Source organism: Podarcis melisellensis, assembly GCF_964234715.1.
Source record: "Podarcis melisellensis genome assembly, chromosome: 3".
Taxonomy (NCBI): domain Eukaryota; kingdom Metazoa; phylum Chordata; class Lepidosauria; order Squamata; family Lacertidae; genus Podarcis; species Podarcis melisellensis.
The window spans coordinates 100061603-100198039 of NC_138530.1; the positions used below are offsets into that span (position 1 = coordinate 100061603).

Genomic DNA, 136437 nt, shown 5'->3' on the forward strand with positions numbered 1-136437 from the left:
TACCTCTATTCTTAACTATAACTTTTGTGGCTGAAATTATGGCTAGAACATATTATGTTTCATCATGGGATAGTTCTGTCCTTAGCATACACATGTAGCTCCCAGATAAAGATTGTTTTGCTTTCTTTCCCAGCAAGACTTCCATGCATGGCACTGATTTTATACTGGCCCCAGTTGGGTTTACTGCCAATTGTAGACTTTGCTGAATGCATCTACACACATTTTTTAAAATCTTGAAATAAGGAGTCTGAATTCATCCATAATCAGTTCTTCTAATACTAGATAAGGTGAAATGGGTTCAGCAAGACATTTAAACAAGAAAATGTTCAACCAGACAAGAGGAGCACTCTACAGTATTGACCTAGAAGGTAAAATGGCAATGCAGAAGTACTGAATGGATGAGTTAGTTAATCCAGTGTTTCCCAACCTTTTTTGGGCAAAGGCACACTTGTTTCATGAAAAAAATCTCGAGGCACACCACCATGCCAGATGGGGAAAGGTCACTTTTTACTTATGTAAAAAAAAATAAAAAAATAGTAACAGCATAGAAGGTAATGGTAGATGACTGTTAGGGTCTCCCCCCAAATGCAGAATTCTATTAATATCTTCCTTAGCGAGCCGCGTTAACCCCTGTAATGCTTTCTATAGAGTAAGCATAGGGGACACTGGGGGATGTGGAACCAAGGGGGCAGTGGGCCAAAAGAGTTCGGGATCTACTGCTTTAAACAGAAATAAGAGCCAGTGGGTTCTTCCTTTTTTAAAGTATCGTTTCAGTGGGGACAGCAGTCCGGATTTCCAAAAAGCGGCGCTTTTTTGCGTCTGAGCAAAGAAGAGAGAGAGGGGAAAAAAGAGAGAGAGATTGATTTGTGGCTGCGCAAAGGAGGGAGGAGCCCAGGAGTAAAAGTAGGAAGGACGAAGGGAGGGGAAAGGAAAGTTAATAGAAGGAAAGGTGGGTGGGAGAGAAAGAGAAAGAAAGAGGGAAGGAAGGGGGGAAGAAAAGTGGAAAGGAGGGAGACCGAGGCGGGGGAGAAGCGTCTGGAGAGTTGCTCCGAAGTTTGGGGGGCCGCGGGGGTGGGCGCGCGTCCCAGGAGGCGGAGGCCAGCCCGGGCTGGGAGCCGCGCCGCGGCCCGGGGGCGGTAGGCGGACCGCGGCTCCTAGGATGTGGAAAGGGGACGGTGGCGCAGGGGGAGGAGACCCGCATGGCTAGGGCAGCGCGCAGGGGGAGGGGAGCGGGCCGGAGGCGGGCGAGGGGGGCCGCGATCCCGCACGCCGCGAACATGGCCTCCTGCCCCGCGGGCCCCGCCGAGCCCCCCGGCCGGAGGAGAGCAGAGGCAGGAGGAGGAGGACGAAGGCGCTGCCGAGGAGGCGCGCCAACTTCTGCCAACTTCGGCGCCTGCCCCGTCGCCGCAGGCTCCTCCCGGCCGAGAGCCAGAGGACGGCAGCGGAGCAGGAGGAGGAGGATCGGGTTTGGCGACGGCTGCTGCGCCCTCTCCAAGCGCGGGGCTGGCCTCCGCCGCGCCCGATCCTCCGCGCTCGCCGCGCTTCTCGGCGGAGCAGGTCTCGTGCGGGTGCGAGGCGCTGCTGCAGGCGGGCGACCCCGGCCGGCTGGGCCGCTTCCTGGGCTCGCTGCCGCCCGACGCCGAGGCGCCGTGCCTGGAGGCGCAGGCGGGCGAGAGCCTGGCCAAGGCGCGCGCGCTGCTGGCCTTCCAGCGCGGCGACTTCGCCGAGCTCTACCGCCTGGTGCAGAGCCGGCGGTGGGATGTGGGAGGGAGCTCGCTCGCCGCCCCGCGTGTGCCTATGTGAGGCACGTTACAGCCCCGTGACGTCAGCGCCACGCAGGCAGCCAGGCAGGCAGACGGCGAGAGCCCCGCGCTGGGCGGCCTCTCCTCGCCGCCGCCCCGCCTCTCGCCGCCCGACTCACCCGCCTCCCTCCCACGGCACACCAGGCAACGTCTCGCGGCACACTAGTGTGCCGCGGAACACCGGTTGGGAAACACTGAGTTAATCATTTCCTTATTTCTTATTCTTTAAATTACTTTCAGTATTATAATGATCACTGACATATTACTGTGTTGGCTCATTTGGTTGTGCCTAGTTTGTTCTCTTTTTCAATTCTAATTTTGCATTTTACTGTAACAATAAATTATGAACTGCTTGGGCGTCTTATGAATTGTGCCCAACTCATTTCATCTCATAGTAGGACATTAAAATAATGCACCTAAGTTAGACATGTCTGCTAATTTGAATAAGTCTGCTCTGAGTATGGCAAACACTGTATGCAATTCTATATCTTTTTGCAGTGTTTATAACTAAAACACATCTGGGTACTTTTTCCTTCCTTCCTTTCTTTGTTTGTTTGTTAAAGACAACCAATTTGAATACTTTTAGAAATTGATCCCCAAGTCTGGGGGGGGGGGGAATATTTTAGGAGTACATTGTATTTACACACTTTTAGAAGAAATGCTAACTTTGTTCCATCGGGGGGGGGGGGGGGAATACTTTCAGGCATAATTACGTAAAAATACCAGGTAGGATTTAAATAACGCTTAAAATTCTCAGCCTCTGCTGAAACATTTCAGAACAAAGGAATTGTCATACGCACACAAAACAAATAACAGGGAACGATCTTGACAAATATTTTCTCAGCTGAGTACAAATGGCTTCAGATGGCTCATTAAAAAAATAAATAAGAGGTTTTTAAGGGTTGGCTCTACTCTTTGTACTTTTGCCTGGCTTCTGCTTCTGGTTCTCCCAATTGCAGGAGGTTCACTAGTGAAATATTTACCACTATGTCAACATTTGCTACCAGAATTACTGTTGTTGGCAAGATAGCTCCTAATAACTGATGTGATGCTTGGCCCACTCAGCAGGAGTTCTGTGTTTCTTAGGGGCTTCTGGCTAACCACTGAATTCAGGATACAGGAGAAAAGGAACCTCTGGTTTGCTCCGACAACACAGTTTGAATGCTCTTGATGCCACCAAAATGGGTAGCATTACATGAGCAATAGTTGTGGATTGTTGTGGGGAAATAGCCCATAGGATTGTGTTTGTCTCAGAACTACCTGAGCCTCCTTCATTACAAGCATACAGAGAGAAACTACTGTTCTAAAAAGGGATGCAGGTGGCGCTGTGGACTATACCACCGAGCCTCTTGGGCTTGCTGATCAGAAGGTCAGCGGTTCGAATCCCCACCACAGGGTGAGCTCCCGTTGCTCTGTCCCAGCTCCTGCCAACCTAGCAGTTTGAAAGCACACCAGTGCAAGTAGATAAATAGGTATGGCTGTGGTGGGAAGGTAAACAGCGTTTCTGTGCACTGTGGCTTCCCTCAAGCTGTCTGTGGACAAACGCCAGCTCCCTCAGCCTGGAATTTGACTGGACTTAACTGTCCAGGGGTCCTTTACCTTTACCCTATTGTTCTCTCAAACAAGCAAAGGCTTATAGGGAAAGAAAGAACACACTTCCTTATCTAATAGTACAATGCGTTTTCAATATAAGAAATATCCTTGTGGTTACAGAACAGCCTGACTGTTCTCAAAACATTATTTTCCTCATCAAACCTCCCACCCCCTTGCCACATACACAGTTGTCCTGGACTTCCCCACTGCAGAAGGATGTGCAGATCAGGAATTGACCTCTACGGTATGGTTACCAGATTTTTTTCAGTGAATCTGGGGACCCTTTTTTTTTTTTGAAGCTGAGTAGCAACAGGGAGTCAGTAGTGGGGATGGTGAGGCAAAAGACCCTGGGCCCAAGCACACATGCATATGTATAAAGGTGCAAAGTCCTCCTTTCGCACCATGTGAAACATAAGTGCGCAGAGTTTTTTAAAAACTGGGAAACGGTGCGTCGCCCGCCCATGACTCTCGAGCCTTCCCCCATCTCCTTCCCTCTTCCCCCTTTATTTTGACAGATCAGGGGAGGCTCTGGAGTCACGGGAAGGCTGCTGTAGCCCAGGAGGGGCCAGCCTGGTAGTGCAGTTGGCTCTGGCTGGCTTCAGGAGCTGCTCACTGCCTGCTACCGTGCCGCAGGAAAAATGGTGGGTGCCACGGCAGCGAGCAGCTCCTGAAGCCAGCCAGAGCCAACTGCCCTACCAGGCTGGCTCCAGGCTCCCAAGGCTGCTGCTGCCACATTTCCCAGGGACAGATTTGCAAATCTGGGGACATTCTGGACACGGAATTTGTCCGGGGACAGATTTGCAAATCCAGAGACTGTTCCTGGGAACCAGGGACGTCTGGTAACCCTACTCTACTGTCACTTGCGGACAGACTGTTAAGACCATATCCATGGAAGCCAATCTCACTTGGCTATGAGTGATCGCCAAAGAAGATGGCCGAGAAGCAGCATATAGCCCTCATAACAAGTAGTCTCCACGAATGTGTCTAGCCACATCTAAGCTTGGGGCCATTGTGATAAGTGTATTCCTTGGCTTAATGATGTATTGTGTGAAGAATCATTTCCGTTTGCCAGTACCGAATATCCCATCAGTCAGCTTTATTTGATGATACCAGCTTCTGTTATTGTGCGAGAGGGAGGAAAACTTCTCTGCATCCACTTTCTCCCTCCACCAACTTGTATAATTTTATTATACAATTATTATACAATTATTCTGTAATCCTTTTAGAGTTATTGGCGGTGGTGGGAATACAAAGAAATTGGGAAAATAATTTAAAAATAGACTGCCGAGCAGAAACAAAGAGAAGAAAAAACAACAACGTTTTTCTTTGGAGAAAGATTAATTGACTGTTCTAGTTATTTTAAAGCATTTGCATCCAAGCCTGCAAATATACCCTATGCTATGTGGTTCATACTCTAGGGGGAAATAATAATAATAGGGGTGCAAGCTTTAATTGGTATGCAGCTTGATGATGCATGTGTCTATTCATCGGCATTAATCAGCTGATTTATCGGAGAAGGCTGAGATGGAACTTATACAGTATTTGGGAATCTATTTTGGCAGTTTCGTGAGCATATCCATAACACACACACACACACACACACACACACACACACACACACTTATTATTATTTTTTAGAGTGTTAGACTGCATAGAATCTACAGGTCCTTTTTCATTTTTATATCCCACCACTTTTTCTCCAATCAAGGCAGCATATCTGGCTCTCCCTCTCCTCATGCTGTCCTCACAACAACCCTGTGAGGTAGGTAAAGCTGGGGGACAGTATTTGGCCCAAGGTCCCCCAGTGTGCTTCGTGGCCGAGTGGGGATTTGAACCCTGGTCTCCCAGGTCCTCGGCCAGCACTCTAACCATTATACCACACTGGCTTAGCCTAGGCTTGGCAACAGTCCTTCTCACCACTGACCAGATATGGAGACGCGCTGTGGAATTGATATACAGTGGTACCTCGGGTTAAGAACTTAATTCGCTCTGGAGGTCCGTTCTTAAACTGAAACTGTTCTTAACCTGAGGTACCACTTTAGCTAATGGGGCCTCCTGATGCCACCACGCCGCCGCCGCACAATTTCTGTTCTCATCCTGAAGCAAAGTTCTTAACCCAAGGTACTATTTCTGGGTTAGCAGTCTGCTAACCTGAAGCGTCTGTAACCTGAGGTACCACTGTACTGAACTTGTTCAGCAAGGCACAGGTGGTATTTGCCCCTATTTTGCAGGGAGCGTCCCGGATTTACAGAAGCTGCCCCGGTTTCTGATTTGAACCCAGAATGTCCCACTTTTCCTAAGGTAAAGGTAAAGGGACCCCTGACTATTAGGTCCAGTAGTGGCCGACTCTGGGGTTGCGGCGTTCATCTCGCTTTCTTGTCCGAGGGAGCCGGCATACAGCTTCCGGGTCATGTGGCCAGCATGACTAAGCTGCTTCTGGCGAACCAGAGCAGCACACGAAAACGCTGTTTACCTTCCTGCAGGAGCAGTACCTATTTATCTACTTGCACTTTGACATGCTTTCGAACTGCTAGGTTGGCAGGAGCAGGGACCGAGCAACGGGAGCTCACCCTGTCAAGGGGATTCGAACCGCCGACCTTCTGATCAGCAAGTCCTAGGCTCTGTGGTTTAACCCACAGTGCCATCCGCGTCCCTCACTTTTCCTTAGGACATCCCTATTTTCATTGGAGAAATGTTGGCAGATATGCATTGGGTCTCACCTGATCTCAACCTCTGGGTCCCTAGATGTTGTTGGACTCTCATCATCCCTGAGCTCTGGCCTTGCTAGCTAGGGGTGATGGGAGTTGTAGTTCAACAACATCTGGGGACCCAAGGTTGAGAAGGCCGCAAGTTTACACTGACTTCTCTAAACTGACTTCTTTAGAACCACCTCCTTTTAGACTTGGCACTTTCGCTTTTTACTTTCACCCACGTGGTGGCACTGTTGCCTTGTCTTGAAACGCTCCGGCCTCGGTCAAAGGAGCAAAAAAGCCGGGCAAGAAAATAAAGAGGACGTACTAAGAAAGGTCGTCGGAATTACGCCCACCCTACCTCACACCCCCTCGCAAACCCGCCCCTCCGAGGGCCGTCGCTGCCTTGCAAAGAGGCCCGCGAAGGCACACCCACCCACGAAGCCTCCCTCGCACTCTGGGCCAGTAGGAGGCGCGCAAGAGAGCGCAAAGATGCGGATGGAGGCGGAGGCGGATCCCGAAGGCGAGGAAGGCGCTGGCCGCACTGCGAAGCCAGGTAGGTGGGCAGCGGGAGAAAGGAGGCCGCGCGGGACAGAGGCTTGCTAGGCGCCCGCCAGGGAGATGGGGGCCTGGGAGGGAGAGGCCAGGTGGCAGCAGCAGCAACAGCCGCCGGCTTGCATGCCCCGCACCGTGCACCAGACTGACATCAGGGCGCGCCAGCCCGGGCTGGAGCTCCTTCCTTCCCCTTCTCCGGTGTAATAGCCTCGCCTGGCCTATGGCAGCTCTCCGGGCCGCGATTGACAAGCCCGGCCAAAGCCGAGGGCCTTGCAAAGCCGTCACTTCCTCCTGCTCCGGCGAGGGCTCCTCGGGTGCCTCCCTGTTGCTGCTCCGGGTGTCACTCTTGCAGCGCAAAAGGGAGATGCCTCCCCCACGCTACCGGGGATATGCGGAAAGAGCAAAGGGAAACTTGCAGGATTTGGGGGTGAAAACCTGGGCTGGGGGGGCGGGGGGGAGAGAGAGGCCCGGTGTGCACAGATAATGCCTCTGAGCAGGTGGTCAAACATGGCAGGCGCGCCGCCTGTGTTTTCCAAACTGAAACTTTTGCACGCGCTCAGAAGATCGGCGGAGGTCGCGTTTTGCAAGAGGTGTCACATGTGCGGGTTATCTTCCTGTGTCATCCTGAGTCCAGAGCAGCCTTTCTCAGCCTTGGGTCCGCAGATGGAACAGGCTCCCTCCAAACGTGGTGGGTTCTCCACCCAGAGGAGATTTTTGAGCAGAGGTTGGACGGCATGGGGGGGGGGGGAACTGCTCCGCCCCCTAAATAAATAAAAAAATTTAGTAAAGGGATCCCTGACCATTAGGTCCAGTCGTGACCAGCTCTGGGGTTGCAGTGCTCATCTCACTTTATTGGCCGAGGGAGCCGGCATACAGCTTCCAGGTCACGTGGCCAGTATGACTAAGCCGCTTCTGGCGAACCAGAACAGTGCACGGAAATGCCGTTTACCTTCCCGCTGGAGCGGTACCTATTTATCTACTTGCACTTTAACGTGCTTTCGAACTGCTAGGTTGGCAGGAGCAGGGACCGAGCAACGGGAGCTCACCCTGTCGCGGGGATTCAAACTGCCAACCTTCTGATCGGCAAGTCCTAGGCTCTGTGGTTTAACCCACAGCGCCACCCGCTAACTGACAAAGCGCATTGCAGATAGCTCAGTTCTGCCACACATGCCAACATAGATCCTGGCTACGCCCATGCTGGATGGCCATGAGTAATGGATGTTTTAGTTGAAGTTCCTTCACTGCAGAGGCTTGGATCAAATTCCATGATTCTTTGACTACAACTCTCATGTCCCTGGCCCCTGGTCCCGCTAGCTCTAGGGCTGATGGGAGTTGTAGTCTTACAATTGGATTCTGCAACAGGGCTCCCCGTTCTGGTCATTTTGGGAGGGAAGGGCAAACTGAAAAAGTAAATAACAAAAAAAATTGGCCCTGGAAAACAGTAAAAAAAGTTTCAGAAGTTAAATTGCTAGGTAGGAGGTTGACCTCCAGGACCACCAGGTTAGACTTTTGAAGAATGTTGGGTGGCCATTGCGCAGCCTGGAAAAACTGCAAATTCTCCATGATTTGTAGGGCAAATAGTTAGGTTTATTATGCTCTGGAGAGCAGTTTGGGATAAAGGGCCAAGGTACTTTAGAATTAGCTAAGAGCAGTGGCGGAATTTGGGCTTTTATATTTCAGCGGTGCTGAAATTCGGTGCCCTCTCCTGGCTCTTGCCTTCCGTTGTTTGCCATTGTTGCAGTGTCCCCAGTGGCGCCCTCTCAGCTCAGCACCCCCCAGTGCTGGCAAACCAGTCCTGCCCCCCCCCAATCCGTCTCCACTAAGAGCTAGTTTGCTATTAAAAACATGATAAAACATCAAACATTAAAAACTTCCCTAAACAGGGCTGCCTTCAGCTGTCTTCTAAAACTCAGATAATTGTTTATTTCCTTGACATCTGCTGGGAGGTCGTTCCACAGGGCGGGCGCCACTACTGAGAAGGCCTTTGCCTGGTTCCCTGTAACCTCACTTCTCGCAGGGAGGGAACCGCCAGAAGGCCCTTGGAGCCGGACCTCAGCTGAATGATGGGGGTGGAGACGCTCCTTCAGGTATACTGGGCCGAGGCCATTTAGGGTTTTAAAGGTCAGCACCAACACTTTGAATTGTGCTCGGAAATGTATTGGGAGCCAATGTAGGTCGTTCAGGACTAGTGTTATATGGTCTCGGCCACTCCCAGTCGCCAGTCTAGCTGTAGAGCTCAAAAACTCACTTTGTCTCTGGTATTTGTAATATGGAGACTGGTTTCTTAAGACAGCTTGAATGAGAGACAGGATTTATTCTAATCCTCCAGTTTGCAGACCTGACCATGGGTGCATGTTGGTTTGCTGGGGTTCTTACCTAAGTCACAAAGCTGATTGCCATGTCCAGGAATGTGTTTTCCTTTAACTGTTGGGTGTTCACAAGAACATTGGATCATAACTCTCTTTCCCCCCCTCTTCCCCCTTTTCCCCTGAGTTTTTCTATATTCTCACTGGTAACTTGGTTTTCTGCCCTATAGATTTTTCATCATGAGTGTGGACTGGATTGGCTTTGGTTATGCTGCGGTTGTGGCTCTTGGAGGTGCTGCAGGATATATTCGCAAAGGTAAGCACTGGAATTGTAGAATACACACACACAAAATGGAGTCTTCTTTCCCACTCTGTCTTGGATCACATTCCAGTGGTGTAGTAAGAATCATGTGAAACACTTCAGTTTCCCGTTTAGGGAAGGTTTTAATGTTTGATCTTTTATCATGTTTTTAATATTCTGTTGGGAGCTGCCCAGAATGGCTGGGAAAACCCAGCCAGATGGGCAGGGTATAAATATATTATTATTATCATTATCATTATCATTATTATTATCATTATTATTAAATGAATAAATAAATATGTAGGGCTGGAGGAGACGGGGTTACTCCCCTCAGTGCCATCATAATACAAAAGTTCATTTTCTGTCTATACTTTACCAGAGTGATTGATGTGAGACGAGCCTAGTCATTTAATAATTCTGATTTAGTCTTCAGGTAAGGCCAAATCCAACTTTGGCGGGCACCCCACCAGATTTTGAGTTTTTGCTGAACCAGATAAGTTTAAAGGAGCAGAACTCAAAATGTATTGAATATGTTGTGATTTAAGAGGTATGATTCTGGAATTTTATAAACCAGACAGCTTGCTTTTCACTTGACTATAAAAAGAAACTAAATTAATACGTGAGCGTTTTCTCCTACCAAAAGTGCTCCTTCTTTTAAAGTGTTTTTTTAAAGATGTGTTTGAATTTATCTTGTATATTTATTTTCCCTCTCACATACATACATAGCACTTTTGCACAAAACTGGTTTCAAGACTGAAATCCAGAAACCCTGTGACCATCATATTTCAAAAAGACATTGTAGAAGCATTTCTGTTTAGTTTTATTGTTTTCTGCATATTTCCTTTTTTCCCCTCTGAGCTTGATCTATTGTGATATCATTGTTACAGGCAGTAAAATCTCCTTGGTGGCTGGCCTGTTCTTCGGCTTGATGGCTGCTTATGGAGCATATTGGGTAACTCACGACCCCAGAGATATAAAGATATCGTTGTGTAAGTATCCTGCTTTCTGGAAAAGGCAGTGCACGGCAAGTTTTAAGAGGAAATTGAAATCTTGCTTTGAACATAGTCATCCTAAAACAAATGATCATAAACTGAAAACAGATAGCCGTAAAATGGGAAGTACCTTTGTAACAGCTGCAGGTATTGACTCAAAATAGTCAGTCACCTCCAGTTTTAACTGCTTCATTTGGCTCCAGGGGGCATTTGGACTTCCAGTGAGTAAATGTAATAGGCTGAGATGAAAGCAGCTCCCATGTTTTCTTTAATGTTAGGAAATGTTTCACATTTGGCAACACTAATCGATGGTTCAGTTCTTCCATGTGCAGAGCTATAATCTATTTACATAGCACCAGGGTGGATTTGATTTAAATCAAATCAGTTTAAATCACGATTTAAATCATGATTTAAATCACGAGTCAATAAGATTTAAATCATTTTTTTACAGAAAGGCTCATTCTTGCCGGTATAATCTTAATATTTACAACCAGATGAAGGTTTCATTTTTGGAATAATTAATTTTCAGAGTAGTTTTTACAGTTATATCAAAAATTACTGATTTGGTTATACATAGACAGATAATTATGAAATTATTGTGAGCTTTGATAAGTTAACTGTTTGTATTTGGACAACTTTTCTGCTGTACTTTATTGGAAGGAGAAAAACAATCATTTCCTTAATAACAATTTAAACAATTTATTTAACTAAAACACTCATATTATAGCATATTTATCCATGTTTGTTAACTGATGTGGTTAAACATTTTTTGAAAAAACAAACAAACCTCAGACTGAGTTTTAGCACACAAGAAAAACTTAAAACAAATCCTTATTTCCTGATGGATAGCCTTTGGACTATAATGTAACTTAAATAGAAAACTATCTTTAGAAAGATTTTTCCTCTGAAAGCATTTTATTTTAAAAATGCAATTAAAATTTTAAATTTCCAATTAAAATTTTAAAAAATCCAATTTAAATTAAAAAATCTGATTTTTTTTAATTAAGAAAAACTTTGATTTTTATCCACCCTGCATAGCACTCACCTGAGCCTTGCAGAGCTGTGCATCATGAGGATAGAGCAGGCTGGTACCCTCAAGATCTTTGGGACCACAACTTCCATCATCCTTGGTCACTGAGCACGCTCTGTTGTTGTTACGTTTTGTTGTTGTGAACTACCCTGGGAACATGGTTGAAAGGCAGCATTTAAAAACCCATAGAATTAATAATAAACTAATGCTTGTATGTATATTTGCAGTCACAGCTTTCCTCCTGACAGTTGTAATGGGAGTGAGGTTTAAGAGGACCAAGAAGCTAATGCCAGCTGGAATCATAGCAGGCCTCAGGTAGGTAAATAAAGAGAGAGAGAGTCCCTTTTTTTACTCAGCTGCAGTCCAGTCAGCACATACCAGTCAGAGAGCAAGCATCCCTGAACACTGGGGGACTTACTCCAGAGTAAGTAAGCATAGGATTGTATTGCACGCAACTTTAAACCACGGTCAGAGAGCTGCTGGTTGCGAATCTGTCTCTTGATTATAGAACTAGTTTTTAGGTGACAAAAGTTGTGGCGGTTGCATCCAGACTGTCCCTTACACAAGCAGAAAGGGTCCATCTGTGAGGTCATGGCAGAAACTCTTGCTAGAAGAACAGGAGGCGATTTGGGTTGATCCCAACTTTTCCTCCGCAAGCACTTTTCCTTCCACACTGTTCCCTTCGGAGCTGGCTTCAGGGAGCAGCAGGATACTGGGGAAAGTTTGCCTCTTGCTGGTTGCAAACCACAGCATTTCATAGTTTTCTGAGACCAAATTCTGTGATTTTGCAGCTATACTGAGGTACATGATTTTATATTGGAGATACAGTTTCCAATATAGATTTTATATTGGAGATATAGTTTCCTGACCTTTAAAACAAACAAGCAAGTTTCTTGTGTTTTAAAAGTAGGAAGCTAGGATTGAGAGTACATCATCAGTAGACTGAGGGAATGTTCTTTCATATGTGGTCAAAGAGTATTGGGAAATAATCCATCATGAATTGGGGGGAAAGGTTAAAAGTACTTTTCCCAAAAAAAAATCCCACACACACCAGAATCCTTTTTGTTGGGGATAATCCAGACGGAAATTCCCAGCTGTCAAAAAAGGTTATTTATGTATGCCACTGCTGCTGCCCGTGTTTTGTTAGCCCCAAAATGGAAAACGAGTGAGTTCCCAAATAAATAGGAATGGCAACTTAAACTGGTGGAATGTGCGCAGCTTGCAGACCTAACATATAGAATAAGAGAACAAGAAGAACATACCTTTCAAGAAGATTGGAAAATGTTTATTGAATATTTGGGGGGAAATTGTGTGCGCTCGAAAACGTGGGCAACATTAAGATAAATTCAACAGTGTAAATCAGTTTTGAAGGATGTAATACTTTAATGGAATACTGAATGGTTTAGTTTATGTAAAATATGCAGGGATTTATGATAGGCAAAATGAACCATGGAAAGAGAGAAACGGAAGTCTTTGATATTTTAAGGTATGTTTAAATGAGTATTCTAAATTGTAAAACAGAAAATTTAAGAGAGAGAGAGAGAGAGAGAGAGAGAGAGAGAGAGAGAGAGAGAGAGAGAGAGAACATCTTCAGTGCCTTGTAAAACTGGGGAGAGGGGTAGGGGGCAGTTTTGTCCAGCCCTTTTTCTTTTCTTTTCTTATTTCTATGATTTGAAGAATAACTAAATGCACTAACTAAATAACCAAATGAATAACATTTGCATAGTTTGTGCAGTTCACAGAATTCAGCTTTTCTGAGCAGGGACTTTGGGTTACCTTGGTGTAGGGTTTTGTTTTTTTAAAAAAAAAATTAGAGTACACATAGTCCTAGATATGGAAATGTATCTTTCACGTCTCAACTGGCAGCATGCTTGCTAATTTCACTCTCTTTCTCTCTCTTTTAAACATAGCCTTCTGATGATCTTGAAGCTTGTTCTTCACCTGGTATGAGAGACCAAAGCAGCAAGAAACAGCATTTGTATAATTTTACATGAACAAGCAACAATTCCTTTGTATTTTTCAATGTATATGTAGGAAGATCAAGCACTTTTGGGGTTAATGACTACTGCACAAAAGGCAGTGTTACTTTTTTGTGGATTTGGGGCTACATTCTTTAAGTTGCATTAGTGTTTTCTCTAAGTAGCATTTTCTTGGGCTGTGGTCCTATACCCCTGGGAGCTATTGACCTCAATGGCATTTATTTCTGTTTAGAAATGCATACGATTGTTCATAATTTTTGTTGACATCTATGTTCTTGTTTAGACAAGTGATTGACTTGTCCTTTAATGATGATCCTAGTTATTTTTTTATTTCTTGTGGAGCAATGAGATTTCAGTGATGCCTTACTCTTAACAGTAAGAGGTACACCATCAGAAATAATGGGAATCACAAGACCATTGAAACTCAGACTCCTGCTCTGTGGCATATGCTTTGAAATTCATCTGCAGCCCTGAATGACAATTTTGCAGACATGGAGATTTACAAAACATGAAACAGAGCATTGCAAACATGCATACATAACAATTTTCATTATATGGATCTTCTTATGTTGTACTGAAGCTCCCTGATTAATAGACATATCTGATGCATATAGAACTAAAAACATTTTTTATTGCCGAAACACAGGAAAGCTTTGTTTCCGTCCAGAAATCCAGAATATAGAAACTGCCAAAACTGAAATAAAGAAGTTTAATATATTGAAGGCATGTTCTCTTGTCTTAACTGCTGACATTGAAAAACTTCTTGAATTCTTAGGATGATGAGGTATAAGTAACCAGAAGCTTTTGTGATGTTACTACTAGGTAAAGGTAAAAAGGTTAAGTCCAGTCAAAGGCGATGATGGGGTTGCGACGCTCATCTCACTTTCAGAACAAGGGAGCCGACGTTTGTCCACAGACAGCTTTCCGAGTCATGTGACCAGCATGACTAAACCACTTCTGATGCAATGGGGCACTGACGGAAACCAGAGCACACAGAAAAACTGTTTTCCTTCATGCCACAGCGGTACCTATTTATCTACTTGCACTAGTGTGCTTTCGAACTGCTAGGTTGGCAGGAGCTGGGACAGAGCAACGGGAGCTCACCCCGTCGTGTGGATTTGAACCACTGACCTTCCGATCAGCAAGCCCAAGAGGCTCAGTGGTTTGGACCACAGCGCCACCCGCGTTACTACTTGGTGTGACTTATGTTCTGTGTCCTTCAAATGTTGTATTGTCACCACTCGGGATTTTTAAGGTGAACTTTGGAAGAGTTCAGAATCAGGCCAAAGTCCTCACCAGTTCATCATCCCGTTGTGACAGATGCCTATTTGAACCCCCAAAACAGGAACTGAGTGCAAGCACTCTACTCACTTATGATTCCCAAGTCTGGCATACAGTTTGCCCTAAGTACCATGTATGCATTTCACATATTTCGTTTATTTTTTTTGAAAAAATAATACCATGTGGAGGGATCAGGTCCATGGCACACTGGAAGAGAAGGCTAACCCATTCCCTCTGCTGAGTCTTGATGGAAACCCACTGCCACCTGCCAAAAGATGCTTCCTTCTTTCAACACGGGATGAAGCCTTAACTCCCTTCTCCCTGTTTGTCATGAGCCCAATCCTGATTTTGCTCTGCTGCAACTGCTGACCTCAGAGCAATAGGGAGACATATTATTCTCTCCAACACTGTCCAGTGCCGCAGCTAAATTTCTGCTCTAGGGCGAAACTTAATTCTGCACTCCAAACACCTATACAGTACTCAGATTATGATCTGAAAGGAATTGTGCAATTCCTTTCCCTCTTGTGTTTCTTTAACAATTAACCACCCTGTTTTCGTGCTTGACTTAGACACACTATGTTCATTCTCTCCCTCCTCCCCCCACCCGCACAATCATCCCAACCTTTCACCCAGTCAGACACTTGGTTACATAAGTGCCAAGTTGCTAGGCTGATCATTTGGTGCCCCCCCCCCTGCAAAATGTCCCCCTGTGTCCCTTTAACATTCTGTGAACCTTTGCCCAGACTGGGCAGCGCAGGCCTCTGAAACCAAGTGCAACCGTTTTGTAGCATCTAAACACAAAATGGCGGAGCATGTTAATTTCTTCACTCTACTTGGTCAGAAGCCCATTGGGTTCAATGGGACTTGCTCCTGATAAGTATAGGAAGGCTGCCTGAGGAGGCTCAGTCATCTAAATGCTATTTACCCCCCATGTTCACTACGTCGGCATGACAATTTACAGTGGCACAATGACACACAGAGCTATTTATAGTGGTCACCAGACATGAGCTTTGCCTGTTTCTTTCTCTCTCTCTCTCTCTCTCTCTCTCTCTCTCTCTCTCTCTCTCTCTCTCTCTCGTGTGTGTGTAAGTGCCCTCAGATTAATCTCCAGAATTGATAAACAACAGTAAGACAGTCCTTTCTGCATTTGTTCAACAGCTTAATTTTAAACCAGCTATTAAACTGCTGAGTTGTACTCATTGTATCTCCAAGGCCAGAAAAGTTGATAATTAATTCATGCAGTGAGTTTTGCAACATTTTTTTTAAAAAAGACAACGAACTAACTGGATAGGGTCAAAAAAAAATAAAAAAAAATCCTTCCAGTAGCACCTTAGAGACCAACTAAGTTTGTTATTGGTATGAGCTTTTGTGTGCACGCACACTTCTTCAGATACACAAATGCACACAAATGCACACAAATACTCATACCAATAACAAACTTAGTTGGTCTCTAAGGTGCTACTGGAAGGAATTTTTTTATTTTGTTTTGACTACAGCAGACCAACACGGCTACCTACCTGTATCTAGAACTATAGATAGGGTCAGCCACTAAAGTCTGGCAGAGCACCCAGTCCTTTTCCCACTTTGCATAACAGACAGAACTTCAGCAGCTACAGTTTTCCATTACTTCATAGCGAATTTTGCAGCTGTTGAAGGCCACATATTTAATAATGTAAGCAGGCATATTCCATGCATTATACTGAATGCACACAAGGCAGGGAGCGTGCCCACGGAACATGTCAGTGCTGCAGGTGGAGTTAGCTCACGTGGTCCTATTAAGCCATGTGCCAAACTCCCAATAGGAAGATTTATGGCTCTAAATCGGGGTGGGAAGCCTGTGGCCTTCCACATGTTGTTAGACTCCAAATACTATCAACCCCCATCCAGCATGGCCAATGAACAGAGATGAGGGGCGTTGGAGTCTGACAACTTCTGGAGGGCCATAGGCACAGAAATCACACATCAATACTTTTAATTCTTGTATTTATAAAGTGTGTAGCCTACTCAAACATTCCAAGCCCACTGTGTTATGTGTAAGGTTGCCAACTCTGGCTAAGGTAATTCCAGGATAGAGCTTACAAACTGAGATTGGATTTCGGCATCCTTCTAAATGCTGGTTAGAATTCACAGAATTCTTTCACCCCTTTAAACAGTAAACCCTGGGGACTACCAAGATAAAGAAGCAGCATAAATTGGAACCTCCTAATGCTCTGGGTAACTGAGGGAAAGGATAAACACAGGTTAAATGCAGGCCCAGTCTTGTTTGATGACACAAGGCTGACAAATTAAGAAGGCTGAGAAGTGGGATTCTCTAGTTTAGTAGTCTAAAGCAAGTATATTCCATTACGGGGATTAATATAGTACTTCTCTGAAATGATCATTTGCTTTGTGAATATTCCAGTTCTCATACTGTAACATCTATTTGGCTGGAGGGTGAAAAACAAACCCAAGGAGTGGCTCAGTGACTGCTTACCCTGGTATAATACTGTTGTCTTAAACAGATGAGTTCCTTGTTAAGTGCCCATGGCAACTTTGGAAAACAAATAAATGTGGGACAAAAAGAAAGCACTTTTCTTTACAATATTCTACTTCTAAGCAAATCTACCAATTAAAACTTTTAAAGGCATGGGAGACGTGAAAGTTTTGCATCACAAGTGTAACACTCGTCCTCAGGCCCTTTTTGCAGAGAGGTGAGTGGTGGTCATGTACCCATAGCTGAGAATAGTCCTCTGTTTTGGGGGGCTGGGGAACCTGTGGCTCTCTGTATATCAGCTCTCAACATCTCTGACCATCAGCCACATGGGCTAGGCCTCCCCATTCTATTCAAGGGACTGACCAGTTCAAGCCCTTCAAATATAAAGAACCCTAAGAAAGGAGAGCAGGGATCTTGGAGGCGCCCATCAGAAGCTGGCACATGGGCAATGTTTCTCATTTGGCAGCACTCATTGATGGGGCTGTGGGATGTAATAATCAGGTGCAGTCAAACACAAGATGGGTAGAGTAGACATGAAGGTTCCCTCAGTCCTCCAGCCGGAACTTCCTGCTTTCCAGGACTGAGACGAAACTTCCTATGTGCAACTTGAGATGGGCGTGGCCTCTCCTGAAGTAGAAAGAACCAGAACCACAGGCTGGCGACCATCTTGTCTCTCTTGTCTTTATCGATGCCATCTTAACAACAGCACTACTAAGATGCACCCTTGGCTTGAGGCCAAGAGAAGAAATAGGGGGCTTTCTCCCATAAGGAGATAGGTAAAGGTAAAGGGACCCCTGACCATTAGGTCCAGTCGTGACCGACTCTAGGGCTGTGGCGTTCATCTCGCTTTTTTGGCCGAGGGAGCCAGCGTACAGCTTCCGGGTCATGTGGCCAGCATGACTAAGCCGCTTCTGGAGAACCAGAGCAGTGCACGGAAACGCCGTTTACCTTCCCACCGGAGCGGTACCTATTTATCTACTTGCACTTTTGATGTGCTTTCGAACTGCTAGGTTGGCAGGAGCAGGGACCGAGAAACGGGAGCTCACCCCGTCATGGGGATTCGAACCGCCGACCTTCTGATCGACAAGTCCTAGGCTCTGTGGTTTAACCCACAGCGCCACCCACATCACCACATTTAAACTATGTTGTAACCTTTTAAGTCTGCCTTCTGGGAACCTTTGTGTGAACAGATGATCACTTGTGAGTAAACGTTTTATGCTTTACAGAAGACTGGGTAGCGCCTTATTTTAGGGGGGATTAAATGGGGAAAATACCAGGAAATATTTACAGAGACTCTAAGGCGTCTGAGCAAGCTATCTGCTGTGCGTGTGTTTAAGAAAGGGGAATGTTAACTCTGCTGATTTTGTTGAACTTGTAAAGACAAGTTGGGATAGGATATCTTAGACAATACATCCTCCCCCTCATCCCTAAACATTCCCACAGGGGCTGCCCCTTCTTGTATGGAGCTCAACTCCCCTCCACTCACCAAAGCCTTGCACAGCTTTGTATTCTCATCATTTCTGACCACTGGCCAAATTGACTCTGCTGGCTGTGACTTGCAGGTTTCCTTTGAACTGTGGGTGGAAGGGAGATGAACACAGCTTCTCTATTCCAGTGTGGACTTTGACTCCCCAGCTGAATTGGGCAGCTTCCAAAGCACTTTGCACTTGAGATAGGCCATTTTCTAAAATGCCAAATTGGAGTCGGAACCAAAATCTGTGATCAGCACATACTGAAGCGTGTAAGATCGTGAAAAGTAGGGAGGAAAACCATCTGGGTTGAGATCTAAGCATGCTTACGTGAAATGAGTAGGATTTCCTCCTAAAATCCATGTTTCACAGAGAGGTGCATGCTAGCAAACAGTCGTAATAAATACAGCTCAACAGAAAAGAAATAAATGCATTTTAATTGTTAAGGCAGTTATCCTTGTTAATGATTGAGTTACTACATAGTAACAAATTCAGTGCCTGAATAGATTTGTGTGGTAGGTCAAGGAAGACAGGATAATTTAGTAACATAGTAATAATCACTAACAGTACATATGACTGCCTTTGACATGATTCCTACATTTCTCCTGCTGCTGCTCATCTGAAGACATTCTAAGTGGCACATAACCAATTGTTTGTTGACCCTGGCAATGTTTTCCAACGATGGACAAAAATTTAATTTAAACATTTTATTCAATTTTTTTGGTATATGAATGCATAAAAATCGAAAGGCCTCTGAGTAATCTGCATAAATCTAACTGGATGTTGGGGTTGATATTATAGTACACAACAACAGATTCCTAAAAATTAGTACATAGCCCTGAAATTCATGCAAAATGTTGTAATTCAATTTTAAGGCCTTGTTTGGATCTACCTGGGTTCTCAAGCATCAAAATCATAGACTCCCCACATGTTTAGCATAAATCCCGATTAATGTAACTGAACTACTTTTGCCACAGCAAGTTCTATTTCTGAGCTAATACTGAAAGAACGTACTTTTAGTCTGGATTGAGCAGCATGAAGGGTCTATATAACCCCATTATTTTCTTATCCCAAACTGGTTTGTACATTATTATTACCCATGATTGTGCCAGGTTTCTGAAAGCATGCCCCCTTACCAGAATGGATTTAAAAGTTGAGTTAGATGTGGGAGTAACTTTTCACAGAATTTGTAATAAAATATCAAGGTGGCTGACCAAAAGTTAGCGAAGGTGTATGTGGAGAAGCAGTATAAATCAAGAAATATAAGGCCACTGTTTGCAGTGATTGTTGTAGCTGAAGTGCTCAGAAGTTGAAAATCTTCCTGATCTGTACAATATAATTTTCATCAAATGGGGGCTTCCTCTGGCTGCCAGGCTGCAAGAATTTCTTAATTGTGGGGATGTTGCTTACTCTTGTCTTGAAGGCCTAGATGAAAAAAGAAGAATCTCCTCTAAGAATAAGGAAAAACTTCCCAACATAGATGGACTTACATTTGAGAAAAAGACCCCATCCACCAGCTTCTAATGTTTGCTTTCCTCTTCCCTCCCCATTCCATTTTCCTTTTGAATCATTGTGAACTTTGGGCAGGGGTTTTGAAAATGTTATATGTTTTCACATGCATTATTATTGTTGTTGTTTCTAGACATGTACAGTGGTACCTCAGGATGCGAACGGGATCTGTTCCAGAGCCCCGTTCGCATCCTGAACAGAAAGTAAGACGCAACAGCGCGTCTGCGCATGCGCGTGTCGTGTTTCTCAGCTTCCGTGCATGCGCGTGATGTCATTTTGACCGTCTGCGCATATGCAAGCGGCAAAACCCGGAAGTAACGTGCTCTGTTCATTTCGAGTCACCGTGGAGCGCAACCCGAAAATACTTATCCTGAAGCGTATATAACTGTACCGAAAATGGTATTCTTTGATTGTCAAATTCTGAGTGGTTGAAATAAAGTTTTAAGTGCTATTATGACATGGGAGTTTTGAAAAGCAACCAATCTGCTTAATTATAAGCAGGGGCATATTTTTACAAGCATTGTAAAAGTATTCAGAGATAATTATAAACATGAGTCTAAATCAGTGGAAGAATGCATCTAGGGAAAAAGATCAGTGGTCCCATAGTGCTGAATCCACATGTGAAATCTGAACTTTATAGTCTTTCTACAAGCCCCCCCCCCCAATTTATAATCCGGTGAGCCTTTTTTGGTCAGGTTGTCTTGTAATGCATCAAACTAAGGCAATTCTAGCCAGGAAATGAAGTACTTTTATCATCAAGCAAAGTAGATGCAGAAGTCTAGATGCCTGACATAAGGACATAAGACATATCCCCCAGATGGCCACTTGGACTTGCTCTCATACACTACCATAATCACCATCATAGAGATGATGACATGCTAAGTGCAACACACTCCTATGACTGAAGTTTATCCAGTTGCTGTATTTGCACTCTGTGAATACACACAGTCTTACAGTTTCCGTTCCATCTCATTTCTCAGAACATGTCCTAGTTAACTCACTTGCAGCAGAGGAAAGGCAGAAAGAACATCAGGCTTCATCTCTTCGACCATCAGAATAGCTTCAAGCAGATGGACATCTGCCCAGCTGAACTTCCCACCAACAAGGAAATCTTGTCCATGATCTTTTAGAACCTGTGGCATACAAAGAAATAGAAGTCAGTGTTGAGGGTTTGTAGACCCCTGGCTCAGACTGGGCAACAGAGGCTCCTTGTGGATTATTTCTGCTTCTTTTGTGTTTCAGACATGTAAAGCTGAGAGGCAGGCATGGACTGTCCCATGAGAGTAGCCACTTGGATTTTTCATTCAAATATACATTTTACACACCTGCATGTATCTCACTGCGTAACACCGAAAGGCCCACATTGCTGTGATCCTCTGCTCAGTAGCATTGGAACTTGACTTCAGGGGTGGGAAACCACATATTTGCTGGACTCCAGCTCCCATCAGCCCAAGCCAGCATGGCCAATGGTCAGGAATTAGGGGAGTTGTAGTCCAAAAAGAAATATTGGTAGACTTGTAGGTTTATTATTCCACATTTAAGTGCTGCTGCAGAATTTTGCTGCTGCTATGGATGGTTCTCCCCACACACCTTCAGCAGTTAAGGTCTAGCTGCATATTCTACGTTGCTACCTGACAATCCCTTACCTTTTCATAAACTGGGAAGTATCTGGTTGTGGCCCTCTCAAAAATTAGGCTGGTCTGCTTTTCTTTGTTCTCAGGGGGCTGGAAAGGGAGTGTCATTATCATCCCCATCAGATCAGTTGTTCCTTCCACGTACATGTCAATCCTGAAAGAAGCCATTAGAACAGTTACTTTCATTTTTTGTGTTTCTTCTTGTTGTTGTTGTTGTTGCTGTCAATCAAAGTACAAGAAAATCAAAATATAATTACAGCATATTATACATTCCAAAATTAGCAGTACATTAACGATATAATGTATATAGTAAATAAAAAATAGAAACAGATTCAATAATGCTGTTTATCCAAACAGAAAAATATATAAAATTACTTATGTGACTTTCACCATTCCTAAATTTATATGCAGGTGAAAAATCATGACCAGCTCTAATACATTTCAGCAGCCATGTGGAAGGACATATATTTGTGCAACCAGTCAGTTGCAACCCAGCATGCATGGTGGGATCTTCCACATATGTATGGAAGGTTAGCATATGGAAGGTTAACAGGCATGATGCATGATGTGTTTGGCATTCTCATGTTATTGGACAGTTTCCCTCCCCAAGGAGCTTTAGCCTAAGTGTTCTTGTAAGAATCACATTGTGACATACTGTATAGCTCTGGGAATATAGAGATGCATAAACAGAAAGATGGTTAAATGTTTGCAGTTCAGGGCAGACATTCCGTGTTTTCAGCTTCTGTCAAGAGCTGGTTTTCTATTCAAAAATAAACCTAGAGTGAATTCTACATGTTAATAAGTACAGTGCTCTCTCCTTCAGGTCCTTCCCGTAGAGGTTGTGCTTTGCTGCGATGTAGCAGAGAATAGCTCGCGTCTGCACCATCTTCATCCCATCTATTTCCACCATGGGCACTTGCTGAAACAGGAGCTGTCCAGCTTTAAAGGAGAAAAAGATGGGGGTGAATGATTCAGTTCTCAAAAACTTAGTATTTCAGATTGATTCAGCCTGCCTTCTTTGAAAGTTAAAACTGAAGTATTGGGGTCTCTAATAAGGATCACATCTCGGTAGAGCAGCTTTCTTTAGGAAAATGTTGCTCCCCATTGGTTTGTATGATTCAAATAGAGATGCAAAAAGACATCATTTTCCATTCCAGCCTGTATTCATTCCATACACTGTTCCTATTCATCATTCATTTCTCTCTCCATTGTAATGGGTTTTAAAAAGATTTTTTATTGAAAATTTTCGAGATACAATACAATAAAAGACAAAGTAATAAAAAAGAGGAAGCTAAAGGAAAACAAAATGACAAAGACAAGAAAGAAAGAAAGAAAGAAAGAAAGAAAGAAAGAAAGAAAGAAAGAAAGAAAGAAAGAAAGAAAGAAAGAAAGAATACAAAGCCCTCTTTAGGTGTATCTTAATCTTTATCTCACACAAAAGTGGATGGACCATCCCATCTCTCACCTGGGGACCCTCCTTTCCCTGCCTCTCACGCAGGATCATTCATCAGCAATCCATTACTTTCCCACAGTGATAAAATTATGTAACTTACAGAATTAGTTACATAGCTTACATTGGTGTTACGTCATCCCATTCATTTTGGTGCAACGTAAACTCAACACAAATGGGGTGTTTGTAAGTACTTTCAAACTGCTTTCAATGTTGTGTTTTAATATTGCAACCCCCTCTTTGGGGCCATAGGGTGAAGAACGGGTGGGAAATAAATAAATATCAATTATGTGTCATTTGCAGACAGAAAGAAACAACAGTGAATCCCAGTCATATAAAGCGGATTGATTTCCATTCAGGACATGGGCAAATACACCAAGCTGGCAATTTCTGCTCCCACTTCCATTTCTGTTGAAATTCTATGACATCCCCAAATTTAAATTCCTTTGTGTTTTTCCTGTGCGAAAACCAAACCAATTTTTTTTTACCCATGAAAATAACAGTATTTGTAGACTCTGATGTGGACCCCAACACTAAGTGGTTTCTGAGGTTTTCATTTAAAGAATCAATGGTGGCTCCCCCTTAATTCTTTAAATATATCAGTCCCATGTAGAGAATACCTTCACCCATAGACTTACTCTTCCGTAATTTTTCCAAGTCTTCATTTGTTTCAATGAATTGTTCTTCAAACTGAAACAGAATAGAACAAACAGAATCATGTTTGTTTTTCATGTCCTAATTATCTTGAGAGAAATAGATGCGTGTCATTTTCCTTGACTTTAAAAGCACCTGGAGCTTGGGGGACTGTTTTGAAAACCTGCAAAATGCAATGCAGCCATTAAATTCCTTTTTCCCTGCCTCACTGCTGTATACCCTCGTATTGATTCATATTACAAAAAGGATGGTTGGGATGAAAAGGGCCCCTTTGTCTTGGCAGAAATCATGTGCTTGGTCAGTATACAATGCAGAGTTTCTTTCCTATGTTTATTTTCAGCGTGCCACACCATTCATACGATTCTATTGCTTGAAAGGACTTCAAAAGACAAACCATCCCACCCACTGAAATGAGATCATGTTGAAGATTCTGAATCATTCCCAGAGACACATTTGTCTTGGCCTTCCCTCTGTAGCTGGGAAGTGTCATCCCACTCTCTTATATATAGCATTTTCTATTATGTCAAAAATATTTTTTTATATATTCTAAAATACACCCACAGGTTCTCTGTTTTTGAAATATACTCGGAGTCAAGAGTGTATTTCATGCTCTTTATTCAGCTCATAGTGGTGAGGAGGAATGCAAGTTCCCCCAGAATGTCTGCTTTATATACATTATTTATACAATGGGCCCCATGTGATTGGCTAATTCCGAGATTCTACTGTAGGCCAATCAGATTGCAGATTCACTTCCACCTGGAGCTGGATTGGGTGGCTCCTGTGGACCAATCAGACTGCTGCATTCCGAATCCTATTGTTCTAGGACCAATCAGACTGCTGCATTTTGGATCCTATTCAGCTCAGTACATAACAGGTTTGCATGCATTTCTCTGAACTATATGGCTGATTAGATGACCTATATTCACTTGCCTGGGCGTACAGCCCACCAAACTCATTGGGATTCCCATTTAAGTCAACATGTATAGGATTGTGCTGTATGATTGAAAACAAACAACTGTTCCTTGAATTGGCAGCCAAATAGTTTTATTACTTGGGACAGACATTTTCCATGCAGCTAGGGTTGCCATATGTCTGGGGAAAGCTGGACATGTCATCTTTTGGAGGGCCGACATGCTGCTGCCAGCCTGAGCTGAGGACTAAAAGGCGCATGGGTGTGGCAGCAGCCCCAGCTCAGACTGGCAGTGGCTCGGGCTGTCCTCCTTTTTGCTCTTCAAGATATGGCAACCCTAGATTAACATCAGAGTCTTGTGGCATCTTAAAGCTGCCTAGAGTGGCTGGGGCAACCCAGTCAGATGATCAACATATAAACAACAACAACAACAACTAATAATAATAATTTTAGTATGGCATAATATTTCATGGACTACAGTCCACTTCATAAGATGCTTAAAACATTCTCCTGAGTTGCAGTAGAAGTGTATGTGTTTGTGTATACAGAAACACAAACATACAGAGAGAATTGTGTTAATAGCACAACATACTGCACATATATTCAGCTGTGTGTGCAAAAGAGGCCATTAATCTTAACTATTGCTAGTTCATTCATCCAGCATTGCCTCCCCGCTTTTATGGTCACACAAACCTCCACTCCAGCTGCTGCAAGGAGCCAGCGTATAGATTCCATCTTCCCTCTCCCTCGGACATAGTGCAACTTGGGTTTCCCAGCCATCTTTTCAGCCTTCTACTTTGTCAAGTACTGCACAACTGAGTTTCACAGTAGAACAATGTTATGGACTGTCCTAAAATGGAAGATACAGAAAACTGGGGATTAAACAGACAGAACATTGGAAGTGTTGGGATACAACTCCGCTTGTATTGGAGGCTGGTGGGTCTGCACGGGGAGAAAGAAGATAGAGAAGAAACTTTAACATGTGCTGAGCTTTCCTCAGGTGCTAGACTGATGCACTCACTCTAGCTGACCTCATTTCCTATGGCTCCCACTCTTATCTTGAGAGAGGAGACATTGTTATGTTTCTCTTGCAGGGAACAAAGAGCAGGCATGGCACTCTTTTTCTCCCTCCACTTTAATTAGCTAAAACTAGGATCTTTTCTATCAAGCATGTACTGTATTTTTTCGCTCTATAAGACGCACCAGTCCACAAGACGCACCTAGTTTTGGGAGGAGGAAAACAAGAAAAAAAATATTCTGAATCCCAGAAGCCAGAACTGCAAGAGGGATTGCTGTGCAGCGAAAGCAGCGATCCTTCTTGCTGTTCTGGCTTCTGGTATAGCTGCGCAGCCTGCATTTGCTCCATAAGACGCACACACATTTCCCCTTACTTTTTAGGAGGGAATAAGTGAGTCTTATAGAGCAAAAATTACGGTATTTCCTTTAATAAACCTGTCTTTCCTCAACTCAGAGCCTCAGTGTGATTGCATCAAGGGTAAGACATGCTCCTCATTGTTAAGCTCAGCTTTTAATGCTCATGCACTTAAACTCCGTCTCCCATCATTCAGCAGGTAGACTGCTCTGACTTTGTGCTGGGCGACAGTTTTATCTGTTGAATTTCCACCTCTCATACAGTTGTTAAAGGCACAAAGCGTACAGTTATCTACCTTTCAGGCCCTGGAAATAGAATGACTAAGCAGATCTGAGCAGCTTGAAACTGAGCTGTTGAACAAGCACACATAGAATCTTAGAATTGGAAGGGACCACTAGGATCATCTAGTCCAGCCCCCTAAAATGCAGGAATCTTTTGCCCAACATTAGTCTCGAACCCACAACCCTGTGATTTAGAGCCTTATGCTCTACCCACTGAGCTATCCCAGACCCTCTCTGCTTCTCAGCAGTTTCTTTGTTGAGTTTGGATCTTTCTCTCAGATCAGATACACAGAGTGAACTATGCCACCAACCCAAGTTCTTATAGCTGCTCCCTCTCTGAGAGGGCCAGAATTGATCTCAGAAGCTTGCAGGTGATGATGAACTGCCCCGAGACCTCCAGGTATAGGGCGGTAAATAAATGCAATAAAGAAATAATAATGGTGATGATGATCTGTTAAATACAATCTGGATTTTAGTATGCTGCAGCATGACCTTGCAATTAAGTTAAACATTTACCTTAAGTACGGGTTTATGTACCCTGAACCATTTGATAGTGATAGCTGTTGCAACCAGAGCGGCCAACTTTTGAACTGAACACAAAAAGAGTTCTGCTGGATTAGGTCAATGGCCAGTATCTTGTTCTACAGTAGCTAGCCAGATGTCTATGAGAAGCTTGCAAGCAGAACCTGAAAAAAAGTACTCTCCCCTCGTATTGTTTCCAGTAACTGGTATTCAGAAACAGGCTCCCTATGACAGTGGAGGTAGAATTACCTCTGTGTGATCAGACTGTGGAATTCCTCTTGAGCTCACCTTTGCTTATTACATTGCCTGAACTATTGCCTCTGTGTGACCTGACCTTGGACTGTCTCTTGACCTTGCCTGAATTACTAGCTGGGTGTCCAGTACCTGGACTGCTTTGTGGCCTAATTATGGACCCTTTCCAGCTGGGAGACATGGCCTGGAACTCTCCCAGTCTTCAGCTTCATTGAATGTCCTCAGGTTCCAGCATTATGAGTGTGTGTGTGTGTGTGTGTGTGTGTGTGTGTGTGACTCCTCTATCCACTTTCTCTACACCATGCATAATTTTATATATGTCTATCATAATTTTATACACCTCCATTTGCTCCTGTAGCTGTGCCTTTAATGGTCATGTGATGTCCTATAATAGTACTAGTCTCCTCTGCCTTGTATCCTGGAGTACTGTATCCAGTTATGGACACCACAGTTTAAGAAGGTTATTGACAAGCTGAAACGTGTGCAGAGGAGGGTGGACAAGTTGATACAGGATCTAGAAAGGAAGCCTTATGAGCAGGCATAGGCAAACTTGGCCCTCCAGATGTTTTGGGACTACAACTCCCATCATCCCTAGCTAACAGGACCAGTGGTCAGGGATGATGGGCGTTGTAGTCCCAAAACATCTGGAGGGCCAAGTTTGCCTATGAGGAACTGTTGAGAGAGCTAGGTATGTTTAGCCTGGAAAAGAGAAGACTGAGGGCCCTTCAAATACCTGAAGGGCTGCCACATGGAAGATGGAGCAAAATGTGCCCAAGGCCCTATAAACTAGGGATTGTCATTTGATATAGCATGCCTGTTTATTCAGCTTTCATTCAATCTTGAACCCCTCCCGGTTCACTACAGTTTCAGCATTTTGTTGTTCTTGCCGTTTGCTGTGCAGCAGGGCTTGTAATCCATTTAGAAATGTTTGAGCCAACTTATGTAACAAGGAGGTGTCCGCTTACGAAATCAGCTGGGTTCTGTAACCTGACTTCTCTGACTCATATCAGATGTGCATATATACTGCATGGGTTGCAATGTGAATATGCAGAACACTGTCTCGATACATTCCCCTTTCATTTCCCCGCAACCCTGCTGGCTGAGTGTGTTCAATGTGTTTGGTCCTTCGTGTTTTCTGCTTTGGGTTCAAAAGAGCACTTGCCATTCTTCTTGGAAGTGGTCTAGACACCTCAGTTTATTACAGCTAGCCGGGGGGGGGGCAGTTGTCCCACTTTTGTGGTGACTATAGCCCCTCTGGACAGCAATAATATGGGAGCACTGGGGAAACCTTGCAGAACAAACTCAAACTGAATAAACCCAACTCGAATGCACTATTATTGTGTCAGAACATGCTGCAGAATACAGCCACAAAAAACCACCAGCAGTCTGGAGGGGGTCTCTTGTCTCCCAGGTCCTAGTCCAACACTTCAATCGCTACACCACACTGAAAGGTGTTTGTAAGAGAGGATTTTTAAAAATAAAAAATAAAGGGAGGGAACACATTCTTCCCCCACAGATTTGTAGTTTGGACGGAACTATCCATTTGGTAATTTGTATGTGTGAATTGAAAACTGCGCGCTTCCTAATTTGAGAAGAAATTAAAATGTTAAACAGCAAATAAAACTTCTGAAACAATTGCTTTCCTTAAGGGTCATGGAAGGAAAGTTTCCCCTCCTCCTCCTAGCAGCCATCTGAGACTCTCCAAAAGGTTTCCAGGAAAAAGTCGTCCCTAACCGCTTCCTCTCTCTCTTGCCATATTACTATTGTCAGCTTGTTCTTGTAGCAGTTGGTAAATTGTTCCAATCAAATCTCTGCGAAGCCCGCCTCACTTTCTTCCCTGCAACATACCACAAAACCCCAGAATAGTGGACCTTATCCAGCTTCTTCTCTGTTCCTCTTTTCCCCCCTCTCTACCCCTCCCAACACCCTTCACAGCTCAGGAAAAGAAACTCCGGTGATCCAACGTCTAAGTTTGTCAGTTATTTCCCAGCCACGATATATCCCCTATCAAAGCTGCCTATCCAATTTGCTTATCCAGCTAGTTTTAATTCTTGCTAACATTTGCTTTCACCTTTTTAGATTTTTTAAAATCCCTCTTTCCCCTTTCCCCAGCACAGCAAGCTAGCAACATGCAAACTTTGGCAGATGTCAAGTTTATTTTAAACAGCTCAACTACTGGCCCCATTTCCCCTCCCCTCCAGCCCTCGTTTACATGGCAGGAGAGCAGCGTCTGATCCTGAACTGTTACTTCCAAGCTTCTTGTTTTGACTTCCCTTCCACCCACTGTACCGTAGTTTCTGCACTCTGCTTTCCTTTTCTTTCCCTCCACGCTTTAAAATCCCACCGTCCTGCTTTCGAAAAAAGAAGAAAAAAAGCCCTTGTTCTCCTTTGCTCATCTCTACTGTCACCCTTGCTGCACTTCTCCCTGGTTTAAATTACTTCCCACATAGCTGAGTGCAGAAAGCAAAGCACTTCGCATTTTCCAGTACTAACCTCCAAACCTGAATCCCCTTCCAGGGTCTAGGCAAAGAAACTGAGCTTTGTTTGGTTTGGTTTTGGTTTTTATTCCACCTTCTCTGAAGATTTGCACGGGGGTGGGGGGTTATCCTGTGACAAAAGCACAACGCCTGCTGCACAGATCCAATCAGCTTTGCCTGAGTTGCCCACAACTTTCTGACACTTGAGTCTCTCTCGCCCACCCTTGCAGACGGGGAGGAGGAAATCTCTGCAGCGTCAGGACTCAGCTGTACAGTAGTCCTATAAAATTCCTGAGGCGTGGCTCCACTCTGAACAGAGAATATTCTGGAGACTAGTTTATTGTGGACAGAGTTCACTTCATCAGACACATTCTATGTTATCCTCGTGTGTGTGTGTGTGTGTGTATTATAGTTTGTTTGTGTGTGTAAAAAAGATAAAAATTGAAATGCTCATACGCAGTACTATTTTTGTAGAAAAACAGGTGCCAGAGCTCACCCTAAACTTCCCCCCATGTTCTCTTAGAAGGAGGTTGGCACCCACCTGAGAGATGCTGGAACTGAGTTCTAGCAAGTTCTGGCTGGGGGAAAAAGCCCTGCTCATATGCTGATAAATTGTAAAATGCCTCACCGCTTCCCTCTTCCAGCACCCATTCCCCTATTATTATTGAATTTGTAATAAACAGTTACGTGGGTGAGAAAACCTGACTGACAAGACTTGTTTTGCAAGGTAGTCATTTGATAATTGATTGGATAATAAAAATAGGGGAGAGAAAAAACCTTATACTTATAACCAATGCTTTTTTTGTGTGTTGAAGGTGCTTACTGGTATGGAGTAGTGGCCATCTTTTGTTGCCCGTGGCAGCCATTTTGTGCTGGCACCCACGGCACTTTTGTCAATATATGAGTACTGGCACCTCTCTTTCTTTTTCAACCAAAAGGTTATGATACTACGATCCTACTATGTATAGCCCCGCTGAATCCAGTAAAGCAATCTTTATTTTTTAAAAAAGACTCCTTTCATTCCTCACTTGAAACAGACAGTATTGATCCCACCAGCAGGAAGAGAGGAGCAGAAGCCGGGACAACTGTAAAGCAGGTAAATGTTTTGCCACCATTTCTCTGCTTTGCTCCCTTCTGAAGGGAGAGGGGAGATGTTGGAGCATCCATGAAGGACCCTGGACCCAGATGTTAAGTTGTGGGTGAACATATCAGAGGACACAGCGATTCTTCAGACAGCTCTTGTTTATTCACAGGCCAAAACAGAACTGAACTGAAGGGTTCAGCCAACCTGCTTATATAGAGCTCAACTACAAGGCAACAGTAACAACTTTCTGTAACTATCCAATCACTGAACGTCACTTTCAATTCCTTATTTGCATATGTGGACCTGAGTGAAAACTATCTACAGTATCCCCCTGCTGGCCCAGGGTGAGAACTTCAGTACATAACACCAGACACTGCCGATTTGCAGCAGCTGGCCTGATGACAGACTTCAGGGCCAGGTTAAAGCGAGGGAATTGCTGGGTTGAAGGGGATTGCTTTTGGATGGTGGGATCTGACTTTCCATTTGCCTGGGGATTAAATAAGCAATTGCATGTGGACCAGATAATGCACTACCACCACTGAACAAGAGCTGTTCCTAGGCCTACCTCTTTGCCACTCCTAAATGGGTATTTTCAGATGTCAATGTAAGTACTTTTCCCGTAATTTCATTGGTGTCGTTTTCTACCCCATACGAAAATAGTAACAGGGCGTAATCCTGTGGTATAATATTGTGGTCAGTGCAGCAATGGAACAAATCATGTGCTTTTCATGTGAAAATAAATGATCTGAGCATTATTTTTTAAAAAAAACAACAACCCATGCCTGTCATCAGGGATTTGGGTGAAGAGAACATGAAGGGTGTTTCACGCATGACGCAGCAGGAAGCGTCTGGCACCATATTTATACCTGGCAGGAAGCCACAGGTCCTTTCAGTCTGATAATAGTATAGCAGGTGTAGCTTTGGCATTTTAAAACTGAATGGTAAGAGTGGAAAGAGACTTCACCAGAGTAGCTGGAATTTCCTAGGCTGTAGGACTTTTTAAGGCACAATTTCTTTCTGTGTGGAGAAAGAGATCGGATAAAGCAAGTCTTTGCAAAAGGTTAGTACTGGATGTTTGAAGTAAGTGACTTTTTCAACCTTAGCATGTGCAATTCTATACAGGTCTACCGCAAAGTAAGCTCCATTGCAGCCAATGGAACCCAGTGTGGATATAGGATTGCAGTTTAAGATACTTTAAATTATCTGCTGTGGGGGTTACGAGTTAAATATTAACATCAAAAAGCTACTTGGAGCAATGCAATGGTTTTTTTTGCAGTTTGCTGACTTTGCAGTGCATTTGCAGAACTTTGACACAAGGAAAGAGGGGAGAATTAATTGCATTTTAATCTATGAAAGCAGGGCAAGTGGAAATAAAGCATGGGGCGGATTAGCCAGGGCAAAGAGTGAAAGCACAGGATGAGGGAGAGGAAGGGAAGATAAAGAGCGGCTGAAATTCAGCAAAGAGAAGGGGCTTGGGCATGAAATGTGGTTCAGAATGGCATGTTTTGCTTTGAAGCAAAGCCACAAGTCAGAGAGGAATGTTCTCTCTTGGTGTGTGAAGGGGGATTTCATATGGTTTTCTGTTGCTGGAGGGAGTGGAAACATTGTTGGAGCTCTTATAGAAGAAAGACATTGCTGAAAAAAGCCAGTTTGGAACAGACTACAATCATTTTAAGGGATGCGGGTGGCGCTGTGGGTTAAACCACAGAGCCTAGGACATGCTGATCAGAAGGTCAGCAGTTCGAATCCCTGTGACGGGGTGAGCTCCCGTTGCTCGGTCCCTGCTCCTGCCAACCTAGCAGTTCGAAAGCACCTCAAAGTGCAAGTAGATAAATAGGTACCGCTCCAGCGGGAAGGTAAACGGCATTTCTGTGCACTGCTCTGGTTCACCAAAAGCGGCTTAGTCATGCTGGCCGCATGACCCAGAAGCTGTATGCCGGCTCCCTCGGCCAATAAAGCGAGATGAGCGTCGCAACCCCAGAGTCGGTCATGACTGGACCTAAGGGGTCAGGGGTCCCTTTACCTTTACCATCATTTTATGGGGGCCCACAACATACTTTTCTGGGAATAAGCACCATTGAATTCTGTGGCACTTGTTTCTGAATAGGACTTGGCTGCATAAGACAGGAATCCCTAAGCACACTTTCCTCAGTGAGTGCCACTGAGTTTCATGGGACTTGCTTCCAGTGAAACATGCATAGAATTGAGTTTCCAGGTCACCATTTTAATATTATTATGCACCATTATTTTAAAACTATTGCAAAATGTCCTTAAATTTAGGATTGCTTTATGCATACAACAACACCTGTTGATTTGATGTCTGTACAGCTTGCAATAAATAAATAAGAAAGAATATGTTGATTTTCTGCATACAGTGGTACTTCGGGTTAAGTACTTAATTCGTTCCAGAGGTCTGTACTTAACCTGAAACTATTCTTAACCTGAAGCAGCACTTTAGCTAATGGGGCCTCCTGCTGCTGCCGTTCCGCCGGAGCACGATTTCTGTTCTTATCCTGAAGCAAAGTTCTGAACCTGAAACAAAATTTCTGGGTTAATGGAGTCTGTAACCTGAAGCGTATGTAACCTGAAGCGTATGTAACCCAAGGTACCACTGTACTGTTAAATGCAGGTAATACAAGAATGGAACATGTGCAGTTTTGGAATTTTTAATGCAAGCCAAAACAGCTCATGACCCCCCAACTTGGCTCACCCCTCAAGGCAATACCCTTTGCTCCTTTCAGTTGGTTCCAGCTGCAAATTTTCATGGTCCACCCAACCACCCATCTGGGTGCAAACCTCTGAATCTCATGATCTGCCAAGAAAGCATCAGCATGTGAAAACAGCTAAAGGCGAGGGAGTATTTCTTTAAGGTGAAATAACTAGATGACCTCAATGAAACAAACTTTACATGTAAAAGAATGGCAATGCTCACAATTTTGCAGCTGCTGTACTGGATTTGGACCTTAACAAGTCCTAAACTGCCTGCAGGGGGACTGTTTGCATTGCTGTTTCACTTACAATTACATTTAACCTTTCCGTTGTGCTGTGGATTTCATTCCAGTCTTAAACGATGCGCTGCCTGGACATGTAGAGCTGGTAGAGAGCTTTTGAGCTGTGACATGTTTGCAGAACAGAGATCTCGTTCATCCATTTCTGAGGGCAATGGAAATCTTGGTGTTTGCTTTAGATTAAGTTTTCATCAGCCTTTGAGCATTAATACCTGTGACTCAGCCTCGGTTGACTTGCTTCATAGTAACTCCAAAGCCGCTGTTCTTTTCTCCCTTCTTTGTGTCAGGTATAAAAAGCAAGATGATGTGGCTCAGACATAATGATATTGAGCTGAGAAACCACCCTAGTCATATTGTGTTTGTAAGCAGCGTTTAAAGCAGAGTTTCCCAGCTCAGACACCATGGGAACATTTTTTAACCTGTCAATATATAAGCACTGAAGGCAAACATGTGAAGAGAGGAAGGGAGGAGGAAATGCACATTGCACATGCACACTGCTCATTCTCGAGCCAGTAAACAATGGTTTGTTGTTTCTTTGTCATTTGAACTTGGTTTAGTGGGGTGGGGGCTCAACTGAGGGTGCAGTCAGATGTGGGGAATGCTGCATTTGTTTTCCTGATTATAAGGCTAGCACTCCTCTCCCAAATTCTAAGGTTCCATTTATACTGCATTACCTATTGTGTTGGACGCGGGTGGCGCTGTGGGTTAAACCACAGAGCCTAGGGCTTGCCGATCAGAAGGTCGGCGGTTCAAATCCCCGCGATGAGGTGAGCTCCTGTTGCTCGGTCCCTGCTCATGCCAACCTAGCAGTTCGAAAGAACAACAAAGTGCAAGTAGATAAATAGGTACCGCTCCGGCGGGAAGGTAAATGGCGTTTCCGTGTACTGCTCTGGTTCACCAGAAGCGGCTTAGTCATGCTGGCCACATGACCTGGAAGCTGTACACCGGCTCCCTCGGCCAATAAAGCAAGATGAGCGTTGCACCCCCAGAGTCGGTCACGACTGGACCTAATGGTCTGGGGTCCCTTTACGTTACCTATTGTGTTGTGCAACTGGCTTTTTGATTAAGATACCATCATTAAATTTTAAATGGGGGGGTTGTATACCAGAATACTGACTCAAATTTCATCCCGTGAAATTACAACCCAAAGCTCCAGCAATTTTCTGAGTCAACAGGGTTGTAAATGGTTTCTTTCTGGAAGAAAATAGCACAGAAATGAGCACTAAACTTCTGCTAGTTTTCCAGAAGTGGCCTTTACATCCTGTGAATGATAACGTAAAATGTGGAAGTTATCAGGTAAGGAAATGTTGGGGAAACATAATAAATTGCTGTCTGAATGGAGATCAAGTTCTGTCCTGACCTACTTATTATAATTTAAAGCCTCTAATCCATGGGTAGGCAAACTAAGGCCTGGGGCCCGGATCTGGCCCAATCGCCTTCTAAATCTGGCCCTCAGACGGTCTGGGAATCAGTGTGTTTTTACATGAGTAGAATGTGTCCTTTTATTTAAAATGCATCTCTGGGTTATTTGTGGGGCATAGGAATTCATTCTTCTTCTTTTTACAAAATATGGTCCGGCCCCCCACAAGGTCTGAGGGACAGTGGATCGGCCCCCTGCTGAAAAAGTTTGCTGACCCCTGCTCTAATCTGAACCAGCCTTCACCAATCCGACACCCTCCAGATATTGTTTGACTCCAATCCCATCATCCCTGGCCTTTGGTCATGCTGACTGGATCTGACAGTAGTTATTGTCCGAAACATGTGGGAAGAACAGATCTAATCCATACAATTCAAGTTGTTTCCATAAATTTGTGAGCATCGTTAACATAAAAAATATAAACAAGGGATTGAATTATAATAAATGTGACAGAAAACCATGCCACAATTTCAGACCCAACAATATCCACCTATGGAGCCCATTTCAACACTGATGAGTTTGTAGGTTATTATGGCTAATGACTTTTGAAATTTTGTGCTTGGGCACCAATATAAGATATTATTTATTTCATAAAATTTATATACCATTTGATTGTAAAAATATTGTTTACAGTGTTCTCCCCTTAAATGTCCTTGGGAAATCAGACAGTTCTTCCATGTCCTTTTCCTGTTGTAACCACAAGAATACACAGCTTTCCATCTGTGCATAATACATATTCTCTTTGTTTTGCTCCACCTAATCAAACTTTTCAGCAAAATCATACCTGCATGGCTGTGTACACAATTTATCTAATTAAACTTTTTCTTCTCCCCATTAAATGGCACTCACCAGGAAACCAGCAGCTTGGAAATATGTCTGGGAAACCAAAACTGACGTATTTTGAAGGCAGAGGAAGAATGGAGTCCATCAGATGGCTCTTAGCAGCAGCTGGAGTGGAGGTTGGTTGCTTATGTTTGGAAAACTCCCCTTACACCTGATTGCTTGTGAAATTTGCACTATTGTGTGCTCTGAGCTTTGAACAGGAGATTTCACAATTCACAGCTTACACTCTTAGCTATTTCTGTATCTACAGAAGAGCCAATGCAATGAAAAGAACTGGCATGACATAGGAATGAAAATAACTTGATTTGTTTTCCTGTCTTTTTCCAGTTTGAAGAAACGTTTTTGAAAACAAGAGAACAGTATTTGAAGTTAATCAAAGGTAAAACTCACCCATATATGAGTTAATCAAAGGTAAAACTCACATATATAGGTGCAAACCTATATATGCCTATTCAGAGGGGAACCCCACTAAATTCAGTGGGGCTTATGCCCAGATAAGTGAACAGCTTTTTGCTACCCATGTATCTTTTTCTCCAAAATCTGGAAATACCATTTGACATGTTTGACAAATATGTCATCTGAAACGGAGGTCAAACTCCATTCATTTGTTTAAGGATAACCTTGCAGGTGGCTGAGCAAATGCCTGAAGCTTTACTTATAACATGGATTTAAGGCTGTTGACAAGGGGGTTAAATGGATTGTAACTGCACCATCAATGCTAAGTCTTTATCGGCATATATGGTGCAGCTATGATCAGTTAAACCACTAAGAATAGGCTTAAATCTTCCAGGTTATAAATGGCTTAAATCTAGGTTGTTAAGTGGATTGTTTGCTCAGATTTAGCTAGATGGGCAAACTATCTACAAGATTGTCCTTGGAGAGATTAGTGGAGTTCAACTGACTTTCCAGATGACATATTGACAAAGGGTACATGAGCAGCAAAAGCTACCATGGATGGTTGTTTCCTGGCACCTTGCATTGTTTATTTTCCTTACTGTGGGCAACTCATGCGTGCATCTGAATTTTTATATTAAATGTTGATGCTGTAGGTGCAGGTCATGTTTCATGAGAACATGCATCTATAGATAACATGCAGTGAGGAATGCACAGAGATTGCTGCCATTTCTCACAAAGGTTTGACTCTTAAGTCACTGTTTTAATTTCAGCTAGAAGTAGGTATGTGACTGAACTCTTGGGCTAGCTAGACAGTTGTTGAGTTTTTTTGAGAGCTGAAGGTAGTTTGAGAGAGAGCTCAGCATCCATGGGTTTGCACACACACACTTCTTTTGTCCCACTATTGTTAGCTCTGGTCAAACAGGTTTTGCATGTTTTTCTGAAGCCACAAAATGTTTACCAAATCCAAAAGGGGAATGCCCACATGAAAGAAGCAGCAAAAGAAGCAGAATCTTTCTTTTGTCCAGCCAAGGATGTTTTCACACATAAAGCACAACTCATGCTGTTGCCTCTTCTGCTCCTGAATGTCCCACATATAAAATATAAAATGTAAACTCTATATTGTTAGGAATATATTGGTAGGCATCAGGCTTGTTTACACATTTTTGTCTACTTGAAGAAGCCATGGTCCGATCTGAAAAATACAAATATTTATGTTACAAAACTATATTTAAAAAAAAAAAGCTTGCAAATAATAATTACCATTTGGCTATGGTAGATCAACGTGTCAGTGTCCACTTATCCCCAGTGTAAATATGACATATCGGCAAAAGTCGGAACCTGAAGGATAATAGCATGTACACGAAAATCGATTTCAGATTATCAGCATTGAAAGAACGTATAAGAACAATTGAAAAATCTCATGCAACAGAAAATGAAAAAAAAATGTTGGAGATCTGGACAGGGGAAACATAATTAATATTCTCCCCAAAGTGTGTAATATTCCTTGGTGCAAAAGATCTTTCGAATTTTATTGCATGTTACATAATCCAGGCTGCAATCCACAAGCTCTTCCTTGCAGGCAGTTTTAAATGGGCTTGAGTACCTGGGCTGTGAGATAGAATATTGTAACATGCCTCCTTGGAACAATTAGCTTTATTTTCCTTGGTGTATACTTTGGGGGTGGTAGATTATAAAATGGCCCCAGGATCTGACATTCAAATGGCCTGAGCATGTAGAAATCTGTCCAGATTTAAAGGTGTGGTTGATTCTTGGAATGCTGCAGAACCCATGGGAAACTGGAGGTTTGAATCATATGCAAAACAGGGCCTTGGTTAGAAAATTTACTGCTTAGCAATGTTTTCGAATCCTTTTAATTATTTTAAGCACTGTTTAGCTAAAAAGGTTCCCAGAGTGGCTTACAGATATTGAAAATAAACAAGACAGTTCCTGCTCTCAGGCTAGCAGTCCAAAAGATGTGACACAAAAGGGAAAAGGTGTTGGGCAGAGAAGAAAATAAGCAAAAAGCTGATACCAGTTCTTAGTGCTACTAGGTAAAGGTAAAGGGACTCCTGACCATTAGGTCCAGTCGTGACTGACTCTGGAGTTGTAGCGCTCATCTCGCTTTATTGGCCGAGGGAGCCAGCGTACAGCTTCCGGGTCATGTGGCCGGCATGACTAAGCCGCTTCTGGCAAACCAGAGCGGCACATGGAAACACTGTTTACCTTGCTGGAGCAGTACCTATTTATCTACTTGCACTTTGACGTGCTTTCGAACTGCTAGGTTGGCAGGAGCAGAGACCGAGCAACAAGAGCTCACCCCATTGCGGGGATTCGAACCGCCGACCTTCTGATCGGCAAGCCCTAGGTTCTGTGGTTTAACCCACTAGTTTCTTCAAAAAAGCCAAAAGGGGCTGGTCTCTCTGCAGAACTAACATAGGAGCCCTAGCAAAGCACTTCTTGCTATGCTGAGCTGATTCCCCCCAGCTCTGCAAACTGTGTAAAGTACAGTATTGGTTGTTTTTTCTATCTCAGGTTGTGAGCTTGATGCAATCTTGTGTTAGACACTCACACAGGTGCCACCTGGGAAAGGTGGGAGAGCTTATTCAGTGAGTCGAATGTTGGACTCATTAGACACCATAGCAGGGAGAAGTCAGCTTTTCTTCTCTGACAACGGAAGAGCCTCCAGTCTATTTGGAAGGTTGCACACACATTCCAGGCATGAGATACGTTACTAAATGATAGTACTGTAGATTGAAATTTCTCTTGGCTGTTTGCCTTCTGGCAGAAAGGGAGGCCTCACGCTAGCTTTGAAAGTGTTTCACTGTGGAGGAATCTTGCCACATTTCCTTAATCTCACAGAATAACTGTTTCGGAAACATGAATAACTTTGCTTTTGCTTTTTTCCTTTGCTTTCCTAAAGATGGATACTTGCTGTTTGATCAAGTCCCTCTGGTCGAGATGGATGGACTGAAGCTGGTCCAGACCAAGGCCATCCTCAACTACATCGCGGGGAAATATAACCTCCATGGGAAGAACCTGAAGGAAAGAGCACAGTACTGTATCATGGTTCACCAAACTGTACTTGATAGCTGCATTAAAAGACTCCAGTGGCGTTAACAGTGTTTGCACATGCTCACAAATTTGCATTGCGTAGGAAAGAGGGAAAAGGCTGTGAGAGGCCAAGGAAAAGATATTCTGGAAGATTTTGGCTTCTTGTTCTAACACCCATCCCATATGTGTGTTCATCCGGTGTGTTACATTTTATGGGTGATGTCCAATGTTGATCACACTCGGAATAGACCCACTGAAATCCATGAGCAAAAGGCCACTGATTCCAATGGTCTCCTTGTTCTTCTATGTATGACTAACCTTGGCTTTTACCCTAACATCCTACTGTTATGTGCTCTCACTTTAGAGTGTCAAGGAGCAATATTTAGAGGTTCATCTTCTTTTAGGATGATGGAGAGGGAACCCTGGTAAAGGTAAAGGTAAAGGTACCCCTGCCCGTACGGGCCAGTCTTGACAGACTCTGGGGTTGTGCGCCCATCTCACTTAAGAGGCCAGGGGCCAGCGCTGTCCGGAGACACTTCCGGGTCACGTGGCCAGCGTGACATCGCTGCTCTGGCGAGCCAGAGCCGCACACGGAAACGCCGTTTACCTTCCCGCTGGTAAGCGGTCCCTATTTATCTACTTGCATCCGGAGGTGCTTTCGAACTGCTAGGTTGGCAGGCGCTGGGACCTTTCGATCGGCAAGTCCTAGGCGCTGAGGCTTTAACCCACAGCGCCACCTGCGTCCCTACGGGAACCCTGGAGGCTTATGTAAATAATGGCATTATTTACATATCTAGGGAAGCAAACAGCCTTTCCACCAGAAAGTAGCAGCTTCCTAGGCAGCTATTTCTGCAGCTTCCTTGAAATAGCTCATAGGTTCCCCTTATTCCACTTAGAAACTTCCAGTTCTTTCTCTCTAAGGGGGTTCAGATAACCACTAAGCATTGAAATAATGCATGAGGATAGGTCAACAGACCACATAAGCTAGACCCACCTCCCATTTTTATGTTCCTATTTTCCCAAGAAGTTCAATCTAGCAGATTAATTTTCCTTATCCATGCTTGCCTTGTCCTCACAGCATTGACATGTATGTGGAAGGAACCATGGACCTGATGGGCATGATTCTGGTATATTCTTTCTCTCCACCTGAGCAAAAGGAGAAGCAGCTTGCTTCTGTTCTTGAGAAGGCGACTACCAGGTACTTCCCAGTCTACGAAAAGGTATGACAACAACGATTCCCATTCGTAGCTACATCAGGGATGGGGAACCCAAAGCTAAGTTACACATTACCTAGGACCAGCCTGTGCCTTCTAGATCTTTTGGACAACAATTCCCAACTGGCAGGGTATTTCAATGACCAGTCCTTACCCTCTCCTTCCTGGTCTTCAAGAGTTTGTTTGCAGTGCCTTGTCCAACTTTATATTACCAAATCAATGGTTGGACTAAATCGATGCCTAGGGTTGTCCCTTTTTTGTTTTCAACTTCATCACTTGATAAAGATTTGCATAGCTGGGAATAAATATTGCAGGGAGAGGGCTAGATTTCTCCCTCCAGGCGTTCAAGTCTCAGCAGGCAGGTCTTCTCAGCCTTGACTGCCAAGTGATGGCCGTTCCACCAGGCATCACTTCTGTCCAGTAAGTCTCTCTGTAAACTAATAGTGATCTCAATTCTTTGAGTGCTGGTTTTTACGCAGCCAAAATGGCATCACGCAGACATATGAGGGAGGCATCACCATGCTTTGGGGAACCCCTGAGGTTTTCACAGAAACAAAAGCTCTTAGGTGGGGGGGCACTAAGGCAGTTTTTTTTAAAAAACAAAGCACCTTGAAACACGAGAAGGGGCAAAGCATGGTGTGCTGAGTGATTGGGGTTTCTTTGGGGGGGGGAGCCAAAAATGAAGATGGGTAGCTAGAATCTTCTACCCTTCAAATTTTGATGATTCCCTCACAGCTGGTTGGGGGTTCACCTGCATTATATCTTATTTGAGACTGTTTCACCTGGTCCAAATATGCCTGTAAGGGAGAGGGGTGGGGAGGGAGCTATCAAGTTGTGCGTAGCATATATAATGTTTGAATAGAAGTCGGCCACACCACCCCAAAATTCCCCAGCAAAATTAAAAGTACGTTCTTTATTTTCATTTTCTAGGCCCTGAAACAGCCTGGACAAGAGTTTCTCGTTGGTAATTGCCTCAGCTTTGCAGACGTACAGCTGCTTGAAGCAATCTTAATGGTAGAGGAGCTAAAATCTGATGTTCTTGCACCCTTCCCTCAACTGCAGGTAAACTGTTGGTCGAGTGCGTTGTGCATAATTCTGCTCTTGTCATGTCTCAGAATGTGTTGGTTCTGACCTCTGGATTGACGTGTGTAGAATTCAGCTAAGGCTAATCTTGACCCTTCTTTCTTTCTTTGGCGATCACTCGTAGCCGAGTAAGATTGTCTTCCATAAACACAGTTTTAACAATGAGTCTATAAGTGACTGTGGAGGCCAATTCTAGATCCACACGTCCTTCCACAATGGGGACATTGGTTTCTGGGTGGGAGTTGATCACGGTGTGGATTTGCCAAGCGTGCCATCCTCTTAGCACATTTCTCTCTTGCATCCTGAGTTTGAGTGTCTTCAAAGCCCATGGCACCTTTGGTAAAGGCTGTTCTCCAACTGAGGCGCTGGCCTGCAAGCGCTCCAGTTGGAGAACAGCTTTTACCAAAAGCTTGACCTTACACAAGGGTCATTACTATAATGATTCGCTATCAGGGCAACTGGTTCCAGGAAGCTGCCTTCTAGAAAGTCAGACTGTGAGTCCATCCAACGCCAACTGGCCAATTCTCCATAATTTCAGACAGGCGAACCTCTGAGCCCCACTTGGGGATTGAACCGGGAACCTTCTTCATACAAAGCAGAGGTTGTACCATGGATTTATGGCCCTTCCTGCTCCTTCCCTGCTCCCTCTCAGCATGTTGGATGAAGGACTCTGGGAGGGTGCAGTGACCTCTCTTTGCTCATCTTCCTCACATACACACCCAATCTTTAGGCAATGTGCTGTGACCATGAGTCATTGATTTTTACAGTCCTTGATTGTTCAAACAACAACAACCCTCAAAGCTGTTAACTCAGCCTAGACACTGAGATCCAGCACCGAGGGCCTTCTGGCGGTTCCCTCATTGCGAGAAGTGAGGTTACAGGGAACCAGTCTTCTTGGTAGTGGCACCCGCCCTGTGGAACGCCTTCCCTTCAGATGTGCAGGAAATAAGCAGCTATCTTCTTTTTAAAAGACATCTGAAGGCAGCCCTGTTTAGGGAAGTTTTTAATATTTAATGCTGTATTGTTTTTAACACTTGATTGGAAGCCGCCCAGAGTGGCTGGGGAAACTCAGCCAGATGGGCGGGGTATAAATAATAAATTATTATTATTATTATTATTATTATTATTATTACTCAGTGGTGTTGATGTGATGAAGCGAGCCAAGGGATAAACCAGACCACTGTGCCCACTTTCTCTCCCCATGCTTCTCAAGTCCTGCTGCTACCTTGACGCAGTGGCTCTCTGACACTGTTCTTGGCAGACTGGCAAGCCCTAAGTGGCAGTGGTGTAGCGTGGGTTGCTGGCACCAGAGGCGGGACAAGTGTTATCCCAACCCCCGGTGGACTGGGCTGCTGGTGTGGGGGCACGTGCTGGGCTGTGTGTGTGTTTGCACAGAGCCTGCAAGGAGAATGAACGGAGCCCCCCTCCAATAGGCTCTTCACTGGCTGCTTCCATCCACCTGCCATCTAAACCAACCCACCCACTGCCTTGCCTCAGCTGCCAGGGCTCTGTGCCTGTCTTGAGGGTGCCTGGGTGTGCCCCCTCAAACACCCACAGTCCCCCTGCCTCCCCCAAAGGCACACTCCACAGAGCTGCTTCCCTGTGCACAATCCCCATCTTGTACTATTATGTTTGCGTCTCGAGGCCCCAAAACCCACCCCCAAAATAAATACACACAGACACTTATATTAGTTTAAGTTTTTTGGGCAAATTTTGGCCACAACTTTATTGAAATACAATCACGTGAGTGTTGTTGGCTTAGGCATTGACTCCCCACTATAACTGACTCCACCTCTCAGGGTGATCGACCATTGGGGTAAACCAAATGAGGGAGCAAGATCAATGAGGACCAACCTAAGCTCACCCCGGGGTTCCTGTGGTCCTGGCATGGCCCTAGCCCCTCAAGCAGACTTCAGACGAGATCTAGAACCCCCAGATTCCTTTAACGGAATACCCAGTTCTTGGAGGGGCAGGTGATGGCCGCACCTCCCCTCCCCACAATCCAACTGAGCCTAACCGCCACCTTACAAGTTGTGACGATTTGCTAAGGGGTATGCGAAAACCAAATGGCTAAAATCTGCCAAATGGAAAAAATTCCTACCCAGCCCCTGTTCCAAAACAGGTAACCCAAACCAAAGCAAGGCCAAGTGACTCTACCTAAACTAGGGAGGGTGGGCGGGTGTTCAGCCGTGCAAATGTAAGTGCCCCACTTGCATCACACTGCTGCTTTTAAAGCCCCTGGGATCACGCCACCTACTGGCTATTGGCTAAAACAGCCTGGCATGATCCCAGGGGAATGGCCAGGACTTCCTGCTCCTTCCTCTCCACCACCATTTTAACCCTGTCAGGTGAGCTCTTGGTTCCTGAGTGCAACCAGGACCCTCTGTTATGAGGATTCCATTTACTTGTTTACAAGTACTGGCAAAGGGGCAGCAGGGGTTGAAAGAGGTCATGGTTAAAGGATCGATGCCAGCTGGCAAGGCAGCAGAGAACACCAGGTTGGTGGCGTCAGAGATCAAGAAGGCAGCTGGGTGAGAGGGTGTGTTTCTGGTTCAGAACTCACAAGGCCGGCAAGATGCTGTCTGTTCTGAATCCAAGTGTACGGAGTCATTTGGATTACTTCAGACCTTCTGCCTGAAAGGGTTTCGCGTTGGTTTGTACATTAATTGAACCAGATTATCTTCATTAGTGGAACAGTTTAGAAATGGTGTGAATCAAGACTGGATTAGGGATAGATGAATCTGTCAGATTCAAGTTGTCTCTGTTTCAGTTTTCCAATCTCGTGGAGTTTGCCACCTTTCCAGGGTTTTTTCACCAGGTTTTTTTAGTGCGCATATTTCTTAACATGGAGATTATTGTATCCAGTGTAGTAGCCTAATACGCCCACCTTTGCAAGTGATTTCCCCCAATAGAAATCATTTGGGGAACTCATCGTCGCTTACAGTATATGCGATTTTTGTGCACTTTTCTCTAAAAATTCCATTTTTGTGGAGGGGAAAAGTTCATTTGGAGAAGCGCATAGCAAAATGCAAAGAAGTGCAAATGCTGAAGGACAGTTTCCTGTTTCGTGGAACATAAATTATGCTTTTTATCCTTAAAATGCTAATTTCTCCACTATCCTTAGGACAAATGGGAAGAAGTGAAGTTTTTCGGGGGCGGGGGGCGGGTGGCAGCAGGAACATGTACTTAGGAAGATACACCCTAGGGAAGTTCCCACATAGCTCCAGCAATGTGCCTAGAGGCTTCCACTTATGCAGCTGATTGCAGCATCTGGTTTCCATATCAAAGAAGTGGACCTTTTTGGCAGATTTAGATGTTGGCACCAAAGAGTGGGATCTATTCAGCGGGGAGCAGCAACCAGACCTTGTGGATATTAGCTTTTTTAATGGGCAGGGCAAGTCTCTCTTTCTGATGGTTGCTTTATATTGACGCAATTCCTTTCTAAACAGATCTTCAGGTTGTATTTTCAAAAATCCTTTTAAAAGGATGTTGCTCTATGCTCAAGAAGCTATTCTGTTGCTTAGGGGGAAAAACTTCTTTGCTTTATTTGTTCATCTTTTGCTCTAGGCTTTCAAAGCAAGGACAAGCAATCTTCCCGCTATAAAGAAATTCCTGCAGCCTGGAAGCCAAAGGAAACCGCCCCCTGACGATGCATATGTCGCAACTGTGCGTGAAGTTTTCGCGAGTGAATAAGAAGCACTGCATCAGATTGTTAAGGCTACTTGCCAAAGTCACTATGACTGCTGAAAACCAGTAGGCCTGTAAATGAAATGATTGTTACCTCTCATGAAAAAGCAAAAAGTGACAATACGGAATGTTGAGCACATGTTGTTTCTGTGCATGGGGGTAAATTGATTTAAAGTATGTAAAGTGCTTGCATTAAAATATTCAACAAGAGTATGTTTTCTTTTGTACTGCAAAACAACACGGCTACTTATTTATTTATTTATTCGTGCAAATATTTATAGCTTCCCATCTAATGCATTCTTTTTATTCAGAATGGCTCACAATAGTAATTTTTTTTAAATAAAAAAACCCCCCTTGACATCCACAATAAAACAACTATATACAGTGGTACCTCGGGTTACATACGCTTCAGGTTACATACGCCTCAGGTTACAGACTCCGCTAACTCAGAAATTTTGCTTCAGGTTAAGAACTTTGCTTCAGGATGAGAACAGAAATTTTGCTCAGACGGCGCGGCAGCAGCGGGAGGCCCCGTTAGCTAAAGTGCTGCTTCAGGTTAAGAACAGTTTCAGGTTAAGTACGGACCTCCGGAACGAATTAAGTACTTAACCCGAGGTACCACTGTATTCCAACAGCCATAAGAACAACACCAACCTATTAAAATAGGACTCTAAACAGGGTTCACTATAGAAAATTTCATTTTTCCAGCACAGTAGAAGTGGGCGAGAACAGGAACATGTTCAGCAACCAATGGAAAGCGGCAAGGGAGAATGTGAAAGGAACCTCATGTATTCCAGAATTTGGATGCAGCCTCTCAGAAAGCCCTTTCTTTTGGCCCAGCCAGTTGTCTCTCCAGTGTGGGAAATGGCAGTTGTCTCCATGCCCTGCTTTCAGGTTTCCCATTGGCCCTTGCTTGGCCACTGAGACAGGATGCTGGGCTAGAAAGGCCTTTAGTGTGACCCAAGCAGGGCCCTTAAACAGGCTCGGATGGTCTTTCTAGTGACCTAGTCATGAGCCATTTAGCACATCAAGGTCGTAACCAGCATTTTGAATTGTGCCTGGGAAGGAAGCAGAAGCCAGTGCAGCTGTTGTGCTTCTTTGTCTGGCACGATTTCTGCAGATTATATTTTCCCTTCCTATCCCCAATATTACCTAATTACTACTGTTTATTTTTCATCATCAACCTTTTATTCGACCGTCAGTCAGAAAAAAGTACATTTGTCAATACACAGTTAAACATCCAGGAAGATTTTAGAGCTTAGCCAAAACTAAAATGGGCTAAACAGATAGCCCCGTATCAATACAGTCAATTATAGTCTTGCGACGCTTAAAAGCTAAAAAAAGAAATTTGGCCACCAAGGAAGGTATAGCTCTAGTGACATTATTCAGCAAGTGTAAAACCTGGTTTTCTCCGGGTAGGAAGCTAAATTGACATAGGAGTGGATCTATAAAATTTTGTCTAAGCTCTGCATAAGAAGGGCAAGTCAAGAGAATGTGTTCGGTGGACTCAACCACACCCATGACACAATGACAGGTTCTCTGGGCGTATGGTACTCCCCTGTACCTTCCCCACAATATTGCAGAGTCAAGGACATTTAATCTAGCCGCTGTAAGAAGTCTGCGGTATTCCACATAGTGGATTTCTGCAAGGTAGGGGGCTGGTATGGTCCGATAAATCTGGTCCCCTAGGAACATCCCTGGTTTTACCTGGGCTATGTCCTCTTGTCTGGCAATGTCACTCAGTCTCCGGGAGATCACAGCTCTAGCATGATTGTACGTCATAGACTCAAAGTAAAGGTGAGACAATCCGCAGGATTGAACCTCGTTAATGACCTCCCTTTCCCACAATGATTGAAAATCGTCCCTCAATATCAGGGGGGCAATACCCACTGGTTTAAAACAAAGCTTGAGCCATAGCCAGAGCTTCGTCTTCAAGGCCACATACCATGAAGCTTGCCAGCCGATCTCTAATCTCATAACCGCACCCGCTACCGAGGGGGGAATCCTAAGGATGGCTCTAAGGAATCGCGTTTGAATAGAATCCACTTTCAAAAAATCCCTACGGGAGCCTAAAGAGATGCCCACCAAAAGAAGGGGGAGGACTTTCATTTGAAAGAGTCTCAAAGCTATCTTCACTGATTGAGCCTGATTCTTAGCATATAGGGATCTAATCTGGATGGCTGCTTTAGATGCATTAGTTGTTATATAGTCTCTATGGGCCAGAAAAGACCTATTTGACCGTATTACTTGTCCCAGATATTGAAAGCAGTTAACCTGCTCTAGGGGGATCCCGTTCATCGACCATCGATGGAGTCTCGGTCGGGCAGAGAAGACCATGATCTTGGTCTTAGCATAGTTGGGTTGGAGCTCATGCTGATCACAGTATTCATGTAGAGATTGCAACATTCTCCTCAGTCCAATAGGGGATCTGGCAAGAAGTGCGGCGTCATCCGCATACAGAAGAACATTCAGAGATTGGCCTGCTAATTTTGGGGGGTGGAATGCATCATTGGCCATGTGAGTCACCAGTGAGTTAATGTAAAAGCTAAACAATGCTGGGGCCAATAGACAACCCTGTCTTACCCCTCTAGTGGTGGTAACAGCTTTGGAGACTAGGCCTTTATTGTCTAGCCTGATTCTCAGAAAGGTGTTTGTATGGAGGCTGATAATCAGATGAAGGAGACGACGATCGATCTTTGTAGCAGCCAGTTTTGTCCATAGCTGCTTTCTAGAGATTCGATCAAATGCCTGCTTAAGGTCAATAAAAGCCACATGAAGAACCTTTGGGGCTTTACCGGCATACTTTTCCGCCAGGTGATTCAAGGTTAATATTTGGTCTGTGGTAGATCTTCCAGGGCGAAAACCCGCCTGTTCATCGGCAATGATATTGTCGTCCTCCATCCATTTTGATAGTTTGTTTAGCAGGTACCCCGAGTAAATCTTCCCAATGACATTTAGCAAGCTGATTGGCTTAAAGTTGCTCGGCTCTGTACGTGGGCCTTTCTTATGTATTAATACAATCAACACAGAGCTCCAACTTGAGGGAAATTTTGCTGTTTTGTTTATATGCGTGTAAAGTGCTGCTAAAAGTGGGATCCACCAATCTTTATTTGCTTTGATGGCATCAATGGATATAAGGTCATCACCGGGGGCCCTGCCTGCTTTAAATTGATCTATGAGAGTTTCAACTTCAGGGCATGTAACTGGGTCCCAATCGGACAGAGCTTCTGGCTCCACCGTATCTCCACAGGCATCATGGGCTGCATACAGATGTGGGGTTCTATTCTTGCAAGCGGCCTACCCAGGTATCTGGAAATTAACTGCCAAAAAGAGGCTGGATTTCTACTCTCTGCAGCTATCAAAAGGTTGTTCCAATTGTTTCTTTCTGCCTCAAGCTTCTTTTCCTTTAATAGGGCTTTGTAACTTCTCCTGAGGGTGATAAGGCGGTTATTTGGCATGGGGTCATTTGATGCTCTGTATGCCAACCATTCATTATACAGATGATTCTTGAAGTTTTTGCACTCCTCATCGAACCATTTTTTGTAGAAAAACTGTTTACCATGCTTTGTGGGGGACCGAGCTAGGGTTGGTTTTAGAAGTTCTACTAAATCGTCATATATTGGTAGAGGCTCATCTGCCTGCATAAGGGAAGCCCTTTTTATTTGGAGCTGATCAGACCAGAGAAGTTTGTTCAACTGCTGGGCTGAGTTGGAAGTCCATTTAAGGGCTGTAGGTCTTATCTCCAGATGATCATTTGATAGGTGCACAAAAGAGTGTCTATCAAGTTCGTCAGCCAGAGTCAAGGAAATTTCTAGAGGGAAGTGATCACTCTCCAATCTTGTAGCCACCTTAAAGCTGGATATTTTGGGGGTAAGGTCGGGAGATATCCATACAAAATCAATAGTGGATGCACGTGAACCTGACCAATAGGTGAATTCAGCAGGGTAGTCCGAGCTGACTGCCCCATTTAGCAGAAGGAAATTGAGGCCCAGCAAGGTTTGCCTGCATTTGAAACCTGCGTAAGTGGCTATGTTATCTTTGAATTTCCTTGGCAAAAGATCTGTAGTCATAAGAGGTGAAGAAGGGTACTTGTTAAATTTAGAGAATAAGATTTGGTCAGTATGTGACAGGCGTCCATTAAAATCTCCCGCCAACAGAAAAGTGGCTTCTGGGCATTTATCAAAAAGCGTTTCCAATGTCACTTGGATTTCCTGCCATCTCAGATCAACCAAATTTCTCTTATGAGTTGGACATAAGTAGATATTGATCACTACTATCGTTTCCTCTGCTGTTTGCGACTTTATAATCAGCATGAGTGACGACTGGATGTCGATTTTTTCGGCCTGAAGATTTATGGCTAAGGAAACAAAAGTAGCCAAGCCTCCTTGCGGTCTACCATGTGATAACGAGTTCTGCGTGGCATTCAAGTAGAAGCCCTTGTATCCTGTTAGATAGAAGTCCTCACAGGCCCATGACTCTTGGAATAGAAGGATGTGGCTGCCATTTATATAGGCAACAAATGATGGATCTGTCAGTTTGGATTTAATACCAGCCACATTCCATGATAGTAGTGTAAGAGGCCGCTTTGTGTTTCCCTCAAGTCATGATTTCTCTTGCGTGGTTGATCCTGGAGAATCCAAATGGAGGTGCACACTGCGTGAAGGGGCAGTAGGGTGAAAAAAGGCAGTGATTTTTGATTGTTTGCATTTCAGGTTCAAGTTGTCACATGTCACAGGAGCAGCCAGTGGCTGGGGCGAATTTACAGATTGCTGTAAGAGAGAATCTTGATACGAGGGGATGTTAGTAGCCGAGAAGTCCATGGGCTCGTCGTTTGCCGTATGCTCTGTAGTTGCAGGAGTCGTGCCTTGAGGATTGAGGCTTGTTGATAGGAAAGCACTATGTAAGACAGAAGAAAGACATCCTTTTCGGTTAGCTTCCAGTAGCTTGTTTAGCCTTGCCACTGCCTCAGTGTTTGTCCAAAGGGCTACTGGATCTCCCAATGTCTCTTGCATCGTCATGGTATCAGCACAAGGAATGCAGCCATTTTGAGGATTGGAGATCGTTATCGCTGCAGGGGGTCCACATGAGCTTGTGTCTGCCAATCTTTAGGAGCATCTATAATGGCCAAGGCTGGACCCGTCAAGGCTTTAACCCTTAAGGCAGTCCCTTCTTGCCGGTGGGATGGTCGACTAGTAAATCATAGGGAGGGATTCATAGGAAGGGTCCGTTGCTGCAAATTCCGGTCATAATCCTCAATCCTCCTTGTAGGCCGGCTAACCAAATTTGCTGAGTTTGGGATTTTCCCAATAATGCCCCTACAGTTGTTAAAGAAGCATCTTTGTGGGAAGATTCCATACCAGTTGAGGCGATTTTGAAGTTTGCTCAAAAGTGCAGGAAGCCTGGGAGAGTCAAACTTGAGCAACAAGCGCTTAAATTTTGGAGTCTCTGGCAGCCATTCTAATGATAGGAGATCACCCTGGGCCAAGTAGGACCTGGTCAACATTCGCAATGAGATCACAGCAGCTTTACAATTTCTCCAGGCATAGTAGGGGAAGCAGGAATGAGCGATGTTCAAGCATATATTGTTAGGGGTGAGTTGGAGGTTTACTAGCTGCTGCCCCCTACTTAGGCTCCGTGCCTCATGATTATCAGGTCCCTGATGATTTAATGGTGGATTCAAAATCGAGGCAGGGGTTTTGGTGAAGGCATTTAGTTTTCCCTCTAACATATTGATGGAAGCTGATAGCACCTTTATTTCATCAGCCAAGTGCAGGCAATATTTCTACAAAGTCCTCAGCTTCACTGATTGTACTATATCACATAAAGATTTACAATGAGGGTCGGGGTGGGGAGAGAGGCCATCTGGGCTGGAGGTTATATCCAACAGCGATTTGTCTCCTGGCAAAGGAGTATTTGAAGTCGTTGTGGGATCATATGGACAGTCTACCTGCTTGGAGATGTTTAAAAGGTTGTTTGGAGTCGTTGCAGGATCATGTAGGCAATCTAACTGCTTAGAGGTAACAGGCGAAGGAGGCACAAGATTGCAGAAAAACTCCTCCAATGATGAGATAGAAGGCTCTAAGGTCTTAGGTGGTGAATCCAGCTCAGTAGGCTTCGAAACCTTAGACATAGGTTCTGAGGCATTAAAGGAAAGGTCTTCCACAGAAGAGGTACGACCACGTTTTAGGTTCGTCATACTATACCCCTTGAGCGGCTCGGTTATCTAAGAGTCCTTCAAAGGCCAAGCAAGAGCTGGTGGAAGGCCAGGGAAGCGCGGCTGGTGGCTGCCCAAGTTACAGCTAATCAGGTTGTTAGTGAAGCTCATTAAGGAGATTTATGGCGCTGACTTTGCAAGCTTCCACAGGGTGAGTTCCTGGCGTTATCATCAAAACATTATCGTGCCAACTTCCAGAGAAAAATAGGAGCGGAGTAACTTACAGCATGAACTGGAAAGGGGAGCTCCGGCAAGCACGTCTTACTTCGTCGCCATCTTTCTACTACTGTTTATTAAATTCTAATATTCCCGAACAGGCTCTATAACAGTATCATAGCCTACAGATGCTGTATTTTGCCTTGCATGCATGGGGAGTCAGATTCTGTGAGCAGAAAATAATCCATTTGAGATGGGCTAATCTTACAGAATTTTGCAGATAAATAAAGTAAATAATGGGATAAAAAGTGTCTTGTGCATTGAGGACTAATAGACTAGAGGTTTTTCCCCCAGTGTCCGTGTGACTGTAACACAGATGGATTTGTTTCTCTGTGTGGATACAATGCAGTGGTATCTCGAGTTAAGAACTTAATTCGTTCTGGAGGTATGTTCTTAACTGGAAACTGTTCTTAACCTGAAGCACCACTTTAGCTAATGGGGCCTCCTGCTGCCGCCGTGTCGCCGGAGCACGATTTCTGTTCTCATCCTGAAGCAAAGTACTTAACCCGAGGTAATATTTCTGGGTTAGCAGAGTCTGTAACCTGAAGCATATGTAACCTGAAGCATATGTAACCCGAGGTACCACTGTATTTGGTATTTTTAAATCTTTCCACAAGGGTCTTTTGTGCTGTGCTGTGTAACAGAGTAGCATAGCTACGCTTCAGGAATGTGAAAAGGCTGTAACTCAGCACTGGCCTTGGGGGGACTTCCTCCTCCCCCTCAGCAAAAGGGTGGGCAAGGGAAACCCCCCTGATTTAGCAGCCAGGCAAAACTGCTTGGACTTGTTCAGCAGCAGCAGCTTTATCTTCTTTTAGATGCAAATCTTCAGAGAAGGTGGAACAGAAACGAGCAAAGAAAAGGCAGAGCTCAGTTTCTTAGTCTTAATCTGGAGCTGGTCCTGCCTTTTTTCCTCATCTACTCTTCAGAAAAGCAGCTGACACAGGCCTCCAGACTGCTCACATATCCTCCAATATTTCTCTGATGAAAATAGGGAAGTTCTGTTCAACAACAACAACAATTTATTTACACTCGACCCACCTGACTGGGTTGCCCCAGCTGAAATAAATCTGGGAGTGTCCCTGGAAAACAGGGACACTTGGAGGGTCTGTCATCAGCAGGGAAGTCCTGTGTATTTGACCTTTTCCTGTATTTTCTAGCTAGCAGCTGCAGTGACTTCATGCTCAATGATAGAAGGATTTGGGCTGAATATACCAAGAGCACAAATGTTTGTCTTCAGTGCACCTGGATACATTTACCCAAAACTGAGTTGCATCATATTATACACTACAAGCATGAGAAAACTACTCCCATTTTAATTAACTGACTGATTGTAGGTGAAAACTGTTACGAAAGGCAAAGCAAGTGTTTATTTCTATTTAAACTAGGGAGATACAGATAGGCTGTTCTCTTGTCTCAGAAGGTGGAGCTTCTGAGCTTTTATAACCTTGAGCCACACAAATTCAGGCCTCACTCTGCTTGAGAAGAACTTTCACATGTCCAGCAGGACTTCCAGCAGGTTAGTATTCTAAGGGAGACAATTCCTTTGGAGAGTTATATAGCTCAAGAGCAGCACCCTGGACAGAGGAGTGGTGCAGGGAAAATATCCAAAGACCTCACCTCTGCCCAAAGGTTTTATTCTTCTTACCAGCAGAGTACTAAAGGTTTGCAGGGGTGAGGGGCACTGTAATCATCAGAACAGAAGCCTTTCCTTTTGGACAGACTAAAGGCAGGAGCTGGGCAGCAGACAGAGTTCTAAAAATTAAATAGGAGGATAGATTTGATTGCACTTCAGAGGAAAAAGGAGTTTTGGGTAGGCACAGGAGACTATTCCTATGTAGCACCTTTAGAAAGCTGGGTGGCACTTGAATCTAAATACATTAATACTAAAGATGCTATCGAAACAATAACATAATTTCAAATAATATGGTACCACATGTCAAAAAATATATAATTTTGACCTTTTCTCCCACAACAAAAACCCATCTTTAAAAATCGGGAAATTTAACTAGAAAAAAGAAATGGTCATATGGGAGAGGTGGATGAATTTGGGTATATTAATGTTAGACCAGCTGATAAACGAAGAGGATGAATTTTATACATATTCTATTTTAAGAGACAAATACAGATTAGCTACAAAGGCTCACTGGCAATATCTCCAGATAAAACACCTGCTAATCACCATCTACGGACCAGCAGCTTTTACAGCCTCAGAGACCCCAGAGATATTGAAGCAGCTGATTAATTCTTATGCAAAAAAAAAAGCCATCCATCAACATAAATAAATCTTTGTTACTAGCAAACCAATTTGATATACAGGTATTGAGGGAGGAATGGAATAAAGGATTGGAAGTCTCAATTTTGACCACACAGTGGTGAACGTTTTAAAGTGCTATAACAAGGGTGTGTCTGGACCTTAAATTGAGACTCATACAACAAAAAATAATATTTAGAATATACTGGACCCCATTATGTTTGTTTAAGAAGGGGCTATCTAAGGTATCTAACTGTTGGGGATGCAAGAGGAATAATGCTTCTCTAAAACGTATTTTTTTCATTGTCCTATATTGAAATATTTTTGGCAGAAGGTAACTGAAACTATCAACAGAACTGTACGGAACAACTTTACATTTACAGAGCAAAATATCCTCTTGAATTATATACCCAGCACATTTTGTGACAATACGAGATGACTCTCTGTGCCCTTGCCATGGCAAAAGGACAGATACTGATGAATTGGGAAAATAAAAACGCGGCTCCCTTCTACGATTGGATTGAAGACATACAAACTTTCAACATATGAACAACTTGCGTATGAACGCAGACTTCCCATGGACAAATTCAACAATATTTGGAATCCATTCTTACAAATGCTGTAATAGGTTAGGATCTGGTGAAGTACAACAACAAATTTGTAAAGTATACTGTTTTGGGTTTTCTTCCCCTCCCCCCTTTACTTTCCCTTCTACATGGGTGCTGTTTCTCTTCCTCTTTTTCTCTCTTTTCTTCACGTCTCACCATGTTTAGTGCACATATTTTTTTTTAAAGGGTGAAAGGAGATGCAAGGCAGTTGATGGCCATGGCAATGGTGCGAGTACAAGGGGGGAGGTGCCATTTTGTTTCTCTAGGAGCAAAGACAATGGCCATCTGATGGAGGTTAAATAGTCATGGATGTTTGGGAGGACGGGTTTAACTCTTGTTTCCTATTTTATCTGTGCAATACTATGCTACATCTGCTTGCGCTTCGTGATTATGAAATTGAGTTGTTGTTTTTTTAAAAAACCAGAAGGCTTTAGTATGAAATCCTTTCTTGCTGTAAGCGATCACCAGAGCACCATTTTGAACAGTTGTCCTGCTCTGCAGTGGTTTCCCTATCAAACATGACCTCTCAATCTCCCTCTCTCTGTCTCTCATCATAACAGGAAAGCAAACACTTAGGAACATGGCTGGGAAACCTAAGCTTTACTACTTCAATGGAAGGGGCCGAATGGAAACCATAAGGTGGCTGTTGGCTGCAGCAGGAGTCGAGGTTTGTTTGTCTTCAGAATTTCTCTGAGAAAGCACCTTTCCCCCACCCCCCAAAAAGAATGAAGGGAACTGTTGTTTGTTCAAGAATTGGGATAAACTACACCTCCCAGGATTCCTCGTGGGAAGTTATATGCTTTCCAAGAGCTCTAAATGTATGGTGTGTACAGAATCTCCAAGTGTCCCTGTTTTCCCTATTATTATTGGAGAAATGTTGGAGGCTATGGAGTTATCTGACTCCCGAACTGTCTGAAGGCAATCCTGTATGAGGAAGTTTTTTTTAAAATGTTTGATGTTTTCTTATGTTTTTATATGTGTTGGAAGCCACCCAGAGTGGCTGTGGCAACCCGGTAAGATGTGGTATAAACAATAAAATTATCATTTATTGGTGTTTTGCGACTTTGACCTGTTGCAGGACCTTAGCCAGACCTTAGTAGAGCATATGCAGGGTTCCAGAAAGCAATCAGTTGCAGGCAGGATGGACGAAGCAGGAACAAATGCTGCTACTAGTAACTTGGTTACTTTGATGTGTTTATTATTTACAGCAGACTCTACAAGTTACTGAGGACGTGGGTGGCGCTGTGGGTTAAACCACAGAGCCTAGGATTTGCCGATCAGAAGGTCGGCAGTTCGAATCCCTGCAACGGAGTAAGCTGCTGTTGCTCGGTCCCAGCTCCTGCCAACCTAGCAGTTCAAAAGCACATCAAAGTACAAGTAGATAAATAGGTACCGCTCCAGTGGGAAGGTAAACAGCGTTTCCATGTGCTGCTCTGGTTTGCCAGAGGTGGCTTAGTTATGCTGGCCACAGGCCAGCTGTACGCCAGCTCCCTTGGCCAGTAAAGCGAGATGAGCACCGCAACCCCAGAGTTGGTCATGACTGGACCTAATGGTCAGGGGTCCCTTTACCTTACCTTACTACAAGTTACTATATACAAGAACAAAAATGGATCTTAACTAGCTCTCTCTTAGCAAGCTCCAAACAACTCTCAGAACACCACACTGACCAACAACACATACCAGTCAGTAGGTCATAAATCATTATGCCTGTGTGAGACTTCAACCAATGGTAAAGCTGTTCCCAGGCTTCCATATCTCCAGGCAGAATTACTCCTTTCTGCTCAGTCATCCTTGGCTGTCTGCCAATTCTTAATTGACTCTGTGTGAAGCTGAACAGAATAACACGTAGTCAAAAATCCCACATCATTATGGAATGGGACGTCCCTATTTCATCGGAAGAATGTTGGTGTGTGTGTGCATGTAGACTAAGAATCCATTTCTGGCAGTTTCTAATTTTGGTTCCAGCCCTACCATTTGCCAGGGGGAAGCACCTGCCTCAGGCGGTTGATTTTAGCTATCCTGGAAAGGGCAGCAGATTGTTGTGTTATTTCCATTCATTATTATTGTACTTTTACTGCTAAGGAGGAAGAGACATGATTGTAGGATTTTTTACGCTTCGTGTGCTAAGGTAATGTGACCAGCCTGTATTACTAGTATCTACCTTGATTTCTGCATGGGAAACATTTGCAGTTTTGTCCCAGACAGAGGGGGAAAAGCTGGCCCAACTTTCACACCCAGGCAACTGCTTTTTGTTCCCAAAAAGTTGACTGTGAAAGGGGAGAATACTTAAAAGGTTTTCATCAAATTTCCTTCAGTAGTTTAGAAGTAGTATAGAGCCTGAAATTATTTCATGATGCACCTGAAATATTTTGCCTCTTTTGTTTTCTAGTTTGAAGAACAACTTATTGAGGTGAAAGAAGATCTGGAAAAGTTAAGGCAGGGTAAGTATGTAATCTGAATGTTATATGAGAGAGAGAGAGAGAGAGAGAGAGAGAGAGAGAGAGAGAGAGAGAGAGAGAGAGAGAGAGAGAGAGTTTTATATCTTATATGTTATAACCCAGTTGTGGACTGGGTATTTTCCTATCCCTAGTCAGATCAGAATAGACCTCCTGAAATCAGTACACATGACTAATGCAAGTCTGTTGATTTCAGTAGGTCTGTTCTAAAAACGACTTTATAAGATACAACCGATAGAAATGGGTATAATTTCTATTTATTCACCTCTCAAGACATTTACAATGATAAGCACACAAACCTCAGGATTGCAGTGAAGCCCTACCCTCCTCCTGTCCAGGTTTATGGCAAACCTCCAATTGAAGTTAATAGAGCAGGGTAGATACTCTGTACAATATGAAGAACAGATAGCCAACTCACATGTGGACAACACTGAGTTCAGTGGGACTATCTTCCAGGGAAGGGTATATAGGATCTCAGCCTCAGTAGCAGGTGTTTTCTAAATATACTTGTTTCTCCAGTTCTGCATTGTGCAGTCTCAGTTATGTGTGCACACTTTAAGGCAAAAATATGTGTGAATACACTGTTGTGATCTGGTTATATTACTTTTATATACAATGTTGTCATCTGGTTATTTTGCCACTCAACTCTGCATACTGAAGAATGGTTTGCTTGTTTTTTTAGCTAGAGAGCAGAATGTAGCTTAAATAACATACAAAACTAGTTTCCAATGTGTGCTTGCTGTACAGATGTAGCACATGTTCTGCAAAAAGGTTTTGAGGGGAAAGCAGAGGCAAACATGATTATCGCAAAGGCACAATGTAAAAGTAAAGACTCAAAATCAAAGCATGGCTTGTGAGATGCTCCTGAAAATTTACTTTCCATAGTCATTACCTGGGAGGATGGATTGATTTTTCACTTTCCTTTCACAAGGTGGAGACCTGCTCTTTCAGCAAGTGCCCATGGTGGAAATGGATGGGATGAAGATGGTGCAGACCCGAGCTATTCTCAACTACATTGCAACCAAACACAATCTCTACGGGAAGGACATGAAGCAGAGAGCATGGTACTGTAACATTCCTTTAAGTTTGGTTCATAAATGCACGTTTTGGTTTGCTGTGTATGATTTAAGAGGAAATCTCTGGTCTATCATATGATCTACTGATGACTTATGAGTCAGTACGTTTCATCTCTACTGTCAGATTGGGCAAGAAAGGGTCCAGCATGAGCTAATTCGACCTCTCAGTCCCAGCAAAATTCAAATTCCTTTGAAATCAACGTGGTTTCTCCAAAGTTCATACTCTAGTCTTTCATGTAATCCCAGTAGCCTGGATCACTGGAAGGCATTGTATTTTTCTTTTGCAGATGTATAAATCTGAGTTTTGACATAAGGCTCTTCCTTAGAAAAAAGTGTAGCCATTGAAGATAATAGTACGCCAAGAAGATTATGCATTAAAAACACAGAAAGAGGCTCTTTCCAAGGAAAAATACCCTTTCTCGAACACACCAGATAATTGCACCTGTTTATCTGCTGGGATATCACACATTTTGTGCCTGTGATGCTACTACAATATTCATTGCCCCTCTCCTCCCTGACACGTTTTTGGCTCTGTTTGTTTTACATTATCATTATCATTACTGCCACTGCTACTGCTGTTGTTTTTCTTGTAATTATCTGAATAACTGAGATGAGGAAACACCTTTCTACTATTGACAAATGAGTTTTATTATAACCATCACATTTCCAACTTAACAAAGCAATTAGCCTGCTACCGAGTGATCCAGTCATGGCAACATTCTCTTTCCTTCAGGATTGATACGTACTGTGAAGCTACTATGGATATGAATAAATCAATAACCATGCTTCCCTTCAAGCCAGCTGACAAGAGGGAGAAGGCGTTTGCAGACATTATTGAAAAAGCCACCACCAGATACTTCCCAGTCTTCGAAAAGGTACGAGGCGAAGGAGGAATGAAACTTACAACGCTTTTAAGAGAAGTCACCTAGGCTCAACTGCAATGTTGATAGGACTGCTTGGTCCAACATAAAAACATAGAAGCATAGAATTGTAGGGTTGGAATGTTGGGAATCATTCTGCATAGAAACAGTAAAGATGTTTGTACCTTTAAGAACTGTTTATGGGAGCTTTGGGCAGATTGGATACAGCTGGTCTTGGCTACAAAAGGGGAAAAGCTTCAGTTTAAACTTTGCCTGCAGAAAAAAACACCCACAAGCTTTGCTGTTTGTTGTTTTGTAATAAAACCTTTATTTAATTTGGTTTTACACCAGTCTCATGGTGTCACAGTCTCTGTCATCTGCCACCAGTGGAAAATCCCCCTCTAATATGGAAGGGACCACAAGGGACATCTATGGCAACCCCTGCAAAGCAGGAATCTTTTTCCAGCATAGGATTCAAACCCATGGCTCTGAGATTAGGAGCCTCACATTCTTACTGACTGAGCTACCATTTCCTTATTCCTTGCATTTTCCAAACTTCTAATAGCAACTCTTCAGTTTTAAAAAGCTGTGTGAGAGAAGACCAGGAATCACACACAGTATTCATTTATGACATGAACTTCTTATCTCAGCTTCTGCACTGCCCCATGGAAGCAGTGATTTGGGGGAAAGTGCTCCATCTTCTCCTTGTTAGGCAGTCGTTTGTTGGAACTCATACTTCAGAAATTATACAAATCCTCTTCCACTCATGATGCAATATTATCCGGGTGTTAGATAATTCAAAAGTGGTCGGAATACACATTCTTCTTTTTGCATATTTTTGTGTATTTACCTAAAGCGTTCTCAATATATTTCATGCTGGCCACATAACCCAGAAAGCTATCTGTGGACAAACGCCAGCTCCCTCGGTCAGAAAGCAAGATGAGTGCCACAACCCCATAGTTGCCTTTGACTGGACCTAACCATTCAGAGGTCCTTTACCTTTTCTTTTTACCTTAATTTATGCTCTGTAGGTCTTCAAAGATCATGGGCAAAATTTTCTTGTTGGAAATCAGCTCAGCAGAGCGGATATTCAATTGCTTGAAGCCATTTTAACAGTGGAAGAGCTGAAGGCTGATATTCTCACCAAATTCCCTCTTTTAATGGTAAGTAACACCATTTCACAACTTATTATAAAAGTGAAAAGATAGGGAGTGAACAGGTTCCCTTGCTCTTGTAAGTTCTCATTAGCTGCCAGGTCAAGAATGTCAAATCCTCCAGATATTGTGCAATGCAGCTCCCATCCACTCTGATCATTGGGTTTCTACAAGCCATTTGTGAATTAAATGTAGACACATACAGGTTAACCCACATACGATTATAAGCCTGCAATAGAGCTTAAATGTTGACCTCCCTTTTCAAAGGGACATAATTGGGTTTTCAGTAGATATGAAGTTTCTCGCTTGTAGTTTCATTATTGACCATGAAACTGTTGTAACCGTAGATGACAAATGATTATTTGGGAATGCCACCATTTCTCCTTTTCTCTTCTAAAATATTTTGCTGTCTCTCTCTCTTAGGCTTTTAAAGAGAGAATAAGCAACATACCTACAGTCAAGAAATTTCTGCAGCCCGGTAGCCCAAGAAAACCACCAATAGATGAAAAGGGTATTAAAAAGGCAATGGAAGTTTTCCACTTAATTGACGACTAGCATCATAGTTGATGCACTATTGTAGCCACAGGCAAAGCGCTAAAACTGAAATGGGACAACACTGTTTCGCCTCAGCAAGCTGTCCTGAGTTATAAAAGAGTGCTTAACTGTTAACAGATGAAATAATAGTTTAATGGGAATTGTCTCATTTCATGTTGTTCATTTACTTGGAGCACAACCTCAGTAAAGCCCTTTGATTCCTTTATAACAGGAGTTTCTGCAATAACAACTCAAATAATTTTTTGCAAACACTATCCTCACTTAAGCACACATGATGCAGGCAATAAGAACTCTGTTTCTCTTTATTGTTTGTTGCTGTTGCTTCAACCATCAAGGTCATATCAATCACCGGAAAAAGATAAAAAAATATACAACCCGTACAATATACATTATTAAAACACAATATCTATCTATCTATACAACTAATACAAATAGGGTGTTGTTGTTTTTCACGCCAAATCAATTGTTTACCAGTCTACCATGTTATCCTCAAGGAATGTTCTTCTCAGTTTTCGGGGACTATTCCTGATATAAAACAGAAGCTCCCCAAGATTTAAAATGCCCCTGTGTGTTTGGTGTATATATGTATGTATGTATGTATGTATGTATGTGCTTTGGTGGTGGGGCACACAGCATTGCATGGCAACGGGCACTTCTTCCAAACCCGGACTTGGTTGTTTTATAGGTTGAGAAGTTCTGGAGCACTTCACTGTTGTACCATTAATTCAGCCAAGAACTATACTTGCATCTTCAGCCTCCAGTTATATGGATGTGGTGGGCCACTCAGTATGCTTACTGAAGCATAAGCAAAGCTCTAGTATGGCACTTTTATTCTTTGCATATCTAAAACACCATTGTCTCTGGATTTCTATTGCAAAAAGTCTAAATCACATAGGAGGCCCACATTCATGGATAAGCCTTTTGTGAATTAAATTTAGGCACAAACAGGGAACCTACCCATGATTATAGACCTGCAGTGGAGCTCGAATGTTGACCTCCCTTTCCAAAGGTGCATGCCTGAAATAATTGGGTTTAGTGTACGTATCAAGTTTGAGTAAACATAAAGTTTATCACTTGTAGTTTCATTATTGAATCATAGTAACTGTAAGTGGCAAATAATTACACTTACTCTCACTCTCACACACATTTCAAAGTATAATATCCTAATAAGTGTAAATAAATGACAGCCTATGTTTTAGTTCCAAAGTTTTAACCACAACTTTTCATGATTCATCCTATCAAACTAAGATCAGCCCAATCCTCCCATTTCATCAACAAGTACCGCCAGTGCTATTTTTCTAGAAAAAGAGGAGCCAGAGCTCACCATGAACACCTCCCTTGTTCTTTTGCAGTGGCAGTGGTGCCCACCTGAGAGGTGCTGGACCTGAGTTCTGGCTGGGCGGGGGGGAGCCCTGCATGCAGATATACTCTGACTGAGATCTCAGTTCAAATTGGGTTCTGATTGCTTTAAGTTGGACTTTGACCAACCTGAAACTTCCATTAGTTGAAGCTCTCTTGATGGCTGCTGAACATTGCAGTTAACTCTTTCCCTTACTGCTAATTCCTTAGGGTAATTGGCATTTGACTCAGGCTCCCATTTTCTTTCCAAGCTTGTCATATTATGTGAGATGTACCGAATTTTTCGCTCCATAAGGCACACTTTTTTCTTCCTAAAAAGTAAGGGGAAATGTCTGTGTGTCTTATTGAGCGAATGTGTGGTCCCTGGAGCCGAATTGCCCAGGGGCAAAAAGCAGATCATGCTTTTTTTTTTTTTGAAAGAGGGAAGTGGGTGTTGAAACAAAGCCACTGATTGTTTGCCGATCGGGGAGAGATATAAGGGATGCTAGAGATAAAAGAGGCTGCCTGGGAGGGGGGAGGTAAAGACAGCGAACTTGCAAAGGGGGGAAACAGGAAGACTAAAGCAATAAGGAGAGAAATTAGAATAAAAGGAGGAGCAAAAAACTGCTCCTGCTAAGGAAAAGACACTACACTAAGGCAAACAAGAGGGAAGGGAGTGTTGAAAGGAAACAGCTGATCGGTGGGATCGGAAAAGAGATGAGGGATGCTAGTGGAGGCTGCCTGGGAGGGGAGAGGTAAAAGCCCATGGATCCTCAGGATTTTTACATTGGGTCACCCCAAATTCACCATCAGATCACATAACCTGTCCATGGCTACAGCCTGCACCAAAAAAATCACACACCCACTGTTGCCTGGGGCCGCAATGGTGCAAAAACATGGTTACAAAGCACAGATCCACATGGATCCTCAGGATTTTTGCATTTGGCCACCCCAAACTCACCATCAGATCACATGTCTGTGGACACAGCATGAACCACAAAAATCATACATCCAATATTTCGTTCAGAATATTTTTTTTCTTGTTTTCCTGCTTAAAAACTAGGTGCGTCTTATGGTCGGGTGCATCTTATGGAACGAAAAATACGGTATGTATTCTCAATTCATGACAAGCTTATACTAACTTTCATTCAAGTCAGGAGATCACAAGACTCTAGTGTCAAATATCGCTACATGCCACCCAATTTCCAAGCGGTGCGAGTTTCCAGGTGTTGAAGGCATTTATCCAAGATTGTGCTTCTTTGTTTGGCACAATTTCTGCAGATTATATTTTCCCTTCCTATCCCTGATATTACCTAATTACTACTGTTTATTAAATTCTAGTATTCCCGAACAGGCTCTATAACAGTATCATAGCCCACAGATGCTGTGTGTTGCTTTGCATGCATGGGGAGTCAGATTCTGTGAGCAGAAAATAATCCATTTGAGATGGGCTAATTTTACAGAATTTTACAGATAAATAAAGTAAATAATCCCCTTCATGGATCACTGCCTTGCCGTGGCGAAGGGGCTTGAAGAACTCAGAGAAGCTATGAACTATGCCGAGCAGGGCACCCAAGATGAACAGGTCATAGTGGAGAGTTTTGACCAAACGTGATCCACCTGGAGGAGGAACCGGCAAGCCACTCCAGTATCCCTGCCAAGAAAACTCCATGGACAAAGACAACAGGCATATAAAAGTTATGACGCTGGAAGATGAGCCCCTCAGGTCGGAAGGCGTCCAACATGCTACTGGGGAAGAGCGGAGGGCAAGTACAAGTAGATCCAGAGCTGATGAAGCGGCTGGGCCAAAGCCGAAAGGACGCTCAGTTGCGGATATGCCTGGAAGCGAAAGGAAAGTCCAATGCTGTAAAGAAAAATATTGCATAGGAACCTGGAATGTAAGAACCATGAACCTGGGTAAGTTGGAGGTGGTCAAAAATGAGATGGCAAGAATAAATATTGACATCCTGGGCATCAGTGAACTAAAATGGACGGGAATGGGTGAATTCAGTTCGGATGACCATCATATCTACCGTATTTTTCGCACCATAGGACGCACTTTTTCCCCTCCAAAAATGAAGGGGAAATGTGTGTGCGTCCTATGGTGCGAATGCAGGCTTTCGCTGAAGCCTGGAGAGTGAGAGGGGTCGGTGCGCACCGACCCCTCACGCTCTCCAGGCTTCGCGGACCTCTTCGCAAGGAGCGGGAGCACTCCGGCTCCTTGCGGAGAGTTGCCAGCATGCCGAAGCCTGCGCGCGCTGAGCTCAGCGCGCCCAGGCTTCGCGGACCTCTCCGCAAGAAGCCGGAGCGCTCCGGCTCCTTGCGGAGAGTTGCCAGCATGCCGAAGCCTGCGCGCGCTGAGCTCAGCGCGCCCAGGCTTCGCGGACCTCTCCGCAAGGAGCCGGAGCGCTCCGGCTCCTTGCGGGGAGTTGCCAGCATGCCGAAGCCTGCGCGCGCTGAGCTCAGCGCGCCCAGGCTTCGCGGACCTCTCCGCAAGGAGCCGGAGCGCTCCGGCTCCTTGCGGGGAGTTGCCAGCATGCCGAAGCCTGCGCGCGCTGAGCTCAGCGCGCCCAGGCTTCGCGGACCTCTCCGCAAGGAGCCGGAGCGCTCCGGCTCCTTGCGGGGAGTTGCCAGCATGCCGAAGCCTGCGCGCGCTGAGCTCAGCGCGCCCAGGCTTTGCGGACCTCTCCGCAAGGAGCCGGAGCGCTCCGGCTCCTTGCGGAGAGTTGCCAGCATGCCGAAGCCTGCGCGCACTGAGCTCAGCGCGCCCAGGCTTCGCGGACCTCTCCGCAAGGAGCCGGAGCGCTCCGGCTCCTTGCGGAGAGTTGCCAGCATGCCGAAGCCTGCGCGCGCTGAGCTCAGCGCGCCCAGGCTTCGCGGACCTCTCCGCAAGGAGCCGGAGCGCTCCGGCTCCTTGCGGGGAGTTGCCAGCATGCCGAAGCCTGCGCGCGCTGAGCTCAGCGCGCCCAGGCTTCGCGGACCTCTCCGCAAGGAGCCGGAGCGCTCCGGCTCCTTGCGGAGAGTTGCCAGCATGCCGAAGCCTGCGCGTGCTGAGCTCAGCGCGCCCAGGCTTCGCGGACCTCTCCACAAGCAGCGGGAGTGCTCCCACGGCTTGCAGAGAGCTGCCTGTTTGCGGGCTGGGGTCGGGGGAAGCTCGAGCTTCCCGCGCCTGGGGGGGGAAATAATTTTTTTCCCTTTATTTCCCCCCAAAAAAATGGGTGCGCCCTATGGTCCGGTGCGCCCTATGGTGCGAAAAATACGGTACTACTGTGGGCAAGAAACCCGTAAAAGAAATGGAGTGGCCCTCATAGTCAACAAAAGAGTGGCGAAGGCTGTACTCTACACATGGACATCACCAGATGGGCAGCATCGAAATCAGATTGATTATATTCTCTGCAGCCAAAGATGGAGAAGCTCTATACAGTCAGCAAAAACAAGACCTGGAGCTGACTGTGGCTCAGATCATCAGCTTCTTATAGCAAAATTCAAGCTTAAACTGAAGAAAGTAGGAAAAACCACTGGGCCGGTAAGATACAATCTAAGTCAAATCCCTTATGAATACACAGTGGAAGTGAGGAACAGGTTTAAGGATTTAGATTTGGTGGACAGAGTGCCTGAAGAACTATGGATGGAGGCTCGTAACATTATACAGGAGGCAGCAACGAAAACCATCCCAATGAAAAGGAAATGCAAGAAAGCAAAGTGGCTGTCCAATGAGGCCTTACAAATAGCGGGGGAGAGAAGGCAAGCAAAATGCGAGGGAGATGGTGAAAGATACAGGAAATTGAATGCAGATTTCCAAAGAATAGCAAGGAGAGACAAGAAGACCTTCTTAAACGAGCAATGCAAAGAAATAGAGGAAAGCAATAGAATGGGAAGAACCAGAGATCTGTTCAAGAAAACTGGAGATATGAAAGGAACATTTCGTACAAAGATTTCCATAATAAAGGACAAAAGTGGAAAGGACCTAACAGAAGCAGAAGACATCAAGAAGAGGTGGCAAGAATACACAGAGGAATTATACCAGAAAGAAATGGATGTCCCGTATACCCCAGGTAGTGTGGTTGCTGACCTTGAGCCAGACATCCTGGAGAGTGAAGTCAAATGGGCCTTAGAAAGCACTGCAAATAACAAGGCCAGTGGAAGTGACGGTATTCCAGCTGAACTATTTAAAATTTTAAAAGATGATGCTGTTAAGGTGCTACACTCAATATGCCAGCAAGTTTGGAAAACTCAGCAGTGGCCAGAAGATTGGAGAAGATCAGTCTACATCCCAATCCCAAAGAAGGGCAGTGCCAAAGAATGCTCCAACTACCACACAATTGCACTCATTTCACACGCTAGCAAGGTTATGTTTAAAATTCTACAAGGAAGGCTCAAGCAGTATGTGGACCGAGAACTCCCAGAAGTGCAAGCTGGATTTAGAAGAGGCAGAGGAACCAGAGACCAAATTGCAAACATGCGCTGGATTATGGAGAAAGCTAGAGAGTTCCAGAAAGAGATCTACTTCTGCTTCATTGACTATGCAAAAGCCTTTGACTGTGTCGACCACGGCAAACTATGGCAAGTTCTTAAAGAAATGGGAGTGCCAGATCACCTCATCTGTCTCCTGAGAAATCTCTATGTGGGACAAGAAGCTACAGTTAGAACTGGATATGGAACAACTGATTGGTTCAAAATTGGGAAAGGAGTACGACAAGGCTGTATTTTGTCTCCCTGCTTATTTAACTTATATGCAGAATTCATCATGCGAAAGGCTGGGCTGGATGAATCCCTAGCCGGAATTAAGATTGCCGGAAGAAATATCAACAACCTCAGATATGCAGATGACACAACCTTGATGGCAGAAAGTGAGGAGGAATTAAAGAACCTTTTAATGAGGGTGAAAGAGGAGAGCGCAAAATATGGTCTGAAGCTCAACATCAAAAAAACGAAGATCATGGCCACTGGTCCCATCACCTCCTGGCAAATAGAAGGGGAAGAAATGGAGGTAGTGAGAGATTTTACTTTCTTGGGCTCAATGATCACTGCAGATGGTGACAGCAGCCACGAAATTAAAAGACGCCTGCTTCTTGGGAGAAGGGCAATGACAGGCCTAGACAGCATCTTGAGAAGTAGAGACATCACCTTGCCAACAAAGGTTCGTATAGTTAAAGCTATGGTTTTCCCAGTAGTGATGTATGGAAGTGAGAGCTGGACCATAAAGAAGGCTGATCGCCGAAGAATTGATGCTTTTGAATTATGGTGCTGGAGGAGACTCTTGAGAGTCCCATGGACTGCAAGAAGATCAAACCTCTCCATACTGAAGGAAATCAACCCTGAGTGCTCACTGGAAGGACAGATTGTGAAGCTGAGGCTCCAGTACTTTGGCCACCTCATGAGAAGAGAAGACTCCCCTGGAGAAGACCCTGATGTTGGGAAAGATGGAGGGCACAAGGAGAAGGGGGCGACAGAGGACGAGATGGTTGGATAGTGTTTTCGAGGCTACCAGCATGAGTTTGACCAAACTGCGGGAGGCAGTAGAGGACAGAGGTGCCTGGCATTCTCTGGTCCATGGGGTCACGAAGAGTCGGACACGACTAAACGACTAAACAACAACAAAGTAAATAATAGGACAAAAAGTGTATTGTGCATTGACGACTAATTGACTAGAGGTTTTTCTCCCAGTGTCCGTGTGACTGTAGCACAGATGGATTTGTTTCTCTGTGTGGATACATATATTTGCTATTTTTAAAACTTTTCACAAGGGTCTTTTGTGCTGCGCTGTGCTGTGTAACAGAGTAGCATAGCTACGCTTCAGGAATGTGAAAAGGCTGTAACTCAGCACTGGCCTTGGGGGGACTTCCTCCTCCCCCTCAGCAAAAAGGTGGGCAAGGGAAACCCCCCTGATTTAGCAGCCAGGCAAAACTGCTTGGACTTGTTCAGCAGCAGCAGCAGCAGCAGCAGCAGCAGCAGCTTTATTTAATCGTAGATGCAAATCTTCAGAGAAGGTGGAACAGAAACGAGCAAAGAAAAGGCAGAGCTCAGTTTCTTTTGCCTAGACCCTGGAAGTGGATTCAGGTTTGGTTGGAGGTTAGTACTGGGGGGGTGGGGGTGGATTACTTACGCACTCAGTCATCTGTTAATAATTGAAAAGAGGGATGAGGAACCAAAGGTGGCAAACTGGCATTTCTATCCAGCTTGGCACACGTTAAATGCAATTCAGTTGCACTTTGATTTTAGTGGAGGTGAGTGACGGAGTAGCAGGGGGCTTTTAGAAAGCAGAAGGGTCGAGTGTTGAAAAGAGAGGAAGGAGCAGAAGAGAAAGGGGTTTGAGACATAGCAGTGGACTCCTGAAAGACAACGGGGCAATTAGTTGGGTCAGCAAGTTGGGTAGGGGAAAGGAAATACTGTCATGGGGTAACTGCAAATGGAGTTGAAAGAACCAGAGGTTGCTCTCCTGAGATGTGAAAAATGGTAGGTGGGAAGGGGAGCGGGAAGTGGCTGGATAAAGAGAACAACACCCACCATTTTGAGGTCTGGGGGATAAGCAGGAGGAGTCCAGAAAATGAAGCATTGCAGGAACGAGCTTACATTAATAGTATATCAGGAGACAGGGGTGGGTGTTCCCTGGAAGGACTATTGTACTGTAACTGCACGGCAGCCAGAAATTCAACAAGAAAGCCCATTGCTTTGTCAGTGGGGCAGAGTGAGAGAAAAGCTGTCGGTTTTCTGGTGCTCTGGCTGCCAGGAATAGAAGCTCCTAGTTGGCAGCAATCACCTCTGCAGATTAAGAAGTCTAAAAATGTGTTCTAATGCTGTGGAACTTTGTGCGCACACTTGAGAGTAGCTAGTTCTAGTGGTACTTTCTTAGTGAACAGACTTAACACCTGGGCTAGGACTGAAAATTATTATCAGTTTTAAGAGGGCTGGTTATGCTTTGCCTGCCTTGCATTTGCAGTGCCAAGAGAAAAGGGGAGCTTTGATGTTTATATTGACTTGGATCCTAAGGCAGGTTAACTCAAGAGAAATTCCCTATCCCTTGTAGGTGGTTGAAATATACTGGGAGTCGAGTGTGGATTTCATGCTCTTTTTATTCAGCTCATAGTAGTGAGGAATGAAAGTTCCCCCCAAAAATATCTGGTTTATATACATTATTTACACAATGGGCCGCATCAGGTTGCGGATTTACTTCCACCTGGAGCTGGATTGGGTGGCTCCTGTGGACCAATCAGACTGTGGCATTCTGGATCCTATTGTTCTAGGACCAATCAGACTGCTGCCTTTTGGATACTATTGTTCTAGGACCAATCAGACTGCTGCCTTTTGGATCCTATTCAACTCAGTACATCAAAGTGGTGTAAGGGATGGAAGGATTAACCAAAATCAGACTTCAGATCTAGGATAACTTAAGGAAGTTGATGGAAGGAAACATGGGCATAGTCAAGGGGGGGCATAGTGAAGGGGACCTTCTAGGTCCACAAATAATATTGAAAAGCATTGAAAGCACTCAGTTATCTGAGGTTCTGTCCACACACACACAAACCCAGCAGAAGCCTGCCCTCTGCCGCACTGTCCTGTTTACGGGGTATTTAAACTCGTGATTTCCTAAAGAAAACTCAATAACTTTGACTGCTCTGCCTTCTAACAAGAATCCTGGCTACGCCCAGTAGAAGGAAAGTTTCTAGTCCTCTTCATTCCCACATCAGCCACTCATGCTGGAGCATTGTGGAGGGACCACATTGTTTAAGAGGACCCTCTGATTCTCGTTACACACTTTGGAAAGAATATATCTATAACTGCCAAACATATAGGATCGATTACAATAGCAGACATGCAAAGTTAACAATCTTCTTTAAAACTTGGAGAGAGTCAGTGACATGATTACCTAAATAAAATCACCCTCAGCATGAAGCTAAAGTAGTGGGGGAAAGTCTACCTGTTGAAGCATGAGAGTTGGAGTTTAACTGAAGAAGTTGAGTTTAACAATAAATTTCTGTTTTGGGGGAGCATGTTTTACCTTCGATGCAATTGCACTGAGACTCGATGAGTTTAGGAGAATAGGAAAGCCAAGTTAATTAATGGAAATATATACTTGATTGGAAAGATCATACTTCTGTCTAACACAGTTTGCAAGGAGCCTCGCTTGTTCTTTGTTCTCAGTAGAAGAAACATATAAAGATGTCTCATCTCCCAAGGTAAGGATGAAGAAGTAGGAAAATAAGGTCAGCAACCATGAGAGGATCAGTTGAGAACCTGAGGACAGGTCAGGTTAAAGAACAGTCTAGAAAGCTTGAAGCTTTCCTCCTTTTTTTGGATTATATTTTATTACATTTCAACATTTTTAGCATATACAATCAAAACACAATTTCATATTTTTGTCAGCTTCCGATGTCTTTTTCCATGGAGTTGTCGTTTCTCTCCTTCTGCTGCACCCTCTCTTCTATCTATCAAATCTTAACCACAATATTGTGTGCAAACCTACCAGCCTTTAGTACAAGCTGAGTTGTATCCCAACACTTTCGACACTGAATGTTCTGCCTGTTCGACTCATGGCCGTTTCCCCCTATTCTAATGCATCTTTCTCCTGCCTCCATTTTTAGGACAGTCCGCAATACTGTTCTACTGTGCAGCTGTTCAGTCAATTGTGTTGTGCTTGACAGAGTAGAAGACTACCCAAAACGATGGCTGGGAAGCCCAAGTTGCACTATGCTAATGGGAGAGGGAAGATGGAATCCATCCGCTGGCTGCTTGCAGCAGCTGGAGTGGAGGTTTGTGTGCCCATGAAAGGAAGAGGCGGGGCAAGGCTGGGTAGATGAACCAACAATGGCCAAAATAAATGGCCTCTTCTGCACAGGAAGCAGAAGATGCCACAGATGTCTTATCAACAATACTGTGTGTGCACATGTTCCTGTATATGTTCTTATATGCATTGATGAAGCATATGATGAAATAGAGTGTAGTCTTTCAAAAATACGCTCCTGCTTATGTCACTCAAGCAGTGAAGCCAATTTCCACCCACTTTTAAGGGTGTGGTTTTCTCAATTCTAGGCGTTCATACGCTGTATAGGAAATATCCGTCCAGAGGAAGCAAACACTTTGGCTGACAATTAAAAGACCATTTTTTTCATATTGACTCATACAGCGGAAGCCAATGCATGTTCACTTAGATGTGAGTCGCACTCAGCAGATATAGGATTGCAAGATCAATCATCTGCTAGGGAACCTGCGGCTATATTTTAGAATATATAATTTCTGACGTAATAGAAATGTCACCAGTAAGAGAGGGGAATCATAATACAGTCATACCTCAGAAGTTGAATGGAATCGGTTCTGGAAGTCTGTTCGACTTCCAAAACATTCGGAAAACAAGACATAGCTTCCGATTGGTAACAGGAAGGTACGGAACCCACGTCAGACGTTCGGGTTCCAAAGAACATTCTCAAACTGGCCAAAATGTTCAGCTTGCAAAGCGTTTGACTTCCAAGGTACGACTGTATTCCACAGCTACAGAGAGAGGGCCCAGGGGAATTGGATGTCTGGCATTGGTTCAGAGTTCTTTGTCTGGGTCTTATTTCAATGGGTTGAATGGCTTGTCTTTGGAAGCAATTTTTAGGAATATTCTTATATGAATAGCGTGGCTAATCTGCACCATGAAAATAAAAATAGCAAAGAAAATATGCATTGTGTAGAGTCTGAACATATGATTCCTGCAAAGACAAAGAGCCCATTTTCACCCAACCACTGCTTCTCTAATAGAAATCAGTTCAAATGAAGGGTACAGGTTGAGAAAAATGAAATTTAAAAGCTGTACTGCATCCTGCAGTTTTTCAAAAAATTCCAAGAAGCATCAGCTGCTCTTAAACTAAAATAAAAGATAAGTATCTGTTAATTATTCTCTGCAAGGTCAGCAAAGACTTGTAAAGTTAGGATTTTTTTAAAAAATTTGGCTGCTTTGTTTCAGTTTGAAGAAGAATTTATAGAGAAAAAGGAAGACTTGGAAAAATTACGGAATGGTAAGTCTATAGGTGTAAGTGTTGCCCACATGCGACTGCTTTAAAGAATGGCTCCTTATTGACTGAATCTGTTAAAAATAAAAACCACTTTGTCCTGGGGTCCATGTCAGTGTCTACACATAGTTATTTTCAGGGGTGAGATTGGTTCAGTCTTCCCTTGAACTAGAAAAACAATAGGGAATCTGGATTTAGGAATGTTGAAGAATTTCAAGCAAAGTGGAAATGGGAGGGGAAATTACCAGTGTTTGCTTATTTGTCTCATGTCCAGAAGAGAAATCAATCCAGTTGATGGGATTAAGCCTGAATAGCTTAGTTAGTTAGAGCAAGGTGCTGATAAACCCCAAGGTTGCAGGTTCCCTGTGTGGGACAGCTACATATTCCTGCATTGCAGGGGTTTGGGACAAGATGATCCTCAGGGTCCCTTCCAGCTCTACAATTCTATGATTGGTATGCATTGTTGTTGCTTTTTGTCCATAGACAATAAATAAATGATTGTTCCATTCATTCATTCATTCATTCATTCATTCATTCATTTCCTACCCTTCACCATAAGGTCCCAGGGTGGGTTACAACATTGAAACACAACATTAAAAACAATTTGAAACAATGTATACACACATGAAGGGACGCAGATGGCGCTGTGGGTTAAACCACAGAGCCTAGGCCTTGCCGATCAGAAGATCGGCGGTTCAAATCCCCTCGACGGGGTGAGCTCCCGTTGATCAGTCCCTGCTCCTGCCAACCTAGCAGTCTGAAAGCACGTCAAAGTGCAAGTAGATAAATAGGTACCTCTCCGCCGGGAAGGTAAATGGTGTTTCCATGCGCTGCTTTGGTTCGCCAGAAGTGGCTTAGTCATGCTGGCCACATGACCTGGAAGCTGTACGCTGGCTCCCTCGGCCAATAAAGCGAGATGAGTGCCGTAACCCCAGAGTCGGTTATGACTGGACCTAATGGTCAGGGGTCCCTTTACCTTTTATACACACATGAGATGTATACACACACAGACACACATTTGTGTTGCGCTTCCTTTGCATTAGAAGGAATGAGATGGCAAAAGATAACGACCATATGATTTACACAATGAGTTATGTAAGCCACGTAATTTCGCCAATGATTAACAGAATAAAAATAGCGCATGGAACAAATACAGGGTGGAAATAAAATGATGCCTTTCCATGTTCCTATTTGAGCTGTGCAGGCCAAAAGGGAGGCAGATTTTCCTGAAGAAAGATCTGTATCAGAGACTTAATACACCATTTTTAACTTTCAAAGAAGGCATTCTGAATCGATCTGAAGTATTGGTTTAAGCTACTTAAGTTGGTAAGGACTGAATCACTTATCCCACACCTTCCCCCTTTTTTAAAGATGGACAGCTCCTGTTTCAGCAAGTGCCCATGGTGGAAATGGATGGGATGAAGATGGTGCAGACGCGAGCTATTCTCTGCTACATTGCAGCAAAGCACAACCTCTACGGGAAGGACCTGAAGGAGAGAGCACTGTACTTATGAACATGTAGAATTCACTCTAGGTCTATTTTTTTAATAGAAAGCCAGCTCTTGACAGAAGCTGAAAATATGGGATGTATGCACTGAACTGCAAACATCCAGCTATCTTCTTGCTTTTGCATCTCTGTATTCCTAGAGCTAGAGCTAGCTATGTCACAATGTGACTCTTACAAGGAAATTTAGGCTATAGCTACTTGGGGAGAAAAACCATGCCATAACATGATAATGGCAAGCTTAACATAACTGTCAACTTTCCAACCATGTATGGAAGATGCCAGATTGAATATCAGAAAATGGAAAGACATTGCATATGTTATTTATAATACAGTATTAATTATTCTCTTATTTCTGTGTAGTTATGATATGCTCTAATTATATTTAGATTGACCTGTACTTTCACGATAATAATTGGGTGGTAATTTCTTGTCTGAGGATATGCAGCGTTAAAATGGGAAAACGGGAAGCCACGGGGGGTTATTGTTGTTGTTGTTTAGTCATTTAGTCATGTCCGACTCTTCGTGACCCCATGGACCAGAGCACACCAGGCACTCCTGTCTTCCACTGCCTCCCGCAGTTTGGTCAAACTCATGCTGGTAGCTTCGAGAACACTGTCCAACCATCTTGTCCTCTGTCGTCCCCTTCTCCTTGTGCCCTCCATCTTTCCCAACATCGGGGGGGGGGGTAGGAAGTCTAATAGGAATAGATGGAGAAAATATGTAGAATATGCGTATATGCATTGATACTTTGGAAAAATAAAAAATAAAATAATAGTAATAATAATAAAGCAAAAAGGAAAAGAAATAAGAGAAACTAACAAAACAAACCCTGAAAGTAACTGTGCTAATGGCTTCTTTCAGGATTGACATGTACGTGGAAGGAACAACTGATCTGATGGGGATGATAATGACGCTCCCTTTCCAGCCCCCTGAGAACAAAGAAAAGCAGACCAGCCTAATTTTTGAGAGGGCCACAACCAGATACTTCCCAGTTTATGAAAAGGTGAGGGATTGTCAGGTAGCAATGTAGAATATGCAGCTAGACCTTAACTGCTGAAGGTGTGTGGGGAGAACCATCTATGTTGTTGTTTAGTTGTTTAGTCGTGTCCGACTCTTCGTGACCCCATGGACCAGAGCACGCCAGGCACTCCTGTCTTCCACTGCCTCCCACAGTTTGGTCAGACTCATGTTTGTAGCTTCGAGAACACTGTCCAACCATCTTGTCCTCTGTCGTCCCCTTCTTCTTGTGCCTTCTTGTGCCCTCCATCTTTCCCAACATCAGGGTCTTTTCCAGGGAGTCTTCTCTTCTCATGAGGTGGCCAAAGTATTGGAGCCTCAGCTTCACGATCTGTCCTTCCAGTAAGCACTCAGGGCTGATTTCCTTCAGAATGAATATATTTGGATACGTATACCATCTATAGCAGCAGCAAAATTCTGCAGCAGCACTTAAATGGGGAATAGTAAACCTACAAGTCTACCAACATTTGGGGGGGGGTAGTACAACTCTCGCCACAACCCCAGAGTCGTCTGCAACTGGACTTAACTGTCAGGGTTCCTTTACCTTTACCTTTTTTACAACTTTCCTAATTCCTGACCATTGGCCATGCTGGCTTGGGTTGATGGGAGTTGGAGTCCAGCAAATATTTGTTTTCCCACCCCTGATGTCAAGTTCCAATGCTACTGAGCAGAGAATCACAGCAATGAGGGCCTTTCAGTGTTATGCAGTGGGATACATGCAGGTGTGTAAAATGTATACAGTGGTACCTCGGGTTACATACGCTTCAGGTTACAGACTCCGCTAACCCAGAAATAGTGCTTCAGGTTAAGAACTTTGCTTCAGGATGAGAACAGAAATCGTGCTCCGGCGGCGCAGCAGTAGCAGGGCGCCCCATTAGCTAAAGTGGTGCCTCAGGTTAAGAACAGTTTCAGGTTAAGTACAGACCTCCGGAACGAATTAAGTACTTAACCCAAGGTACCACTGTATTTGAATGAAAAAGCCAAGTGGCTGCTCTCATGGGACAGTCCCTGCCTGCCTCTCAGCCTTACATGTCTGAAACACAAAAGAAGCAGAAATAATCCACAAGGAGCCTCTGTTGCCCAGTCTGAGCCAGGGGTCTACAAACCCTCAACACTGACTTCTATTTCTTTGTATGCCACAGGTTTTAAAAGATCATGGACAAGATTTCCTGGTTGGTGGGAAGTTCAGCTGGGCAGATGTCCATCTGCTTGAAGCTATTCTGATGGTCGAAGAGATGAAGCCTGATGTTCTTTCTGCCTTTCCTCTGCTGCAAGTGAGTGAACTAGGACATGTTCTGAGAAATGAGATGGAACGGAAACTGTAAGACTGTGTGTATTCACAGAGTGCAAATACAGCAACTGGATAAACGTCAGTCATAGGAGTGTGTTGCACTTAGCATGTCATCATCTCTATGATGGTGATTATGGTGGTGTATGAGAGCAAGTCCAAGTGGCCATCTGGGGGATAAGTCTTATGTCAGGCATCTGGAAGTTTCTGTGGAGCAGGCATCTAGACTTCTGCATCTACTTTGCTTTATGATAAAAGTGCTTCATTTCTTGGCTAGAATTGCCTTACTTTGATGCATTACAAGACAACCTGACCAAAAAAAGGCTCACCAGATCATAGAGTTGGAGGGGCCTTGTAGAAAAACTATAGAGAAAGTTCGGATTTCACATGTGGCTTGAGGACCATGGGACAATAGGACCACCGATCTTCTCCTTCCCATAGGTGATTGAATGTGAAAATTATTGTTAGTGTGTTCATTAATCAGTCAGAATCTTTATTTGTTTGTGTGGGAATGTTCAAGGATGCAGGAGAGGCTATATTGTCTGATAATAGCCTTTCCAACTTGTGTTAACAAGTTTACAATTTAGCAGAGTAGCATTCCCCTTTTTAAACTTGCAGCAGATACGTTTGCTCAGGCTCGCTAAAGCCTCTATAAAAACTGTTCTGGTATTTTCCCCTCATTCTCTCATAAAAGATAAGACACGGCACAGTCTCCTATAAAAGTATTAAAAGGTTTACTCACACATCATTCTGTTCACAATAGGATCCCAGAAGGCAGACTTAGCTTACCGTAGAAAAGTAACATATACCTGGAAACTATCTCATAAGAAGACAGTACCTTTGTCCTCTCTTGGCTGGAGCCAAGAGAGCATCTTTGGCTAAGCAGATGTTGCTTCTTCAATGCATGTAGTCAAAAAGAGAGGGAGATGGCTGCCCTGCCCTGTGCTTTTGTTGTTACCTGTACAGGTGAGGCCACACCCACTTCTGGTCACATGCAGAGGAAGTCTGTCCCAGCCCAGAAGGAAAAAGCAATTTTACCTGCTGGCTGGACAAACATTCATCCCCATGTGTAAACATGTTCACTCTGAGAATGTTATACTTTACTGCTCTTGTGTTTCACATCCCACAGTTTGCGGGAATGGGATTTCTATTATAGTCAAACCAGCCTTTTACCCAATTTTATTTTATGAATCTGAAATAAATAGGGAAGGGAGCAAATTGAGACACACACACCCCACACATTACTAATAACTCATGTAATATTTATGGGTTTTCTTTTTAAAAACTTTTTATTAACACATACTGCACTACTTCATTAATTTAGTCTCATGGGCTTAATTTTTTCTGTATGGTTTTTGAATGCTTGAAAAACAAGCTACTGCTTATTAATGAACAGATAGATTGCTTTTCAAAATTCCTCCATCAAATGACCATTTAAAAACTTTGTGATTTTAAACTTTTATCATATGATAAAAGAGCTGCTTGGAATGACATAATCTTCAACACATGTCTAGAAATTATTATTATTATTACTAAACTTGTAGAAAAATCTAAAATTCTCAAAGTACTGCACGCATTTTGAAAGTAAAAATGGCGCTTGCCCCCAAGCTTGCAATTATACACACGATACAAAAGGAAAAAGGAATGGGGAGGGAAGAGGAAAGCAAACATTTGAAGCCAATGGATGGGGCCAGGCCCAGTGGTGGAGCTGTACAGACTGCACATGTGTGGCATCTCGCGCGTGTGCACTCCTTATGGAATGCCGCACATGTGCAGTCCATACGGGCTGCTGCACAAGCAGTATCCCGTACGGACAGCGCACGAGAGCAGCAGCCCATATGGATGGCACACGCCCTCTGCCGCTCTACAGCTGGGGGGAGGCAGGGGCCATCTTGTCACCCCTCCCAGAGTGGCACCTGGGGCGGCCCACCCCCTCCACCCCCCTTCCTACACCCCTGGCCACCCCTGGTCTTCTTCTCCAATATGTGAACTGCATTTTTGTGTAAGTCCATCTATGTTGGTACCTTTTTCTTAGAAGTGCTTCTTGTTTTTCAATCTAGGACTTCAAGGCAAGGGTAAGCAACATCTCCACAATTAAGAAATTCTTGGAGCCAGGCAGCCAGAGGAAATTTGAATTAGACGACAAGGCTCTTCAAGAGATCAGGAAGATTTTCAACATCTGAGAACATCTGCTATGAAGATCACTACAAATACTGGCATGATTTTAACAAATCTGTGTGACTTCTTTTTACTAGTTGGAGGATTAACAGTGTTGTCCTATTCATGTCTATTCAGCATTAGTTCCATTTGAATTCAGTGTAGCTTACTTCTGGGTAAATGTAGGTATAGAATTGGAGCCTAAATCCGTAAAATAGTATTTCCTCTTGGTTCTATAGTCTCAAATGCTTTTGATTGCAAACTCTTGAAAAATGGAGTAGATGAGAACTCTTTTGTGAAGATTCTGAGGCCTCCTTTAGATATTAATCTAATGCAACGTTCCCAAACTTGGTATGAAACCTTCCAGGGGTTTTGTACTACAGTTCCCATCAGCTACAGCCAGCACGGCCAACAGTCAAAGAATGAAATTGCCAGAGCCAACAAACATTTGATATTGTGCAAGGATTTTTTTCAGCCGGAACTCACTGGAACTGAGTTCCACCACCTCTCTGGTTCATTCCAGAGTTCAAATGCTACTGAGTAGAGGATCATCATAATGGCACTGTGTAAATCCACAAAAGGAGATGATGATAATACTGTGTGATAGTAGAATAAAATGAAATAAAGCATTCTACAGCTTTTGTACTTCAGTGCCATGTTTTACTTGAGTAGTCAATAACATGTCTGTTCTGTCATGACTAGTTCCTGTTGTGCTTTACGTAGATGTGACGGGATCTGTGTGGTCCTGCTGGATTAGAGGCAAGCAAAATATATCCTATTAACGTACTCCCTGCCAGAAAATGACCTGTTTTCATAGCCTTCTACAGCAATTAGACTGACCAGCCATAGCAGCAATCTTTACCAGTCCACCATGCTATCCTCAAGGAACGTTCTTCTCAGTTTTATGATTTGTCACAAATTTGTAAAAGCCAGACAACAAATATGTGATTTTCACTTGATCATCCGGATCAGGTATCTTACATAACAAAACAAAAATAATTTCTGGATTGCCTGTAGAAATCCAGTTTTGCATACCTTTAATTGTAGTGATCTATTCAGCTCAACCCCTATCAAAAGATGGGTGGGACCAACAGGGAAGCCCTGTGTATTTGACCTTTTCCTGTATTTTGTGGCTAGCAGCTGCAACCAGAGACTGCAGTGGCCTCCTGCCCAGTTATACAAAGGTTTCATTGAATATACAGTACTAAGACCAGGAATGTTTGCCCTCAGTGCAGCTGTACAGATTTACAATAAACCGAGTTGCATCATGTTACTCAAGCTTGAGACAACCTTTCCCATTGTGAATTAACTTTGAGTGACTGATTTGTTGTAGGTGAAATGTCTCACGAAAGGCAGAGTAAGTGTTTTTCTATTTGCAATAGGGAGTTTCTGCTACAGATAAGCTGTTCTCTCCTCTCAGAAGGTGGAGCTTCTGAGCTTTTATAACCCTGAGCCACACAAGTTCGGGGCTCATTCTGCTTGAGAAGAACTTCCACTTGTTCAGAACTTGCAGCAGGTTAGTATTCCAAGGTAAATGATTGCTTTGGAGAGTCATTGCTCAAGAGCAACACCCTGGACAGAGGACTAGTGCAGGGACAATTTCCAAAGACCTCACCTCTGCCCAAAGGTTTTCTTCTTCTTACCTGCAGAGTACTAAAGGTTTGTGGGTTGGGAGGCGGGGATACTGTAATCCTCAGACCTGTAATCCTCAGAACAGAAACATTTCCCTTTGGACAGACCAAAGGCAGGAGCTGGGCAGTGGGCAGAGTTCTAAAAATGATATGGGGTTGGTCTTTGTTGCACCTCAGAGGAAAAAGAAATCTTAGGTAAGAATGGGAGAGAAATTAGATTCATTTTTGTTATTTACTGAGTTGAATAGGATCCAAACTGCAGCAGTCTGATTGGTCCTAGAACAATAGGATCCAAAATGCAGCAGTCTGATTGGTCCTAGAACAATAGGATTCAGAATGCAGCAGTCTGATTGGTCCTAGAACAATGCAGCAGTATGATTGGTCAGCAGGAGCCACCCAATCCAGCTCAAGATAGAAGTGAATCCGCAACCTGATTGGCATACAGAAGAAGTCCGGAATTAGCCAATCACGTGCAGCCCATTGTGTAAATAATGTATATAAAGCAGATACTTTGAGGGGACTTCCATTCCTCCTCACCACTACGAGCTGAATAAAGAGCATGAAATCACTTTGCGACTCTGAGTATATTTCAGTTTTTAAAATAGTAACTCACTAAATTTCATTTTTCAAAAACATAGCTATCCCTTGAAATTTGACTGCAGTTCTCCAGCCAAACAATGTGCAAAAACACATATGGTGAGGTAAAATGTGCATATAAATGCATATATTATTGAAAAGAATGTAGAAAATGGGTGTGGTTATCCAGGGTTGAGGAGGGTGTAGATGCCATCCAACTGTTTTAGGGACTCCACTCTGGATTTGCTTAGCCTTTTCTTCCTAGGGCAATCCTTCCTCCTTAGCCTTTTCTTCCTAGGGCAATGGAGGTTTAGGGTCAGAGGCTACCCCTCCTAGATGGGTTACCTTCCCAGATTGATGAGCCCCACCTGCCCCTCACTTCCCTCTACAGCATGTGCAGTAACCGCCTTCTTGACCCTTGGACCCACTATTGGTCTCATCCCTCAACCTGCCAGAGCCTGTCCTTGCATGGAGGGGAGGTCCCTAACTCACATAGGTTTGAGACCCTTCAGCTATCCTTATCTGGTTGAGCCAGCCAGTCAAAGAGGTGGTACTTCAGATGTGATTCATCACTACAAACTCCCATCATCCCTGGCGGTTGGCCATGGTGGAAAGCCATGTTACCAGACTTGCCTGAGGAGATGAGAGGCAGCTGATGGCAATGGCAATGGTGCAAGTATGAGGGGGAAGTTGCAATTTTGTGGCTCTGGGAACATCATGGACCGTGGCTGTCCAAGAGGGGGTGAGCAGGAGCTGGGACCGAACGACGGGAGCTCACCTTGCTGTGGGGATTTGAACCACCGACCATACAATCGGCAAGTCCTAGGCACTGAGGTTTTACCCCCAGCGCCACCCGCGTCCCCCGCAAGTACGAGGGGGAAGTTACAATTTTGTGGCTCTGGGAACATGGACTGTGGCTGTTCAAGAGGGGGTGATAGTCATAGATCATGGGTAGGCAAACTAAGGCCCGGGGCCCGGATCTGGCCCAATTGCCTTCTAAATCTGGCCCACAGATGGTCTGGGAATCAGCATGTTTTTACATGAGTAGAATGTGTCCTTTTATTTAAAATGCATCTCTGGGTTTTTTGTGGGGCCTGCCTGCTGTTTTTACATGAGTAGAATGTGTGCTTTTATTTAAAATGCATCTCTGGGTTATTTGTGGACCATAGGAATTCATTCATTTTTTTCCCCAAAATATAGTCCAGCCCCCCACAAGGTCTTTGGGACAGGGTACTGGCCCCCTGTCGAAAAGGTTTGCTGACCCCGTCATAGATAGTTGGGGGTTTTTTAACTCTTGCTTCCTATTTTATCTGCTTGTGCTCCATGATTATGAAAAAGAGTTGGTTAAAAAAAATAAACCAGAAGGCTTTAGTATGAAATCCTTTCTTGCTGTAAGCAATCACCAGAGCACCAATTTGAACAGTTGTCCTGCTCTGCAGTGGTTTCCCTGTCAAACATGACCTCTCAATCTCTCTCTTTGTCTTTCATCATAACAGGAAAGCAAACACTTAGGAACATGGCTGGGAAACCTAAGCTTTACTACTTCAATGGAAGGGGCCGAATGGAAACCATAAGGTGGCTGTTGGCTGCAGCAGGAGTCGAGGTTTGTTTGTCTTCAGAATTTCTCTGAGAAAGCACCTTTCCCCCACCCCCAAAAAAGAATCAAGGGAACTGTTGTTTTTCCAGCATTCTTATATTTCAGGCAGTTTCCAAATTTGGGTCCAGCATTATCATTTGTGAGTGAGGTGCCTGCTTCAGGTGGGGGATTTTATCTATCCTGGAAGGGGCAGCTAATTGATCAGTTATCTTCATTCATTATTATTGTACTTTTGCTGCTAAGCGGGGGGGGGGGGAGACATGATTGTGTGGACAGGCGGAGTCCCTCAAACCCTGTGTGTCCCCTGTGTGCAATAACGACTCAAGACAACGTGCTATGGGATTAAAATTGGCCACAACTTTATTATGTTTCAGATGTGGGTAGACCTTGGCTCAGGCATTGGATGTTTATCCCTCTCAGTCCCCTGCCAGGGATCTGGGGAACATCAGGGTTATCCGGTGGGGGTGGATGGGCTGGCTCTGGAGAACATATGTTCAAGAAGAGAGAGCCTGCCCCTGTTATGCCGCTGTCGCAAGGAAAGCAATGACAACCTCCACTTCTACGGCCGAAGCCTCCCCTCAAACAACACCTTTAACGGGGAACCCTGGTATCGCCGCCACAAAGAGAAGGGGGGCATGAGTCACTGCTGCACGCCCCCACCCCCCCACCCCCCGTTTAGGGAAGATAGACTAAAGGATTCTGCCCAAGACCTGATACCACCAAAGTTGTGACGTTTTGCTATGGGAAAGGCAAACCTGCCAATGCAGGAGAATTCCTTTCCGGCCCTTCAACAGCAACCTTGACGCAGCAGCGCCCACATACCTGTGGAGAAAAGGTTAACCTGCAAAATAAGTCTTAACTGATGGTGGGTAGGGTGGGAGAAGCTCTGGAGCCAACTGACAATTCCCAGGTAAGATCCTCCCCCTATTGTATGGGCAGGTGGTCCCTCAGCAACTGGCTGAGGTAGGCAGAGATCTCCAGGTGTCCCAGCTGGGGAAGGCCAAGCCAAGCCTGTGCTAATGGTGCCACATAGGGTCCAGGGGGCTGCACATGACCACGCAAAGGGTGCCCCCCCATTTAATGTGGGGAGTGGTCATTGTGGGATTTACTGCTTCAAGTGCTAAAATGATATGACTAGCCTGTAGTACTTGATTTGTGCATGGGAAACATTTGTTGTTCTGTCCCAGACAGAGAAAATTATTGGGCGGGCTGGCCCAGAATTCGGCTGGGAAAGGGGAGTTTTCATCAAATTTTCTCCAGTAGTTTGAAAATTTGAAAGGCCCTGTGTCATTTTTAGAGCCTGAAATTATTTCATGAGACCCTTGAAATATTCTGCCTCTTTTATTTTTTAGTTTGAAGAACAATTAATTGAGACCAAAGAAGATCTAGAAAAATTAAAGCATGGTGAGTATGTTATCTGAATATCAGTGGGACTGTCTTCTAGTACAGTAAAGCCTTATAGTCTTAATAGCAGGGGTTTTCAAAGTGGATTTGTGCATTGTGCACACTTTCAGGCAGGAATATGTGTCAATACACAGTTGTGATCTGGTTATATTGCATTTTTCTCTCTTTGAAAGAAAAGAGAGTTTTCCAGATACCCATAACACATACCACTCAACTCTGCATTGTGCAGAATGGTTTACTTGTTTTTTAGCTGGAGAACAGAAGTAGCTTAAATAACATGCAAAACTAGTTTCCAATGGTTGATTGCTGTACTAATTTAGTACATGTTCTGCAAAAGGGTTTTGAGGGGAAAGCAGAGGCAAACATGATTATCGCAAAGGCAAAATCGAAAAGTAAAGGCTCAAAATCAAAGCATGGCTTGGGAGATGCTCCTGAAAATTTAATTTCCATAGTAATTACCTGGGAGGATGGACTGATTTTTCATTTTCCTTTCACAAGGCGGAGACCTGCTCTTTCAGCAAGTGCCCATGGTGGAAATGGATGGGATGAAGATGGTGCAGACCTGAGCTATTCTCAACTACATTGCCGCCAAATACAATCTCTACGGGAAGGACGTGAAGCAGAGAGCACTGTAACATTCCTCTACGTTTGGTTACTAAATGCATACTTTGGTTGGCTGTACATGATATAAGATCATCTCTGCTATGTCATATGATCTACTGACGAGTTATGAGTCAGCATGTTTCATCTTGGGCAAGAAAGGGTCCAGTATGAGGTAATTTGACCTCCCAGTCCCAGCAAAGTTCAATGAATTTTCATGTAATCCCAATAGGAGATTGGGAGGTCATTGTCCCTTCCCAATGTTTGGTTTTGGGGGGGGGGTTCTTGAGAATGTATAAAATTGATTTTTGATATAAGGCTTTCCTTATAAAAGGTGTAGCTGGTGAAGACCACTATAAAGTCAAGCAAATTATAGGGGCTTTTGTTGCATAGAGCGAGGCTCTTTCCAGGGAAAATGCCCTTTCTCCAACATACAGGATCATTGTACTTGTTTTTCTGCTGGGTCATCACACATTTTTGCCTGTGACACTACTGCCCAATTCCCCCACAAGGTTTTGGCTCTGCATTATCATAATTAGTACTATTGCTGTTGCTGCTGCTACCACTACTGTTTTTCTTGTTTCAAACTTTTTTATTAAATTTTCCAAATTTTACACAACGCAAAATAACAAAAAGCAAAACATACAAAAACAAAAACAAACATACATTCAAAACTTCTTACAGATAAAGATCCAAATTACATTCCATTATTGAGAGACTTCCTCAAATCCTTCCTAACTGATTTTCATTAAATCTCATTTTAGCAATTTTCCAATATCCACTTTCTAATAAAAGTAACCTGTTCAAATTACTAATTTCCTTTCTTTCCATACTATTCTGAATCCATAATCTTATACAACCACTACTGTTTTTCTTATTACTATCTGAATATGGGAAGAGGAAACACTTTCTCTTTCAAATAGGATTGATATGTATTGCGAAGGTGCTATGGATCTGAATGAATTGAAAAAGATGCTTCTCTTCAAGCCAGCTGACAGCAAGGAGAAAGAGTTTGCAAACGTTATTGAAAAAGCCACCACCAGATACTTTCCAGTCTTTGAAAAGGTATGGGGCGAAGGAAACTTACAAACCTTTTAACAGAACAAAGTCACCTATGCTCAGCTGGAGTTGGCAGCTGGTAATGTTGATAGGACTGCTTGGCTCATCAAAAATCATTTCCTTATTCCTTGTATTTTCCAAGCTTCTGAGCTAAAAGTAAAAAAAGTAAAACAAAAAATTAGTTGTGTGAGAGAAGATCAGGAATCACACACAGTCAGTGGCATAGCGTGGGTTGTCAGGACCCGGGGCAAGGCAAATGATTTGCACCCCCTAACCCATGGATTTGGGACGCAGGTGGCGCTGTGGGTTAAACCTCAGCGCCTAGGACCTGCTGATCGTATGGTCGGCGGTTTGAATCCCCGTGGCGGGGTGAGCTCCCGTCTTCGGTCCCAGCTCCTGCCCACCTAGCAGTTCAAAAGTACCCTTAAGTGCAAGTAGATAAATAGGTACCGCTTTATAGCGGGAAGGTAAACGGTGTTCCGTGTGCTGCGCTGGTGCCGGTTCACCAGAGCAGCTTCGTCACGCTGGCCACGTGACCCGGAAGTGTCTGCGGACAGCGCTGGCTCCCGGCCTTTAGAGTGAGATGAGCACACAACCCTAGAGTCTGACAAGACTGGCCCGTACCGGCAGGGGTACTTTTACCTTTACCCATGGATTTGCGCCCCCTAACCCGTGGACTTGCGCCCCCTAACCCTAACCCCCAGATGTTGCGCCCGGTGCGGCCGGCCCCCCCTGCACCCCCACGCTATGCCACTGCACAGAGTTCGTTTCCATGTGAACTCTGATCTCAGAATCTGCCCTGCCTCATTGAAACATGACAAGCAGTGGTTTGGGAAGAGGGAACGTAATGATCAAGCTTCTCTTTCTTAGCCAGCTGTTTGTTAGAAGACATGAATCCGAACTGATACAAATACTCTCGATCTCCTGATACAATATAATCTGGGCGCGTGATATTCAAAAGTGGTTCAGATATAGATTCTCCATTTTGTGTATGTACCTGAAGTACTCTTCAAACATTTCCTGCTCTATAGGTCCTCAAAGATCATGGACAAAATTACCTGGTAGGAAATCAGCTCAGCAGAGCAGATATCCAATTGCTTGAAACCAGAGCTGAAGGCTGATATTCTCTCCAAATTCCCTCTTTTAAAGGTAAGCATGCTTACTGAAGCATAAGCAAAGTTCTAGTATGGCACTTTTATTCTTTGCATATCTAAAACACCATTGTCTCTGGATTTCTATTGCACAAAGTCTAAATCACACAGGAGGCCCACATTCATGGATAAGCCTCCTGTGAATTAAAATTAGACACAAACTGGTAACCTACCTACGATTATAGACCTGCAATGGAGCTCAAATGTTGACCTCCCTCTCCAAAGGTGCATGCCTGAATTAACTGGGTTTAGAGTGCTGTGGGTTAAAGCCTCAGTGTCTAGGGCTTGCCGATCGAAAGGTCGGTGGTTCGAATCCCCGCGGTGGGGTGCGCTCCTGTCTTTCGGTCCCAGCACCTGCCAACCTAGCAGTTCGAAAGCACCCCTGGGTGCAAGTAGATAAATAGGGACCGCTTACTGGCGGGAAGGTAAACGCCGTTTCCGTGTGCTGCGCTGGCTCACCAGATGCAGCTTTGTCACGCTGGCCACGTGACCCGGAAGTGTCTCCGGACAGCGCTGGCCCCTGGCCTCTTAAGTGAGATGGGCGCACAACCCCAGAGTCTGTCAAGACTGGCCCATACAGGCAGGGGTACCTTTACCTTTACCTGAGTATTGTAGTTTCATTATTGACTATGAAATCATAGTAACCGTAAGCGGCAAATGATTATTTGGGGATGCCACCATTTCTCCTTTTGTCTTCTAAAATATTTTGTTCTCTCTCTTAGGCCTTTAAAGAGAGAATAAGCAACATCCCAACAGTGAAGAAATATCTGCAGCCTGGTAGTCAAAGAAGACCACCAGCAGATGAAAATGCTATTGAAAAGGCAATGAAAATTTTCGCCTGAATCAGGGCTGAGGATCACAAATGATGCACTATTATATTCACAGGCAATGGACAAAAACTGAAATGGGACCACAATGGCACAGTGTAAATCCACAAAGCTACAGTAGGAATCAAAATAACTAACAGAACAAAAGGAAGTAGTGATAATACTGTGCTGCACTACACTAAAATGAAATAAAGCATTCTACAACTTTTGTATTCTGGTTGTTTTAGTTCCAGTATGACGTCATTTACATTAATCTTAAACAACAGGGGAACACATAAGCAGCCTTGTCATACATTTTGTTGTCGCCGGAATTGGAGCTGACAACTGACAGTTTACACCTACTCTCACTCTCACACACATTTCAAAGTATAATATCCTAATAAATGTAAATAACTGACACTCTGTGTTTTAGTTCCAAAGTTTTAACCACAACTTTTCTCTTGCCCAGTCTATCATCACAGATTTAACTTGTTCACCCTTTGTATGCCATTCCAACAATAAATTTCATATTTTAGACAAATTTTTAACTTTAGATTCTGTTTCCAACTTAGTTTTTTCTAAAACAAAACCATTTTTCTTAATTTTCACAATTCATTAATCTGATGGTAATGTAATGTAGCCAATTTATTTTATCTAACAATTAGAGAGAAGACTTCTCTCCCTTTTCGCTTTTATAATGAGGGTCTATGCTTTGCATTCCGGGACGCAGGTGGTGCTGTGGGTTAAATCACAGACCCTAGGACTTCCCAATCAGAAGGTCAGTGGTTTGAATCCCCGCGACGGGGTGAGCTCCTGTTGCTCGGTCCCTGCTCCTGCCAACCTAGCAGTTCGAAAGCACGTCAAAGTGCAAGTAGATAAATAGGTACCGCTCCGGCAGGAAGGTAAACGGCGTTTCCGTGCACTGCTCTGGTTTTCCAGAAGCGGCTTAGTCATGCTGGCCACATGACCCGGAAGCTGTACACCGGCTCCCTCGGCCAATAAAGCGAGATGAGCGCCGCAACCCCAGATTTGGTCACGACTGGACCTAATGGTCAGGGGTCGCTTTACCTTTACCTATGCTTTGCATTCAGCAGGAAGGTCCATTTAAAATGAAATATGATCAAGGTAATCATAGACCACACCAAATAATTGTGGGGTGGGGGTGGGGGAATGAAAGCAGAATTTCTTCCATGAAGAAAACACTGTATATTTCCCAGACAATGGATTCTACTAAATAGTTGCTATAGCGGGAGCTGGCACAGCGACTCATGCTAGCACAACAAGGATCCCCCCCATGTCCTCCATGCCTTCCCAAACAGCTCTGGGGGTAGGTCAGGATGACACACAGAGGGAGGAGAAGGGAAGTCATTCTGTCTGGCAAGAAACAATGTTTGTGTTGGCAGAATGATCATAATAGCGCAACACTGAACTCCTCCCAATCGATTGTATCCAACCCTGCCATTCCACTCACAAAGCAGGAACAACTCCTCTCCTCTGCAGCCACCATGCAACCTCAAAATCTGCTCCAGGGTGCTGGAGGAACCTCTCAGAGCAGATTTGGGAGGGGACATAGGAAGAGGACACACATCCAGGGCACACACCCCTCTCTCCTCTTTTGACCCATGCAGAAAAGCTGAGAAGAGACATTATCACCTGCCTAGGAGTGGGAGGCCTCTTGGGCTTGCTGACCGGAAGGTTGGCGGATCAAATCCACACAACGGGGTGAGCTCCCATTGCCCTGTCCCAGCTTCTGCTAACCTGGCAGTTCAAAAGCACACCAGTGCAAGTAGATAAATAGGTACCACTATGGCAGGGAAGTAAATGGTGTTTCCGTGCACTCTGGTTTCCGTCATGGTGTCCCGTTGTGCCAGAAGCGGTTTAGTCATGCTGGCCACATGACCCGGAAAGCTGTCTCTGGACAAACACCGGCTCTCTCGGCCTGAAGCAAGATGAGCGCCACACCCCATTGCCACCTTTGACTGGACTTAACCGTCCAGGGGTCCTTTACCTTTAACTTTTACTCTTCAGTAGAATCTAAAGGTGTTTCCAATAAACAATAAGGCTTGACTTCACAGGCTCTTGGAATGAATGAAAGTAATAATCTATTCTGCCTGAGATATTTGGCTTCAGGCCTCTGACACATTTTTATTTTATTTTAATATAATTATCTCTGCTTTCCTAGAGACTTTGTCCTCTGCTGATGATGAACCATTATAATAGATCAGGATTTCATTTAAAGCATAGCTATATACTCCAGGGAAGCTATTTATTTCCATTATCCCAAGACTGTAGCACCCCCTCTGGACCTTCCTGGTCTCTGCTTGCTGGGCTCTAGGCATTTAAAGGTTAGCTGTGCAAGTAAGCTGTGTGTAGATCAGAATAACATCAGCTCCAGAGAGCAATTTCCTGCCTGGTTGAAGATAACCAACACTATGGTAAGCATCCTTTCCTATTCTCTTGCTTTGACAACCACAGCTAATGAAAGGAAGGGAGGCAGGTGGCAGAAATGTACAAAACATATTCATGGTGTAGAGAAAGTGGATAGAGAGAATCCTTTTTTTTCCCCTTCTCCTAATACTGCAACTGACAGCCAGCCAATGGAACCGACTGATGGTAGACCCAAGATAACACACAGCTCATTTATGGAACTCACTGCCACAAGATGTGGAGACATGGCCACTAGTTTATAGGATTCGGAGACATCATCACTGGGGAATGTCTTATCAATGGCTACAAGTCATGACAGGTATGAGGAACCTCTAAATTCAGAGGAGCATGTTGTTGAATACCAGCCCCTGGAAGGAGAGGGCTGTTGCCTTCGCACTCATGATTGTGGGCTTCCCAGAGGCATCTAGCTTTACTATTTTGGAAACAGGACACTGAGATGGAAAGGACTTTTGATCTTATCTGGCAAGGCTCATTTTGCAATATTATGTAGTAGCAGGCTAAAAAAAGAAAGGTATAAGGGCACAAAATTCTCTGTCATTCAATGTAAATGGCTACAAAAGTCAGATGATTTGCCGGTCTGTCTCTTTCTCTCCAGTACGGATTCATCAACACTTGCCTGAAGTCTCTTCTAATAGAGAAATTTGGTGAAGAAACCTGGGAAAATATCAAGTGAGTATGTGTACCTTTCCGACATTGTACGGGTGAGATTTGAAAACTTAAAAGTCAAGCAGGGGATAATTCTTTCAGTTATGGACACACTAGAGAGAAACACGGAAAAAAAGAAGATCCTCGTTGCACCTTAAAGACTAACAGATTTATTGTGGCATAAGCTAGTGTGGACAATTGTCCACTTCATCAGATTCATTCAGAAAGATGCATCTGACATGAAGCGAGCTCTAGTGTGAAATTTGTTAGGTCCACAAATATTTAGAGTGCCACAGTTAACATTTGGGAAGGATAAAAAAAATAAATTCAGAATGGGTTCAGCAACATCTCTGGCAATTGCAGTGGTACATGCACCCTATTTTTGTTTTATACAATGCATGCATGTTCATGCATGTTTCACAGAGGCATGGAGACATGGCCACTAGTTTATAGGATTCGGAGACATCATCACTGGGGAATGTCTTATCAATGGCATTGATAATCTAAAGCAGAGACTCCATCTTAAAAGAGGCATTCTCTCCTGTTTGAGAGAGAAGGGGAAATTCCTGTTTTTAAGAAGGTGCCTGCCAACTGTGGGTTTGTAAGCACTTGAAGAATGATTTTACTGGGTTAAAAAACCCAAAAAAATCTCTCTCTAATTCATTTTGTGTACATTTAAAATGGTTTGAAGAAAAATATGCAAGTAACATTGCAGTCTTCCTTAAAAGTTTTGCATTGATATATTTTTAAGTAGATTGTACACATCGCACAATAAATCATGCTCTCTGTTTCGTTTTATATTCAGATGCTGATGTTAGTTTTGATACTTTTACAGGACAAAAACTGGGATTGAAGACACCTTTATGACATACACAGTTTATGATGATGCTGTCACAATGAAGCTGGTCCAAGAAACCTGCAAAACACAAAGTTGTGAAACATGTTCTGGTTTCATTTATTATCTTTGCGTTCTTTTAATTTTGTCTTTTTAAAATTCTCGTTCTGGCTTTTAATTTACTTTGATGTTATGTTTAACTGTATTATTTGGTTTATATTGTTTTAATCTTATGGAATAAGATTAGTTTAGGGACAAAGAATTGTGCAACCCAATTCTGAACGTGTTTTCTGCCGCCCTGGGTTCTTTGGGGAGGAAGGGAGGGATAGAAATACAATCAATGAATAAATAAAATACTGATGGACAAGTAAAACATGCAGCACGATCCAAGGAATGTTTACTCAAAAGTAAGCTGCATTATGTTCCATTGGACTTAGTCCTAGGAAAGTATGCATGGGGTACAACTTAAATTCAATTGCAAATTGCACTTGTTTCTAGGCAAATTGGCATATCTATATATATATAGAGGGAGAGGGAGAGGGAGAGGGAGAGGGAGAGGGAGAGGGAGAGGGAGAGAGAGAGAGAGAGAGAGAGAGAGAGAGAGAGAGAGAGAGAGAGAGAGAGTCCTGTCAGCTTCATCAGTGGAGCATGGTGCCTCTGCCTTGACTCCAGCTGAAGGCTATGGGGTATCCTTCCCATTCAGGGGTGTGGAATCTGTGGCCCTCCAGAAGTTGCTTTCATCCCTGATTGTTGGGCTAGCTGGCTGAAGTTGCCGTCCCATTACACCTGTGGGGGGGGGGCTACAGGTTTCTCACCCCTGCCTTGGCTAATCATCCAGTTCCCTCATCAGCTGCACTTTTTGCCCACCAAAACAGCTAAATAAATGGAGCTCCTACTGAAATGGAAGAACTAGCCTTGCTCTATTGATGTCTCTGCTGTCCCGCCCATTGCGCTGTGAGAACTGTACACATTTCTCTGAACGGAGAAATTTTGTGAAGAAAGTCATATGATACTGGGGGCATAAACAAATGCTAGGGTGTTGCGTTGAGGGGGGGGACAGGAATGTCTTCTTCATGGCAAAAGGTATACTTTCTGCTGTGCACAGGTATGTCTCCTTCCTGTCCTCTGCCAAACGCAATATTAGTGCTATGCCATGCCACACTCTCTCCTCACATCACCAAACAAGGGGTAGCACTATTGGAGAGGGTAGGGTCGACCATATGTTTCCTGGCAAGTGGGGATGAGATCTTTCTGAGCAGCTGAGAGGTCTCTGCATTCAGACTAGGACGTTGGCCAGGCTTGTGATCTTTTGAGAAGGTATAATGGCTGGATTTTGTTCATACTCAGTGCTTAAGAGCGATTATTCCAACTCTGTTATTATTTGTTCATCTCATTTATTTCCACTCAGAGGTGTCAGAAGAGGCAGTGCTCAAACTTTTCGGGGAATACTTTTTCAGCTTCTGTAAGATGTCTGGATACGACAGAATGCTACGGACCCTAGGAGGAAATTTGATGGAGTTTATCGAGAACCTTGATGCCCTTCATAGCTATCTTGCCTTGTCCTACCAGGTACCTCCTTTGCTGTGTAGACACAATTCTGAAAAGCCCTTTTTAAAAAAAAATAAAAAAAATAGAAAAGGGGGGCGGGGCTGAATCTGTGACCTGGACCTGGCCTGCCAATCCCTGGCAAAACTGAGGGCTTGTTTTCCCTACCACAATGCTGAGGTGAGGGTAAAGGTTTAAGCTGTTCATTCTACCTGAGATGTGATACAGCACTGTTCTCTACTGGGACAGTTTGATAAGTTTAAAGCCCACCTCTCAGCTTAGTACTACGACTGGGAAATCTACAATGACAATACAAGAATTACAATACAATAATTGTTCAGTCCGGACACTGAGATCCAGCACCAAGGGCGTTCTGGTGGTTCTCTCACTGCGAGAAGTGAGGTTACCTGGAACCAGGCAAAGGGCCTTCTCAGTAATGGTGCCCAAGCTGTGGAACGCCCTCCCATCAGATGTCAAGGAATTAAATAACTGACTTTTAGAAGACATTTGAAGGCAGCCCTGTTTAGGGAAGTTTTTATGTTTGATGTTTTACTGTGTTTTTCATATTCTGTTTCGAGCTGCCCACAATGGCTGGGGAAGCCTAGCCAGATGGGCAGGGTATAAATAAAGTAGTAGTAGTAGTAGTAGTAGTAGTAAAAGCAAAACTGAATCCTTTTTCATTCCTCCTCTTGGCCACACAAGAGAAAGAGAGTAGAGGGAGAAGTATGTGATGTAACATGAAACTGTGGTTAAGCATTACGACTGAACTCCACACCGGCATTTTGACTCTGAAAAGTTGCCTGGGAAGGGAATGTGGTCTTTGTTTGGAGAAAGCCCGCTCCCCCCTTAACAGAATTGTCTCAGAGGCGCTTGTCCTGAGGATGTTAGGAATGCATCTCTTAAGAATGTTGAGCATAACTATTGTGTGTAGGATTCCCCCCCCCCAAGAAAATAAAGCAATAGTTTTTCTACTTAGGAAATGAATGCGCCATCATTCCGAGTAGAAAGAACCGATGGGATGTTGTTGCTCCACTATTACTCTGACAGAAAAGGCCTGTATCATATTGTCCCAGGTATGCTACAATATATTGTTCCTTGTCAGTTTTTGCTCTGTAAACCTTTCCATAGAGGGTAGAAAATATGTTTGCACTAATGAACTACCTGTTTCCTATTTTGGGACAATTCCTCCTTCCTCTCCAGTGGTCCTTATGACCCATCCCACATTGTTCAACAGTCTCCATGAAGAGAATTCCACCTAAAAAGCCAGAATGCTTCAACCCTAATTGCTAGAGGAGAGGGAAGTCTGGGCATGTGTGAAGAAGGAAGTGTGGAGCATTGTGTTGGTCCAGGAGCGCCTCTTGATTAATGCCAATTGTCCGAATTATGGAGGAGCCAACCACAAATCATGCTTGAGGTGGAGGCTGGTCCATGGCAGCAACACACTCCCAGGCTGCACCCGCTCTGCCTTTCAAGTTGGCAGACATGGGTTAGCATGGCACAGCGGGATGCAGTGAGCTCCCCAGACCCCACTGGGGAACATTGCCAGGAATTTTGCCTCATAAATCCTGGCTTTCCCCTGCCTGAACCTGAGGAGCAACCACCACTGACTCATGACATGACCGGAAACACAAACGATTATTCTTCCTTACATAGGAATCCTTGAAGCTGTGTCAAGAGATTTCTTTGACAGCGAAGTGACGCTGGAAATTCTTCATCAAGATGTAGAAGAGGAGCGCACTGGGAAGAAAGAACACGTGGTGTTTTTGCTTTCGCAGAATGAGAAAGAAGCAAAGAATGGGATCGAAGAAAAAATAGCCTCTGCAGGTGGAGACTGTCAGGAGGATGAAAAGGTGACAAAACTGGTCCTGTCAAAAGTGGGAGGGGGGGTTAGTTTTGAGTTAGCAGAAACATTTGTGGCTTAGAGAGGGGGAGCAGCCTTGCAAGTCTCTTAAGATATGTACGGTAATAGATGAATGTGTACAGCAAAACTGATGTATACAGATTTAATTATTGTGCTTTATACCTTCTATGGCAACCATGAAGTTGCTCTTTGTAAATGGATTTAGAATATGAGCATGATTCAGTTAATCTTAATTACCACGATGTACCATTTTTCTACCAATGTTCTATTTAGGGACTGGATGCTGCTTTCCAGAAAGGGAAGGGAGAATCTGTGTTGCACCAACTAGAAAAGAAATCTCACTGGGACATTGTGAGGCACATTGTGAAATTCAGGAGAGGTATATTAGAGCCTTTTTAACCTCAGCATGATTATTGAAATGAAAGATGGGCTTCATCAGCATAAATTAGAGGCTGTCCTTGGATGTAAGTATCCTTACAGAAAACTGCCAGATGATGTAATAGATTGATATAATTGGAATGTGATGCCTTGCTGCTTCTCAATTTCACTGATCTACCCTTAAGTTCAGGTAAGTGAAAGCCTGGAATATTATGTCATAGACAGCGATACCCACCCCTTCTGACTACACACACCAAATCTTGTATCCTGCTCCAAATTTTGATGCCATGTTCTCCCCACCACCACCACCAATAAAAATCAGATTGTAAATATGTTAGAAACTGTGTGGAACTGTTTCAGCCAAATCTTTATTATCCAATGAGTAGAGCTTCACAACCTTCAGAATAATGAATATCAAGGTGTAGGGGGGCTGCGGGTTCTGAAAAGGAAAGGATGTATCAATGGAGAATGATCAAATTACTATATACAGGCGAAATGTGGAAATTCAAGAAAAGATTCTCTCTTTGTAAGTTCACTCTGTGTGTTGTCTATCACTCTGTGTTTCATAGAGGACCTTATTCGTACCTTGGAGCCATTTTTTCCTGAGAGACTTTGGGTTGAGGAGAGAACTTTCTGTTGTGCATTTCCTTTCCACATTGTGTTCGATGAAACAGTAAGTTATCTATTGGCCTGAATCCTTGTAGCTGGAATAGAGATGCTTGTTGAGTTGGTCTCATAGTATCTTTGGTTGAAGTATATGCAAAGTTTTAAAATTACGAATGCATGTTGACAAAAGGTTTTGGGTTTTTTTAGTTTAAAAAATTATTTAAGTAGGATCACACATGAAGGTTTTTTTGTTGGTTCTCAAGAGAGTTTGAAAACTTTCCTTTTAGTCATGAAATTATGCTACCTTTCTATCTGCTCCTCAGCTGAGAATCAAGCAGGCTGGTGTGAACATTCAGAAATTTGTACCAGGCTTGCAGCTCTATGGAACCAGATTAGATGAGTATTTCTCTATTGTTCACCCACAAGTTACATTCACAATCTTTAGCATACGGAAGTTTATCAACAGCCAGTTTGTTCTCAAGATACGAAGGGATGCGCTGCCTAACTTGTGGACGAGACGGCCCATGCTAAAGCTCAGAGGTATCAAACAAACTTGCTTTCTGCAGACATCTGAATGCTAAGGACCCCCATGCTAGCACTGTGGTGGCAAGGAAACTTGAGAGATGGTCAGCTGGAGTTTTATATAAAAAATGGTTGGATGGCTTTGGAAGACTCCCACATTTCTAGATGTTAGTTTATCTATGTGATTCCATTGATGGATTGCTTCCTGTAAGTGTCTTGAAGTGATTTCACAGAAATATATATATATATAGACAATTAAAAATAATTCCATATTTAAAAACAATTTAAAAGTCAATGCAGAAATAGACAGGTATAAATAACTCCACTTAAAAGGCTGGCTGAGAAACAAAGGTCTTCAATAGGCACCCCAAAAAAAGAAAATAAAGATGGCACCAGAATAGATGCAACCACACTAAGGGCCAGATTCATATACAGTATTATAACTTATTTCATTTTTTTAACGAAAAGGACAAATGATCTGGATGGATTCCATGCAGTGCATGATGTACTTGTGCTCACCCAAGTTGCGCAGTTTGGAGGAACTGGAAGAGCAACGGATGCACCTCTCTGACATTGCACAGCACGACACAACAAGGGATCTCATCCTCTTCAACCAGCAACGGCTGGCAGAGATAGAGCTATCTAACCAGCTAGAGAGGAAGAAGGAAGAGCTAAGGATTCTCTCCAAAAACCTGGAAGCGGAAAAGAAGAAATCGGAGGCTCTGCTGTATGCCATGTTGCCAAAGCATGTGGCCAATCAGCTTAAGGAGGGCAAAAAGGTGGAAGCGGGTAAATGCTTTTTATTGTCCTTTCATGCTTTTGTGGCAGCGAGGGTATCACTGTAATGTTTTGAAAGACTGGGCAGCTACCCAATTTCAAATGGGAAATTCTAATAAAGCAAGACAGAAGGGGTTCGGCAGATAGTCTGGGGAAAAATGGCTGATACTCTAACATTGCTGATTTTGCAGGTTTGGCCTTGGTTGGTTCCCCGAGTTCTGCTGGGAACTCAAGATCAGAGTGGGGTGTATGTCTCATAAATAAATATATTACAGTATGATGAGCTTGAGTGATTTCAGCTGGAATGTGGGGCTATAGCTTGCTGTTTAAAGTGTGTCAGAAGTATTGCCATCTAAGCGATTCACCTCAGCGCAAGAGGATTCAGAGGATATGTTATTCTTTCTTTGCATATTTTTACATTAAAAGCAGATTTTGAGAACTGGAAAGTTCTGTCTGAATGCATCCTGATTAAAAGTGTCCAGGACCACATGCAAAGGTTTGCTGCCTTCACTGACAAACCCATTGGTCCAATAAAATGTAACACTAGTCTAAGCCACTTGAGTCCATCTTGAAACAGAAAGACTTTTCACAGTCTGGGGTTGCCAAGCTTTTTTGGAATAGAGGGAGCATTTTGAATTTTGAGAGGGTGCTGGGGACGCAAGTCACAAAATGGCTGCCATGGAGTGTGGCATAGCACAAAATGGCTGCCATTGGGCATGCAGCATAGCACAAAATTAAAGAGACAACCACCCCTGACTGCCTTATTCTTACCTTGGGAAATCAGCTATATCCTACTGGTCCTAATGAAGGAGATTGCACATGTACCAATGGTGTTGCTGTCTAATGATAAGAAGCAATATTCCTCAGTACCAGAGGGAATATGCAGGGTGACCATAGCCACAGCCACCGCCTGGGAAGAGTGGGGCCACTACTGCCTGCTCCTCTCTGCTCTACCTTTCTCTCTCCTGCCACAGGAGTTTCCAGTCACCTCAGGCAGCAGCAGTTGTGTGTGCATGTGGCAGTGGAGGCAGCAGCGGCAGGGCGCCATTTCTGCTTTGCCTTGAGCGGCAAAATATCTTGGGCTGGCCCTGAATGTGGAGATTGGTTTTTCATCTCTAAACAACAGAAGGACCGAAGCAAATGGCACTGTCAACTGCGTTGGCCTTACAAACAGAATGGTGTCTTGTTTTTGTGGCTTAAAATAAACAAAACAGACTTTCCAAAATAGCCATTCTTCTTTTAATTATTCCCTAGGAGATTTTAGTTGCTGCACAATACTTTTCAGTGATGTCGTGACCTTCACAAACATCTGCTCTGCCTGTGAACCTATTCAGATAGTGAACATGCTTAATTCAATGTACTCAAGATTTGATCGGCTAACTAGTGTCCACGGTGTTTATAAAGTAAGCGTTCTTGCAATTTACACACATTTTCATCACTTATTCTGCCTTTCCTGCTCATCTTGATGTTTATAGCTGGTTGTATCAAGCCCTATCGCTATGAAAAATTGTTTTAGAATGATGGACACAAGGATGAGAATGAAAACTGAAGACTATTAACTTGTCAAAAACATTAAATTGTCAAGCCTTTCCAGACCAGTTTTTCCTTCATATCATTTCCCTCTGCAGAATGCCAGTATTCTTGCCTCCTTTTGTTCCTGTAAATATTTCCCCTGCTACCTAGAGCAGGCATAGGCAAACTCGGCCCTCCAGATGTTTTGGGACTACAAGTTCATCATCCCTAGCCAACAGGACCAGTGGTCAGGGATGATGGGAGTTGTAGTCCCAAAACATCTGGAGGGCCGAGTTTGCCTATGCCTGACCTAGAGGATAAACTGCACCAGTGCAACCTTTTAATTGTGGTGGTGGTGATAATGTATTATGTTAACTATCCAGGACAGATTAATGTCTCCATCTAACACTGCCCACATAGAAACATAGAGTTGGAAGACACCCAAGAGTCATCTGGCTCAACCCCCTGCAATGTAGAAATCCCAGCTGAAGCTGAGGAAATGTTGTGTGCTTATTAATAAGCCTTGCTAAATGGGGCAACTGGCTGTGGACCCTTATGAGAGCAGCCCCTGAGCTATAGGTGAAATATAGGAAGGACATCTCTCTGCGTGGGACAGGAAAGTGGGGATTAGTCATGGCACGTGTTGGCCAAGGAGTTTTCTGTCTTCCCATCCCTACAGTATGTCTCTCTATTGCCTTACAGGTGGAAACAATAGGAGACGCCTACATGGTTGTAGGAGGGATCCCAGTGCCTGTCAGCAGTCATGCTGAAAGGGTGGCTAATTTTGCCCTGGGCATGAGAATAGCTGCAAGAGAAGTGATGAACCCACTCACAGATAAGCCTATACAGGTACATTTGATCTCGACTTCAATTGCATGATCCTATGAATGCCTAACTCAGAAGTAATTCCCACTGAATTCCTGCAGTTGGCAAGGCAGTTGGATGGGATGACCTCCCAGTTCTCTTCCAACTCTGGATCTCAGTTCCGGCACCTCTCAGGTGGCTGCCACTGCCATTGTAAGAGAATACGGGAGGCATTCATAGTGAGTTCCAGCACCTCTTTTTTCTAGAAAAATAGCGCTGTTGGAAGGTGTCCCTGTTAGTTATGCCTTTAATTACCCTCCTGTGTCTGGTGAGACACTCAGACATTGCTATATCCCATTAAGGACTCACTGTTAAAACCGTGTTCATGGAAGACAAACTTACTCGGCTACAAGTGATCACCAAAGAAGAAGAATCCCATATATTACTTTCTCAAATGTTCCAGAGTATTTCAGTCTGGTTCTTCCATTGCTGAGCTATCTCTCATTATGCTGCAGTCAGTAGGAAGCCGACTAGTTTGCTGTGGTGCAGAAAGTGTTTTTGAATGACGGCCTTGCTAAATGTAATGTTATACTGCAACAAATCCAGGAGGCTGAATGAAGAACAACCAACTATTTCTTTTAGAGCTGTAACAGAGAACGCATTTTCCTTTGTTGTGTTTATGCCAGCAGATTAGAATTGGGGTGCACACTGGACCAGTTTTGGCTGGAGTGGTTGGGGAGAAAATGCCCAGGTATTGCTTGTTTGGCGATACAGTCAACACAGCTTCTAGGATGGAAAGCCATGGACTTCCAGACAAAATCCACCTGAGCCCAACAACGTTCAGGTAAGAACCTGCAAATCAATCGCAACACAAGGAAAATTCTCCTCTTGTCTTTTCTACATTGGCAGTACCAAGGCTATCAAATCCCAGACATTTTGTGGGATCTGTGCTGTCCCTAGGACCACTACCATGCTCCACATCAATTACTGAATTATCTTCAGGGGTAGGCAGTGAGAACTTTTGTAGAGCAAAGCAGATGACCTACTGATGGGTACTACTGCCTTTCTCATATTCCAATTGTCCACTCTATATATCAGGTGTGGGGAACCTCTAGGTGTTGCTCAACTACAACTCCCACCATTGGCCGTGCTTGCTGGGGCTGATGGGAGTTGTAGTTCAGCAACATCTGGAGGGCCAAACGTTCCCAAAGCCTACTGCAGATCAATAGCAACATTTTCTGGCAGTGGATCCTTATCTAGCCAAAAGAGTGCTAGGTAAAGGGACCCCTGACCATTAGGTCCAGTCGTGACCGACTCTGGGGTTGTGATGCTCATCTCGCTTTATTGGCCGAGGGAGCCAACGTACAGCTTCCGGGTCATATGGCCAGCATGACTAAGTCGCTTCTAGTGAACCAGGGCAGCGCACGGATACACCATTTACCTCCCCGCCAAAGCAGTATCTATTTATCTACTTGCACTTTGACGTGCTTTTGAACTGCTAGGTTGGCAGGAGCAGGGACCGAGCAATGGGAGCTCACCCCATTGCGGGGATTCGAACCGCCAACCTTCTGATCTGCAAGTCCTAGGCTCTGTGGTTTAACCCACAGCGCCACCCGCATCCCTTTAAAAGAGCACTATCCACACAGAAAATGGAAATATCAGCAGGCTTGGGGGAATGGCAGAGTTTGCAGAAACACAACCAATAATTTGGGGGGACGACAGTAAAGTGGGGGGCAGGCACGCACCACATAAACAGCCAGAGAGGACTGAGAATGGTCAGCGGGACAAAGAATGCTGCTGGACGTGGAGATAAGATAGAATGGTGGACTTTGGGAGGGGACATGGCTCCACACAGCAACACTTGTTGCGAGTCCCACTTGTAATTTCTGTTAGGGCTGTGTACACCCTATACCTTTAAAGCACATTCTTTCCCTTGAAGAATTCTGAGTGCTGCAGTTTGTTCAGAGTTGCTGGGAACTGAAGCTCTATAAAGGGTAAAATACAAGGCCCAGAATTCCTTGAGTGGGGAAAAACACGTTCTGAACATGCTTAAAAGGTATGGGGTGCACAAATCCTTAGATGCATAAGCGTCAAGGAGGGTAGAATTTGGCGGCGTGGAATCGGGTGGAGGAGCAGGCAGTATCATGAGGGACAGAGGTGTTGGACACCTGAGGATTTTGGGAAATGGGTGAATTGTGAGCCCCACAATTGCTGTGCTTCTCGCACTCAACAGAGCATTATCACACCAAGTGTTTGAGATGGTGGAAAGGGGAGAGATACAGGTCAAAGGAAAAGGGAAAATGACAACGCATTTTCTGAGGAAAAACCTCCACGCCACCGAGAATGAAATAATGGGACGACTGGAAGAGACATCTGGTAATGGCGACGGCAATGGTGTGAGTCTGTCGAGGGACAGAGAAATTCTTATATTTATAGCATCATGTAAGGTGTCAGTTCTGAAATGAAATCGCTCTGCTACCATCTACATTGCTTGATGTATCTACACTAAGAGGTTGATGTATTTATCTCTATATTCTTGGATTTAGGTTCCATGGGCAGGCCTAGTTCTTATGAAATCAAGCGTTGTTTTTCCTACACTTTATTTTTGTGCCTCGCTGTGCAAAACTGCTTCTATTTGTAAATGAATCTGCCAAGTTTCAAGGCCACCATGGATTTGAAATAAGACTCCAGTCAAAAGCTCACGTCACCTTACAATTAGCCTTTTGAACGCACAAGATTCTTACTTGCCTTTTCCGTAACGGATTAATCTTGCTCATGTGCTTTGGTGAGATACAAAAATGGAATCCTCAGCTCAAATTCAGAGAAAACCAAGCAAAAACTAACAGAGAAACAGGCATTCCAGTTGTTGTTGTTTTTAAATGCAGTAATAATAATTCTGCCTCAATATGTTGGTGCTGGAATTTCCAAGCTGATGCACTTTTGATGGTTCTTAAGTTTTTATTTCATTTTTAGCTGTTTGTTTTGGTGCTTTGTTGTTTGCTGTCCTGGGCTCCTTTGGGAAGAAAGGCAGGATAGACTTTTAATAAATACTACTACCTTCGTTCCCGAATGGCCTAGTTGTCAAACAAATCGGCTCCCAAAAGCTGTAATTGTTCTGGTTTGCAAATGTTTTTCACAAAGCCAAATGTCCAACGCGGCTTCTGACTGAGTGCAGGAAGCTCCCGCAGCCAATCGGAAGCTACGCCTTGGTTTTCAAACGGTTTCGGAAGTTGCACGGACTTCAGGAACCAATTATGAGGAGGTGTGTTAATTTGTATAGAATTTACACAATACTAGCCCTTTTCTTTTTTTGTTGAAGCAGACACTTTGGAAAGCGATCATGGCAAGAATGTTGCAATAATGAAGTATGCTGAAGATTCTCTTACGGCCAGGGACGCAGAGCATTTAGAAGATGTGGCAGGTTTGTTACAATGTTCACCCAATGCACAGAAGCTGTGGGATTAGTATTGGTTACCATACTCATGTTTATCTCCCCAATTTTGGAGAGGGAGGGGGGAAGTGAATAAACTCACCATCCCTCAAAACTTTTAGCGGCCTCAAATAAATCTGCTGCTATAGTGAATCCAGAAGGCTTGATTCAGTTGGTGCAATTCTATAAGTGCAAGGGCTTTTGAACCTCAATGGAAGAGAATGGGTTTTTTAAAAAATCAAGTATTAAATAAAGGAAACACATGAGATAAAATTGCATGGTATAATTGAATATGTAGCAGAATAAGGGTTGCATAGAATGCCATGGAGAAATGAACTGGGAAGTGATATGTGATGGGCAATGTATGTATGATGAATGTAAAATTCAGTACGTTTCCGAGCACAATTCAAAGTGTTGGTGCTGACCTTTAAAGCACTAAACGGCCTCGGTCCAGTATACATGAAGGAGCATCTCCACCTCCATTGTTCTGCCCAGATGCTGAGGTCCAGCGCCGAGGGCCTTCTGGCGGTTCCCTCGCTGCAAGAAGCCATGTTACAGGGAACCAGGCAGAGGGCTTTCTTGGTAGTGGCACCTGCCCTTTGGAACGCCCTCCCACCAGATGTCAAAGAGAAAAATAACTACCAAACTTTTAGAAGTAATCTGAAGGCAGCCCTGTTTAGGGAAGCTTTTAATGTTTAATAGGTTATTGTATTTTAGTGTTTTGTTGGAAGCCAGATGGGCGGGGTATAAATAATAAATTGTTGTTGTTGTTGTTATAAAAAAAACAGTGGAAAATGCAAATTTAAAAGGGGGGTTGCTGATTTCCCCTGCCTCTTGGAACTGTTGTCGCTTTGATTACCTAGGTGCAGAAACATGCACATTCCCTTTCAAAAATGAGAATTGAACTGAATTGGGGGGGGAATATTGCGTGAACTATCATTACCCATGTGAATTACTGTACTCCCTTACGGCAGCAGACAATAATGGGGCTACCTCTAGGATGGGTAACAAATTGGCTCTAAATTAGAATATTCCTGATTGTTTTTCTCGCACCTTTGGTTTCCTTCTCCCTGGTTACCTGTTAGGGGCTGAAAGTGATGCTCCCCGCGGAGAGGATTCACAGCAGAAAAAAGAAGTCTCACTTCCTAATCTGTCAGAGAGTGTGGCTCCCTCAGCACTTTGCGTCCTGTTTTAGAAAAATGGTCATATGAGGAATGGAAACTCAATGGGGGGGAGGAGGAGAGAACTTCTGCATTTTACCTACACTACAGCTTGGAACGTAACCGTGTGTGATGAATTAAAGAAACGGCAAAGGAAGGGCAGGCAATGTTTTGCTGAGAACAAATGGTCCACTTCATCCTTCTCTTAAAGAGTTTGCTCTCCTTACAGGCCAAGCATGAAAGGCTTTGTGTCATTTTAAACTTCTTTCCTTCTTGTAATGTTTGGCCACATTGGATAGGATGAGAGAAGCCACAGGAAGCGCAGTTCTCCTTTCTATGCAAAGCTATGTGATGGGGGGGCTGTTTGTCTGTATGTGCATAAATACATAATTGATGAATGATACGGGTCTTATATATTCTTTACTGGTATATTTATGATTGTTTTAAAAGGTGTTCTAAGTCGCTTGGAGACCTTTGGGTAACTAGTGACCAACAAAGAACAATAGACAATAAACTGTCTGTCAGAAACAGGGCTTAGCTTTAATCACCATTCTCACAAATCAGGATGAATTATCTCAAATTTATTTATATGAATAATCGCATCTGACACAATGGAATTAAATTATAAAGCAACCCCCCCCACAACCCTCACTTTTTTTATTCACAACAAAACCTTTGCCTGAGTCTTTCCCTTAAATTGTTGTTGTCTGCAATTATTATTACAATTATTACAATTTGTTATCCGCCCTTCACCCTAAGGTCTCATGGCAGGTTACAGCAATTAAAGCACAACATTAATGTTAAAATTATTATTATACAGTATTAAAAGCAGTTTAAAAATGAGTTAACATTTTACAAAAATAAGGCAGGTCCTAAAAACATACATCTCAAGAGTCAAAGCGTTAGCAAGTCCCCGTTAATTGCAGATGGCAAGTCTTTTCCTGATCTGCGATTTGGGGACTACAAAGGGCTTAATGCCACATGGACAACTTTCTCTTCAGGCTTCCTTAGGGAAGCTGCCATTAATAATCAGCAAAGGGCAACAGGCAGTGCACTAGCTCACCTGTCAGGTGGCACTAGAGACTAAAAATCTCTCTCCCACCTATCTTGTGATTCAGTATGCCCAATACCTTTCCTTCCCAAAAGCCCTTGTTTAGAATCAGCATGGACCCAATTACCAGCTCCTGGCACTTTCTGAAATAAGATTTACCACTTCTGCTGGTGCTCGACGAACGATGAGACACGTAGCTTATCGAAACAAAAAAAAAATTCCTTCCAGTAGCACCTTAAAGACCAACTAAGTCAGTTCTTGGTATGAGCTTTCGTGTGCATGCACACTTCTTCAGATACACTGTGTATCTGAAGAAGTATCTGAGTGTATCTGAAGAAGTGTGCATGCACACGAAAGCTCATACCAAGAACTGACTTAGTTGGTCTTTAAGGTGCTACTGGAAGGAATTTTTTTTGTTTTGACTATGGCAGACCAACACGGCTACCTATCTGTAACTGTAGCTTATCGAGTTCTTAGAGCAAACTGTCAGCAATTGACACTGTTTATTTAATGCCATGACTGTGCCAGGTGTTCCTGGGGTGTTAGGCAGGTGGGTAAGCTGTGGTGTTTCCCATTTCCTGAGGTAAATTTCAGGAGGAGCTGTACTCCTTCGCTTTCTATCTCTTTTCCTTCTGCTGTGGTGTTCTGTACATAGTATGCTTAGTGGTAAGGTTTAGATTCATTATAAGTTATTGTAAGTTTAAGTTAGTTCTGCTGCAACTGGATTTCTTATGGACAGTGCCAATCCTGAATGTATTGGATTTGTGACCATTATGCTCATTTGCCTTCAGTAGCCATAAAGCTCTGCTGAATGAAATATAATTGTCTGGTCTATTTTGTGGGGGAATCCTGCAATGTGTTTAAATTTTTACTCTGCTAATTATACATTGGAATCTGCTCTGGATCAATACTGAGTAGAATTGCACGACACAAACGCCACTGTGTAACTGGAAAGATGTGCTGTGCAATCTTCTCCATGGTCTGTCAAAGCACATCGCACTTACATTTTGACTTTAATTTGCACAAGACACTTTTTGGTGCCTGATATCCCAAGAATACTAGGCCTGAAATCCATTCTAAGGAGTAAACCCTCTTGAACACAAAAAAATAGTTCTGTATAAACGTGCCTAGGATGATAGAGGTGTCCTATCAAACAGAGCTTCCAAAAAACTGAAGAAAAATTAACCAGACACACATTTAAACAAGATGACCTGGTGGTGGACAATGGGAAGTTTTACGGTTTGTACTTTCTTCTAAATAAGGTACACTGGAGTTTGCTCGGGTAGAGGAACAGCACACAGCTTCTAAAAATTCCATTTTCCTCAAACAAATAATAATGCGATTTGAGGGGAAAGTGCAGTATCGCCACAACAAAACACCTGCCTTAGGGAAGATAGGAATCATGTGTGGGGAAAAGTGCATTTTTATTGTGAAGGGAATAATCCAGGGTAAAGGGTTCTTTGCATAGTCCCTGGTTTATTAAAATACTTTTTAAAATTGACATATCAACTTTCAACAGAAGTTTCCATGGCAGAAACCCAATAAAAAAAGTAAAAACAACAACACATTATTAACATTAAATTGCTAAAATTAAAGAAGAAGAGAAGCACACACCCAGCCATCAGAACAGTAGTACAAGTAGTGCAAGAAACAGTATAATATATCAACCTTTCAAAGTTCAGGAAGTTAGTGAAGCAGGCACAAGCCAAGTATCTCTGAGTTTTCCCCAACCAGGCAACCACCGCAGAAAAGGCCCTGTCTCTTGTTGTCATCTGCCTCCATTCTGAAGGCAGAACATACAGGCAGGTTTATTTGAGAGCAAGTGGTCCTTCAGTTACCTTTCCTCCCATAGGCACAAGGGTTAGATGTTGTGCTTTTTCAGAAAGGAAAATAAATTACCTATATAAGCCCTTAATAAGATTAAACAGTATTATCTAGAGCTTGCCCACGCCAGTTTGCTGTAGGTTTGCGTTCACATGTAATTTGTGTAGTACCAGAACGTTAACCTCAAATAATACAAATCTTGATCGGTAAATTGCTGGAAATTGGACTCCAAACCGTTCCATTCAGGGTCACAGATAATTTGTTTTGGTAGTTTGGGGTGGGTGGATCAATTGTCACTTTTGGCTGACCCCCTTCCACCCCACTGCTTCCTCAGTCTTTTCATTTCTTTTCTTGTAACTATTTCTGGTACATTCATGAAGGGAGGATATTTTTATCCTTTTGATCCCTCAGATTTGCACAAAACCAGAAAAGTGCACAAGGAAATGGCACTAGCATTAGCCTCTCCTCCTTTGTGTGTGTATAATTCTGAACCATCAGGTTTGCTGAAACCAGAAAACTGCACAAGCAAATTTACAATTGCCTGGCTATGCCTACTGCACACTTCTTATGCATATTTTTCAATTAAATAAAAAACCCAAGGTGCACAGCTATCTGTGTGCGTTCCTTGTTGTTACTTAATTGGCATAATAACAAATGAGAAGACAGGTTCAAACAGAAAAGGAAACTCCTTTCAGTATGAATGCAAAAGACTGTGGTTTCTCCTCAGAAACAAATTCAAGTATGCACAAGTGTGGAATACTCAAAGTTGATTTGGATGGGGAAAAGTGGATTAACAGATAAATAATGCTCACATGTGGACAAGCCCCTCAATACATTTGCTGGAAGCAGATAGCAGTAAGCAGACAAGATGCACCAAGCCAGAACTGCTCAAAGGACAAGAAATAATTGTACTAGATCAAAATCTAGAACTTCAAGCGAGAGATCCCAACCACATACCAGAAGGGAAATTGACCTCATCGAATTCCAGCTCTGCCAACGAATCTCACCTGGATAACGGTCTCTAACAATACAATTTGCATTTCTTTAAAATGGTTTTAGGAATGTTCCACATTAAAACAAGGCATCCACATTTCCTTTCATTCCCTTCATCTCTTCCTCTGGTGACGAGCAGACATCTAGTGAAAGAAAAAAGCACATCTATAAATATTATTACCCAGATGATTTGTCAACAAATGTATTTGTAACACTTTGATTTTGACAGTTCAGTCAGTTTAACAACATTTTTAAAAATACTTTCTACTGTTTTCTTTTCTTTTCTTTTCTTGCTATTGGATTTTATTGATTTTAGGCACCATTTTACATTTTTTTGTAACATTGTATTTCTAAGTCAGTTTCAAACACCAAACTGCTCTCTTTTCCCATAAGTATTTTGGTACATTTGGCGCAATTTTTAAAAATAATCTAAAACACACACACACACAAAAAAAATGCCACCTTTTAGTAAACGAGGGGCTCTGCTGAAAATGGATTCATGACGACTGTATCGGTGTTCCTCTGTTTGAATGAACAGAGTCAGTTTAACAACATTGTTACTGGCTTCTGTTTTAACACACACACACACCATACTTTTCCGTCTATAGGACGCCCCCATGTATAAGACACCGCCTATTTTGGGGGACTCAGATTTAAGAAAATCGGGCAAGATGGCGGCATCTATAAGGCGCCCCCTAATTTTTGACATTATTTTTAAGGGGGGGAACCTAGTCTTATACACAGAAAAATACAGTGTGTGAGTGTGTACACACCCACACCCATCTTTCCTGATAAATTTACTCCCAGATTGGCAGGAAAAAAACTGCTCTGGGGGGTCCTTTAACTCGCTGGGACAGATTTTGAAGATGCACTGATGGAGGGAGGAGCTACAGGGGAGAGGAAAGTTCGGTTGCACAAGCTGTTTTACCAGAACAGCAACATTGGATGTGATCCACTGTCACTATATGGAAAATTATTTGGCCAACTTGTAGTCCTGCTGAGAGCTACTTTTCCATTCTAGCTAATAAGGAGATGTCTCAGCTTGTGTAACTGTATATGAGACTTTCTTCCAATAAGTGTCCAACTCTCTCTAATAAACTTTTATGTTTAAATCAGCAGACTCTCTAAAACGATGTCCCTTAAAATTGTCCTTATTGCACAGAAAGAATCACTGATATTCTTGAAGCAAGGATCACTCACAACATGGAGAAAACACGTTTAATCACGTATCACATCACTTTTCTTGAGAAACTGAGATTAACCATACACTGAAGCATAACAGCTAACAAAAAATCCAGCTCACTAATGTAATAAGCAAAATGCTGCCATGTTAATGGCAAAGTGTATTAGAATTTGTCTAGTATTAGTATATCATTAATTCTTAAAACTGAAAAGTGATTTTAAAAAATGTGCTCTTATATCCTAAAGACTCTTATTTTCTTTAGTTTTTGTATGCCTTAGAAACTTATTTCCCCCGCACTTTGTATTTGTTAATATTCTGAAATTCAACAAAAACCATTTGGGAGGGGAAAACCCAGTTCAGGTTTTTTTAAAAAAGGAGGAAACAATTGGCATTTCCCTAATCCACATCCATTAAAAAGACAAGAAACAAGAAATATCTGTTTCAGAAATGAATTTATTTTACCTCATTACATTACATTACATTGCAATGTGCACTTTGTAGCTTAACAGTGCTAAATAAACAAGCATATTGGCTGATATGATAAATTACCAAAATGAGTTTTCCCAGTGGGAACTACAAAAGGCTATCCTGACTTTGTTTTACACAATATTAACTTTCACAGTACTGTTTCTACTTTTGAGCCCTAACTTTAAGTAAAGGGATATCTGAAAACTTGGGGCCGGGGGGAGGAAAGAAGTGAGAAAGAAGCTGGCCTATGCAAAAATAATTACTGTATCAAAAGTCTCATTTTGTTGTTTTAGTTTTTGAACTAAAGAAAGAAGACATTGTTTTCATGCCACTCTTGTCAACTTTTGCCAGGGCCTTTTGAGCAGCTGACATCTTACTGTTTGCCTGGAAATAAGAACAGAGGAAAAAGTTAGACTAAAGTACAGTTTCCATGCTACGTCACATGCCTATCAAACAGAAACCACACATACCCTTTAGCTTTTGTATATCCCTTCACACCATTGTGCCTAAGTATTTTATCTGGGGGATAATTAGATCAATGTAATCACATGGTTTGCAGATCTGGTTAATGTAAAAAGTTGACATTCGGCCTGATCCGGACAAGATTTCTTCACATTTAGATAGGTGGGATGTTTCATCAGTTAGACGGCACAAACATCAATGAAAACATCAGACACCAGAATCCTGATCACGCTGGGAATACATTGAAGTTAAATGCATGGTTTTTTATCCCAGAAATGCTACAGTAAAAACAAAGATTAATATACACAACTTTAATGCACATCCACACATGCAGTGAACTGCCCTAAGATCTTGTGATGAAGGATAGTAAAAATTTTTTAAAAAGAAAGGTTAAATGAAGAAGTAAAATTAGACTACTGTTGCTGCTTCAAATTCCTTATCTTGAAAGTCTGTGTTTCTCAGGTTATCCAACATCTTTCATGAGTAAACTGAACTGAATTATGCAGACTACTCAACTCTTTCCACATCTTAAATACTGTACTATGCATGCTCCAAAATTTTGTACTGTGTGTAATTCTCAAGTTCCTTTTTACTAAGCTAAGAGTGTCACCTGTAAGCTACACTCCAGCCCTAAGCCTTGATGTCACAAACATCCTAACTGCTCGGGGTGAATATGTTAGCAAATTGTTCCTTAACTTAGGGAGGTTTGCTGTCACCAACAATGGGATCAGCAGTGCTATGGCCTCCCCTAATGGGAACTCCACTGGGGCAACTGACCCCTGCTGAAAGCAGGACTTTGCTTTTCCTTTATAGCAATGCTTGGCCTCAAGCTGTGCTATGAAGCTGTGCTATGAAGGAAAAATGGGTCACCTGATGTCATAGTGATGTCAGGTGACTGACAGATGGGCAGAGCCTCTCTCTCTCTTGCTTAAAGTGGCCCACTGTGGGTGGAGGAACTCAGGGAATGGATTCAACATTCCAGGATACCATTGTAGCAGAATAATAATAATAATAATAATAATAATAATAATAATAATAATAATAATAATTTATTTATACCCCGCCCATCTGGCTGAGTTTCCCCAGCCACTCAAGTATTTAAAACAGTACAGCGTTAAATATTAAAAACTTCCCTGAACAGGGCTGCCTTAAGATGTCTTCTGAATATCAGGTAGTTGTTTATCTCTTTGACATCTGATAGGAGGGCGTTCCACAGGGCGGGCGCCACTACCGAGAAGGCCCTCTGCCTGGTTCCTTGTAACCTCACTTCTCGCAGTGAGGAAACCACCAGAAGGCCCTCAGAGTCTGGATCTCAGTGTCCGGGCTGAACGATGGGGGTGGAGACGCTCCTTCAGGTATTATTAAAAGCTTTACTAGTTCTTTAGTCCAATATAGCCATGAAAGACTTTTAAATTCCCTCCACCAATATTTTCACCATTTCTTGAACTAGTTAGAATATACTATTCTAAAACTTAATGGGTTTTTCCCTCACATATAGAATTAGGGGGTTTTTCCAGCCGGAACTTCCTGGAATTCAATTCTGGCACCTCTCAGGTGGATGCCATTGCCATTCTAAGAGAATGAGGGAGGTGTTCATGGTGAGTTCTGGCACCCCTTTTTCTGGAAAAGTAGCACTGGATAGAATGCACAGTACATGCTTAGAATACGTATTCTATTTTCTCCTGAATAAAGTAGCATCCTACAAGAAAATGAGGCTGCTAGTCAAAAAGCTAGTCGGAAAAGCGATATACAACTCACCTTTTTGCTTTTCAGATCACTAGTATTAAACTTGGTGTAATCCTCTTCTGCTTCCACGGGGGCATCTGATAATTTCCTTTTCTGCAATGTTAGAGTGAGGATTTGCTCCATAAAAATCACAGTGTGTTGCATACACTGATCTTCAGCGTAAACAAAAAACGTTCAGGCTTAATGTGAGCAATGGTGATAAAGTTATCCAGGGCAGTATCGCCTGTCCTCTAGATTAAGTGGGAAAGCCGATTGCAGAACATGCAAACAGAGGTGGAAAAAATGCTAAGTGAGAATGGTTGGATAAAGGAAGAAGACTATGAGCAGAGGAAGCAGAGATCTGAAAAGTGGAAGTAGTATGGACCTGGGGAAGTGATTAATACAAAAGACAGAAGTGTATTTTCTTATCATGCATGCATCCGTATAACTCCTGCTTTGAAAACCATCGGCATAATTGTAGCACTTCATTGCCAACATATACTCTATGTACCAGTCAATTTGAAAGGTCTTCCTCATTTGATTGGTGGTTAAAATTTCTGTGATCAAAAATAATTGCACATTCTTCTTACATCTTGCCGAACACTGTGACACTGTTTCATGCTTTCAGCTCGATGCTTTAAAAAAGCCCAGTTATCAATGGGGGTGGGGAGTTTGTTATCAATGGGAAAAGAAGGATTTCAAGACTTGACTTCCTCTCCTCTGGTACAGCATTTCTTTTTCATCATCTCCAGGGTTCCAGACCATGGTCTGAAGGCTCACGATGCAACCACCTCGCTGAGGCTAAGCTCACCTGAGTCTGGCCAATGCCTGAACAGGGATCTGCCTGAAAACCCCATGCAAACTGCCCTCAGGTTCCGTGATGGAAGGAACGCAGGGCATAACTGCATGAAAACGATACGTATCCAACAGTACCTAAATATTCATTACCTTGGATGCTGGCTCCGCCGGAGGACTTGCAATTTGTGGGAGCCTGGAAAGCAAAACAAAAAAAGAAAAGAGGTTAAGGAAGTCAAATTTTAGAACTATCAAGCTAGAATATTTTATCAGTAAGTGCCTCATCTATTTATTTTGAAGTTTTTGTGTGGGAGACAAGCAAGAGTGGGTTTTTATCAGGGTGGGAGCCTGGGGAAAGGGGGAAACTTTCCAGGTGGGAGCTGGGGATACCCACTTTTTGTATGTGGATTGAAGATTAGGGTAAAACTGGCCCTGTATTCGAGCTTTACCCTAATCTTCAATCCTCTCCTTTTTTTCTTCTTTTGCCTTCCTCTCTTTGCTTTGCTGTTTCTGTCTCCCTCTCTCTCTCTCTCTCTCTCTCTCTCTCTCTCTCTTTGACTTCATTTGTTCTAAATATAATTTGATTGCATTGTGAAAACTTTAATAAAAACTTCTGGGCTAGAACAGCCATGCACCACAAAAAAAAAAAAGAATTCTACTTTTATTTCAAAGTTGTATTCCCTGTGTGTCAGTTCTGAAACAAAAATGCCAAAGCCAAATGACAACAAATATTAATTCAGATGCAACCGAATAATCAAATGATGTAAGCAGTGGGCAGGAAGACTAAAAAAACATAAAAGTAGCATTAGGAGAAAATGTAATATGTACAAAAAATATTCTAGTGGGGGTGTAAAGAAGGACCTGTGAGTGGTGAGGCCTGGGGAGAAGGAGTGTGTCTTGAAAGGCTGTGTGGCCTGGGATAAAACCTGGAGGGCCACATTGGCCCCTGAGCCTCCCCTTTCACATTCAGAGAAGGAACTATGCAAAGCAAATGTTAAACTTAGTCACGGGCGTCATATTTTCTAAGTGCTGAATCAAGTGCATGTGTACGGTCTTTACAAATTGGAAAGAGATAAACACACCCAGCAAAGGCAGAAACAGCAGTAAAGCAGCAATTTCAGTATTTCATTATAATATTTTATGACAGTCTCAATGCCTTCTGTACTTAACTAAATCAGCGATTCTCAAAGTTTGCGCCCCCAGGTTCCAAATTAACTGGCTGAAAATTACAGACACAGATGGATGCTTTCCACCTAATACAGTGGCACCTCGGGTTAAGTACTTGATTCGTTCCGGAGGTCTGTTCCTAACCTGAAACTGTTCTTAACCTGAAGCACCACTTTAGCGAATGGGGCCTCTCGCAGCAGCACGATTTCTGTTCTCATCCTGAAGCAAAGTTCTTAACCTGAAGCACTATTTCTGGTTTAGCGGAGTCTGTAACCTGAAGCATATGTAACCTGAAGTGTATGTAGCCCGAGGTACCACTGTATATAAAGAGCTTAAGCGTGGGGGGGGGGGGAACAGTCATTGTCATCAAAGTTATCCCTTACAACATTAAGCTTGTACACTCACCTCAAATACTGAGCTAGTGCAGTACTCAGCTCTTCAGAAATATATTCAGTTATTAAACCATGAGCATAGCGAATATAGTCCTCTGAAAGAAAAACAAAATAAATGCTATAAAACATCTCTCCTTTAGAATGCTCTGTCTCCTAATTAACACTGCCCCAGGTTTACCACTTCCACTTCTGTGATGAGTGATCCGCACCTTTAGTTTCATGATGTTCCCATCAGTGCATCTCACACACCCTTTGGCCTAAACCAGATGTGGGGAACCACTGACCCTCAGCAAGCATGGCCAATGGTTAGGGCTGATGGGAGTTGAAGTCCAGCAACAGTTGGGAGGGCCAAAGACTTCTCACACCTGCCCTAAACGGAATCAATACTTGCCAAGAGCAGACACCGAATGCTATAGACAGCTTGCAGCATGCCAACAGTACGTACCCTATTTTTTGCTCTATAAGGCTCACTTTTCCCCTCCTAAAAAGTAAGGGGAAATGTGTGTGCATCTTATGGAGCGAATGCAGGCTGCGAAGCTATCCCAGAAGCCAGAACAGCAAGAGGGTTCACTGCACAGTGATCCCTCTTGTTGTTCTGGCTTCTGAGATTCAGATTTTTTTTTCCCTTGTTTTCCTCCTCCAAAAACTAGGTGCGTCCGAAAAATACGGTACGTCCCGATTGTCACTCATAATTAAAGTGCAGCAATGGTTGTCAGCTTCGTATTAGTTGTGTCTTGGGGGGAAAAATAAAATTGGAAAGGGATGGAAAACCACACAGATGGCCATGCAAATGTTCCCTATTGGTTTCATAAGCCCAGGCAACCAGATGGGTTAATTCTCCCTGTCTGACCTTCTCTTCTCTTTCCAACGGAACACTCCTGAAGTCATAAAACTGGCTATAAAGTTATGTAGCAACTATTATTTGTTTTGCCTCAAAAGGATAGCAGTGCTGGGAACATCAACTAGTTTTGGGGAGGGAGATGGGTGCATTGTGGCCTGATAGTGTTTAGCAGCAGTGGCCTGGTAAATATAAAAACACCACACACACACAAAAAATTAAGAGAAACTGAAATGAATGCCTGGGAAAACAACTAAGTGAAGGAGGGGAAAGTGCAACACACAAGCTGATGTCATATGGGAGTTGTTACAGTAAGGAAAATGTAAATACAGTGGTACCTCGGGTTAAGTACTTAATTCGTTCCAGAGGTCCATTCTTAACCTGAAACTGTTCTTAACCTGAAGCACCACTTTATCTAATGGGGCCTCCTGCTCCTGCCACACCGCTGGAGCACGGTTTCTGTTCTCATCCTGAAGCAAAGTTCTTAACCTGAAGCACTATTTCTGGGTTAGTGGAGTCTTGTTACCTGAAGCGTATGTAACCCGAGTTACCACTGTACTGCAAGAGAAAATCATGTATGCGAACAAAGTAAGTACTGTACAAATCTTACCAGCATAAATGTTTTATATTTCACTTTGGGGCCTAAATCCCCTTACCTTCAGTGGCATCCGTGTTCCGTTTGCCGCTGATAAATGTAGCAGACTGCACCTTTCCACCCACAGGTATGTCATTGTCTTTTAACACTTTGACAGTCTGGTCGACCTGACAAAAGCCACAAAACAGAAGGGCTTATCATCATTTCTGTTGTGCGTACATGTAATGTACCACCAAAGCCAAACCCTGAACCTACAAACTGAAATCTAGCACACATTTGTAGCTGCTACCATATTGACATGGGTCACAATCTTCTACGGTTGCCCAAATAAACCCCCTTTTGGTGGGATGAATGAGAATTATGCAAGAAAAAAGTGGCACTCCTGAGACATTTCCGTTTGTGTAAAATGTAACTGCTCAGGAGAAAATCACGGAAGACTGCATTTACGGCATACAATTTACTGTTAAAATAGCTACAAACTTAGCAAATTATTGATACACTTTTTAAAAGTTTTCCTAACCAAACTTTTTTCCTACTGCAGTCAGCAAAGGCTACTGAGGTATTCCATTTGTAGAGTGATCACAACTAAGCTAGCACAACTGCTGTAGAAAAAGTGGGGATTTTAAGCAGAGGTTGGAAGGCTGTCTGTCATGGATGCTTTAGCTAAGATTCCTCCATTGCAGGGGGTTGGACTAGATGACCCTTGGATCCCTTCCAACTATGAGTCTATGAGTAAGTGGAATGCAGCTTATGCTGCTCACAGAAAATGTGAAGAGAGATGAGAGGGAAAATCCTGCATTACATCTGAATGCCCCCCTTTTATTTTCAGACAAGTAACTATGCAAAGCAAATGTGAAACTTAGTTCAGGGGCGTCATATTTTCTAAGTGCTGAATTGAGTGCAGCATGAGAGCACATGTATGTACTTTACAAATTGGAAGGAGGAATACACACCCACCATAGGCAGAAACAGAAGTCAAGCAGCAATTTTAGTACAGTGGTACCTCTGGTTACGAACTTAATTTGTTCCGGAGGTCCGTTCTTAACCTGAAACCATTCTTAACCTGAGGTACCACTTTAGCTAATGGGGCCTCCTGCTGCTGCCGCTGCATGATTTCTGTTCTCATCCTGAGGTAAAGTTCTTAACCTGAGGTACTACTTTTGGGTTAGCGGAGTCTGTAACCTGAAGTGTTTGTAACCCGAGGTGTTTGTAACCCGAGGTACCACTGTATTTCATTGTTTTATTTTACGACAATCTCAATGCCTTCTGTACTTAACTAAATCGTCAGATCTCAAAAGTTTGCACCCCCATGGTTCCACATGAATTGGCTGAAAATTACGGAAGTCCACCAGTCACAAAATGGCTGCCCAAGGGTTGAGCCAGTCACAAAGTGGAAGCAGATGGAGGTGGAGTTTGGGATAATCTGCAGGAAATTACTGACAACTACTGATATCTAATCCGTCCCAGAAATTACATAGGAACATAGGACACTTCCTCATAGCACTGTTACATTTTTTCAGTTTTAGCTAGAGTCCCTGGCTTTTGTACAAGGCAACATATAATATTCAGAATCCATCACAATAGAAAAGAATCTCTTTTAACAAAACGATACCTTCTTCTTCAGCCACTTCAGTGCTTTCTCCTCGCTGTATTTGTAAAATTTTCGGCCACCTATTTCTGAGACAAAAAGAGTCACCTTGTATTTAGGTTTGTACTTTCCTGACATTTATATATTTATTTGTTGAATTTACATACCGCTCTGACATGAAATAAGACATTGCAGTAGATATGTTATTTCAGCATCCATACAAAGTTACCAGTGTACACATTTATAAACACACGCACACACACACATACACATATATATATATACAGTACAGTGGTGCCTCGCAAGACGAAATTAATTCGTTCCGCAAGTCTCTTCGTCTTGCGAGTTTTTCGTCTTGCGATGCACGGTTTTCCATAGGAATGCATTGAAAATCAATTAATGCGTTCCTATGGAAAAAGCCTTCCCCCGACCTCTTCTGGCGGGCGGCATTTTAAAATCGCCCGGGACAGCGGAGGACTTCTCCGCTGTCCGGGGCGATTTAAAAGCCCCTGGGAAGGCAGGCAGGGGGGACAAAGGCTTTCCCGCCCGGCCGCCCGGCTTCGGGACATCGTTCCGATGCCGGGCGGCTGGGGGAGGCTTTCCTGCCCCACCGCCCGGCATCGGGACGATGCCCCGATGCCGGGCGGCTGAGGGAGGCGTTCCTGCCCCACCGCCCGGCATCGGGACGATGCCCCGAAGCCGGGCGGCTGGGGGAGGCGTTCCTGCCCCACCGCCCGGCATCGGGACGATGCCCCGATGCCGGGCGGCTGGGGGAGGCGTTCCTGCCCCACCGCCCGGCATCGGGACGATGCCCCGAAGCCGGGCGGGGGGGGGAGGCTTTCCCGCCCGGCCGCCCGGCTTCGGGACATCGTTCCGATGCCGGGCGGCTGGGGGAGGCTTTCCTGCCCCACCGCCCGGCATCGGGACGATGCCCCGAAGCCGGGCGGGGGGGGGAGGCTTTCCCGCCCGGCCGCCCGGCTTCGGGACATCGTTCCGATGCCGGGCGGCTGGGGGAGGCTTTCCTGCCCCACCGCCCGGCATCGGGACGATGCCCCGAAGCCGGGCGGCTGGGGGAGGCGTTCCTGCCCCACCGCCCGGCATCGGGATGATGCCCCGAAGCCGGGCGGGGGGGGGAGGCTTTCCCGCCCGGCCGCCCGGCTTCGGGACATCGTTCCGATGCCGGGCGGCTGGGGGAGGCGTTCCTGCCCCACCGCCCGGCATCGGGACGATGCCCCGAAGCCGGGCGGCTGGGGGAGGCGTTCCTGCCCCACCGCCCGGCATCGGGATGATGCCCCGAAGCCGGGCGGGGGGGAGGCTTCAAAAGCCGTCCGGGGGCTTTTAAATCGCCCCGGACAGTCCCGGGGCGATTTAAAAGCCCCCGGTTAGGCAGGCAGGGGGGGCAAAAGTCTTTGCCCCCCCTGCCTGCCTTCAAAAGCCGTCCGGGATAGCGGGAAGCGCTTCCCTGCTATCCCGGACCGCTTTTAAAATGCTGGCGGTGGGGAGCAAAGCCTTTCGCCCCCGCCGGCCTTCCTGGACCTCTTCTGAAGTCCGGAGGGGGGGGAAGGCTTTGCTCCCCACCGCCAGCATTTAAAAAAAGGTCCCCGAGATTTCCCTATGGGCTTTCGTCTTGCGATGCAAGCCCATAGGGAAAATCGTCTAGCGAAGCGTCGCAAAAACCGAAAAACCCTTTCGTCTTGCGGGTTTTTCGTCTTGCGAGGCATTCGTCTAGCGGGGCACCACTGTACTTTTTTTCGTTTTAAAAAAAATGTTTAGGGGTACTCTCATTTTGACTCAAGAAAATCACCATTATATAATTCAAATCAGGGTAAATAAATACAGTAAATACAACAAAACCGACCAATCACCGTGCTAGATTCCAACTCCTACTTCACACATTAAACGCTCACTTCCATCTGAGACTCAGGAAACACCGTGACAGGAAATGAGGCCGTCATCAGAGGTAGCAATGGAACTGATGATTCACCGTGCTAGACAAGAAGCTATTTTTTTTAAAAAAATAGTTTCTTCTCCCGTTAGATTCACAAAATGTTTAGGGGTATGCGTACCCCTGTGTACCCCCAGAAAAAAGCACTGTACATACACATATACACACACACATACAAGGTTACCAGTGAAACACACACACACCACCTTATAAGCATTGGTCTATTTTGCTCATTAACTGGCAGGGCTCTCCTGTGTTTCAGAGAGGGCTCTCTTCCAGTCTTACCTACAGATGTCAGGGACTGAATCGGGGACCACGTGCATACAAAAAATGTACTCTACTACTAATTAAGCTACAGTCCCTCCCTCTACAACTTGGGCATGTTGAACACACTCGAGTTTCAGCATACATTCCTGGCACTCACAACTGAATACTCTGCGTTCAGTGGCCTCTCTCATACAGACCCTCTATAGTTTGACATGGTTCACTGGGAGTTATTTCTACATGTATGGCTTGTGAAGCCCTGGGAAGGCTGACTGTGACAAACCTTCACTGGCCTAACAGCATGAACTGACAAAGGACTGTAAAACCTGCATCAAATGCTGGTTGCTCATTTTATTTGTCAGATCTTGTACCTTTTTCATCTGCTAGGTGGTGAACAGATTGCGAAAGGTTCTTGCAATTTAGCAACATTGCACAGGAAGAGAACTCTTCGTCTACCAGGAACTGATCCAAAGGCTGAAACTTTCCCTGCTGGAAAAAGGGAAGATAAATCAAAATGGTGAATGGATCAAAGTGCTTCAAAAATATTTTGCCAGAATTTTTTTTAATTTTTTTTTTTTTGTGGCCAGGTAATTTCAGCTAGAGATGGATGGCTGACAGGTACTACCAAAAGCTGCTAATAAATTAAAGAACAGCGAAGCATTAACAGTTATTTCGGACTGATGAAAAAGGCAACAGAATTCTTTAATGAAGGGTCTTTAAATAAAGTGTTGTGTTTTGTTTTGTTTTTAAAAGCCAGTATTTTAAACTCCTAGTGACTCTTTGTTGTGAAGGATAAATACAAGTTCTGCAAGTGAAAATGCACCTACAGAATTAGCAGACCAAAAGGCAACAAGATTTTGTACTCTCTCTTTCACTAGAAAGATTTATGGACAGAACTCTGGAATAGCCAATCTTTCTTCCTCACAATACATGTTCCAGTTTGGCTTGAAGCCCTACAGGGGTTGTTTTCTACATAATTTAATCATTTCAAGTGACAGCCATGACAACCTAACCAGGTAGTACCCAAACACATTATAATATGTAGTGGAGTTTACTGACTACAACACTTGAACACCTACCTACTTTAGAGCATTAATTTACAGTTGTTTGTGGAGAAAAGCAATATAATGGCATCCTTAAAAATTTCGAGTTACCTACCTCTTTCTCTGCCTTGGTAAGGTAAAACAACAAAAGAAATAAGGGATCCACTGGTGTAGCAAATAATAGCCGTCCATCTAAAAGTATATAAAAAATCATCATCGTGACAATAGATAAATAATAATAATAGTAATTTCCCTTGATAAATTCAATCTTCCCTTGAGTAAAGAAATAGGTACGATACCCCAAATAAAATATTTCTTTTTTTGATTTTGGGTGCTGAAACGTATTTCTTTATCCAGGAGCAAATCCATGTAGACAATTTTGAGCTAGGAGGCCTGACTTGGTGTAAGACTTCCTATGTTCCTGTGTATATTCTTATACAGATCTGAATTGAGGGCAATGGAAGCATTAAGCTTTGCCCAGGTCGTTACATGTAAATGAGGATAAACTAAGCTGTAGTAGCTCAGGAATCTGTGTATGCCTAAAATCACAAGGAATCACTGCTTGAAGATCAGGCTGCAAATGGAGAAAGAGGACGCTGCTCACCATGTTGAACAGCTTCGCCTATAAACCACGACCGGTATTCTTCATGAAAAGCTTTCACTTCAAACACCTGACGGCCATCACTTCCGAACAAGTAAAGGGCTGCTTGTCCTGTTAAAACGACGACGACAGATATTGGTTTCGGATTTCTGAAGCTGCCAATAGCCACCCCCAATCAAAAGAAGAAAGTAAACTCTCAGGAGAATGCCAGAGTAAATGCAAACCTTAAGTGCAAAAGAAACTCAAACAAATAGAAAAGTTTAAGCATCACACTGAAACTAGGGATTGCCAACTCATGCACCCACAGAGACCTTCCCAGGTACCCGCTGAAACCCCTTAGGCTGCAAAGAAGCATTATATTGTAGCTAACAGAATAGGCTGCTGTGCAATGCATGGGTGAAAGGGGGGTCACCATTGTTTTCCTGGTTTGCAAATGTGCCCATGGGTCCAAAATAGTTGACAACTCCCGTGCCGACCCATGGTTTAGGAAGCTTAACGATCGTTTGGAAGGGATCCCATCTGGATGTTATGCTAACTGTGGAGAGAAGCAATAAGCGCTCCCCAACTGTGGTTTGTTTCAGGGCGGGGAGTTGGAACACAAACACTGGTTTGGACAGAATGTCAAGCCAGCCAACTCTGTGGTTCGTTTCCTTGCTCCAAATACAACAGTGGTGGGGCTCATTAGTGAGAACGATGAGACTGCTTATAGGAAAGAAGTACAGGGGTTAATTCAATGGTGTAAAGAAAACAATCTTATGCTTAACACCAAAAAAACCAAAGAACTCATAATTGACTTTAGGAGAAAGAAAAGTGTATTTTTACCATTGCACATAAATGGCGAGGAGGTGGAGAGGGTTGGTAGTTTTAAATACCTGGGCATTTATATCTCTGAGGACCTCTCATGGACTGCAAATATTAATATGGTTGTGAGGAAGGTGCAGGGGAGGTTGTATTTCCTGAGAATGCTCAGGGGACTGAATCTATCTCAGCACCTACTTCTGTCCTATTATCACAGTACCATCGAGAGTGTCTTAACCTATAGTATATTATCGTGGTATGGGAGCAGCTCTGAAATGGATAAAAAAGCTTTACAGAGAATAATTAAAATTGCCCAGAATGTTATTGGGCTCCAACTACCAACCCTGGATGAGATCTTCACGTCTCGCAGTTTGAAGAAGTCACACAATATCCTGAGAGATCCCACCCATCCTGCTCACAACTTCTTTGAACTGTTGCCTTCGGGCAGAAGATATAGGACAATGATAACACGAACCACACGCCTTCTGAATAGTTTCTATCCAAGAGCTCTGATTGCACTAAATAATGATCTCAGGGCCAGTTGCAAGAAATAGCAAGCAGGGAGTAGGAAGGAATGAGATAGGTTTTAGGTTATGTTATGCCTTTAATAGGTTATGTTATATTCTGGATTATGTTATGTTTTATAGATTATGTCTGAATAGGATGAGAGTGTTGGAGATACGTGCAAATGTGTATGTGAACCCGGTCTTTGGGTGTTTGATTTTCGTTGTTGTGTATACTGTGTATATACGGACAATGACAATAAATTTATCTTAAATCCAGGAAAGGAAGAGAGAAGGCTGTGTGCACAAGCAGGCAGCTCATAAAGGTACCCCTGACCGTTAAGTCCAGTCGCGGACGACTCTGGGGTTGCGGTGCTCATCTCGCTGTACAGGCTGAGGGAGCTGGCGTTTGTCCGCAGACAGCTTCCGGGTCATGTGGCCAGCATGACTAAGCTGCTTCGGGCGCAACGGAACACCGAAACCAGAGCAGCGCACAGAAACGCCGTTTACCTTCCCGCCAGACCGGTACCTATTTATCTGCTTGCACTTTGACGTGCTTTCGAACTGCTAGGTTGGCAGGACACAAGCTAAATTTGCTTAACGTGTTTCATCTGAATGTAAGCATCGTGTATAAACTGGCAAGCCATGGTTTGCAGTCAGCCAGCAAAGCAAAACTGAAAATCATGACCTGAAGTAGATTTACAAAACCATAGTATTAACTATAAATGGTAAAGGGACCCCTGAACATTAGGTCCATCGCGGATGACTCTGGGGTTGCGGCGCTCATCTTGCTTTATTGGCCGAGGGAGCCGGCATACAGCTTCCAGGTCATGTGGCCAGCATGACTAAGCCACTTCTGGCAAACCAGAGCAGCGCACGGAAACGCCGTTTACACCGGAGCGGTACCTATTTGTCTACTTGCACTTCACACTTTCAAACTGCTAGGTTGGCAGGAGCAGGGACCGAGCAACAGGAGCTCACCCCATTGCGGGGATTCGGACTGCCAACCTTCTGATAGGCAAACCCACAGCACCACCTGTGTCCCTGTATTAACTATAGTTTGGCATGATGTCTGAACTAAGTCTATTACAGATATCATATGAGATCAACATATCCCAGTCCTTTTGACCCTTGGGAATTAATTTCAAAGAAATCTGACATGGATCTGGGCAGCCCAGGACTTCCATACACATTGCCCAGGCTTGTGGTGCTGCTAACACAGTGGTTTTAATTCACCCCCAGCGGCACACTCCATTATCTCTCGAGACAGATGGATGTCAACAACAATATGCCTTGGATGTAGCCATTGTTTTATTAGCTCTGGGACAGAGGAACAGTTGGCAGCTTAACTCAGCCCCCCAAACCCATGTATTTTACAGCAAAACACAATTCACAACATACAGAAACATACAGACATAATCTTACAGAAAACATTTACTGAATAGACCAAAAGCCCTATTCTTTTTTAACACGTCCTTTTAAAGCTTCAGCCTACAAAGGAAATACAGTGGTACCTTGGTTCTCAAACGGAATCCATTCCGGAAGTCCAGTCGACTTCAGGAAACATTCAAAAACCAAAGCGCAGCTTCCGATTGGCTGCAGGAGCTTCCTGCACTCAATCGGAAGCTGCAGAAGCCACGTTGGACATTCAGCTTCCAAAAAGCGTTGGCAAACAAGAATACTCACTTCCAGGTTTGCAGTGTTCAGGAGCCAAAACATTCGGGTCACAAGGTGTTCCAGAACCAAGGTACAACTGTAATTCAAATTTGAAGGTAAGGGAAGAATTACAATTTCAGACTTGCCTGTACTTGGATTACGCAGTTTTGTAAATAAAGGCTCAGAGCCTGGCTTCTTTGGCAGATTAGTAGCAGTTTCTGAAAAAAAGTAAAATTCCAAAGTGAGATATACCCTTCATATATTTAAAAATATTCACATCTAACTACTGTTACTGTAAATATGGTTGAGGCTTCCCTTGTTACCTATGGAGAGTAAGAATTGCCCCCAGAAGATCAGGTGAGCCCCTATCTTCTGAATACAGTGGTACCTCAGGTTAAGTACTTAATTCGTTCCGGAGGTCCGTACTTAACCTGAAACTGTTCTTAACCTGAAGCACCACTTTAGCTAATGGGGTCTCCTGCTGCTGCCGCGCCGCTGGAGCACGATTTCTGTTCTCATCCTGAAGCAAAGTTCTTAACCTGAGGTAATATTTCTAGGTTAGCGGAGTCTGTAACCTGAAGCGTATGTAACCTGAAGTGTATGTAACCCGAGGTACCATTGTACAGACTTCTATTAAACAGGGTTGCAATCTAGTAGCTGTGCACTCAGATTCACCAAGTCAACATCATCATAACTCATAGGCAGGGAGAGAGTATGTTTGAGCTGCCACAACATTTCATGCTACTCATCCTAATTTTACCTGAAAACACAGCCAAGCAGAGCCATTGCTCTCTCCATGCTTTCTGAAGCTGGAAGGCAAAGCAGAAGAAAGGAGAAGAAAAGAGAGCAGTGGAAAGCACAGCAACAGCCAAGATGAAGAGAGAAGAGGCAAAAAGCAGGACAGGGGAGCAGCCCTCATTCCCCACAGTTGTAGGCCTAGTCTACACACGCAACAAAACATAGCAATAAGAGTTGTGATGTGGTAAAATACTGCGTGGGCTTGAATGCCACCTGACATAAAAGAAACTTCACACCAATGGGAAACATGTTGGACCACAACATCTACATCTTTCCTCGTGGGGATTTGAGTGTTTGTTTTGCCACATTGGAAAACAGTCTTAACTGGCAGGCTCCCACTCCTGCAGTTTGATATGCTAAAGACTCATGGGCGTAGCCAGGAGGGCAGGGGGGCAGCTTCCCCCCATCAAGTAAATAAAGAAAATACTTAACTAACTGACCAATTGCATTGCAGATAACTTGGTTCTGCCCCCCCCCAACATAAAGCCTGCCCCCCACCGAAAATAAATCCTGGCTACACCAGGCCATGTGTACATGGTCAGAATCCCATCTCAGAGGCAGATGAAATGGAGGAGAAAGAGGTCAGATTGAGAAGAAGATCAGGAGGACAAGGAGACTTGAGTGACAAGAGAAAGGCAGAAAGAGGAAACCCTTGCTTCCTGTGTCTCATCCTCCCACACTTTGTGTTAGATGGTTGTGTATGTGTGCACACACACTCACTCACTCACTCACACACACACACACAAGTTGACATGCATGCATGTGCATGTGTGTGCCAGAGAGAAGGGCACAACTGTGAGAAGGTCCTCTCTGCCCTCTCTTCTCCACCCATTGCAAATATTGGCAAGCCCCCTGCTTTTTAAAAAAATCTGCAATGCCTGCATGTCACAGAAGTTAGTTCAAATGCTGCAGCATTTTAATACTGTAGTGGTCTCCACCCTTGCATTCAAAGAACTGGCTTTACCATGAATTCCCACTCATGACTGCAACCGCCACAGAAAGACAAACCGGTATGATTATGGCTGTGATCCAATGAGATGCTAGACCAAGACCTTAGGGATGCCCTCAGTATACAGTATATATTTATGCTCTTTACACACACACACACACACCAGCTCTAAACAGCAAATCCTCTGGGGCCATATCGTAGCTGTCCCAACGTAGCACAGCAGCAAACTGAGGAAAACAAGTCCAGACCCCCTTGGACACGTGTAACTGGTCAGAGCAGCTCTTTGGATCGAGGCCTTTATCGGCCACAACTCATTTTAAAAAGCGATCATATTTTCATTATCTTGCTAGCAGGCTCCACCACCTTCCCTTTTTTTAAAATAAAGCACCAAGTGCTGCAGGAAGTGACTTCCAGTTTCGTTTCTGCAAATTCTCGCCGAGATGTTTTCTGTTCCTTATGGCACTGATCAAACCCTCCAGAAATGCCTTTAGCGGGGATACACCCATACATACATACATACACGCGCGCACACAGACACGCGTTGCCCCAAGAGGTGCACAACTTAACTTCAGGACAAGGGAGGAAAGATCCATCCATTCAAATGAAAAGAGATTCCACCCCCACCCCCAAAAAAGAGCCCATCCTTTCACAGCTACAGCAGCCCTCTCCCCGCGCCTCTTTGCAAGGAGTTCTTTACCTGGCGCAACGATCACCCATTGGCCGCCGCCGCCTCCGTTCCCCGCGGAGGCTTCCAAGAGCCGCTGCCTCCCAGCCGGCATGTTGCCTTCTGCTCGCCGCGGACCCGCCCCTCGCTATAACCCTAGACATACAAGAACTAAAAGAGGTGCACATGCGGGCCGGCTGGCGAGTCGTCGCATGGGAATGTCCTCGCTAGACTTCTTCGCTTGGCGTCCACGCGCAAAGACAAGTTTTATACATATTAGTTTTTTGGTCGGTGCTTTTTTTTTCTTCTAGGAAAGAAAAACGGTGCTGGTACACGCCCATGAAGTTGTTACACTAAAGGTGCCGGTTGAGTTCCCCCCCGGGGGGGGGGAAGCCCTGTTTTTATTATATTTTCCAAATTTCTGATAATATTTTGGATAATGTTATCATTTTTGAAGTCACTTCTTTTGGATAATTGAAACAAGTCGTTTCGCATGGGGGTGTGTGCAAGAAGCAGGGCACCAGCAGTGTGTATATTTTTATATATTCTGTAAGTCACTTGGAGATCTTTCAGTGACAAGGCTGGGTATTGATTGATTGATTGATTGATTGACTGACTGGTTGATTACATTTGTATACCACCCAATAGCCGGAGGTCTCAGGGCGGTTCACAGAACAAAATCAAAATATAAAACCACTATATATATAATCAAAATAAAAACAACAACCCAATAACACCTCCCCCCCCAAAAAAAGGAACCAGATTTTAAAAGGGCATAGAATGTCAATCAAATCAACCAAAGACCTGGTTAAAAAGGAACGTTTTTGCCTGGCGCCTAAAGGTGTATAATGAAGGCGCCAGGCGAACTTTATACTGTTTCACTTTGTAAAATTTGGAACTTCACACATTGTTCCCTATGGGCAGGCAGCAGCTAACTTTGTCAGGGTGTGTGAGACAGAGAAGGGACCAGGAGGGTCATCTAGGCCAGTGTTTTTCAACCACTGTTGCCTGGTGTGCCGTGGGAAAAATTGAAAAAATTGAAACATTTAAAAATAAAGTATTTTATAATTTTTCATATTTCTGTTTACTTACTATTTCATAATAAAGTAATTATAAAATACTTTCTTTGTGTTTATTTGATTCCTATTCAAGAGAATTACTTTATATATAGTCAATATAGGCACAGAGTTAAATTTTTTAACATTTTCTAATGGTGGTGTGCCTCGTGATTTTTTTCATGAAAGAAGTGTGCCTTTGCCCAAAAGAGGTTGAAAAACACTGATCTAGGCGAACCTCCTTTTCACCCGACGTGGGGCTCAAACCCACAAACCCGAGAGTCTTATGCTCTACCGACTGAGCTCTGCAAGCTAAGGAACCAGGCTATCTCCTCTTCAACCAATGGAGTTATCAGTCTATCATTATTGCTATTGTAAGTCTGTGCTGCTGACTTTAGGCGGAAATCCAAAGTTTCCCGCGCAGGCTTGGGCCAGCGGCAGCTGGCCGAATAATACTTCCAAAGCATTTAATCGACAATACACTGTGCGGCTACCCTCTTGTGGCTAAATCATATCATTTCAGGCTTTCTGAAACTTATCTCTCTGAAACACATTTTTGCACAGTGCTCTTTACTTAACAAGCTTTGTGAGAAAGTGCTGGACTTTGTAACTATATGACTGTGCAGAAAAAGTTAAATCTTTCAGCGGAGAATATTTTATTGAACTATATACCTGCGGTATGGAAATTATCAACGGGACAATGGAAATGGATTTTCCATGCCTTAACAGTTAAAAAAAGGACCTTTTTGCCTGGCACCTAAAGGTGTATAATGAAGGCGCCAGGTAAATTTTATACTGTTTATACTATACTTTATACCAACCCATTCTCTGGGAAATATGCAGTGTTTTCTTCATGGAAGAAATTCTGCTTTCATTCCCCCACCCCACAATTATTTGGTGTGGTCTATGATTACCTTGATCATATTTCATTTTAAATGGACCTTCCTGCTGAATGTAAAGCATAGACCCTCATTTTAAAAGTGAAAAGGGAGAGAAGGCTTCTCTCAAAGTGTTAGAATGCCACCAATGCCACCAGTATTTTAAGAATAGAACAAAACAAGATAGTGTTATTTTATATGATACAGAATCCTATGTCCAACTGCTACACTTGTGAATAGGCTTAAGAGACCTGACAAGTCTCCTCAGAGTTACATAAACACATCCCGTTCCAACATTTGGGAAGAGTGGTCATCAGGTTGTTTAGTGGTGCAACGATTTTAGTTAAATTATTGCCCCAAATGGGGGATTGTTACAAGAATTTTAAGGTCTCAGTCATAGAATAAATAAGCATAAATGCACACTTAGCTAAATATATAAACCAATGTTACATCTTAAACCATCTGATTAAGAAATATGTTAAAGGGCCTAAGACCTATGACAAGGCTGCTTATGTGCTCCCCTGCTGTTTAAGATTAATGTAAATGACGTCATACTGGAACTAAAACAACCAGAATACAAAAGTTGTAGAATGCTTTATTTCATTTTAGTGTAGTGCAGCACAGTATTATCACTACTTCCTTTTGTTCTGTTAGTTATTTTGATTCCTACTGTAGCTTTGTGGATTTACACTGTGCCATTGTGGTCCTATTTCAGTTTTTGCCCATTGCCTGTGAATACAATAGTGCATCATTTGGGATCCTCAGCCACGATTTAGGCGAAAATTTTCATTGCCTTTTCAATAGTCTTTTCATCTGTTGGTGGTTTTCTTGGACTACCAGGCTGCAGAAATTTCTTCACTGTTGGGATGTTGCTTATTCTCTCTTTAAAGGCCTAAGAGAGAGAGAGAGTGAGTAAAATATTTTAGTAGAGAAAAGGAGAAATGGTGGCATCCCTAAATAATCATTTGCCACTTACGGTTACGATGATTTCATAGTCAATAATGAAACTAGAAGTGATAAACTTTATATGTACTCAAACTTTGTACATACTCTAAACCCAGTTAATTCAGGCATGCACCTTTGGAGAGGGAGGTCAACATCTGAGCTCCATTGCAGGTCTATAATCGTAGGTAGGTTACCTGTTTGTGTCTAAATTTAATTCACAGAAGGCTTATCCATGAATGTGGGCCTCCTGTGTGATTTAGACTTTGTGCAGTAGAAATCCAGAGACGATGGTGTTTTAGATATGCAAAGAATAAAAGTGCCATACTAGAACTTTGCTTATGCTTCAGTAAGCATGCTTACCTTTAAAAGAGGAAATTTGGAGAGAATATCAGCCTTCAGCTCTTCTGCCATTAAAATGGTTTCAAGCAATTGGATATCTGCTCTGCTGAGCTGATTTCCTACCAGGTAATTTTGTCCATGATCTTTGAGGACCTATAGAGCAGGAAATGTTTGAAGAGTACTTCAGGTACATACACAAAATGGAGAATCTATATCTGAACCACTTTTGAATATCACGCGCCCAGATTATATTGTATCAGGAGATCGAGTGTATTTGTATCAGTTCGGATTCATGTCTTCTAACAAACAGCTGGCTAAGAAAGAGAAGTTTGATCATTCCCTCTTCCCAAACCACTGCTTGTCATGTTTCAATGAGGCAGGGCAGATTCTGAGATCAGAGTTCACATGGTAAACGAACACTGTGTGTGATTCCTGATCTTCTCTCACACAGCTAATTTTTTGTTTTACTTTTTTAACTTTGAGCTCAGAAGCTTGGAAAATACAAGGAATAAGGAAATGATTTCTGATGAGCCAAGCAATCCTATCAACATTACCAGCTGCCAACTCCAGCTGAGCACAGGTGACGTTCTTGTGTTAAAAGGTTTGTAAGTTTCCTTCGCCCCATACCTTTTCAAAGACTGGAAAGTATCTGGTGGTGGCTTTTTCAATAACGTTTGCAAACTCTTTCTCCTTGCTGTCAGCTGGCTTGAAGGGAAGCATCATTATCAATTCATTCAGATCCATAGCACCTTCGCAATACATATCAATCCTATTTGAAAGAGACAGTGTTTCCTTCTCTCATACTCAGGTAATAATAAGAAAACAGTAGTGGGAGCAGCAGCAACAGCAATAGTACTAATTATGATAATGCAGAGCCAAAACCTTGTGGGGGAATTGGGCAGTAGTGTCACAGGCAAAAATGTGTGATGACCTAGCAGAAAAACAAGTACAATGATCCTGTATGTTGGAGAAAGGGCATTTTCCCTGGAAAGAGCCTTGCTCTATGCAACAAAAGCCCCTATAATTTGCTTGACATTATAGTGATCTTCACCAGTTAGACCTTTTATAAAGAAAGCCTTATATCAAAAATCAATTTTATACATTTGCAACAATCCCCCCCCCCAAAAAAAAACATTGGGAAGGGACAATGACCTCCTAATCTCCTATTGGGATTACATGAAAATTCATTGATTTCTAATGAACCAGTCCACATGAACTTTGTTGGGACTGGGCGGTCAAATTACCTCATACTGTACCCTTTCTTGCCCAATCTGACAGTAGAGATGAAACATGCTGACTCATAACTCATCAGTAGATCATATGACAGACCGGAGAAGATCTTATATCATGTACAGCAAACCAAAGTATGCATTTAGTAACCAAACTTAAAGGAATGTTACAGTACCATGCTCTCTGCTTCATGTCCTTCCCGGAGAGATTATATTTGGCAGCAATGTAGTTGAGAATAGCTCGGCTCTGCACCATCTTCATCCCATCCATTTCCACCATGGGCACTTGCTGAAAGAGCAGGTCTCCGCCTTGTGAAAGGAAAATGAAAAATCAGTCCATCCTCCCAGGTAATTACTATGGAAATTAAATTTTCAGGAGCATCTCCCAAGCCATGCTTTGATTTTGAGCCTTTACTTTTACATTGTGCCTTTGCGATAATCATGTTTGCCTCTGCTTTTCCCTCAAAACCCTTTTGCAGAACATGTGCTAAATTAGTACAGCAATCACACATTGGAAACTAGTTTTGTATGTTATTTAAGCTACTGCTGTTCTCCAGCAAAAAAACAAGCAAACCATTCGGCACAATACAAAGTTGAGTGGTATGTGTTGTGGGTATCTGGAAAACTCTCTTTTCTTTCAAAGAAGAGAGAAAAATGCAATATAACCAGATCACAACTGTGTATTGACACATATTCCTGCCTGAAAGTGTGCACAATGCACAAGTCCACTTTGAAAACCTCTGCTATTAAGACTACTGTATAAGGCTTTACTGTACTAGAAGACAGTCCCACTGATATTCAGATAACATACTCACCATGCTTTAATTTTTCTAGATATTCTTTTGTCTCAATTAATTGTTCTTCAAACTAAAAAATAAAAGAGGCAGAATATTTCAAGGGTCTCATGGAATAATTTCAGGCTCCAAAAATGACACAGGGCCTTTCAAGTTTTCAAAATTTGATGAAAACTCCCCTTTCACAGCCGAATTCCGGGCCAGCCCGCCCAATAATTTTCTCTGTCTGGGACAGAACAACAAATGTTTCCCATGCACAAATCAAGTACTACAGGCTAGTCATATCATTTTAGCACTTGAAGCAGTAAGTGCTTCACACACACAATGACCGCTCCCCACATTAAATGGGGGGGGTGCCCTTTGCGTGGTCACGTGAAGCCCCCTGGACCCTATGTGGCACCATTAGCACAGACTTGGCTTGGCCTTCCCCAGGTGGGATACCTGGAGGTCTCCGCCTACCTCAGCCAGTTGCCCAATCCCGCCTGTGGAGACGTTGCCAAGGTGATCAGTTAGGGGGAGGGACCACCTGCCCATACAATAGGGGGAGGATCTTACCTGGGAATTGTCAGTTGGCTCCAGAGCTTCTCCCACCCTACCCACCCTCAGTTAAGACTTCTTTGCAGGTTAACCTTTTCTCCACAGGTATGTGAGCACTGCTACGTCAAGGTTGCTGTTGAAGGGCCGGAAAGGAATTCTCCTGCATTGGCAGGTTTGCCTTTCCCGTAGCAAAACGTCACAACTTTGGTGGTATCAGGCCTTGGGCGGAATCCTTTATCTATCTTCCCTAAATGGGGGGGGGGACGTGCAGCAGTGACTCATGCCCCCCTTCTCTTTGTGGCGGCGATACCAGGGTTCCCCGTTAAAGGTGTTGTTTGAGGGGAGGCTTCGGCCGTACAAGTGGAGGTTGTCATTGCTTTCCTTGCGACTGCGGCATAACAGGGGCAGGCTCTCTCTTCTTGAACATATGTTCTCCAGAGCCAGCCCATTCCCCCCCCCCACTGGATAACCCTGATGTTCCCCAGATCCCCGGTGGGGGACTGAGAGGGATAAAAGCCCAATGCCTGAGTCAAGGTCTACCCACATCTGAAACATAATAAAATTGTGGCCAATTTTAATCCCATAGCATGTTGTCTTGAGTCGTTATTCCATATGGGGGACACCCAGGGTTTGGGGGACTCCGCCTGTCCACACAATCAAGTCTCCTCCCCCCCCCACTTAGTAGAAAAAGTACAATAATGATGACAATAACTCATCAATTACCGTATTTTTCGCTCTATAAGATGCACCAGACCACCTAGTTTTTGGAGGAGGAAAACAAGAAAAAAAATATTCTGAATCTCAGAAGCCAGAACAGCAAGAGGGATCGCTGCGCAGCGAAAGCAGCAATCCCTCTTGCTGTTCTGGCTTCTGGGATAGCTGCACAGCCTGCATTCGCTCCATAAGACGCACACACATTTCCCCTTACTTTTTAGGAGGGAAAAGGTGAGTCTTATACAGCAAAAAATACAGTAGCTGCCCCTTCCAGGATAGATAAAATCCCCCACCTGAAGCAGGCACCTCCCTCACAAATGATAATGCTGGACCCAAATTTGGAAACTGTATGAAATATAAGAATGCTGGAAAAACAACAGTTCCCTTCATTCTTTTTTTGGGGGGTGGGGGAAAGGTGCTTTGTCAGAGAAGACAAACAAACCTCGACTCCTGCTGCAGCCAACAGCCACCTTATGCTTTCCATTCGGCCCCTTCCATTGAAGTAGTAAAGCTTAGGTTTCCCAGCCATGTTCCTAAGTGTTCCTGTTATGATGAGAGACAGAGAGAGGGAGATTGAGAGGTCATGTTTGACAGGGAAACCACTGCAGAGCAGGACAACTGTTCAAAACGGTGCTCTGGTGATTGCTTACAACAAGAAAGGATTTCACATTAAAGCCTTCTGGTTTATTTTTTATCAAACGCTTTTTCATAATCACAGAGCACAAGCAGATGTAGCATATTATTGCACAGATAAAATAGGAAGAGTTAAAAAAAAAACCACAACAATCTATGACAGGGGTCGGCAAACTTTTTCGGCAGGGGGTCAGTCCACTGTCCCTCAGACCTTGTGGGGGGCTGGACTATATTTTTTTGGGGGGGAATGAATGAATTCCTATGCCCCACAAATAACCCAGAGATGCATTTTAAATAAAAGCCCACATTCTACTCATGTAAAAACATGCTGATTCCCGGACCGTCTGTGGGCCGAATTTAGAAGGCAATTGGGCCATATCCAGCCCCCGGGCCTTAGTTTGCCTACCCATGATCTATGACTATCACCCCCCTCTTGAACAGCCACGGTCCATGTTCCCAGAGCCACAAAATTGTAACTTCCCCCTCGTACTCGCACCATTGTCATTGCCATCAGTTGCCTCTCATCTCCTCAGGCACATGGCTTTCCAGCATGGCCAACCGCCAGGGATGATGTGTGTTTGTAGTGATGAATCACATCTGAAGCACCACCTCTAATTTAAAACTGTTTCAGATTTCCTTACATGGACACCCCCTTCTCTCAACCTGTTTTCCCCAATTGCCACCGGTGAGAGACACATCATGCTCCTTCTAGGGTTGTTTGTCTATCTTTGGTTCCCACTCTGCACTCAGCACTCTCCTGTGGCTCCTAGAAGCTGCCAGCATGTGACAGCGGCCACACCCTGGGAAATGGCTTTGACTGGCTGGCTCAACCAGGTAAGGATAGCTGATGGGTCTCAAACCCATGTGAGTTAGGGACCTCCCCTCCATGCAAGGACAGGCTCTGGCAGGTTGAGGGATGAGACCAATAGTGGGTCCAAGGGTCAAGAAGGGAGCTTCTGCACATGCTGTAGAGGGAAGTGAGGGGCAGGTGGAGCTCATCAATCTGAGAAGGTCTTTTTAATTAATATTTTATTTTTTATCAACCACCAAAACACAAACAGTGAAACCCCCCCAAGCGGCTGATACATTGGGTATATATATTCAATAATATACATATTCAATAATATTCAATAAAATCAACCATATATACACTTCTATATACCTTAACACTCCTCCCTCCACAAGGTTTATTTAACTTTTAACATTTTAATTGCCCCAAATTGTTCAAACCTACCCAAATAATTCAGTATCTTCTCAAACCAATCCTCCTCTTTCTCACTGACCTTAAGCCCTTTCATTCTATGTATCTTCAGAGTTAGGTATTCTAAAATTATAATATTATTCAGTTTTTTCCTCCCTTGGTTCACCCCTAGCTCTTCTGCATTTTTCCAATTACTCACTATAACCTGTCTGGCAGCAATTACCACCAATTTTACCCATTTACATTCCTCTTTTGTTTTTAACTCGGTACTACTCAGGGTAATAAGAACCATTAATTTAGATATTTCCACATCAATCTGGGAAGGTAACCCATCTAGGAGGAGCTAACCTATGACCCTAAACCTCTATTGCCCTAGGAAGAAAAGGCTAAGGAGTAAACCCTAAGCAAATCCAGAGTGGAGTCCCTAAGACAGTTGGATGGCATCTACACCCTCCTCAACCCTGGATAACCACACCCATATTCTACATTCTTTTCAATAATATATACATTCATATGCACATTTTACCTCACCATATGTGTTTTTACACTTTATTTGGCTGGAGAACAGCAGTGCAAATTTCAAGGGATAGCTATGTTTTTGGGAAATGAAATTTGGTGAGTCACTATTTTTTAAATGAATCTAATTTCTCTCCCATTCTTACCCAAGATTTCTTTTTCCTCTGAGGTGCAACAAAGACCAACCCCATATCATTTTTAGAACTCTGCCCACTGCCCAGCTCCTGCCTTTGGTCTGTCCAAAGGGAAATGTCTCTGTTCTGCGGATTACAGGTTTGAGGATTACAGTATGCCCCCTCCCAACCCACAAACCTTTAGTACTCTGCGGGTAAGAAGAAAACCTTTGGGCAGAGGTGAGGTCTTTGAAAATGGTCCCTGCACTACTCCTCTGTCCAGGGTGTTGCTCTTGACCAATGACTCTCCAAAGCAATCGTCTACCTTAGAATACTAACCTGCTGCAAGTCCTGAACAAGTGGAAGTTCTTCTCAAGCAGAATGAGCCCCGAACTTGTGTGGCTCAGGGTTATAAAAGCTCAGAAGCTCCACCTTCTGAGAGGAGAGAACAGCTTATCTGTAGCAGAAACTCCCTATTGCAAATAGAAAAACACTTACTCTGCCTTTCGTGAGACTTTTCACCTACAACAAATCAGTCACGCAAAGTTAATTCACAACGGGAAAGGTTGTCTCACGCTTGAGTAACATGATGCAACTCGGTTTATTGTATCTGTACAGCTGCACTGAGGGCATACATTCCTGGTCTTAGTACTGTATATTCAACTGAAACCTTTGTATAACTGGGCAGGAGGCCACTGCAGTCTGTGGTTGCAGCTGCTAGCCACAAAATACAGAAAAAAGTCAACTACACAGGGCTTCCCTGTTGGTCCTACCCACCTTTTGACGGGGGTTGGGCCAAATAGATCACTACAATTAAAGGTATGCAAAACTGGATTTCTACAGGCAATCCAAAAATTATTCTTGATTTGTTATGTAAGATACCTGATCCAGTTGATCAAGTGAAAATCACCTATTTGATGTCTGGCTTTGAAAAATTTGTGACAGTTGGAAGTTGCTGTCATAAAACTGAGAAGAATGTTCCTTGAGGATAGCATGGTGGACTGGTAAAGAATTGCTGCTATGGCTGGTCAATCTAATTGCTGTAGAAGGCTATGAAAACAGGTCATTTTCTGGCAGGGAATACGTTAATAGGATATATTTTGCTTGCCTCTAATCCAGCAGGACCACACAGATCCCGTCACATCTACACAAAGCACAACAGGAACTAGTCATGACAGAACAGACATGTTATTGACTACTCAAGTAAAACATGGCACTGAAGTACAAACACTGTAGAATGCTTTATTTCATTTTATTGTACTATCACACAGTATTATCATTATCTCCTTTTGTGGATTTACACAGTGCCATTATGGTGATCCTCTACTCAGTAGCATTTGAACTCTGGAATGCACCAGAGAGGTGGTGGAACTCAGTTCCAGTGAGTTCCGGCTGAAAAAAATCCTTGCACAATATCAAATGTTTGTTGGCTCTGGCAATTTCATTCTTTGACTGTTGGCCGTGCTGGCTGTGGCTGATGGGAACTGTAGTACAAAACCCCTGGAAGGTTTCATACCAAGTTTGGGAACGTTGCATTAGATTAATATCTAAAGGAGGCCTCAGAATCTTCACAAAAGAGTTCTCATCTACCACATTTTTCAAGAGTTTGCAATCAAAAGCATTTGAGACTATGGAACCAAGAGGAAATACTATTTTACGGATTTAGGCTCCAATTCTATACCTACATTTACCCAGAAGTAAGCTACACTGAATTCAAATGGAACTAATGCTGAATAGACATGAATAGGACAACACTGTTAATCCTCCAACTAGTAAGAGAGAAGTCACACAGATTTGTTAAAATCATGCCAGTATTTGTAGTGATCTTCATAG

General features: G+C 43.6%; 7 protein-coding genes across 11 annotated transcripts; 4 read left to right on the forward strand and 3 right to left on the reverse strand.

The window, feature by feature from the left end:
* The first annotated feature begins 6488 nt into the window (after nt 1–6488).
* Nucleotides 6489–13970, forward strand: TMEM14A (transmembrane protein 14A). Of its 2 annotated transcripts, none has more exons than XM_081906691.1 (5): nt 6489–6641; nt 9177–9262; nt 10135–10236; nt 11497–11584; nt 13180–13970. In XM_081906691.1, the coding sequence occupies exons 2-5, from the start codon at nt 9187–9189 to the stop codon at nt 13217–13219; spliced, it is 306 nt and encodes a 101-aa protein (XP_081762817.1). In that variant the 5' UTR covers nt 6489–6641; nt 9177–9186; the 3' UTR covers nt 13220–13970. The 2 variants fall into 2 exon arrangements, with proteins under 2 accessions (XP_081762817.1, XP_081762818.1); XM_081906692.1 differs by lacking the exon at nt 6489–6641 and adding an exon at nt 7123–7328.
* Nucleotides 13971–18887: 4917 nt separating this feature from the next.
* Nucleotides 18888–29723, reverse strand: LOC309367208 (glutathione S-transferase-like). The gene is made up of 7 exons (XM_081906599.1): nt 29549–29723; nt 25322–25478; nt 23703–23754; nt 22421–22553; nt 21627–21768; nt 20982–21113; nt 18888–19896 (listed from the first exon to the last, which is right to left on the reverse strand). Exons 2-7 carry the CDS (start codon nt 25406–25408, stop codon nt 19774–19776), a joined length of 669 nt encoding a protein of 222 aa, XP_081762725.1. The 5' UTR covers nt 25409–25478; nt 29549–29723; the 3' UTR covers nt 18888–19773.
* Nucleotides 29724–31423: 1700 nt separating this feature from the next.
* LOC309367207 (glutathione S-transferase-like) lies at nt 31424–45525 on the forward strand. Its single transcript, XM_081906598.1, has 7 exons — nt 31424–31676; nt 35894–36000; nt 36212–36263; nt 39201–39333; nt 40410–40551; nt 41476–41607; nt 45196–45525. Exons 2-7 carry the CDS (start codon nt 35914–35916, stop codon nt 45319–45321), a joined length of 672 nt encoding a protein of 223 aa, XP_081762724.1. The 5' UTR covers nt 31424–31676; nt 35894–35913; the 3' UTR covers nt 45322–45525.
* Nucleotides 45526–53118: 7593 nt separating this feature from the next.
* Nucleotides 53119–87054, forward strand: LOC309366320 (uncharacterized protein). The gene is given in 23 exon segments (XM_081904771.1): nt 53119–53261; nt 55165–55271; nt 56994–57045; nt 57992–58124; nt 58870–59011; nt 60028–60159; nt 60574–60704; nt 67938–68115; nt 70686–70793; nt 71987–72038; nt 73404–73536; nt 74401–74542; nt 75699–75830; nt 77905–78024; nt 79454–79517; nt 81705–81811; nt 83158–83209; nt 83708–83772; nt 83776–83840; nt 84733–84874; nt 85900–85973; nt 85975–86017; nt 86742–87054. Coding segments are annotated over 22 exon segments (2274 nt in total). The 5' UTR covers nt 53119–53261; nt 55165–55184; the 3' UTR covers nt 86862–87054.
* A 2754-nt stretch (nt 87055–89808) lies between these two features.
* On the forward strand, nt 89809–103981 carry LOC309367011 (guanylate cyclase soluble subunit beta-2-like). 2 transcript variants are annotated; one of them, XM_081906226.1, is made up of 15 exons: nt 89809–89942; nt 90754–90848; nt 92162–92322; nt 93275–93371; nt 93952–94148; nt 94433–94538; nt 95107–95210; nt 95467–95683; nt 96134–96454; nt 97697–97845; nt 98657–98803; nt 99448–99602; nt 100992–101134; nt 102078–102179; nt 103274–103981. In XM_081906226.1, exons 2-15 carry the CDS (start codon nt 90782–90784, stop codon nt 103381–103383), a joined length of 2076 nt encoding a protein of 691 aa, XP_081762352.1. In that variant the 5' UTR covers nt 89809–89942; nt 90754–90781; the 3' UTR covers nt 103384–103981. The 2 variants fall into 2 exon arrangements, with proteins under 2 accessions (XP_081762352.1, XP_081762353.1); XM_081906227.1 differs by having other exon boundaries at nt 102081–102179.
* Nucleotides 103982–105806: 1825 nt separating this feature from the next.
* RNASEH2B (ribonuclease H2 subunit B) lies at nt 105807–125813 on the reverse strand. Of its 3 annotated transcripts, none has more exons than XM_081906523.1 (11): nt 125684–125813; nt 123386–123457; nt 120286–120393; nt 119797–119873; nt 119010–119124; nt 116454–116518; nt 114903–115008; nt 113422–113503; nt 112003–112045; nt 111088–111168; nt 108835–109251 (listed from the first exon to the last, which is right to left on the reverse strand). In XM_081906523.1, exons 1-11 carry the CDS (start codon nt 125763–125765, stop codon nt 109144–109146), a joined length of 939 nt encoding a protein of 312 aa, XP_081762649.1. In that variant the 5' UTR covers nt 125766–125813; the 3' UTR covers nt 108835–109143. The 3 variants fall into 3 exon arrangements, with proteins under 3 accessions (XP_081762650.1, XP_081762649.1, XP_081762648.1); XM_081906522.1 differs by having other exon boundaries at nt 119010–119127; XM_081906524.1 differs by lacking the exons at nt 108835–109251; nt 111088–111168 and adding an exon at nt 105807–107359 and having other exon boundaries at nt 119010–119127.
* Nucleotides 125814–128162: 2349 nt separating this feature from the next.
* Nucleotides 128163–132698, reverse strand: LOC309367211 (glutathione S-transferase-like). The gene is made up of 6 exons (XM_081906601.1): nt 132584–132698; nt 130912–130963; nt 130273–130405; nt 129495–129636; nt 128889–129020; nt 128163–128475 (listed from the first exon to the last, which is right to left on the reverse strand). Exons 1-6 carry the CDS (start codon nt 132668–132670, stop codon nt 128356–128358), a joined length of 666 nt encoding a protein of 221 aa, XP_081762727.1. The 5' UTR covers nt 132671–132698; the 3' UTR covers nt 128163–128355.
* Nucleotides 132699–136437: the final 3739 nt, after the last annotated feature.

Excerpts from the sequence above, each read along its gene's own strand:
- TMEM14A (XM_081906691.1), top strand. The coding sequence starts at position 9,187 with ATGAGTGTGGACTGGATTGGCTTTGGTTATGCTGCGGTTGTGGCTCTT. Across the intron at positions 10,237-11,496 it reads AGATATAAAGATATCGTTGT|TCACAGCTTTCCTCCTGACA; the intron begins GTAAGTATCCTG and ends GTATATTTGCAG. Across the intron at positions 11,585-13,179 it reads GGAATCATAGCAGGCCTCAG|CCTTCTGATGATCTTGAAGC; the intron begins GTAGGTAAATAA and ends TTTTAAACATAG.
- LOC309367208 (XM_081906599.1), bottom strand. The coding sequence starts at position 25,408 with ATGGCTGGGAAACCCAAGTTGCACTATGTCCGAGGGAGAGGGAAGATG. Across the intron at positions 21,769-22,420 it reads GACCTGAAGGAGAGAGCACT|GATTGACATGTACGTGGAAG; the intron begins GTACTTATTAAC and ends GGCTTCTTTCAG. Across the intron at positions 21,114-21,626 it reads ACTTCCCAGTTTATGAAAAG|GTTCTAAAAGATCATGGACA; the intron begins GTAAGGGATTGT and ends TGTATGCCACAG.
- LOC309367207 (XM_081906598.1), top strand. The coding sequence starts at position 35,914 with ATGTCTGGGAAACCAAAACTGACGTATTTTGAAGGCAGAGGAAGAATG. Across the intron at positions 36,001-36,211 it reads TAGCAGCAGCTGGAGTGGAG|TTTGAAGAAACGTTTTTGAA; the intron begins GTTGGTTGCTTA and ends GTCTTTTTCCAG. Across the intron at positions 36,264-39,200 it reads GTATTTGAAGTTAATCAAAG|ATGGATACTTGCTGTTTGAT; the intron begins GTAAAACTCACC and ends GCTTTCCTAAAG.
- LOC309367011 (XM_081906226.1), top strand. The coding sequence starts at position 90,782 with ATGACATACACAGTTTATGATGATGCTGTCACAATGAAGCTGGTCCAA. Across the intron at positions 90,849-92,161 it reads AGAAACCTGCAAAACACAAA|AGGTGTCAGAAGAGGCAGTG; the intron begins GTTGTGAAACAT and ends ATTTCCACTCAG. Across the intron at positions 98,804-99,447 it reads TCACAGATAAGCCTATACAG|ATTAGAATTGGGGTGCACAC; the intron begins GTACATTTGATC and ends TTATGCCAGCAG.
- RNASEH2B (XM_081906522.1), bottom strand. The coding sequence starts at position 125,765 with ATGCCGGCTGGGAGGCAGCGGCTCTTGGAAGCCTCCGCGGGGAACGGA. Across the intron at positions 119,874-120,285 it reads AGGCGAAGCTGTTCAACATG|ATGGACGGCTATTATTTGCT; the intron begins GTGAGCAGCGTC and ends ATATACTTTTAG. Across the intron at positions 112,046-113,421 it reads GCACTAGCTCAGTATTTGAG|GCTCCCACAAATTGCAAGTC; the intron begins GTGAGTGTACAA and ends TTTGCTTTCCAG.
- LOC309367211 (XM_081906601.1), bottom strand. The coding sequence starts at position 132,670 with ATGGCTGGGAAACCTAAGCTTTACTACTTCAATGGAAGGGGCCGAATG. Across the intron at positions 129,021-129,494 it reads ACTTTCCAGTCTTTGAAAAG|GTCCTCAAAGATCATGGACA; the intron begins GTATGGGGCGAA and ends CCTGCTCTATAG. Across the intron at positions 128,476-128,888 it reads CCAAATTTCCTCTTTTAAAG|GCCTTTAAAGAGAGAATAAG; the intron begins GTAAGCATGCTT and ends TCTCTCTCTTAG.